The 144179-nt window shown below is 38.9% G+C and overlaps 3 protein-coding genes and 1 long non-coding RNA gene across 15 annotated transcripts in view; 3 read left to right on the forward strand and 1 right to left on the reverse strand.

The window, feature by feature from the left end:
* Positions 1–6980: 6980 nt before the first annotated feature.
* Positions 6981–81278, forward strand: LOC127508290 (uncharacterized). The gene is made up of 2 exons (XR_007928766.1): positions 6981–7320; positions 79607–81278. It is a non-coding gene; the product is annotated as an uncharacterized LOC127508290 (long non-coding RNA).
* On the reverse strand, positions 11476–18767 carry LOC127508285 (FH2 domain-containing protein 1-like). Of its 2 annotated transcripts, XM_051886053.1 has the most exons (9): positions 17158–18767; positions 16905–16990; positions 16718–16818; positions 14425–14487; positions 14229–14336; positions 14028–14073; positions 13781–13889; positions 13539–13703; positions 11476–13284 (listed from the first exon to the last, which is right to left on the reverse strand). In XM_051886053.1, exons 6-9 carry the CDS (start codon positions 14051–14053, stop codon positions 12580–12582), a joined length of 1005 nt encoding a protein of 334 aa, XP_051742013.1. In that variant the 5' UTR covers positions 14054–14073; positions 14229–14336; positions 14425–14487; positions 16718–16818; positions 16905–16990; positions 17158–18767; the 3' UTR covers positions 11476–12579. The 2 variants fall into 2 exon arrangements, with proteins under 2 accessions (XP_051742013.1, XP_051742014.1); XM_051886054.1 differs by lacking the exons at positions 11476–13284; positions 13539–13703; positions 13781–13889; ... (1 more) ...; positions 16905–16990; positions 17158–18767 and having other exon boundaries at positions 14029–14073; positions 14425–15064.
* On the forward strand, positions 31519–77072 carry LOC127508276 (NACHT, LRR and PYD domains-containing protein 3-like). Of its 6 annotated transcripts, none has more exons than XM_051886017.1 (9): positions 31534–31631; positions 33068–33151; positions 34345–34725; positions 37005–37118; positions 41262–43199; positions 59627–59800; positions 62323–62484; positions 76048–76094; positions 76170–77072. In XM_051886017.1, exons 1-9 carry the CDS (start codon positions 31624–31626, stop codon positions 76721–76723), a joined length of 3462 nt encoding a protein of 1153 aa, XP_051741977.1. In that variant the 5' UTR covers positions 31534–31623; the 3' UTR covers positions 76724–77072. The 6 variants fall into 6 exon arrangements, 5 of the variants coding, with proteins under 5 accessions (XP_051741978.1, XP_051741977.1, XP_051741981.1 ...); XR_007928764.1 differs by lacking the exon at positions 76170–77072 and adding an exon at positions 65198–65368 and having other exon boundaries at positions 31614–31631; XM_051886021.1 differs by lacking the exons at positions 76048–76094; positions 76170–77072 and adding exons at positions 65021–65055; positions 65198–65323 and having other exon boundaries at positions 31614–31631.
* A 12430-nt stretch (positions 81279–93708) lies between the features above and the next one.
* Positions 93709–144179, forward strand: part of cyth1a (cytohesin 1a) — a 63823-nt gene continuing 13352 nt past the window's right edge. The window contains exons 1-7 of one of the 6 annotated variants that reach the window (XM_051886049.1): positions 93709–93823; positions 138067–138149; positions 140216–140280; positions 140788–140854; positions 140950–141068; positions 143209–143289; positions 143843–143955. In XM_051886049.1, the coding sequence (XP_051742009.1) occupies positions 93805–93823; positions 138067–138149; positions 140216–140280; positions 140788–140854; positions 140950–141068; positions 143209–143289; positions 143843–143955 (547 nt within the window). In that variant the 5' untranslated portion in view covers positions 93709–93804. Of the gene's footprint in view, positions 93824–102862; positions 103146–121703; positions 121959–129854; positions 129883–129902; positions 130086–138066; positions 138150–140215; positions 140281–140787; positions 140855–140949; positions 141069–143208; positions 143290–143842; positions 143956–144179 lie in introns of those variants that run through there. The other 5 variants (XM_051886047.1, XM_051886046.1, XM_051886048.1 and 2 more) reach the window with 5 other exon arrangements.

Here is a 144179-nt window from a genome sequence, read left to right on the forward strand (position 1 = left end):
AATCTTCCTGGTCTACTGACATTTGTTAAGACATCTGCTTTAAACATTACAGTGTTCACGATAACTTTCATTAACTCTATAACAAGTAAATCCACTTCACCAGCTAATTATTCTTTGACAGCGATGCCATAGAAATATACAGAGCTACCGCAAAAACGGAAGTTCAAAGACAATCTTATAAAGATGGCGGCGTGCTTGTTTCTCTGGTGCATAGGGTGTATACCCTCATTCACTATGCCCTACATTAGTTTACTAATATAGTCCACTTGACAGAGTGAATGAAAAGAAGTGATTTAATTCAGATACTGATAAACACCTGCTGTTAACAAGCAGAATCACTGAAGGACAGAAAAACAAGAACAGAAAAAAAGAGCAGACAAAAGAGAAGACACAAGAACTACAACTGAATTCTAGCCACAGTGCGTGAAACATGTTTAAAAATTACATGTTTGATACTATTTCATACATGTTAATGTTCTTGTGAATTAACAGAGGTTTAGATGTTGATGTTTTATTGAAAATAATAAAGTTTGTATTTACCATTATGGTGATCAGTGTTTGCTTTAGCTGTGTTCTTGACTTGTTTTTGTTTTTCTGATGTAATAAGCTTGCTCGGTAACAAGCACAAAGCCTCTCAGTCTATTGTGCATCAATGCAAGCATTTATAAATCAGGATCCATTTGCACACAGGTGCAGTGATTGGTGTATTAACAGAGGGTGTTTACAAATCAATAAACAGCTAATTGAAGAAAAACTAGGACTGGGCAAATGAAATTGGGGTATCTCAGTAAGGCAAACCAGAGGCCCATTTCAGAAAGGAGGTTAAGTGAAAACTCAGAGTATGTTAACCTTGAAATGAGGGAAACTCTGGGTTTTCCATTTCAGAGTGGGAGATACATTGCCAAAACACTATATTGCCAAAAGTTTTGGGACGCCTGCCTTTATGTGCACATGAACTTTAATGACATCCCATTCTTAATCTGTAGGGTTTAATATGAGGTTGGTCCACCCTTTGAGGCTATAACAGCTTCAACTTTACTGGGAAGGCTTTCCACAAGGTTTAGGAGTGTGTTTATGTGAATTTTTGACCATTCTTCTAGAAGCGCATTTGTGAGGTCAGGCACTGATGTTGGACGGGAAGGCCTGGCTCGCAGTCTCCGCTCTAATTCATCCCAAAGGTGTTCTGTTGGGTTGAGGTCAGGACTCTGTGCAGGCCAGTCAAGTTCCTCCACACCAAACTCGCTCATCCATGTCTTTATGGACCTTGCTTTGTGCTCTGGTGTGCAGTCATGTTGGAACAGGAAGGGGCCATCCCCAAACTGTTCCCACAAAGTTGGGAGCATGAAATTGTCCAAAATGCTGAAGCATTAAAAGTTCCTTTCACTGGAACTAAGGGGCCAAGCCCAACCCCTGAAAAACAACCCCACACCATAACCCCCTCCACCAAATTTTACACTTGCACAATGCAGTCAGGCAAGTACTGTTCTCCTGGCAACCGCCAAATCCAGACTCGTCCATCGGATTGACAAATAGAGAAGTGTGATTCAGTCACTCCAGAGAACACGTCTCCACTGCTCTAGAGTCCATATGCATTCAACTGCATCCGACGCTTTGCATTGCACTTGGTGATGTAAGGCTTGAATGCAGATGCTCGGCCATGGAAACCCATTCCATGAAGCTCTCTACACACTGTTCTTGAGCTAATCTGAAGGCCACACAAAGTTTAGAGGTCTGTAGCTATTGACTCTGCAGAAAGTTGGTGACTTCTGTGCACTGTGCGCCTCAGCATGCGCTGACCCCGCTCTGTGATTTTACGTGGCCTACCACTTCGTGGCTGAGTTGCTGTTGTTCCCAATTGCTTCCACTTTGTTATGATACCACTAACAGTTGACCGTGGAATATTTAGTAGTGAGGAAATTTCACAAATGGACTTATTGCACAGGTGGCAACCTATCACGGTACCACGCTTGAATTCACTGAGCTCCTGAGAGCGACCCATTCTTTCACAAATGTTTGTAGAAGCAGTCTGCATAGGTGCTTGATTTTATGCACCTGTGGCCATGGAAGTGATTGGAACACCTGAATTCAATGATTTGGAGGGGTGTCCCAATACTTTTGGCAATATAGTGTATGTAACCTGAGAAAGCGGGGTGAGTCAAGCCCTATCTGAAAGAGAGATAACATACTCAGAGAGTATGAAAATGAAAATGAATATTAGTTCAATAACTTACCGTTCTGCCAGTTTTCACCTCTGATATTATAACAGTGATAAGAATTAAACTTGTATTGACTCGGAAGTATATGGACGTCTTTTTGTTGGGTGCTGTTGCCATGATGAATCGTAATTTTGGAGCTCCATTGATCATGGCTTTTCATAGTCATGGTGCACACGCTTAACTCAGAGTCAACCTATTCAGAGTTGACTAAACTAATTAAATTCAGCTGTTCTGAAACAGAAAACTCAGAGTTTCTCATATCAGGGTAAGTCAAGTCAGAGTTCAAGTTTTAACTCAGAGTTGATTGAACCTCCTTATTGAAACAGTCCCCGAAAAAAAGGTTATAAACAATAACAAAATAAAAGAGATAATAATCTTTAATACAATGATTTTACTGCTGAGTTTGCAGCAAAAAAAAAAAAAAAAAAAAAAAATGCAAGGAAAGTGACTTTTACCTAATCCATTCATATGGTGAGTCGAACTGAATTAATCTCATATGCGTTATTGTTTTTAATTAAATGTGTTCAACCAAATCGAAACATTCCAAGTTTTTTTTTTTTTTCAAATCTGCCATTTTCCCATACAAATGTCAACCTGTTCAAAACTGTTACAACCCTTTTTTTTACTATTAAACATCTACAGGGAATAAGAAGGGGAACTCAGCAGTCGTGACCATTGTCACTATTAAACACTGAAAATTAAATGAGAGAGGTGGGAGACTGCGAGGCGAATATACAAGTGAACTTGTAGTTTATTTATGAACAGGCTATGATAAGTTAAACAAAGAAAATATAATAAAGAAAATTATTTACAAGGGAGAAAAAAAAAGAAAAGAAAAACTATTTCTACAAAGCAAAACAAAACACACCAGCAAATTTACAATATTTAGGAACTGGGGAAAACAAAGGGAACTGTACCATGCCAAATAAAAGAGAAGAATAAAACGAAAGAAATCTTTCTAACCCATTTACCTAAACCTCACTAATACAAAATAATATTTTTTAAAAAAGTCTTCAACATCCGAGACGTTGTACGTTATCTACACTATCTAACAAAACAAAAATACCGCACGTGGCACAAATCCTTAAACCCAGTGTGTTTAAACAAAAATTAAACTAAGTGTGCACCATGTAGGTCACATGGCAGAACTTACCTATCCCTTCTCCTCCGTCCAGTTCAACACAGCTTTGAGAAGCATAAGGACAGTCAGAAAAGCAACTTTTACATGGCAGTCAAAGCACACTATCAAAATTAACTCAAAAAAGAAAAAGAACAAAAAAGGGAAAAGAGATACAAAAGAAAAAAAATCACAGCTCAAGTTCACACAAAGGCCGGCTGTCTTCTACTACGCTGGCTTTTCCCTTATATAGCCTCCCCTGACATGCAACAGGAAACGATTGGTATAGCTGCAGCTGCAGATCTAGAATCTTGCCATCTATAGGTGTAATGCATATACTGTACTTTGTCTCTATACGTGTAATGACCCATCTGGGTGATTTATGAAGTAGGCTATTATGTCATGTAATATTTGGGGGAGCAGCATGCAATTTGACGAGAAAATGTCATTCAAGTGTTGTACAATGTGACTATATCAGCTTGTGAGCATGAGGCACAAGTTAACATGAGCTCAGCCCTTCCCATAATGAAACAATGAAGACTTTTGAATGATTTGTACATCAATAACCTCACATATTCTGTTGTTATGTAAGCTCATCATGATAAAACGCTTTAACACAAAGTTGACTGCTTTTTTTGACACAGTTCGAGTCCTGTATCAAGTATGATTTTATAGGCGTTTTTGTTAAACAAACTTTTGCCATTACAAGTAATGAAATCACGTATTTTTTCAATCTTTACAATAATACCAGCATCATGTATTAATGGACGTATTGCACAGGCTTTCGGAATTGATCAATCTGTGGCCGATCATTCACATCTGGTGTAAGATCACAACTTAGCACAGTAACCAGTTAAACCGTATCACCGGTGTGGTGAGAAATCGAGTCACCCCAGGAATTGTGTCTCCTTTAGGACCCTGTGTGATCCCACTGGTTCAACTGACTTTTAATAGGTAGTACTTTAGCACCTGATTACAATTCCTGCAAATCACTTTATGATTTATATCATTTAAATGCATTATAATGACCATTAATGTCTTTTAAATTACATTTATTAAAAATCTATTATAGTATTATTATATACTATACCACATTGCTATTAATGTGTAAAATTATGTTGCAACAATCCTTATCTTTGCATAAAAAATACAAGTTTGTTTTATTATAAAATACATAGGCATTCATTTTACATTTCAAGCATGTTGTTTGTGCACTTGTAATAAACATACAATAGTTAAACAAGTTGTAAGTAGTCAAGACATTGTGGACTCGATCACACCTGCATCACACATCAATGTATACAGAGCTTTACTCAGTCCATTTTAAATTCTAATTGCTGCATCTGAAATCTTTATTTATTTATTTATTTTGATGTTTTTATTTTTTGATCAGGTGTGCGTGTGTAATGACGGGTCGGCAGAGCGGGGATCCATTTGCAAGCTTTATTAAGAACAGTATTTACACAGGTAGACAGGGGCAGAGGCAGGAGCATAAACAAGGACAGGCAATGGTCGAGGCAGGCGGCAGACAAACAGAATCAGGGTACAGGCAAGGATCAGGGCAGGCAGCAAACAATCACAGTCCAGGAAACAGGCAAAGATCAGGGCAGGCAGCAGAGAATCACAAAGAATAAACAATCCAACCGGAAACCAGGAAACAGTCCACAGGAAAACGCTTAGAAATGATCAGCAAATCAAGACTTCGCCATGAGGTGGTGTGTGTGTGAGTCCTTTATAGTCCAGGTAGTGTGCTAAGCTGTATGTGGCAGCTGGTGATTGGTGTGGAGTGTGCATGTGATTGGCAAGGAGGATTATGGGAAATGGAGTCCAGGAACTGACAGGAACAGACAGTGATCGTGACATAACGCCCCCCTTCCGGAAGGCACGTCCTCGCGGCGTAAATGGCACAGATAGGGAGGGGGGGTGGGTACATTGGAGACCTGTTGGCAGACGGGAACGGGGTCTCCAATGCAGGTCCAGGAACTCGGGCAGCCATGGCGGGTCAGGTGCCACGGGCGGCCACGGCGGGTCAGGTGCCACGGGCGGCCACGGCGGGTCAGGAGTGTCGGGAGGCCACGGCGGGTCAGGTGGCTTGGGCGCCCACGGCAGGTCAGGTGGCTTGGGCAACCACGGCAGGTCAGGTGGCTTGGGCGACCACGGCAGGTCAGGGTCCGTAGCTGGCCACAGCAGTTCACAGGCGGTTGAAGACCGTGGGCGTGTAGGGTCCCCACCCGCAAGCTCAAGCAGTTCGGAGGCCGCTGATGATCGCGGCCGTGCAGGGTCCCCACCCGCAAGCTCCCCACCCTCAGGTATATGGCCCCACCCAAAAAAGTTCTTGGGGAATTCAACGGAGGCCGTGGCGGTTTCGTGGGTAAGGAGCTCGGGTGGCGCCGGCAGGGCGAGGAGCTCGGGTGGCGCCGGCAGGGCGAGGAGCTCGGGTGGCGCCGGCAGGGCGAGGAGCTCGGCGACGGCCTCCGTGGCCGTATCAGGAAGAGCGAGCTGCTCTGGGACTGACTCACGGACTGGAGCGGCCTCTGGGACGGCCTCCGGGCCTACAGCAGGCTCTGGGAAGGCCTCCGGGCCTTGAGGGATGGAGGAAGCCTTCTTCTTCCTCCTCCTCCGTTTACGTGGTTGAGGCGGTGGCTCTGTGCCTACCTCCTCTGTGGGCGCTGCAGCGGGCTCACGGGTTGAAGCAGACTCACGGGCTGGAGCTGGTTCTGGAGTGGACTCACTGGCTGGAACGACCCCTATGTTGCCAGACACTGGCGGGGCGGCCATCTTGCCCGTGGGCACTGGCAAAGCGGCCATCTTGTCCATAGCATCCAGAGAGTTTGAGTGCGTAGCAACCGGCGAGCTTGAGTGCGTAGCAACCGGCGAGCTTGAGTGCGTAGCAGCCGGCGAGCTTGAGGGCGTAGCGGCCGGCGGGCTTGAGTGTGAAGCGGCCGGCGGAGGCTTAGGAATGCCAGCCGCTCGTACTGAAGTCAGCACTGGATCAGCCACACTGGAACGCAACCCACTCCACTCCCAAACAGATCCAGAGACAATGATACATGTCTCATGTGTTTGACATTTCTTTTGATCAAAGATCCACCTTCTGTATTCACAAGTTCAAACGAGCTGTCTGACCTTTTGCTCAGAATTTTGTGGTCTGGGTGCTACACACACAAACTCCACTTTCTTGGGAGCAGGTTTTATTCCTTCAGATGTTACTAAATGACCCAGAAACTTTACTTGATTTCATCCAAAGGAACTCCAAAGTCCTCTTTCTTTAAATCTTTCAAACACTGCGTTCAATCTTTCCTCCAGCTTACTGTCAGTGTCAGCATACACTACTACATCATCCATGTACCAAACTACACCTGGTAATCCACAAAGTATTGAGTCCATGGTTTTTTGATAAGCCTCTGGTGCACCAGAAAAGCCAAAAGGAACTTTTCGGAAATGGTAGCACCCTCTATGCGTGATGAAGTTTGTCAGATTTCTTGACTGCTCTGCTAAGTCATCCTGCCAAAATCCTTTCCTGGCATACAATTTAGCAGATACTTTTGCACCTTGTATCGCTTGAAGAATGCTATCAACTGTAGGAACTGGATGTCTTTCATGAATTGCTGCTTTATTGACCTTTCTTAAATCAACACACAGTCTTACCTCTATAGTGTCTTTCTTTGCAATTAATGCAGCATCCATTTTTTTTCCCATCATCCTTTGGCTATTGCTACAATAGATGATCACACTCTCAAACATTCAAGACACAAAAGAGAACTCAGTCTGATACTGTCTGTGAATCTGTCTGTGACACACACACGACTCACGACCACAGAAAGCCGCTTCAGACAGCGCTTGAACAGACAAAAACACACAAAATTGTGCCAAAATGCCAGTTTTGTCGAGTATCCTCTCAAGCACAGTCTAAATGAGTTAAATGAAGTCTTAAATGAAAGTAAAGAGATGTGAGAAAATGTTTCATATCTGTGTCATGTGATTCAGGTCTTCCATATCAAGCCTAATAAACCTGCTGCTGTCGGTCATTAATGATAATCAAAGAACAAAAGAAAAAGAGAAAAACACTCACTGCTCTTGACTGAAAAACTTTTGTAACTTTAATAAGGATGAGTTTATATTACATTTATATAATTAATGCAGTGAAGACTGAAGTGTTTTATAACTTGATTCAATTTCTGTATATTTCCTACATGTTAGACCCTAAAAATCTTACAGCACGGGTCAAATATGAGAACAATAACCTTTTGTGCATTTTGACAGGACTAGTAAAAATCAGAACCGGTCTGACTGCAGCAATAAAAACAAATTGAGCCCTGATATATTGAAGGCCATAGATACATGTGAAGATTGTTTTTAATTTCACTTAAATTAATAGCTGTTATATTTTTTAAATATTTAAATTGATATCTTTCAATTATACTGTAATGCTGAATGACTATAATCATGGGTAAAACTGAGAAAAAAATCTGGAAGACATCAGTAGCAGTATTGGTATCAGTGATACTGACCTTCTTTCATAAAAAGATGACATTAAACAACTGTTTAAAATATAGACATCTGTCTTTATGTTGTTTTTTACATTAATTTGATTAAATGTGAAAATATATAAAAATGTTAGGTGTGATTAATTGCGATTAATTAGGCTTACAGATAAATGTGATTAATTAGTTAATTTTTTAATCGGTTGACAGCACTATTAGATGGTTATTTGTTTGAAGTCCTGCTTATTAAAAGTTACGTTCATCTTCATTACAGTAGTGAATATCAGATCAGCTGACGGACGAGACATCAGTATTTATATTACAATTATCACAATAATTCTTCTGAAATATGAATACAGATTTATGCTTTGTAAGGCATGCGCATACAACTGAATTCATCATGTACAGTTATTCACTGTGGTTATGTAATTAGTTTTTATTTGTACAGTAACTGTAAATGATTCAACAGTGTTTCATGTATTTCAAAGTAGTAAAGAAAACAGTTAAACCTTGCACATGCATGTTGAGTTGATAATAAAAATTAAGTTGAAAGAATGTTTCAGGATCATACTAACCTTTAGATGTCATCTATTAACATTAAGAAAACTGGACATTTTAACGTTTCCATAACCAAAACATAATGTTTGGAAAACGTTCTTAGAACTAAAACTTTTTAGCTGTCGTAGTTCTGGCAGACAAATTGTGTGCAAAAGCCATTACTCAAAATGTCTGATTTTTAATAATAGATACAAAAAAAACAGACAAACAAACAAACGACTGATTACCAGCCAGTACCACGGTATTTCTGACATGTTGCCAAGCAGCAGATTTGCATCTCAATTCACAGTAAATGATCTTCATCACTGCATGTGCTGCAAGTTTATCATGCAGTTTTGAATACTCCTGTATGTCCAATTTAAGTTTCATACATTTTGTTCTTGCATTTATGTTACATTTGTAGCCATTTTATTCTGCTGTACACAAAGGAAGATATTTGGAAAAATGTCAGTAACCAAACAGATCTCGCTCCCCATTGACTGCCGTAGTAGGGAAAAAATACAAAATACAAAATGCAAACTTTCTTCTAAATATCTTCCTTTGTGTTCAGCAGAACAAAGAAATTCATATAGGTTTGGAACAACTTGAGAGGAGTAAATGATGACAGAATTTTCAGTTTTGGGTGAAATATCCCTTTAAACTGGACAATGACACCATTTTCTTCTAAAGCTGCTTTGACACAATCTGCATTGTAAAAAGTGCTATATACAGACGTAGACAAAATTGTTGGTACCCTTGATAAATATGATCAGAATAAATCTGCATTGTTTATCCTTTTGATCTTTAATTCATAAAATTAGCAAAAATCTAACCTTTCATTGAAGAAAAAGAATTGAAAGTGGAGAGAAAATCGCATTATGAAATAATCAAATTCAGAATCAGATTCCCAGCTCCATGTTGGTGCTTCTTCTCTTCAGTTCACCTCACTCATTTTCTTTAGGGTTCAGGTCAGAGGACTGGGACGGCCATGGCAGAAACTTCATTTTGTGCTCAGTGACACATTTTTGTGTTGGTTTTGATATTTGTTTTGGATCATTGTCCTGATGGACGATCCAACCACGGCCCATTATTGGATTTCAAGCAGAAGCGGTCAGGTTTTGATTTTTTATCTGTTGGTATTTGATAGAATCCATGATACCATGTATCTGAACAAGATGTCCAGGACCTCCAGCAGAAAAATAGTCCCACAACATTAAAGATCCAGCAGTATATTTAACCTGGAAATGGGGTACTTTTTATCTATGTGTGCACCAAACCCATCTGGTGGGTTTGCTGCCAAAAAGCTCTTGTTTTAGTTTCATCTGACCATAGAAGCCGGTCCCGTTTGAAGTTCCAGTCGTGTCTGACAACTGAATATGCTGGAGATTGTTTCTGGATGAGAGCAGAGGATTTTTCTTGAAACCGTCCCGAACAACTTGTGGGGATGTAGGTGCTGTTTCATCATTTTTTTAGGCTTTCTGAGACTCAAGACTCAAATAATCTCTGCAATTCTCCAGCTGTGATCCTTGGAGAGTCTTTGGCCACTCAAACGTTCCTCCTCACCGCGCATTAGGAAGATTTAGACACACTTCCTCTTCCAGGCAGATTTGTAACATCTTTAGTTGATTGGAACTTCTTAATTATTGCCCTGATAGTGGAAATGGGGATTTTCAATGCTTTAGCTAATTTCTTACAGCCACTTTCTATTTTGTGAAGCTCAACAATCTTTTGCTGCACATCAGAACTATATTCTTTGGTTTTACTCATTGTGATGAATGATTAAGGGAATTTGGCTTTTGTGTTTCCTCATGTTTATACTCCTGTGGAACAGGAAGTCATGGCTGGACAATTTCATGTTCATGATCATCCTGGTGTGCTAAAAAAATGTAAATATGATTGAGAATATACTTCAGAGATATTTTACTCATAAAGATTTCTAGGGGTGCCAATAATTGTGGCCAATGTGTTTTGGAGAAAAACATTTATTTCATAATGTGATTTTCCCCCCACTTTCAATTCTTTTCCTTCAATGAAAGGTTGGATTTTTGCTAATTTTATGAATTGAAGAACAAAAGGATAAACAATGCAGATTTATTTTTACAGTCATCTTTGATCATATTTATCAAGGGTACCAACAATTTTGTCCACATCTGTATATAAAGATGACTTGACAAAATAAAACACTCTTTGTAATCATAATTGTATTGCATTTTGTTATTTTAAACCCCAAATCTTTTACTTAAAACATTCATTAACAATTATTCAGTTACCTGTAATATATGTCATTGTAAAAAAAAAAAATCAAAGTAGTTTCAGTGTACCTGCTACTTCTTGATAGTAACTTGTAGTTTTTTTGGAGATTTTGTTGTTGTTTATTTTTTCATGAATTATTTTATTCTGAATGAGCTTGTATCTTGTCACGCAGTGTTTCAAAAGCGCCCATCAGTACATTTCAAAATGTCAATTATTAGCCTTAGTTCACATGTACAATGTTGCATCAAATCAGTGGTTGTGGTTGTTGTTTTTAATGGAAAGAGTTTCCCATTTACCCCATACTAGTGTGACAACATGCCCCATTACAAGGTCAGTGTTTGTTTTTAATAATGAGCTATTTTCCCCCGTGCAAAAACAGTGAAAATAAGACTTTAATTTCTATAGAGAAATGAACCCAGATGTAAAGTTTGAGTTCTGGACTCGTGTCATATCTGGAGTCTGTCAGACCTCAGGTGTGAATAAAGGAGAAATGAATGAATGTTCAGCTGATGTTTGTCTCCCTCTACTGGAATCACATACAGATCGAGTTCAGCTGAAGGAAAATCAAACACAAGTGTTGCTGGAGGAGAAAGAGGACAACGTGTGTTCATATTTGATATTCGTCACTGTTTTGACAAGTTGTCTGTGTTTAACTGAATGTTCTTATTGCGCTTTAATGTCTGAATATTAATTTTGTTTGATTGTATTAGATTGTGGGTTCTTTTAAATAGCAAAATAAGTTGAACAGAAAATGATTGCTGTAAACTTTACATTAGAAAAGGCAAAGCTGATGAAATGTTAAAGTGAATTGGTAAGGAAGGAGTTGTTCAGAACATTTTGGATATTTCTTCTTTTTATTTACAATGTGAATTAATGTTATTTAAGTACAAGTAAAACTGTAAATATATATGAGAAAGAGCAGTATCTTACAAACAAACACTGTTTAACCCCAATATACTGGAATATTTTCATGTTTTGCACTTGTTTACAGTTATTAACATTTCCTCTTGTGCAAAAGTAATACATTTTGAAGCAAATGCTGACATTTATTTCACCGAAACGTAAAGTTTAAACCCGTCCATTGACATCTAATTATCCTATCAAAAACACAATGCTGACGAAACAGAGTACAGTCAAATAACAGAGTAACAATCAATTCAGCCTTTATTTCAAATTCTCATTTACAAATACAAATATTACATTCTGTTAATTTAACATTTCATAGAGAGAAAACACAGAAGTGCAGCTGATTATCACATTAAATCTCTTTCATTTGTAAAGTGCATCAAAGTTGAAGAAACTCAACATGTACAAATGGAAACTGAACTCACAATTTTACTTCAACATGCTTGCTTTGGGATCTTGAATTATTACACATCAGATTTTCATTTAAGTTTAACATCATAATTGTGTTCCTGTAACTAAAGTACAGTGTCAATTTGACCTGAATCAAAGAGCAAGTTAAAAATCAAGCGGACCACAGAGGTTCATGTCCTTCATCACATGACTCTTCACTTCAGTCACTTACTGTGGTCTGTTTGACAGCTCTGTTGTTTCAACATTAATTAAAATGTCTTGTGATAAAGAGCTAACATTATAATGTGTATTACTGACAGAAGGTTGTGGCAGGAACTGTGCCAAACGTCTCTTCTGACACAGCGTTACCTGCTCTTCACAGGTAGAACGTGCAGCCGAACACAGTGCTGGACGTGACTCTCCCGAAAGTTTCAGAAGCAAAGTCTTGAAAAGTGAGGCACAAACAGAGACGGTCTTTGCAGTCGTAGCAGTGGCGGGACTGTGTATGGAGAGGGGAGTCTGGGATTCAGAGTTGGGCTCTAGACGCTCGTCCTCGTCCTGCTTCAACTTCTCACCAGCATTACCCTTCAGTTTTCCTGTATCAGACGGGGCGTTTACCTTCTGCCGCGCACCACCATTGTGTTTGAGTTCATTTGGACAGCAGTGAAGCGTGACATTAGAGATGTGCGTATGGATGTGGGACATACAGGGGAAGGGCGCAATATGTGACTAGCGAACAAAGCGTCTGCAGGAGACGGTTCTGCCTTTGGGATCCTGCTCTTGTTGGAGGTTCCTCCTCGGGGTACCAGCAGTTTCCTCCAACGGGTGTCTTCACCAGATGGGAATCCTTCTTATAATGTCCTGTGAGCGACAAGACGCTCCCCGCCCCTTGCTGATGTGATGCGTTACTCGTTTCTGGTAGCGCAACTGAAGCGTTATAACTGGAAACTGTCTTTGTATTCAAACTAGAACGGCTTTTCATAGTGTTTGGTGAAGCCATCGCATCTCGACGCACGTTCACTGCTGAATCTGTGCTGAAACACTGAGCTTGTTCAGTTTCCTCAGTGTTGACATCATTCTTCCTCAGGGAAAGTCCTTTAAGCGGCGAGCCTCTGCCGACTCCTCTGGGACTGAGAACATGGAGGTTTGAGTTTGGGTGCCGTTGGCGGTCAGATTTCATGTTTCTCTGGATGTACGGAGAGTGTCTGTGACTGCGGCGGCTCCCCGTGTGACTGAAGCTCCTCTGTAGCGCGAACTCCAGGTCGCACGAGTCCCGCTCCGCTTCCAGTGCCATACGTCGTCCCAGGGAATGACGCTTTTGCACATTCTCACACTCACGTGCCAAACGCCGCTGCTCCTGCAGCTTCCTCTCTGCGTTTTCCTGTTAGGACACACATTTGATCAAGTCTCAGTTTATTGGCAGGCAGTTCACTTTTAAAAGACAAACGCAACGCACTATCTTTAGCTAAATGAATGTAAAACAACTTTAAGGCATTTCAGAGAAACTACATAAAGGAAGATTTATATCTAATACTGAAAACAGATTCTTGTAAAGGACCAGCTGTAGGTTCAGGCAAGTACTCTGGCAGTTTCTATTTAAAGAGACAGTGCAGTCAGCATCAGTGTTGAACTCACCCGCGCGGCTCTCTGGAAGCGATGGCAGAAGCCGTGGAAGATCAGACAGGCCTCCTCCAGTTTGAAGGACTTGTCATCTTCACAGAAGAACTCCACCAGAGCTTTGCTGCTCTTCTGTAAGCTTTCCAGCTCATCCTGAGCTTCCTTCAGCCTCACCTCCGCAACCTGAAGGAAGAAGAGACGGACTCACACGCTGAACAGGAACATGAGCATCTGTGAACATGATCTGGACAGACAAGCACCTCTAGAAACGTTCTGGTCTGCAGCTGGATTTCAGCATCTGCCTGATCTCTGAGCTCTGAGACTCGGCTTTGTAGTTGAGAAAGATTCTCCACCGCAGACTCTGACAAGCTGATCACAAAAACAACCTGATCATTCACTTCCTAACATGATGTCCTACATGCACGACTTGTGTGTGTAAAGCTGATGAAAATGATGTCACAGCAAACAAAGCCACAAAGCTCTCAGAAGGTTTGTTTGTTTCCTGACCTCCTGACCAAGCGGCTGGGAAACATCAGCAAGTCTTCACAGCCTCCTGTAGGAAGAGGAGAAAAAAAGAAAAAGAAATCACTCCTGCTGAATTTGATCTAGAATTCTGTCCAGCTGATTCCATTCCATCATAATGACATCATCTTGTAGTTCTGAAGTGGAATAATGAAAGTGAGGCTCTTGTGACATCACAACACTTACCATGGCAACAAAATGGAGGAGGTTCATGTCTGGTTTATTGACTTTGGTGTCGGTCAGTTTGAGCAGAGAGGAAATCTTGAATCCAGCAGCATTCCCAGCGTAACCTCCCTGAGAGCACAAGAGACCTCAGACTGACTTCATACGAGGATATACAAGCTTATCAAAAATGGCATGAAGCGGCAGGTGAAAGACTCACAGCGTTCATGTAGTTTCCCGCCTTAAGCACCAGTCGCAGGATGTAGTGAAGCTCGGGGCAGCTCTTCACAAACAACACGAGCGTCAAACACTGATGTACCGACACAATCAAAGACACTCGCACCATTAAATATCAAATATCAAAACTCCAGAAAAGGCCGAGCACAAGATCTGATACTTAGTGGTAAGGCTGCTCAATTATCATAAGTCACAATTATTTTGGTCAATACTGAAATCACAATTAACACGATTATTGGTGGGTGATAAAATCATAGTCTTATTTCATGATATGAGTAATATCAGTGAAATTTCACAATTATCAATACAACTAATGTAAGGAAAAGGTCCTCAAAACAGTTACAGAAGACAAGTAAACAGTCAGTAATACAATAAGAACAAAGAAACTAATAAAACCGACAAATGAATACAACAGAACAAAAATACAAATTAAATAAAGTGCTTTAGTTTTTTCAGGAAGATGTATTAACAGTGGTATTCAGATAAGTAATAGACAACAGAAACTGAATAAAGTAATCAAATGTAAAATAACACTGCTGTATACATGAAATATAGACTAAACCTTATTAAAATGAGAAAAGTTATTCATTCAAGAGCAGCGAGTGATTTTATCTTTGATCAACATTAATGACAGACTGCAGCAGGTTTATTAGGCTGCTGTCACTTTAAGAGCTGCACGGATCCAATACACTATTACACACACATTTTCTTTCTTAAATGTTTACATTAATTTAAGACGTTAACTGACTGTGTTTACGAGGATACTCAGCAAAATGGCATTTCAACATTTTTGCGTGTAGGCTATTTGACTTTTTAGACGCGAATCTGAAGCCCACAGTATACTTTGCTCAGAGCGTACACACAGAAAGATGCCCAGGGAACAGTGTCTCTTTCACGGCTTAATGCGCCTTTAACACTGTTTAGTTTAGCAACAGAAGACAGAAGTTTTTTACAACACACTTATTCGGCTGATTTGGGTGTCAAGTTTGGCTTACGAAGGAACAAAGGCGCGCCGCTTTGAACGGAATGCGACAGCAGCACAATAATAGTTTTACAGAGATTATCTTGTTTTCATAATCGTTGGAAGCCAAAAATCGATATTGAAAAATCAATTACAATGGACTATATGCACGGAGCTTTCTTTAGAACTTCTGCATTAATATAAGCCAGCTCGAAATCTTCCGGTGAGATGTCATTTGCTGGTGTGTTGAGCATCAGTGGTGTAATACTTACTTTATAAACAGAATATAGTCACTTAAATAGTCAGGCATAGCATTAATTTAGTTATTCAAACGTAAGACGGCATAAAAAATAAATAAATAAAGACGTACCTCATTGTTCCTCCTTGGCTAAATTCAATTCGACAATCAGTTTTCACACTTTTATGTGAAAAAAAAAAAAAAAGCTTCAAAAATGAAATATTTATTGTGCACTTTAGACAGATTAATTGAATAAAATGTGTGTTTTTACAAGTGTGCTGAAATCATTGATCTTGCGCTGCACTGACTGACAGCTGCTGTGATTACAAAGGGAAAGAGCGGCGCTGGCTTTCTGTCATGAATCACAAGAAAAGTTATTGTTTTTCTTAAGATTTTGAGTACTTCATACTTCACATTGACAAAATGTATTTTTAAACCTAGTTATTTTATAATGTTTAATATTTAGTGAAAAACGAAGTGAAAAACGACTAGAGGAAATGGCTGATATATGCGCAAATAAATGCTACTTTGCCGCCACCTGCTGGTTAAAGTGGTAATTATTGTCTTTTTTATTTTTAAATAAGTGTTTTCTATCAAATGTTGAATTTCCTACATTTTGAAACGTTCGGATTTACAAGAGAGACAATCTCAGAAGGATGAACAAATAATGTTTGTGGTCATTACATTAAAAACATTTGAAGTGCGTGTGTGTCTAATTACAGACACTGCGTTTTTAAACGGTCCCAAGCTTCATCTTTATCGCAATCAATAAAACTGGTTTATTGGAAAATTAGGTAAATGTGATAAGTGCATTAAAATATAAATACAACATTAAAAAGTAAACTATTGATGGTTTTGTGTCGATGTACAGCGACTACAGAATGAACAGCTAACAGTTCACCGGAAATGCCTGAGCTGGCTTAACGACAACCAGGAAGTAACTGTGCATATAGCCCATTAATCGACAGCCCTACTTTGTGGCTCACATGTGAGCTTGATTTAGGAGGCGAGCTGAAGCTTTCAGAGCTGCAACAGCTCCAAACCAATCCAGTGAGAGGAAGTTGGCTGACTATTTACCTTGAGCCGCCTCTCGCTGACATCTGGCTGTCACACAGAGAGGGGTCACCGCAGGGTCAAACTCCTGCTGGAGGATCATAACATCCAGACGCATGTGAAAACTAGAGATGAAGAGGAGGATTAATCAGCGCTCAGTGAAAGACACCATGATGTGTTTATACTGGATCATTCAGTCCTGAACTCTTACCTGGGTAACTCCACCAGCAAGAGAACGAAGAGATCCAGCTCGGCCTGTAATCTACGGTCACCGCTGAACTTTTTCAACCTGGCCTCCTGGACAAAAGCAAACACAGTGACTTTTAATATCCAGCACTCTTCTATAGAGAGAAAGTGTTGTGATTGGAGATCATGTGGAGTAACAAGCAGCTTCACGTCTAATTCTCTCTAATGTGTGGAAGGACAGACGTGTGTTTCTGTGAAGTGTGTCAGAGACACGATACCTCTTCATTATCAGGCAGCAGCGTGCAGAGTTCAGCCAGTTTCACCGCTCCATAACGCTCTCCGGCTCCTCGTCTCACATCCTCCACAATCTCCCTAGCAGCACTGAAGGAAGAGGAAACACATGGCGGAGGAATACGGATGAGTGAAGGGCTCTACTTTTTATCCCGACACCCTCCATAACAGCAAGCAGTTGCAGTGAAGTAACTGACAAACTAAAGCAATGGATCAGTTTGTAAAAAAAAAAAAAAAAAAAAAAAAAGTAATATGTTTAATTACAGTGAAGTCTGTAGGGCAAGTGTACTGAAATAGCAGAAATATGAATCTTGTTTGAAAGTTGAAAACTTACATTTTCAACTGCCGCAGAAATATGCCGACATTCAAGCTGCACTTTGAGTCAATCAGAGTAACCTGCAAAAGAAAAAGGTCATGAGCTCATAAATATAAACTGTGACAGTGATTTAAAAATAATCCATACTCACTTTTCTCTTAATGAAATCAGCTTTGTTTGCAATGAACGCCATGACTAACTAATACTTGAAATACAGTTCATTATCATACAGCATGCAGCTCTATCAAACAAATAAATAAGAAACAAAAACACTTATTGTGGCAATAAAAGGCCTTTGAATGAGCTTGAAAGATCATCCACAGCACTGCAGTGTTTTAGCTTTGTGCGGAGAGATGCAATATGAACTTGCTTTTACTTTGTCCACACTGGTGTCCTGTGAAGACCTGCTGCGCCGAAAGCCGTCGACCCGGTCTTGCTTGCCGCCCTCTTTTTGCCCAAAGAGATCATTCAGAGAGTTGAGGTCGATGGAGAGGTCACCGTCCTCATCCAGAGAGCTGCTCCACACACTCTCACGGCCCTCCACGCGCTCTCTGGGGATCCGCTCCCAGTTGAGTTTGCGAAGTGGGCTTTTGTGGCCCGAGTCAAAGCCACTGCTGGCTGGAGGAGGAGGAGGAGGGATGGAGATGGAGATGCTGGGCATGACTGACTGACTATTAAATCAAACCATCACCACATTTATATGCTGAAAATGTACAATGGTTCCACAAAATTATGAAGTAGCACTGTGCTTTTTATCATTTATGATAAGAAATGATTTGAGCATAAATCAGCATATTAGAATGATTTCTGAAGGATCACGTGACACTGAAGACTGGAGTAATGATACTGAAAATCCAGCTTTGATCACAGGAATAAATTACATTTTAAAACAGGCCTATTTCAAATTGTAATGTACTATAAAACTGTACTTTTAAATCAAATAAATGCAGCCTTGGTGAACATAAGAGACTTCTTTCAAAAGCATTTTAAAAATCTTCATAATAATGTATAATGAAGTTGCAACAATATAAGCTTAATTGAACACAATGTTGGAAATTGTAGGAGAAACTGCATGGGATGATCAAGGCCTCGTCAGAGAACTACAGGCCCCAAAACACCATAAACACAGACCTGCTTCTAATGGATTTTAGGCAAATTTCTGAAATTGTCCCCAACCTTGGAAATAAAAACTGGTAAAAAAATAAATAAATAAAAATAAAAAAAATAAATAAATTATTTATATATATATATATATATATATATATATATATAAAAATAAAACAATAAAACAAATGGTTTCCTTCCCCAGTACAAATGAGAAGGACAAACGTTATTTTCCAAACTTGAACATACTGTGCAATTTGTATCAGTCTGTGAACAAATTAAAATGGCAAAAGAATACTTACGATTACGATGATACAAAAGTAATACAAAATACAAACAAAAAAAACGAATGCGATAGTAAAGGTCAGAGTACAGGTAAAGGATGCATATAGTAAATAAAACAGTACTTACGTTTTCGTATGATCGCGGATGCAAATTACAACACTAAAGTTGTAGTAGAAAATTCCATCGACTGTACGCAATTCTGAACGCCAGGGGTCCAAACATGAACTTCAGGTAAACTAGCAAGCGAATTGAAGTGCTCCTACACTCCCATGCGCATGCGCAAAACCAGGCGCGTTTACCAATAAGGTGAAGGCTCTTGAATATTAATTACGTAACATGACGTTCTGCAGGTGTATTACTAGTGTCAGCAAATGGAATTGACCCTTCGCGGGGAGTTTGATTGACAGGCGGTCTAACCAATCACAACGCCGAATCCGTCGTTTTGTCCGACAAGCAGTCAGGGGAATAAGTAGATTAATGTAGGTGGACTTGAACTTGAAAAATGGTGTGTACTGACGTCTTTCTGCGGTTGAAACAACATTCCTTCTGATGTTCATTCACGTTCATTAGACGCTATAAGTTATTTAGTAGGAGGAGATGATCTGTTCTCGCATTAAGATTATTTTTATTACCTGCACTGGCAGATAATTTTACTTAAGTAAAATGTACTTAATTTACATTCCCCCCAGGAAACAAGACTAAATATCTAATATAATTTTCTTTTATATAAATGCATCCTGATTTAAGAATTTTTAGATATTTGTATATGAAATAAGACAAATACAAATAGTCAGAGCGTGAATGAATGAAGTATAGACATTGCTTGCGCTTTAAAAAGGGAGAGGACATCGAAAGAAACTCTGGGTTTACCAAAGAAAACCTGCTCCTGACCAGGTTAGGTTCACAGAGTAAGTTACCATGGTAACTGGCTCTGAGTATAAGTTATACTTCCTTTCAGAAACGGGCTTGACTTACCCCGCTTTCTCGGGTTTGACATACCTCCCACTCTGAAATGGAAAACCCAGTTTCCTTCATTTCACGGTTAACAAACTCAGAGTTTTCACTTAGCCTCTTTTCTGAAATGGGCCCTGGGAGAGAGAGTATGTGCTTTCCGTACGTGACAAAACATAATTTTGTGACAAAAGAAAAAGCATGTAAATAATTTGTTGTTTCTATTGTTTACTATATTTATTTGCTTGGTCGTTGTCATTGTGGGTTTTGGCTCTTTTGCTGCATGGACCTTTGAAATAACTGAAATCATTTGAAGTGATATGGACATGTAATGCAGTCAAGACCTGCCTGGAAAGAGCACGTCAGTAAAGAATTATAAAAATTACATATAAAGATGTACTCTTCAGTGGTGTGCGGTGGTGTTTTAAAATGAGGAGGCATACATATATAATTTATGAACTAATGTTCAGCTTTTCTTTTTAATAATTCTTATAAATCAAAAATAAAATCTTATTTACAGCAGTCAGTCATCAACCTTGTATGTACTGGTCAGACACAGACACGAAGATGTACCTTTAATTTCATCAAGTTGATTGCTCACTAAAAACCCCGGAGTCATCATGTTTTCAGGCCATTTCAAGTTTGATTTGATGTGACATAAAGCGGTGATATCTAAGTGACAGTTGTTTACTTACTTTTTAACTAGTCTTCCATTAACAGCATTATTGTCTTCGATTTGACTAAAACGCGCACGAAAACAAGAGGTGGGATTTATCGCACTTACCAATCATATCAAAACCGATCATATTCACTCAGCGCGATGGAGGCATTGCCTCCTCTCACGTGACTTTCCTCCATTCATTCTCAATTACCAAACCCACCGCACACTTTAGGGTTTCTGTTTTAACTCAATAGGATCAAGGGAGGCGAGCCTCCCGCTGTAACTTTACCTGTGAGTGTCGCTGCTGGTGTCACGAATGTGGCTCCCTCGGCCCTTCCTCCGGACCACCGGAGGGAGCCATCACCGGAATACTGATCAGTTCTCATTCGGACTACGTTTCCCATGGGCCCTCATTCCTGGGACTGATTGCACACACACCTGCACCGCATCACACTCACACTATTTAAGACACACACACACACTCACACATCGCAAAGTCTTGATTTTCCTTGGTGATCATTTCTGAGCATTTTCCCGTGGACTGTTACCTGTTATCGTTTGGACTGTTTATTCTCTGTGACCCTTTGCTGCCTGCCCTGATCTTTGCCTGTTTCCTGGACTGTTTGCTGCCTGCCCTGATCCTTGCCTGTACACTGACTCTGTTTGTCTGCCGCCTGCCTCGACCATTGCCTGTCCCAGTTTATGCCTCTGCCTTTGCCCTGTCTGCTCTGTAAGTTCTCTTAATAAACAGCTGCAAATGGATCCACATTCTGTCGACCCATCATTACAGAAGACTTCGCCACACAGTGATCCAGCAGCCCTCATGCAGATTTAATCTGAATTAACTGCCCAGGCCAACCAGCTTGCGGTGCATCAACATCAACTCAACCGCTTAACTTCCCTTACTGAAGAGCTGGTGAAGACGCTTCAAGGCCTCCGATTCAGTCCTGCCGAAACCGCCACGCCGCCGCCCGCTGCTCCCGCCAATCCAGGCTTCGCGGCCTCTCCTGCAGTCAATCCTCGCCTAGCGCTCCCAGAAAAGTTCGACGGCACTCCAGCCAGATGTAAGGGGTTCCTTCTCCAATGTTCCCTGTTCATCAACCAGCAACCGTCTCTGTACCCCACCGAATCCAGTCGGATATCGTTTGTGTGTTCCTTGCTCACCGGCAAAGCACTGGATTGGGCCACCGCGGTGTGGAGGGATGACAACCCCGTGTTTTCCACTTTTCAAGATTTCTTGCGAAACTTTAAAGAAGTCTTTGAACATCCCGAAGGAGGCAGAAGCGCTGGCGATCAGTTACTTTCTCTCAGCCAAGGTAAACAAACAGCAGCCGAGTACGCGCTGATATTTCGTACTCTGGCCGCTCAAACGAACTGGGTTGAGGACACTCTAAAGCTGTTGTTCCGAAGGGGCCTAACACTGGAACTGCAGGCCGAACTCGCATGCCGGGATGAGGGAAGTTCGCTCAACGCTTTCATTGAACTTGCCATTCACATTGACAACCTGCTACGAACCCGACACCCCGTCCGGCAATCCTCCTCAGCCAGTCCCGCTCTGGAACCCATGCAACTTGGCTATACCCCACTACTTCCCGAAGAGAGAGAAAGGAGACGACAACGACACCTGTGTCTCTACTGCGGCCAGGCTGGCCATGTCAAGACCAATTGCCCCGTACGACCTCAGTCTTCCAATCCCAAAGCGGTGAGTTCTCCACATCACTCTAACTACTCTTCCAACTGCTTCAAAATCCCAATTCAAATTACCGTTAGTGGCAAAAATCTATCCACTCACGCCCTACTAGATTCTGGAGCCGCTGGGAATTTCATGTCAGATTCATTCATCAAAGATCATAACATCCCTCTAACAGACTGTAATTCCCTGTTAACAGTGGAGGCGCTAGATGGGAAGCCCATCGGTGGAGGCAGAGTAGTCCATATCACCGCCGAGCTCGCTTTGCAAGTAGGAGCTCTTCACCATGAACAAATCCGCTTCTATGTTATTCACTCACCCAACAACTCAGTGATCCTTGGTCTACCGTGGCTCAGAACCCATAACCCTCACGTTTCCTGGAAAGACGGCCAGATTATGCAATGGGACGCTAACTGCCATAAAGGTTGCTTGAAACAAATCACCCCTCTGCCAGTTCAAACTGCTTCACTCCACGATTCTGACACCGGAAAACTTAACATACCCGAAGTATACGCTGATCTGGCTGTGGCATTCAGTAAAAACAAATCCACTGAGCTACCTCCTCATCGTCCCGGTGACTGTGCCATCGACCTGCTGCCTGGTACCACGCCTCCCAAGGGCAGGATCTTCCCCCTGTCACAACCCGAGTCGGCAGCAATGAAAACCTACATTGAGGAGGAACTAGCCAAAGGGTTTATCCGCCCGTCCACATCACCAGCAGCATCAGGGTTCTTCTTCGTGAAGAAAAAAGACGGCGGGTTAAGGCCCTGTATTGATTACCATGGATTAAATGACATCACCGTCAAGTTCCGGTACCCCTTGCCTTTGGTTCCTCCAGCCCTTGAACAACTCAGACAAGCCGCATACTTCACCAAGCTGGACCTCCGTTGTGCATACAACTTAATCCGCATCAGAGAGGGGGACGAATGGAAGACAGCCTTTTCCACAGCCACTGGTCACTACGAGACCCTCGTCATGCCGTTCGGGCTGTCCAACAGTCCCTCTGTTTTCCAGTCCTTCATTAACGACGTCTTCCGTGACATGCTCAATCGCTGGGTCATAGTCTACATAGATGACATCCTCATCTATTCCAACTCTTTTGAGGAACATGTTCAGCACGTACGGGCAGTACTTCAAAGACTGATACAACACAGACTATATGCAAAAGCTGAGAAATGCGAATTTCACCAAACCTCCACAACCTTTCTAGGTTACGTTATCAGCCGTGAGGGCGTGGCCATGGATGACAGTAAGGCGAGGGCGGTACTGGATTGGCCACAACCTCGCACACTGAAGGAGTTACAACGGTTCTTGGGGTTTGCCAACTTCTACAGGCGATTCATACGGAACTTCAGCGGCGTTGCAGCCCCGTTAACGTCCATGACCAAGCGGCAGTCCTCACGTCTCACCTGGTCCTCTGAAGCAGTACAGGCTTTCCAGGAGCTAAAGGAGCGTTTCACTTCAGCACCCATTCTCCGTCACCCAGACCCTGAACTCCCTTTCATTGTAGAAGTGGACGCCTCCAGCACGGGCATAGGGGCCGTCCTTTCTCAGCGCCAAGGTAACCCAGAGAAGATGTACCCGTGTGCCTTTTATTCTAGAAAAATGTCGGCGGCTGAACGTAATTACGATGTGGGCAATCGGGAATTACTGGCTATGAAGGCAGCACTGGAGGAGTGGCGTCACTGGCTGGAGGGAGCAAAACATCCGTTCACCATTCTCACAGACCATAAAAACCTGGAATACCTGCGTTCCGCCAAGCGTCTAAATCCACGGCAAGCTAGATGGGCCTTGTTCTTCACACGCTTCCAGTTCTCGGTAACTTATAGACCAGGCTCTAAGAACACCAAGGCAGACGCGCTGTCACGGCAGCATGAGGAGGTGGAACGGACAGAGAACGCAGAGAATATAATCCCTGACACTTTACTGCTTGCTCCAGTTCAATGGGACATTATCACAGAGATCACACATGCTAACGAACAGACCGCTCCTCCTCCAACATGCCCACCTGATCGCACCTACGTCCCAGCACAGCTCCGAAATAGGCTACTTCATCACGTGCACGACTTCCCAAGCTCAGGTCACCCAGGGGTCACAGCCACCTTCCACCTGCTACAAAACCGGTTCTGGTGGGACTCTATGCTATCCGACACCTCCCGCTTCATCTCTAACTGCTCACTCTGTCAGACCACCAAAGCATCACATCAAGCGCCAGCCGGTTTGTTGCAACCGCTACCCATTCCCCAACGTCCCTGGTCTCATATCGCCATTGATTTCGTCACTGATCTCCCAGAATCCCAGGGCCACACCACCATTCTCACCGTCATCGACCGTTTCTCAAAAGCCTGCAGACTCATACCACTGGCCAAGCTCCCCACAGCATTCGAAACGGCCGAGCTTCTCTGCAATTATGTGTTCCGATTCTATGGACTACCCGAGGACATTGTGTCAGACAGAGGCCCACAGTTCACATCTCGAGTCTGGTCCTCCTTCTTCAAAAACCTCAATATCAATGTCAGCCTCACTTCAGGGTACCATCCAGAGTCCAATGGCCAAACAGAGCGCATGAACCAGGAATTAACACGTTTCCTACGCACCTACTGCCAACGCAACCAGACGGACTGGAGTCGTTATCTGCTCTGGGCGGAGTATGCCCAAAACTCCCTACAAAAACCTGCCACTGGTGTCACGCCCTTTCAATGCGTCGTGGGCTTCCAGCCTCCATTATTTCCTTGGTCTGGGGAACCATCCAATCTACCATCTGTCACTGAATGGATGCAAAGAAGCGAGGAAACCTGGGACCAAGCTCATCAGCACTTACAACGCGCCGTAAGAAGGCAGGAGATGCATTCCAATCGTCACCGACGTCCCAATCCCCAGTACGCCGTGGGACAATGGGTTTGGCTGTCCACTAGAGACCTCCGGCTAAGGCTTCCATGCAGAAAACTCAGTCCCAGGTTTGTAGGGCCCTTTCAAATTATCAAACAAATAACTCCAGTATCATTTCGTTTAGATTTGCCTGTTAATTACCGTGTCTCTCCCACTTTTCATGTTTCGCTGTTGAAACCCGCCGGGGGTCCGAGAGGGGAGCCAGAGGAAGCCGAGGTCCGCTCCCCCCCACCCTTGATGATTGAAGGCGAGGAAGCCTATCAAGTACGAGAGCTGCTCGATTCCAGGCGCCGGGGTAGGAGACTACAATACTTAGTCGACTGGGAGGGGTACGGCCCGGAGGAGCGATCCTGGGTCAATGCGGATGATATCCTGGACCCCTCACTCACAGAGGAATTTCATCGGACGCACCCGGAGAGACCGGCCCCTCGACCACGTGGTAGACCCCGGCGTCTGCTTCCTCGCGTCTGGAGCCGCTCACAGGGGGGGGGGGCTCTGTCACGAATGTGGCTCCCTCGGCCCTTCCTCCGGACCACCGGAGGGAGCCATCCCCGGAATACTGATCAGTTCTCATTCGGACTACGTTTCCCCTGGGCCCTCATTCCTGGGACTGATTGCACACACACCTGCACCGCATCACACTCACACTATTTAAGACACACACTCACACATCGCGAAGTCTTGATTTGCCTTGGTGATCATTTCTGAGCGTTTTCCCGTGGACTGTTACCTGTTATCGTTTGGACTGTTTATTCTCTGTGACCCTTTGCTGCCTGCCCTGATCTTTGCCTGTTTCCTGGACTGTGATTGTTTGCTGCCTGCCCTGATCCTTGCCTGTACACTGACTCTGTTTGTCTGCCGCCTGCCTCGACCATTGCCTGTCCCAGTTTATGCCTCTGCCTTTGCCCTGTCTGCTCTGTAAGTTCTCTTAATAAACAGCTGCAAATGGATCCACATTCTGTCGACCCATCATTACAGCTGGACAGTGTTACTTATAAAAACAAGTGACTTTTACACTTTTTAATCCATGACCATATTTTCAGCCTGGATTTGGACTTGAATGATCTGGTCTTGACTAGTCATAGTCTTCAGACTGACTTAAGACCAGACTCGTACTCAAGTGCTAGTCCAAGTCATTAGCTGATCATCCGTTCCTCTTTTTCCATCCATGTTCCACAGGTCCGGCTTTTTTACCAGTCCATCTCAGTTATTAACCTGTTGCTATGACAGCAGCACCAAGATGAGCTTTAAAGAATGAACAACCCAGGGTTTGTGTCAAATCATGAACATTTACATCCAGAAAGTTCAGTAATCCATGTTAGAGGACTGACAGTCTTTGACTTTATTTGATTAAAACTATAGCAAACTTGGTCATTAAAACATTCAAGGTTTCCCTCCATTTTATTTCTGGTAATTTCATGTACATTCAGCACACTGTACACTACAGATCGACTTTTGTTATTAGATACAACAGATTCAATATTTCAGTAAGAATTTTTCCTGTTATTGTTTTGTTTATCCTTTAAACACCATATACAGTAATCAATATCTCCTCATAGAGAGTCACTTAGTGATTTCAGTGGAAGAAAATCTGTTTAGTTCTCCATGAATCATCTTTCAATAGAATAGATGATAACATTTAAATTACTGGTCATATAATAGACTTATGCTGCTAATATAACATGGTACTATTATTACGGGAAATTACCTCTCAACCAAAAAAGAACAGTATCTAGAAAAGTTGTTGCATTTCACAGCAATAAAAAACACAGTTTAAAAGTTGTTAAAAACCATTGTCCAATTTCAATATTTTTAGCTCCTATACCATCAGCTGATTCATCACTACAGATAATGTACAGTAATAAGCCAGTCTAAACCATCTGGAAATCTGTACAGCTCCTCCATGATAAAACCCATCAATTTAAATGGCAAATAATTAATTGACGAATCTACCCACCTTGAAGAATTATAACTTTACCCACCATTTGTAATCTGAATGTGTCTGGCTTGTGGTCTCATCTGCTTCCAGTTATTTTTAACTGTACAAAACAGCTTGTTATGCTGCTTAATATTGCAAACTGGTATTTATTGCCATATTTTTTTTTTAAATGTATTGTCATAATTTTAAACACACGGGTAGTGCAGACAGTTTTAACAAACAGAGGCTATGAATTGTAAGTCTCTCAGATTCTCATAAAATAGCTTACTTCATGACGCAAAATAAGGTGGATAGAAGTTTACTTCTCATGTGGTCAGTCACATGGTCTTATTCCATATAGTATGTATATAATTTGGTGCCGCTCCAAGTCATAGGTTTTAGAAAAGGCTTTCCCGCACTCAAAGCGCACGTGAGATCTTACAGTAGTGCTTCTCTGCTGCTCTTCTGTGCTGCTCTCATTTGGATGAATCTTCAGGTGTGTTTTCAGGACTGATGATGAAGTGAAACTTGCACCACACTGATCACGGTTCAGTGATCTTCCTCCAGAGTGAGGACACAGATGGGTTTTCAGACCTACTGTCTGTGTGAAACTCTTGCCACACTCATGGCACATGAAGGGCTTCTCTCCGGTGTGGATCCTCGTGTGTCTCTTCAGGCTTCCTCTTTCTGTGAAGCTAATTCCACACTGAAGGCAGGTGAAGGGTCTCTCTCCGGTGTGGATTCTCATGTGTCTCTTCAGGCTTCCTTTCTGCGTGAAACCCTTTCCACACTGGAAGCATGAGAAAGGACTCTCTCCATCATGAATCCTTATGGGAATTAACAGGTTTCCTTTACGTGTGAAAGTTTTTCCACATTGAGGGCAGGTGAAGGTTCTCCGAGGTTCTTTCCGGGACTTATTTGTTTTAGTCTTGAATCTCTGAAAGATCTTATGAATCGATGAGGCATCTGATACTGATGTTTCTCCTCCACTTCATTCAGTTTTTCACTTTCTTCTTTTACTTCTATCAGGTCTAAAATGAAAATGTCAAACTGTGAAAATTATTTATAAGAAACACCAATATGAAATGAAAGAGAAACCCTGTTGATTTAAAGGCAGAAGCTACAAGGTTCAAATATCTACTGCAACCTGATCTTTTATATGTTAAAGTTTGAGAAGTTGTTTTGCTCATATTAATTCCAACAAATCTGGTAGATGTTTAAGGTTTATTCAAGGTTATGATCAATTAGATACATTTCAAATTTGTTGTATTTATTTAATCTGAAAATGTGTGACTTGTTTTTAGGTAAAATGTCAGCATAAATGTACACCCTAAACCTAGTGTGTGTGTGATCAGATGGTAACAGTGAAGTTTTGTGACCTTAACCCTTAAATGCATATGTGGGTTGATTGATATTCTTTATTTTAAGTTTCATTTTAATCATAACTTGTATATGTTACCTATATTTTATGAAACTGAATAGTTTCTGAAAGTGCAGTTTTTTTGGTGACAGTATAAAAGAAAGCTTCACAGTAGTGCACTGGTTCATCTCATGTCTGGTGGCAACAGACTTTCCCCACACAAACACAAACACTATATGGACAAAAGTATTGGGACACACCTTTTAATTAGTGTTTCAATCAGACCCATTGCCACAGTGTATTAAAATCAAACACAAAGGGTACGTTTACACGAAAACTATGTACTAAAAACAGAAAAGTTTTTTCTTTGTACAGATAATGATATCAAAACTATCCCTGTTCACATGGATCCGCGAAAATGACTCACTGTCACCGTTTTCACAGATTTGGTGTAAAACCCTGTGCACAAAGCAAGGTCCATAAAGACATGGTTGGATGAGTTTGGTGTGGAAGAACTTGACTGGCCCACACAGAGCCCTGACCTCAACCCCATCCAGCACCTTTGGGATGAACTGGAACAGAGATTACGAGCCAGACCTTCTTGTCCTTGACCTTCTGACCTCACAAATACTCTACTGGATAAATGGGCAAAAATTCCCACATGAACCACTCCAAAAATCTGTTGAAATCCTTCCCGGGAGAGTGGAAAATGTTATAGTTCCAAAGGGGGACCAACTCCATATTAATGTCTGTGTATTTATAATGTGATGTCATTACAGTCCCTGTTGGTGTAATAGTCTGGTGTCCCAATTCTTTTGTTTATATAGTGTATATAAAAGTTCTAGGATCAAATGCTTATTACTAAATATTAAGTAGTATATATATTATACTACTACTATACTATATTATAAAGTAGTAAAATAATAACCTTATGGATTTAAATATGAAACAACAGCGAAGAGCTGCTGTAATAAAATAATAATAAAAAAAAATAAAATAAAAAAAATAGAATAAAAGTTATGTCATACATCTTTATTTATTATTTTTTTTACACGTTTTAATTAAGATGATTATAATATAACTACATCTAAAGTCTTACTGGGGCCCTGGTTGAGGACCACTGGATTAACCTCAGGTTACTGCATTGGGGATTTTTTGTAAAGGTATAATGTCGGCTCAGTGACAAGCTACATACGAATATGAACATGAACAAATATCACAGTATTTAACATAACAGATGGGAAACAATCTGTGTATTACCAGTGCAATATTGGTTTAAATACACTGAATACCACAGTAAACACACACTGTACGGATCATGTACGAGCCACAAACTCCAGCACGTTTTTTTAAATACCTAACTAAATATTAAAACAGTCAGTTCAAATGATTAAAGACACCTAAAGTAAGGAATTCCTGTAGGATCTGACGAAAAAAACACATTATGTAAAAATCACAACACAAAAATTAGATGGGCAAATATTTTTGACACATTTAGGGTTAATATATTTTTCAAAGCAGCCAAAAAATGAAGAATGAAAAATGGACACAAACCTTATGTTCATCAGGATCTTCATTTTTCATTGTGCATTTATCGAGACAACTCATATCTTCACTCTCCTCTTTAATAAACATCTTTTCAATATGTCACACAGATTTCAGTTGTTTTCACATGGACTTACTCTTGTTTTGATGCCTGTCTTCATCACTTCACTTATCAGGGTGAATTCAAACTCGCATATTTATAACACACACTACATGTAGGGCCTACAACATTTAAAACATACTGAACATTGATGAAATCCAGTGTCGGATATGGAATAATCTGTCCGATGTGGTGCAAGATTGCTCTTCTTTTTCGCCTTCTTCTTCTTGTGGTCTTTTATGACTGTTGGAAAATCAAAATATGGTAAATTTTCGCCATCTACTGTCTGAAGTGTGCATCGTCAAGTTTGTTATACTTGTGATAGACTAATTTTAGGTTGAGGGCCGGATGGGAAAAAATGTAACCATGTGCGTTTATTTTTAAACCTTAGTGAGCTGACAGTTACATTAATATTAACCATACAAACTACACATTAATTTGCAAGAAAAACAAAACAAAACAAAACAAAACAAACAAAAAAAAACACTGCTCTTTGAAAACTGTATTTGTTTTTACTGCAAAAATAATTTATTAGATTTTTGAAATGATATTTTATTTAATTGGCTATTTTTTATTATTGATTTTTTTTTTTTTTTTTATGGCCAATTCCAATTTTTTGGGAGCAAATTTGATACAGGCACCACTACATTTTGAGCATGAGCTGTTGTTTTTGATTTAAATTAGATTGTATATTTTCAAGATTTACAGAACCAAACAGCATGGTCTGACTTTATAGCTTTGTGAAATTATGCTACATAAGACACCTGTACAAAACAAAAATAGCAGACGGACTGAATGAAAATGAAAATTCACTCTCTGTCAGTAGGTGGCGCTTGTGCAACAGCTTCGATATAGCGTTTCCTTGGTTATCGCTGTACACAAAGCAGCGCTGCGGAGATAGAAACTTTTCTCAAGACAGTTCCTTCTAAGTTACATTCATATAAAACCCAGTTCAATAGTTATATTTTTCTTCCTATATTTCACAAACAGTAAGCTTGGCCTGGTACAGTATTTGCTCTGCTGGCCCATCTGTGTTCTTCTCTTTGTGTTCGTATTCATGTGGCTGTGTTAACGTCCTGTTTACAGACTTCGTAATATTTCCACACAAATGACAGGAAATGATTGCAAAGCAGTTTGTTTGCAAGTCCAGAATTGATATTGGCCAAAATAAAACTAATAACCATTTGGATTTATGGCTGGTGGACCATGCATAACTTTTTTATTATTGTTCAAATCATCCTCCCGGGCCGGATTGGACACCTATGTGGGCCGTATTCGGCCCGCGGGCCGTATGTTTGAGTAAAAGAATCAGCTTACATAATTATGTGTCCCACTAATCAATTCACAATTTCCTTAATTCACATCAGTTTATCTGCCATTTATACTAATATGTATTCATTGACATTTTTACTTTTTAATGAATAAATTGTCAAATATTTCCTTAATGTCATTTTTAAGTGTCACTCAGACCCTCCAGTGCATTATGCAGTAGATCGCACAGCATCACGTTCAGTCCAGTTGGGGCGGAGCTTGTTTTAGCGGAAGTCACCTGACTCATAACAGTGAAACCGAAAGCAGAGCAGTAGAAACTGTGGACGCCTTTTCAGAAGATTCAGGAACAGAAATGTCTTCATATGTTATGGTAAGTTCGTTAAAACGTTTCAAATCTGTAATATCAATAAGGAGCATTTGCCTTTAAACAAGTCGAACTCAAACATGTGACTGTTTGGTCAAACAAGAGTTGATTGTTAAGTTCATGATACTTCAGGAAGCGGTACACAGTTGAAAATAGTAATCACTGATTTTTATTTTAAACAGTATAATTTATTATGTTACAGCCTGCTATGATTGTTTTGTTAATCCATATAAGAAATATTTAGGTAGATAAACACATAAACCTAACATTATGTACACTAATGCTTTGAGATGAAAGTAGGCCTAGGCCATATTTGTTAGACTTTGATAATATGTGATAATAAGTGTGGATTTAGTGTGCATTAAGGGCACTGAGCTTTGGCATTTATCAGGGCCCGTATTTATCAAGCTTCTCAAAGTGCCATTTTAGTCTTAAGTGCTGAGAATTCATGAAATTTACTCCTACTTTAAAGTATAAAAGTAAGTTATCAAATTTCTTAAAGCTAAGAATCACTCTTACTCTCCCAGTTATTTAAGACAGCTCGAGAGACCTCTCAAGTGGTTAGGAGTTGCCAGTAGGGGCTTATGATGGCACTGAGGAGACGTGCGCAAATCTTTCAGGGGAGCAAGAGTGTTTTTGAGATGTTTGATGATGAGCAGTTAATCAAACAGTATCCTATGGACCGAGCAGGCATCGTCTTTGTCAGAGCTGATTAACGTTGGGCTGAACTTGTTCGACTAATTCAGCAAGCAGTAGCGCTTCTTCCTCGCGCCACTTCGGTTTTCTTTTGGAATCCATGGTGGCTGATTAAATCATAATCTAGGCTACATATAGGCAGGTCAGTTAACAGCACACCAGTTTAAAATTGTAATTAAGACATGGTGGAAAACATGTTTATCTTTCATTTCCAATGTATATATCATAATGTATTCTCTTGAAAATTCTCTAATGTCAAATGTGTGTTGAATGTAAACTCCTCTTAGGAATTTCACCATTCAATGTGAATTTATCTGAGAATATTTTTAAATAAGGACATCTATTCAGTGATTGGTCCATGCCTATGTCGTCATCCAAAATCCCGTTTGTGGCACAGCAAAGTGTCGTGAATCATCTCTAAGACGGACACTTAAGATTTAGTCCTACACTTCACTTAAAGTACGACTGAAATGCTTGATAACCAAGTTTTAAGTGTTAAAAAAGTCAAGAATTTTTTTACTCTTAAGTCAATTCTTAGCAGTGTTCTTGTGAGTAATTCTCAGAGGCTTGATAAATACGGCCCCAGGCCTGGGCAGTCTTGCACGCTTGACCCAAGTCCACAAGTATGGGTATTGAGACAGGCCCTGTCCCAAATGGCACAGTTCATGTGTACTTGCAGTCTTGCACTTACAATGGCTGCCGCATTAAGTTCACAAAACCGTAGGGTGTCCCATTTTTCATTTTAGGTTTCAGAAGAGTGCTCACGGTTGCCGCCTTTTATGCCTGATATGGGAGGAGGAGGGATGCTGGAAAACTGTTGTGGGACAGAGGTGAATCAGCTATATATATATAGGCCTCCTCCCAATGTTGCTCAAATCGCTCCAAATGTCTTGTTTGTTTGTGCACAATTTGCGCTGTTAAAATGAACACTGAATCTATTTCCCCTTTTTAGAAGTAACAAATATAATTTGGGGCAATGATGTCACTCTCCACCCCATGCTGTCCAAATCTGTCCAAATCACTCCAAACTGGTTTGTGCTCGATTAGTGCCATTAAAACAATCACTTTAACTAATCCCTTCTTAAAGGGTTAGTTCACCCCAAAATTAAAATTCTGTCATTAATTACTCACCCTCATGTCGTTCCACACCTGTAAGACTTTCCTTCTTCTTCGGAAGACAAATGAAGGTCTTTTTGATGACAGAATGCTGTCAGATTTCCTTCCATTGACTGCCTTTGTAACTACCACTTTGACACTTCAAAAACTTCATAAAGAGATATTAAAACTAATCAATGAATCGAGTGGTTTAGTCCAAATTTTCTGAGGAAGCTCAACCTAACCTGAATAACGCACAAGACCAAACCTCTTCCGGAAGCTCAAATGTGCTGCGTAACACATGAGGTTCATTCTCTTTAGAAACAGTTAATTCACTTTCCACCCCATGTTGTCTAAATTGTTCCAAACTGGTGCTGTTTATTTATCAGCATTTATTTACATATAGGAAAAAAAAAAATGTAAGCAAACCTTTAGGATTTTAAACTCCTGTAACTCACCTGTGATTTCTCTTAACTATCTAGTATATATTCTCACACACACACAAGACTCAGTTCTTTATTCAGAAACATCTAGGAGCAGCATAATTGAATAAAACAAAACAAATAGCTCTCAAGATGTTTTATTATGAGCTGAACTGTTTTATTAATTGACAAAACTGGAAAAAGCAACCGAATAGTACTGTGTTATAAAGTAACGTAATGTACTTATTGTTTGCATTAGAGACTGTAGTGATTTATTCTAGTGATATTATAAAGGAAAAGTTTTGACTGGGTGTCACACATTACTCACATCAGCGCACACAAATTTGTTTTCGCATTAGATTTTGAACTCTCAGATTTCACTCTATTGGGGTGAAATTGCACATACAGACATTACAGATCAAGTAAAACCCAATTTCATTTCTAATTTACTTCAGTGTATCAAAAATCAGTTATGTATTGTGTATGTCCTCTGTGTCCACATACAGGTCTGAAATCAAGGAGGAAGAGAAGGAGCAATTTGTATGCGAAATGAGTGTGTCTGAGGAGAGAGAGGAGGAGGCGTCTGTTCACACTCAGAGTAACAGATCCATGCATGATCCTCCTGTGTTCAGTGATGGACCATCTTCAGGATCCAGCTGTGTGTCCATGAAGAGTAACAGATCCATGCATGATCCTCCTGTGTTCAGTGATGGACCATCTTCAGGATCCAGCTGTGTGTCCATGAAGAGTAACAGATCCATGCATGATCCTCCTGTGTTCAGTGATGGACCATCTTCAGGATCCAGCTGTGTGTCCATGAAGAGTAACAGATCCATGCATGATCCTCCTGTGTTCAGTGATGGATCTGCTGTGACCTCTGACCCTGTGTGAGTATCATGTTGTTGATATGTAATCTGCTGTAATGAAACTTGGATGTGAAATTACTTAAAGTGGTGAATCACTTATAAAAGTTATGTGGACAGTAGTAAATGGGAAATGGAAAAAAAAAAAAAATATATATATATATATAAAATTTTTAGTATAGTTAGTAAATTAAATGTACCACTGGTTTTTATTATTGGCAGTTTTAATCAATAGTGTGTATTTGAAAAGATTTTTATGAGCTAGTGCTCATTACTGTTCGAGTGACGTTCATAAAGATACTGTATACACATTAATGTATACTGTATACAAACATTAAATGCAAGTAATTAAGAATCTTCTTGAGTCATAATGACATTGAATGATCTCTCTGTAATTAAAATCCAAAAATAAAATCCAACCGTAATAAGAATACAATAAGAAAGCAATAAGAACTACATTGGGGGGGGGGCATATTCGGCGACAGGTGAAATAATTCTTTGACATGGTTAAAAATAATGAATGGTTTGTTTTTGTTTGTTTGTTTAGCATATGTTGTCACTGATTACGTTCCCCTCCAGTGTATTTCTTATAGTAATATGACCCGTTGCGCTCTGTCTCACTGCCTGTATCCACTTTTGTGTCCTTAAACATTCGTTTTTTGGGGTCAACATTAGTTCTGGGTTTTTTAGCTTGTTTTCTTTACACCTTGTCACATAGCAGCTTTTAGACATTGTTCTATTATTTGTTATAAGCCAGAAATGACAAGGAGGCAGCCTCATGCTAAATAAAGTCAATGGGGACTGTTGGATTGTTTTCCCACCCAGTGGGCGTGGTTTTCAGATTATGACTTGTGTCGCTCTGTCTCTATGCTCCGGCATACCGGCAACAACAAAACATCTCATGCACTGAAAATGTCAGAAGCGGTGTTAAGCTTTATCTGTTCAGTCATCCATCATCTGACTGTACTGTGCATAATACATGTGCGCTTATGAATTACACAGACGTTAGCATGGCGGGACAAAAATAACTACATAGCTCTGGTCTCCTGGTGCCTTCACGTGCTATCAGAAATTTCATAATTCCCACTTCTGAATTCATGATTATGAGGATGTTGCTTTCAAGTGAGTGACTTCAAAGGGTGTTCATGTGCAATTTTTAACTAGGAAACTAGTTTTTACAATAATTCTGATAGCACGTGAGGGCAGCATCAGTGAAAACAGACAGAGACAATGGTAGGTTTATCAGCATTAGTCGTACAGAGTGCCAACAAGCTCTTTCAGAAAGGCAGTTTGGAAGGACTCGCAACATATGTTATGTGATACTTACTTTGTCTGGATCTGAAGTTTGCGCACAAAGCGTTGGTATTGACCCATCTTTCAGAATCAACCTTTTTGAAAATCCAGCATTGAAAAGACTCTCGCTTGTGAAGCAGTCTGGTACAAAATGATTGGCGCAAACATATAAGACAAGACTAGCGATTTTCTTTAGGACATTTCCTTCGAAAATGAAATTTAACCACAATGTCCTCAGTGACTCAGATGACGGGAGTCTATAGAAACTCTTATGTGCGTTGTTAAATCCCAAAACACAACACTGCCTTTTTGTCACAGACATTGTACAACTCCAGTGAGGACGCAGGAACCTCTGTGCTTGTCACTCAGGGCTGTGTCTATGCTAATGGGGCAGATCATCACCGGCTGGTTGTTCTCACACACTGCAGACACACATCGGTGTTCAAACACCTTATAAAAGTGAATTTTGCATAATAGGCCCCCTTTAAGGAATAAGAACTGTGGCACAGCCGGGCTTAGATAGCTGCGACAGCACCCTAATCACTTTTATTTATACAGCGCTTTACACAATACAGATTGTTTACAGTAGCTTTACAGGGATAAACAGGAAAATAATAATTAAGTGACATAAACAGAGTTCAATTCTGCTGTAAAGCAGCTCTAGTGACATTATTCTGCTGAAGTCAGTGTTGATTCACTGGTCATCCAACACTAAATAAGACCATGATAAGATACCATGATATATATATATATATATATATATATATATATATATATATATATATATATAAAACATGGAAAACTTACATTTGAGCGGGCTCTTCCCTTAACTAGTTAAACTCTCAGATGCCTGCGATTCCCAAACTTAACAGTAAGTACCCAAGTACTTAGACAACATGCTCATAATGTCATATTTTGATTTGTCAATATCAGTAAACTCAGTGAACTGTTAGTTATACAGTACAGACAGATAATTTGCATGCATCTGAAATATGTCTGTCTTTTTCCAGTATCATCAACAGGAACAGGAAAAGAGCAGCTTCTCCAGTATCCGACTGTGTGTCCATGAAGAGTAACAGACCCATGCCTGTGTTAAGTGATGGAGCAGTGACCTTTGACCCTGTGTGAGTATGATCATGTAGATAATAATGTAAGCTTATGTGTGAAAGGGTAAGGAAATGAACGAAAATTATAAGATAGCACCTGTGATTGATCATAATCCATGTGTTAGGTGAGTGTGCGGCGAGTAGGCAATGTTTCACTGCTATCTGGAACATTCACGATGGATATTATTTCCACTACAAATGTGATGTGGTCACATGTGTTTCAGTGATCTGATAGCAAAATGTTTTAAATCCTTGCAGGGCTGTTTGTTAACTTTGTTTTTTGCACACAGCACTGGTGCTACAGATATTGAAACTTTCACAGTATAAAACATCTGTTACCATCTCTGAAAACAACCACAATAAAATACAAAACAGATTATTTAAAGCTGCACTCTGTAACTTTTTTTTGGGTAAAAATGATCCAGAATCAATTTTTGAGCAAGTACATAACCAATTAGTGTTCAAAACTATCTCCTTATCTTAGCCCAATTCACAACGGTATGCTTGCAATAATGTTTTCTAATAAGAGTGGTACTGGTAGATTTCCGTGGGAAATTCGAGCTTGCCGGCGTTTGACTTTGCGTCATTACGTCACGTCTGTTTACATAAGGAGTCCCAGCTAGTAGGCTATATTCGCAATTTCGCATGTGAGGATGCTGCAGGTTGAGGATCATTTATAGCCTCTTCTCACAGCAGCTGCAATAATTAAACTTATTTTGATGCAGATTGTATGGTATGACAAATTAACTTTAGAGATGAGACTGTACAGAAATTGAAATCTACAGGTAACGCAAATACACGTAGTCACGCAATGCTGATGTTGTTAACATTAACAATTTGAGAACAAAGTATAACAATAATAATAATTTGCAAGGTTTGATGTGATATAAGCTAAGTGATCGTTAGATTTAATCACCATTGGTAGCGCTATTTATTGTAATGCTTTTTTTTCCCCTGAGTTGGTCGGAACAACTGATTTTGGTTTAATTTCCGCTAATCGTGCAGCCCTAGATTAACCTCACACACAAACAAGCACACAAGAAATATTCACCCAATTACTATACACAGACGACATCTTTTGAGATAAACACCAGTTATTATCTAATTTTAGGCCCATCTTTAATATTTCTTTTTTATCTAAAATTTTGTAGAAAGTGGTTCTTGACCAGCTGCAGAGCTTTTTGAATGACAATACATTTTTTGATGTTTTCCAATAAGGTTTTAGAAAATTTCACTCTACAGAGATGACACTTGTAAAAGTTTTAAAGGATGTTTTAATGGCCACTGACTCAGGTGACTCTGTTGTACTGGTACTTTTAGATTAAAGTGCTGCATTCGATACAGTTGATCATGAGGTCCTGCTTTCTTGGCCAGAGCAAGTTGTGGGCATCAGAGGAACTGCGATAAGTTGATTTCAGTAATATCTTAAAAATAGAAGGATGAATATACACTGTAAACCCTAACGCTCAAAATACTTAATTCGTTTGAGTAGGACAAACTTAAATTAAACAAATTAATTCAGTTAAATTAACTGTTATGAGTATTTAAAACTTTCTTTTACTTTTGAGTTCACAGCACTGACATATTTCAAGTAAACTAAATTGTTTTGCCCATGCTTTGCCCATGGCACTATGGCACTAACTTAATATGGTTGAGTTGAGTTGCAGCAGATTTCTAATTCCCAGCATGCTTTGCATCAGACTGTATAAATGTTGAAATTAAGTGTTATTTTGTGTGTTTTTGCATAAGATTAACATAGGGAGACATAAGTTAGTGTTTAATGTTGTGTTATGTTGGGATTGACAGGGGGTTCTGTTATGTTATGTTTTGTTAACATTCTGGTGAAGAGTAGACCGTGTGGTTAGGTTGAGGATGGGCTGCAAAACTTTTAAGACCACATATACTGTATGTTGTTTGATTACATACATGCAAGTATATATTGACAGTCTCTTTGATAGTTATAATAGCATGTGTTTTTTGCTAACTAACATTTAACCAAGATCTGAATGTGATGTTTATGTAAATGAACTATATGTACTTGAGTGGGGCGAGGCTGAGAACCGTGGGAGCGAAGGAATGCCAGTGATGTGATTGTTAATGAGAGACACCTGTGCACCACACTGGCCTTGCTCCACCTCCACGGCTCTCGGCCCTGCCCCACTTGTCACAAAAAAATTAAGTTCTATCAACTTAAAAAAAAATAAGTTAGTTAACTTAAATGTTTTGAGGTAATAAGTTTCCTCAAATGTTTTGAGTATTCTGAACTTATTGAGTTTTACAGTGTAGGAGGACACCATTCGGATTCTATTCAAGGCATTCAAGGCTCTATTTTGGCCTCTTTATTGTTTTCTCTGTGTATGCTTCCTTGAAGCTCTATTTTTGAAAAGCAGGGCTTGTACTATCATTGCTATGTAGACAATACTCAACTTTTTTGCCCCTGAAGCACAAAAATGGCTTAGACTCCCTCTGTGCCTGTCTTTCCGATGTCAAAGCCTGGATGTCGTTAAATTTTTTAAATCTAAATGAGAGTAAACGGAGACCATCATGTTCGGCTCTTCTGAAGTCCCAAACATTTATCATTTAAATTCTTGGGCATCTTATTTGATAGTGCACTTAAATTTGATACAGAAATAAATTTATTTGTCAAATCAAGTTTTTACCAACTAAGAGAGCTGGCTAAAGTAAAGACTTCCTTTCTTTTAAGCACTTTGAAACTGCGATTCATGCTTTTATTTCTTCTAGAATTGACTATTGTAACTCCCTTTATCTAGGAATAAACAATTCTTTATTATCTAGATTACAAATGGTCCAAAATGCAGCTGCAAGACTCTTAAATGGTGTTTACAAATGCAAACATATTACTCCTGTTTTAATGTCTTTACAATAGCTTCCAGTCTGCTTTAGAATTGATTTTTTTAAAGTGCTTGTGTTTGTTTTTAAATGTTTAAATGGCCTCACCCCCTCTTATCTTTTAGACTTGTTGTGTGAACACCATCCAGTGAGAAATCTTAGGTCTGCCAACCAAAGTTTGTTAAATGTTCCAAAGTCAAAATTAAAATAGCCGCACCTAAACTTTGGAACAGTTTACCGATCTATATTAGAACTGCACCAAGATTACATATTTTTAAATCAAAGTTAAAATTGTATCTCTTCACTATAGCCTATGGCTTGTGCTGTCTTTGTTGTCTGTTGTTGTTTGTTTTGTTTTTATATATAAATTTTTTAATTGTTTTTTGTTCGTTTCTGGAGTTTTTATAAGTCTTTTTAGAACATACAGCACATTGGTCATTTGTGGTTGTTTTTAATTGTGCTTTATAAATAAATTTTTTAAATCTAAATGAGAGTAAACGGAGACCATCATGTTCGGCTCTTCTGAAGTCCCAAACATTTATCATTTAAATTCTTGGGCATCTTATTTGATAGTGCACTTAAATTTGATACAGAAATAAATTTATTTGTAAATTTATTCAAAGTTTGTTAAATGTTCCAAAGTCAAAATTAAAATAGCCGCACCTAAACTTTGGAACAGTTTACCGATCTATATTAGAACTGCACCAAGATTACATATTTTTAAATCAAAGTTAAAATTGTATCTCTTCACTATAGCCTATGGCTTGTGCTGTCTTTTTTGTCTGTTGTTGTTTGTTTTGTTTTTATATATAAATTTTTTAATTGTTTTTTGTTCGTTTCTGGAGTTTTTATAAGTCTTTTTAGAACATACAGCACATTGGTCATTTGTGGTTGTTTTTAATTGTGCTTTATAAATAAATTGAGATGAAATGAGATGAGATCTGTTACATGTCCTTTTACACAGAAATGATTTTTGTCACCAGGGTTAGATATATCAATATCATGTTGACACAATCCTTTAATATGCTGGTCATTATCTACCACAAATGGGGCCAGTATTAATCATTAGTATGTAGGAAACAATATTGGAAATAAAAATAAGCTTGAGGGAACTCTATATGGGATGTCAGGTCATCATTTGGCTACAATAGATAGAAATCATGTTATATTTAAAAGGAGTCTGTTTAATAAATACTTGTTTATAGATGTGGTATGATTTCAAATCAGATAATTTCATATTAGATATTAACATATTTCCTCTGTTCTTTTCTGTTTGTTTTTGTGTCTCTGTTCTTCTTGATGTGTTTTCAGTGGTGGGAGAGCTGACCAGATCAGAGATGTGTCCTGTCAGACCAGCACATCCTCCTCCTGTCAGAAACACATCAGTCATCATGACACAGAAGCAGCCCTGCAGCTCGATTCTCACCAGCCAGTGCACAATGATCTTCAGAGAGTCAAAGACCTGCACAAAACCAGCATGAAGAACAGATATGAGAGCGTATTTGAGGGAGTCAAACTACAAGAGCATCAGACGCTCCTGAACAGGATTTACACACAGCTGTACATCATAGAGGGAGAGAGTGAAGGAGTGAATGAAGAACATGAGGTGCTACAGATGGAGAAAAGTTATAAGACACTCCAAGACACTCCAATCAACTGCAATGACATCTTTGATCCTTCACCTGAACCAGGATATGAGGAGAAGAGAAGAGAGAAGAAAGACAAAATCAAGACTGTTCTTACTAAAGGCATCGCTGGAATTGGAAAAACCGTCTCTGTGCAGAAGTTCATTCTGGACTGGGCCGAGGGAAAAGCCAATCAGGACGTAGATTTCATGTTTGTGCTTCCATTTAGAGAGCTGAACTTGATTAAAGATCACCAGTACAGTCTTCACAGACTTCTGCTGGACTTTCATCCTGAACTTCAATATCTGGACTCAAAGATGTATGATGAATGTACAGTTGTGTTCATCTTTGATGGTCTGGATGAAAGCAGAATTACACTGAAGTTTTCAGGCGGTGAGAAAGTTTCTGATGTGTCTGAGACTTCATCAGTGGGTGTGTTGATGTCAAACCTCATGAAAGGAGATCTGCTTCTCTCTGCTCTCATCTGGATCACCACCAGACCAGCAGCAGCCAATCAGATCCCCTCTAACTACATCAACCGTGTGACAGAAATTCAGGGATTCAATGACCCTCAGAAGGAGGAATATTTCAGGAAGAGAATCAGTGATGAGCATCAAGCCAGCAGAATCATCTCACACATCAGAAGAGCAAGAAGCCTCCACATCATGTGCCACATACCCGTCTTCTGCTGGATCTCAGCCACTGTGCTTCAAAACATCCTGAAACAAGATCTCAGTGCAGAAATTCCTCAAACTCTGACTGAAATGTACATACACTTCCTGCTCATTCAAATAAATATGAGGAACCAGAAGTATGAAGAGAGAGATCCAGAGAAACCCCTGCAGTCCAACAGAGACGTGATTGTGAAACTTGCTGAACTGGCTTTCAATCAGCTGATGAAGGACAATGTGATGTTCTATGAGGAGGACCTGAGAGAGAGCGGCATAGACGTCACTGACGCCTCAGTGTATTCTGGGATTTGCACTGAGATCTTTAGGGAGGAATCTGTGATTTATCACAGGAAGGTTTACAGCTTTGTACATCTGAGCTTTCAGGAGTTTTTTGCAGCACTGTATGTGTTTTTCTGCTATTTACACAAGAACAGTGAAGTTCTGAAAATGTTCTTGACTGGAAAGTCTAGAACTCAGTGTGGGAATGTTTCTCTGGATGTGTTTCTGAAGGGAGCAATGAATGAAGCCTTGAACAGTAAAACTGGACATCTGGATCTTTTCCTTCGATTCCTTCATGGCATCTCACTGGAGTCCAATCAGAGAGTCTTACAGGATCTGCTGATTCACACAGAGAACAACCCAGAGAGCATCAAGAAAATAATCCAAAACCTCAAACGAGGTCAAAAAAACAATGTCAGTCCTGAAAGATGGATGAATCTGACACACTGCTTGATTGAGATGAAGAATAATTCTGTTGTTGAGGAAGTACAGATGTTTTTAAAATCTAAAGCAAAAAGTAAAAGTCTTTCTCTTGCACAATGTTCAACATTAGCAAACATGATCCTGATGTCAGAAGAGGTGATTGATGAGTTAGACTTTATGAAGTACAACATCAAATCAAAAGAGGGGAGATGGAGACTGGTACCTGCTGTGAGGAACTGCAGAAAAGCTCTGTGAGTGTGAAGATCTAATAATAGTACAATATGAACGTAATGTAAAAGAATTTTTGATGAAGGTTTGATGAGTAATTTTTGGGTTTGTGTTCACAAGCATAATGTGCCTTTAACTTTTGCAGCTAAATGTTTTTTTTTTGTTTGTTTTTTTAATTTTCAACCAAATTAATACTATTAGTTTTATGAAATAAATTTGGACTTTGATTTGTTCTAAAATAGATTGATAGATAAATGAATTTCCCATGTTTTCCACTTGTGATTGCATAGATTTCACATGGAAACTGTTCAAAAACCATGTTTCCAATGTGCAAAGTTAGTGATCCACATGTGTTTTTGCACATGTAAAATTCATGTGTTTTTTTGCAAGTGCAAGCTACCATTACAACTAGTCCAATTCTAAAGTAGTTCATGTTGATCTAGTCAGTAGGACTGGTTTATGTAAAAATCACTTCTATTACAAAAACATTACGTTAAAAAAAATGTAATCACACTCGGCTAATAAGACTGTCCATAATGAAGTTCTGTATACAGAAAATTTGACAATTTTTGACACATTATACCAGGGGTGTGCAATATAGACAAAAAATATATCTCAATATTTTCTGGGATTTTGTCGACAACGATGATCAGATGATATTTTGCTGAACGTGTTATTGTGCTGGTACCTGATTTAGGACTGCCATGGACAGCTGAATCCTAAAGTTATTGTTATTCTTCATATTTTGTGCGAGTTTAGTTGCAGCACTGACAGAAATTACATTATCCAATAAGTTTAATTTGATTTTGACCTTTTATTACAGTATTTTTTCTTACCTAATTAAATGTAGCTTATTGATTCATACGTATTCATGAATCAATAAATTCATTTAGAATAATAAGACTCTATAGGGCTGTTATCAATCAAATAAAATAAGTATCAACAAAATCCATCTTTCCACTGCAGAGGAAACACAGAAGCTGCATATGAATGGCATTTAGATGCAATTACACAGACTGTTTAATGCAGCTCAGAGGTGATATAAATGCATCTAATTTGCAGTTATTAATGCATAAATAATGTTTTGATGTTTTAAAAATACAAACCCGATTCCAAAAAAGTTGGGACACTGTACAAATTGTGAATAAAAAAGGAATGCAATGATGTGGAAGTTTCAAATTTCAATATTTTATTCAGAATACAACAAAGATGACATATCAAATGTTTAAACTGAGAAAATGTATCATTTTAAGGGAAAAATAAGTTGATTTTAAATTTCATGGCATCAACACATCTCAAAAAAGTTGGGTCAAGGCCATGTTTACCACTGTGTGGCATCCCCTCTTCTTTTTATAACAGTCTGCAAACGTCTGGGGACTGAGGAGACAAGTTGCTCAAGTTTAGGAATAGGAATGTTGTCCCATTCTTGTCTAATACAGGCTTCTAGTTGCTCAACTGTCTTAGGTCTTCTTTGTTGCATCTTCCTCTTTATGATGCGCCAAATGTTTTCTATGGGTGAAAGATCTGGACTGCAGGCTGGCCATTTCAGTACCCGGATCTTTCTTCTACGCAGCCATGATGTTGTAATTGATGCAGTATGTGGTCTGGCATTGTCATGTTGGAAAATGCAAGGTCTTCCCTGAAAGAGACGACGTCTGGATGGGAGCATATGTTGTTCTAGAACTTGGATATACCTTTCAGCATTGATGGTGCCTTTCCAGATGTGTAAGCTGCCCATGCCACACTCACTCATGCAACCCCATACCATCAGAGATGCAGGCTTCTGAACTGAGTGCTGATAACAACTTGGGTTGTCCTTGTCCTCTTTAGTCCGGATGACATGGCGTCCCAGTTTTCCAAAAAGAACTTCAAATTTTGATTCGTCTGACCACAGAACAGTTTTCCACTTTGCCACAGTCCATTTTAAATGAGCCTTGGCCCAGAGAAAACGCCTGCACTTCTGGATAATGTTTAGATATGGCTTCTTTTTTGACCTATAGAGTTTTAGCCGGCAACGGCGAATGGCACGGTGGATTGTGTTCACTGACAATGTTTTCTGGAAGTATTCCTGAGCCCATGTTGTGATTTCCATCACAGTAGCATGATACAGTGCCGTCTAAGGGCCCGAAGATCACGGGCATCCAGTATGGTTTTCCGGCCTTGACCCTTACACACAGAGATTGTTCCAGATTCTCTGAATCTTTGGATGATATTATGCACTGTAGATGATGATAACTTCAAACTCTTTGCAATTTTTCTCTGAGAAACTCCTTTCTGATTGTAGCGTCTGGATAGATCTGGCTAGTCAATCAACTTTGGACATTTCAGAATGCTTTTAGCTTCCTGAACTGTGCATGTAAATCACGAATCGGCTCCGGCAAGTCCGGGACCAATTGCCCCATTGGCACCTTTGTTACCCCAGTAAAGAAAAACAGAACATAGTCTCACCAGCTCCAGAGACTTCAAAGAGTCACCCTGGTGGGACTAAAGGTGATATGGTCACAGACACTGGCCACAACCCCAATACACACACACATACAGACACTCACAAACACGCATGGAGATTGTGAATGTACATTTATCCTCCAAATATGACTGTGCCAATATGTACCCGTCGCTGTATTTAAAGGTGCATGTATTTATCCCTAGTATATAAGCTTAGCTATGACTGTAGTTGTATTAGTTTTCTTCTAAACGATAAAACTCAAGTATAAACTGTATCTCACCTTTTATGTCTTTGCCATCTGACAAGTTTGGTCTCATTGTAAAGCTTTCGTTATGCTCTAATTGAAAATGTATGTCACATGACTGTAAAATGCATTCTTCTATTTTTAATGGTACTTTGAAGAAAATGTACTCAGATCGGACACTTCGCAAACCATGCAAATTAGGTCATAAATGGAGACAAAGAAAGAGTTTGCCCGCCAGAATCGCACCCTCATCATTGGCTGATGTATCCCAGGAGGCGTTCTGGCCTGTTGTCCTTAAAACACAACGACACGCATCTCTCATTGTCTCTCGATTGTCTCTCGCCATTTAACACACGTCTCTCCCGGACGTCTCGGCGACCGCGCTTCCATCACGCGCCCCCTCTCTTCGGGACGACCATCTTTTGGCAACAAGTTTCTTTGTCAAACCCTCTTCATCCGTCGCCCTAAGTCTTCACTCTTCATCGCCTAGGAGACGGACTCTTTTTCTTTCCTTTCCGGTTATCTTACTCTTAAGTTAAACCCTTGTTTGAAAATCCCGCCGAAGAACACCTTCTCGGAAAAGGACCAATCGCTTCAGCCGCACGCACCGAAACTCCTGCAGAAACACGAAACGACCACAGCACCTGAACCTATGCAAGTATAGAACCATTCTTTCCAAAGCGTTTTAAGCTCGATGTGTAAGCTGAGTTTCCTTGCTGGCTCTCAAAGGTTTTAACTGTTAGTAAGTTGCCATTCCTTTGATCACCTCTGTTTTCTTGACTTTACTTTCGTTTTCCATATATGTGTATTGTTTGTGTATGTCTAGTAGTATAGTCTCTGTATCCGTAGTTTCATATATTAAATACATTATATTCATGCTCGATTGTTTTTTTGCTCATGCAACAAACCCAGGTCACTTTAACGTTTCGATCCAGTATCCTTGCTTTACGCATTGATGCTAGAATAGGAAGTCTTTCTCGTGGCCAGAGAAAAACCTTCCTTTTATAATCGGCTATGAGGAGCTAACGGTTTGCTGGACAAACTAATAGTTTCTCTAAATTATTATCAAACCAGAACTAATCATATATGTGATTGATTATAATTCGTTGTAATTAATTCACAATATATGTATAATTCCCTCTCGGGTCGGTATATGTATTATAATTAATCATAAAGCTTTATGATTTATTATATTCATATATTTCACCCATAAATTAATTAAATACCTGTACTGATTCGCTACAGATTATTTGGTGGAGAACGTGAGCAACGTTTTAAACTTGGTTTTGTGTATGAGCAACCTAGAATAATTTTGTGTGATTTAATGTGTATATGCGCGCCTTACTGAGTGAGCCGACAACGCGTCCCTCATTCTGAAAAAACGTTAACAAGCTATTTGTGCCTAAAAACACTGTAGTCAATTGTTGACCGTAAAGTAAACTGCAGTCCAATTAATATTTCAAACTCGTATCTGCAAAAGGCGACAATCTTTTTGCAATATACAGTTAATATTAATTTCCGCTTGAATAAACGAATTGAATCGTATTCAGCGTAGTTTTTTTGAAAAGGAGCTGTGACGAGTTTCTCACAGACTCTTTCTGAAGGCCTCATAATTGTAGCGCTATTAAATTTGAATTACTGTGTCGTCCAATAATTCAAAATAGCGTCTCGCTCCCTGGGTAACGTCATTGGCATAGCTAACCAATCACGTTACCTCTTGCAAATCTAATCTGAAAACAGTTTATCTGAAATCCGATTGATGTGTAAAAATTGGGAGCCAGCCACGACCTGATCCAGCGTGACTCGTAACAGCAGCGAAGAAATCCTGCAAAAGTTACATATTCGTGTGCACTAAGTTTGCACAAACAGGGGTCCACTAATCCCCAAAATTGTGTACCCGTATTAAAGGGGCATATTAGTGTCCAGTAACCTGGCACCAAAGAATCCGCCGAGATTCCAAAGTTGTGTACCCGTGGTTAAAAGTTGTATATTAGTGTCCAGTAACCTGGCACCAAAGAATCCGCCGAGATTCTAAAGTTTGTAACCGTGATAGTGCAGTTAAATCAGCCGTAAGGGAATCAGAACCCCACAGACGCGCTAATTTAAAATATCACGAATTAAAGTAGGTGGATGCAGTACCTCTGACCAGACGCCAGAAGGCAATCTGTTCAGGTGTGCGGCACCCCTCCCTACTTCATTGTTGTGTGGACTCACTAACGCCATCGTGTGGACGTTCTGGGTTAACTCTGCTCTCCATACGTTGAGCTGAAGTGTTTCCAAATTCCTTTTGGCTACTTTAATCTAGCTTGCCGCTATAAATGTTTGTTGATGGTTATGCTTTTCAATCGTGTTTGGAATGTGGTTTACCGATTTAAATTTGATTTAAATACGTTTAAATTTTTAATTTAAATTAAGTTTCCCTTCCAACAAGAGAATTCACTTTCTGAAAGTGCTCCCCCTGGTGGACACTCCCAGATAAGTTAGTTCCCGTCTCTGAGTATTTGTCCCCTTTCCTGCTTTTCCTGTGTTCACAGATTTTCTCTGCTCTATGTTATTTTATTATTCTACTTGATTTTCTTTCATTATACTCTCTTTCTCTCTTGAGTTTTTACTTTGGAAATTCCTTTCTTGTTATTACTTACCTTTTTATTTTTATCCACTCTTAGGTCTGTGTCCTGTTTGTGATTTGCTGGTAACAGCATTCTCACATCCAAGTTTCCCTTATTTTATACACTTATTTTTAAATTTAATTAAACAACATTTAATTGAGATTTAAAATTAAGTAGTGTCAATCAGTTGGCATTTTGCTCAAGAAGCAGTTCCCTTTAGGGAATTCTCCAATAGGGAAGACCTTCTCCTTTCTTTTTCCCATTCTGTTATTCTACGCACTTATTTAAATTCAATTGAACAGAGTTTAATTCAAATTTGAATCAAGTGCCTCTGAATTGTTTTTACTTTGCCTTATTTTTTTTCTTTTCTGCTTTCAGCTAATTCATTCTGACTGTCATTCTAGACCCCTATTCTTTCGTCCTACACACTTGATTATTTAAATTCAGTTTAAACAAGATTTAAATTAAGATTTAAATTTACAAGTAAGCTGTGTTTGCGTGACCACTTGTGTATTTGCAAATAGGGCCCTCTAGCGACCGGTGGTGAGTTGACGGTTGTTCCAGTGAGTTCCAGTGAGCGGAGTAAACTAGCCTGGCGGATCTCTCACTGGCTGTGGGTGAACCTCGGTCACTTCTGACCTCGTACCGCGGGCAACACGCAGGGACATCAGCAGGTTGGGTGTGTCAGGTGCAAGGAGGCAACGAGTCCAGGTTGGCAACAAAGGCAATTTTGTTTAATTTCCCTGTTCTGCACGACAGAACCGCCCTTTGAGTAACTGCCTGCGGGGTCAGACTCTGGGGTTGGGAAAAATACAATTTTGGCCGCCAATCTGGCCGTTGGCGCAAACACCTTGCCCAAACACGCAATTGTGCTGAAAGTCCCTGTTTGAGAGGTTGCATCGCAGTGCAAGGTACAGGGTGCCGAGGAACACGGCAGCCAAGTGTTGGAACGTCTAGGAGAGGTTGCCCCCGCCACTGAGTTCTTGTCTGAGCAATCACAAATCACCCCAGGCCGAGATTAAGGACATACAGTCCCTTCGCTCAGTGAAAGCCACAGAATATTTGATATTCTCCAATCAGAAGTGTTGGCAAAACCCCTTTTGCTCTTAAGCCATACCATCCTTCTAGGTTTTATGACGCGACAGCGCCCTCGTCAGGCCCGGTCATAAACCCTTACTGTGGTAATAAGCTGAAGTTTCACTTCTCCCCTCTAGCCCTTCTTGTGGTATTTTATTGCTATTCTATTTTCATTCTTTCCTATTTGTTTACTGTTCTATTTCTCATAAATTGCAGCCATCCTGTTCTGTTCTGTTTTTCTACTGTTTGTCTCTTTTATTTCACATAAAGGCAGAGCCTGTGAGAGCCATCACGGAAGCTGAATAATAGATAGACGGCCGAGCAGCCAAAGTCATTAGTAGACTCGTAGAGCCTCCGCCTGTCAAGATCTTTATTTAAATCCAGCACTCGCCGACACAAATTAACCCACGTGGTCGTTCCTGGCCATCGACAATAAGTGTCTGGCCTATATTCCACTAACTGTCTGCACCAGTTAACTGGAAGCACACACAAAGTTTAGCTAATTACGTATTACGTAACGCGCTAGTCCTGCGCGAGCTTGCATTGGTTCTTTTGTGCTGTCTTTCTCTCGTCAACAGTAAAGCCACTATGTCGCGAGCATCCAGCCCTGACACCCACTGGGATCATCTCGAGACCTGGTTGGGCGTCATGACCAACGCATTCCTGCCCAACGCCGCCGGTGACCTCCAGCACCTGAGCCGTGAGCAGTTGGACGGGGACCTAAATCGACTAATGGCCCACGATCCGACGCAGAGCTACAACCACAAAGAATGGGCCAAGCTCATTGGCGGACTTGCCCACAACCTCATTGCCCAAGTGAGGCTTAGCGAAAGGAGCAACGCTCTCCTGGAGCAGGAAGCAGCGGCGCTCAAGCTTCAGGCCGGGGAGGCCAGAAGAAATCAGGCCCAGACTCAACATCACCTCGATCAGCTACTCCTCGAGACCCAGGACCAGCGTGGGACAGCGGATGAATCCGACCCCGAGCTGCAAGAGGAGGTAGAGAGACTCCAAAAAGCCCTTGCAGAGCTCCACTTGGAGGCGGAGCGTAAAGAGCAGTTGGAAAAGGAATCCAGGGAGGAACTAACTGGAAAACTCCAACAAGGTGAAACTCTCCTAGCAAGAGCAGAGATCGAACTGAAAGAAAGGGACGCTAAGGCCCGGGCCTGCGAAAATCATCTTAAACAGGCCCGAAGTGAGATCCTTGCTTTGAAACAGCAAAGAGACTATTTAAGAGATGAATTGGACACTGTTCACAGAGAACTGAAACATTCTTATAAACTGCAAGGTGACTTGGGAGGGGAAGCACACTTCACAGAGTTTCTCCTGGCCAGTAGGCCCAGTCAACAATCCCTAGTTCAAAAGGGGGTTGAAAGTCCACTGCCCAAGATGCCACCCGCGAGCGGCCAAGAACCTTTTTCAACAGTAAAAGGGTGGGAGCCTCTCCAGAAAACCCGTGCCACTAGCCACGGCATGGCTCCCAAAGATCTGGACAAGCTAGCAAAGAATATCCCCACTTTCACCCCAAACCCAGCAGGGGGCGTTGACGTGCACGCGTATTTACAGGACATTGACTTTCTGCTGCAAAATGTGGCCAACGTGAATGCCTGGGACAGGTTGTACCTACTCCGAATCACGTCTAGCCGTGATGTGCGCAGCTTTCTAGATCGGCAGCCAGAAGCTGTCAAATCAGACTACCAGCAGCTGCGACAGGCTCTGATCAAAGAGTTTTCTGACCCTGAATCGGACCAAGGGCTCCTCGCAGCCATGGACCTTAAACAGGGCCGACTGGAAACCCCACAAGCGTACTACAACAGACTACGAAGGGCCTACTTCGGCGCACGTAACGAGCCAGGAATGGAGGAAGATTTTAACTTTAAGACTTTGTTTCTCCGAAATCTGCATCCTGCGGTGAGTCATCATCTGGGAGTCTTGGCCTGCCCACGGAGTATGTCTACTCAACAGCTGCGAGATTTAGCCCACAAGGCTTACTCTAAGCAAAAGGCTGCATCTGAAAAGACTGTTAAAAATCCAACCATTTACCCGGTCTCTGATCACTGTCCAGAACTGGCCCTAGAGGGCGCACACACGCACCACAGTGACAGACCGTTTAACAGAGAGTCAAGACAGTTCCCGGCCAACAGAGGGCAGCCTCACTACGAGGGTGTCCGTCCCAAGCACCAGACTGGGCGTTCTGAAAGAGTCTGGGACAAGTCCCGGTTACCCAGCAACCCAAAGGGCGGTGCCACATGGGAGGCCAGCCGGCGACCCAGAAATGGCAGATCTTCATCGGCCAGAACCTCAAGCCCCGACCGCCAAAGACAGAATGCCTCTCGACATGCACCGAACAAGCCCAAGTCCGAGCGTTCACAGGAGCAGAACAGTGCAGCTATGTCTGAGTCTGCAGAGATCCTGAAGGCCCTAAAAGAGCTGATTCAGGAAAAGCACCGCAAGGAAGACCAGAAAGACAAGCCAGACTCCTTATGACTAGGACGGAAACCTACCCCCAACGTCTGCCCTGACAAACCCCCGACAGAACCTCACACCCAAATCACTGCTGACCAGCCACTAACCACAGAATCAGTTAACGCATCACTAAGTGACCGCGCCACCCAGCCACCTCAGCTGACAACTGCACATCCAGAGCCAACCAACTCACATCATCACACCGATGACCAAGACTCCAAGTTACCAGAAAGTGCTGTTCTGGTTGTCTGCCTCCCTAACGAACCACATGACACCAGCCCCACTTGCTTACCGGTCAGCACCCAAGCCCCGGTACCAAGACTCCTGGGGAACCTTATCGAAAAGGGGGTGGCCCGAAAGCTGTACATAGCCATCACTGTGGAAAATGATGTGAGAATTGAAGCGCTCGTAGACACCGGAGCAGATCTCACTTTGATGTCAACTAACCTCTTTGAAATACTCAGAGATAAAGCCAAGAGACAAAATCGAACTCTCAAACCACAAAGATGTGAGCTAAATGTGCAGTCGTACAGCCAAAATGAGGTCCAACTTGAACAAATAGCTCCCATTCATCTAACCATTGGGCCAATGAGCTTGGTACACCCCGTATACATTTCACCAATGGACACGTTTCCCTTGCTCATTGGCAAAGACTTGCTAGATCGCTTTGAGCCCTTATTGGACTTCAGACAGCTGAAAATTTGGGCTCAAGTACGAGAACCGTTGCCCTTCCGGTCACCCAGGTCACCTGAGCCAGACTGTCAGGTCACAGAGGTCACGGGAAATCTTGCAGCTAGCCGCGGGAACCCCGTCTCAGGGCAAAGTTCAAGTTCGCTACCCTGCACACGCAAACTCACCATAGACTTTAACTCCTTCTGTTCCAAGGTCACCACAGACTCACAGCTGAATGATGTGACTACAACAGACATTATTCGCACACTGTGGGCAGACAACTCAGCCTTCAGCCACACGCTGTTAAGTGCTCTTATTGAGGGAACACCGAACCTCCCATGTGTCAACAAGCACACACACTTCCCATTGGACTTTCGTCTGCCAACCATGACGACTGCCAAAAACATCTGCGTTTTGAACTTGAAATGGAATGACCTGCGTCTAACCCATCACTTCCTGGTCTTTCCGGACTCCCTGATGCACCCTAAGGCTCATATGGACAGTGCTAATGAGTTGGTGTGGGCTCCAATGACTTTACAGTCCCCTGTTGTTCCCGTCAACACTGCCAATTTCCTGTCAGACCAGACCATCCCAGAGGTCTGCATCCTGCTCAACATACAGGAAGCTGTAGTACCAGCTTACACCAAAGGGGGTGCTGTTCGGCTCAACATGAGACGTGGTCAAACCCTAAACAACACACCAGCTTTGACATTTGAGGTAGAAGTACCCCAACAACAACAACCAACCTGTCACAAGTACTTCGAAGAGAATGCGTGCCAAGGTATGCCCACGGCCTACGTCGATGGACATTCCTACAGCCATGAGGGCATCCTACAGGCAGGTGCAGGGGTGCGATGGTTAAACAACCAACCCTGCCAACCACAGAACTTCAGGTGGGGTCCCCAGTCACGTCAATATGTTGAAGTAGCAGCTACTCTCATAACCCTTCAAGTTGCCTCAGCCCATAACATCAAAGAACTCCTCATTTGCACAGACTCATGCAATGCCAGACCTAGTTTCACATGCCATCTTCCAGGCTGGAAACAAACTAATTTCAGGACTGAATACAACATGTCGGTGAAACATCAACACCTGTTCCAAACACGTGATGACATCACCCAAACACATGACATGATCGTTTACTGGGAAAAGGTGAACAGACATTCAAAACAACCAGGGCGTGGCAAAGGTGAAAACGACCAAACTACTGCCCGTGCCAAGACTGGCACGCTGCATAACAATCTACGGTCACCCCCACCCCAGTCACCCACCCTTAGTGTGGCAGCAGCAACCTGCAGCCAGCGTTCTGTTCCTGCAACATTTCCCACCTTACGGCCACTGCCACTGACAACCAAAATTACCAACACTTCCTTACGAACTATTTTAAACCACCACTCAAACCCCTCCAACCTCCCGATCACGGCATCTGGTCCCACGGCGACCCCTAGCCACAAACGGCTGCATGGGATCAACCACATGCTGCGTGTGGGACTAAACATCCTAAAACACGTCCTTGACGACCTCACGGCGCCAAAGCTTGTAATGCCACAAGGCCAAAAGGGGGGTGAACTGATATACGCCCACGACACACCATATGCCAGACACCATGGCACCAGAACCACTGATGAGACATTAAAACAAGTGGCGTACTGGCCCAGCATGCAGCAAGATGTGGCAGAGGATGTCAGAGGATGTCAGGTTTGCTGTCAAGTCCAAACTGCAAACACAAATCCCAGAACCCCACTGCAACGCAGAGGAGTCACATTCTCATGGTCAGTCAACCAGAAAGACTGGAATGTAAAACTTCCTCTGGGGTTCATAGCCACCATGGACACCACACTGGAGTCAACTCGGGTGTCCCCCACTGAACTAATGACGGCGCGGCAGGTGATGCTGCCGGTGCACCTGTACCAACCAGGAGACCCCAGCATCATCACAGCCTACTCCACTCACCAGCACCTCGACGAGCTCTGCCCACAGCTGAGAAAACAACTTGCAAAGCAGCGTCAAACCCTGCAAACCATCAGCAAATCCTGGGAAGGTATTGTGGTGGTTCTCTGTACTCACAGTTTCCTGCTGACCCAAACGGTGAACTCAATGAAGCAACTGTTTACAGTCTCCCAAAATGACTTTGCCCAAAGTCCGCTGGGTATAGCTCTGATAACATACCTGCTGCGAGAAGTTAGCTTCTCTATGGAGAGCGTGGCTGTAAATAGGATTCCTCAGTACCCTGTACAAACTATGCTGGACTTTGCTACTGGCAGACCCACCAAGACTGTTCCAGCCCACCTCGCTGACTCTCTGGGTGCTGCCATCCTACTGCGCGCCAAGCCAGAGCAGAATGAGGTGGGCGTCCTTCTCAATCCACCCATCGGTGAACCAGATAACATCTACAGACCCAAAGACAAGGTCAATGTCAGGTGGTGGCAAGGTAACATCCATCCCAAGATACATACCTCAGATGTGGTAGTCTACCACTACAGCGACCCACAGCTGTATCTGGCTCCCCATTTGAGCAGGTGCATTTTGACCAAAGACATTCACTGCTTCGGCTCTAACAAGCCTTCCCTCAGAGAACACACTGAAGGAATCTGCCGGTTGCAGCCCGTGATCAGCGACACACGCTGCCCCGCCGAGGCCAAGCCTCACACCCCAGTCATCGGAACACAAGCCAAGATTGTGGGCGCTCGACTGCTCGTCCACACCCCCACTCGCATCGACACCCTAACCTACAATCAGCACGACACGGCCACTCGTGTCAGCCTGCCCAATCAAAGTATGTGGATCCAGGTACCCCTGGGTTCCATCCTTCACCTCAACAATCTGGCAGTGTACCGTCTCTCAAGCGAAGAGGACCCGTCAGAACTGGAAATCTCATCCTCCTCCGGAAATCACAACCACACCTTAGATCCAGAACTGGAACTGATGATTGAGAAAAGGGGGTCCCAGCTAATTGACATTACTCCCGTTGATACAGCCCTCCAAGTACTCTCCCGACTGCCCGTCCTGACCAGCTCACCTATAGCCCAGGCTTGGACAGCTGCTGACACAGCCCTCTGCCTCTCCATAGCAATCAAGTACGCACTCACCCTGGGCCTGGCCTCCATCCTATCCGAAGGGACCAAAGGGATGCAAGAGTCCATGGACAAGTGCCTATCTGCCCTTCCTCAAGGCTTCAAAAGGAGACAGAGGAGAGGAAGTTTCAAGGCAAAGAAAATGCCCAGCCTCATCGAGATGGACAGAGAACCAGTAGGAACCACCTGCTGCTTGACCATCCGGATCCATGTGCCATCGAACCTTGTTACCGTCCAACGAAGTCCGCACAGGAACTGCGTTGGCCGAAAGGGGGATTGTAGCGTCTGGATAGATCTGGCTAGTCAATCAACTTTGGACATTTCAGAATGCTTTTAGCTTCCTGAACTGTGCATGTAAATCACGAATCGGCTCCGGCAAGTCCGGGACCAATTGCCCCATTGGCACCTTTGTTACCCCAGTAAAGAAAAACAGAACATAGTCTCACCAGCTCCAGAGACTTCAAAGAGTCACCCTGGTGGGACTAAAGGTGATATGGTCACAGACACTGGCCACAACCCCAATACACACACACATACAGACACTCACAAACACGCATGGAGATTGTGAATGTACATTTATCCTCCAAATATGACTGTGCCAATATGTACCCGTCGCTGTATTTAAAGGTGCATGTATTTATCCCTAGTATATAAGCTTAGCTATGACTGTAGTTGTATTAGTTTTCTTCTAAACGATAAAACTCAAGTATAAACTGTATCTCACCTTTTATGTCTTTGCCATCTGACAAGTTTGGTCTCATTGTAAAGCTTTCGTTATGCTCTAATTGAAAATGTATGTCACATGACTGTAAAATGCATTCTTCTATTTTTAATGGTACTTTGAAGAAAATGTACTCAGATCGGACACTTCGCAAACCATGCAAATTAGGTCATAAATGGAGACAAAGAAAGAGTTTGCCCGCCAGAATCGCACCCTCATCATTGGCTGATGTATCCCAGGAGGCGTTCTGGCCTGTTGTCCTTAAAACACAACGACACGCATCTCTCATTGTCTCTCGATTGTCTCTCGCCATTTAACACACGTCTCTCCCGGACGTCTCGGCGACCGCGCTTCCATCACGCGCCCCCTCTCTTCGGGACGACCATCTTTTGGCAACAAGTTTCTTTGTCAAACCCTCTTCATCCGTCGCCCTAAGTCTTCACTCTTCATCGCCTAGGAGACGGACTCTTTTTCTTTCCTTTCCGGTTATCTTACTCTTAAGTTAAACCCTTGTTTGAAAATCCCGCCGAAGAACACCTTCTCGGAAAAGGACCAATCGCTTCAGCCGCACGCACCGAAACTCCTGCAGAAACACGAAACGACCACAGCACCTGAACCTATGCAAGTATAGAACCATTCTTTCCAAAGCGTTTTAAGCTCGATGTGTAAGCTGAGTTTCCTTGCTGGCTCTCAAAGGTTTTAACTGTTAGTAAGTTGCCATTCCTTTGATCACCTCTGTTTTCTTGACTTTACTTTCGTTTTCCATATATGTGTATTGTTTGTGTATGTCTAGTAGTATAGTCTCTGTATCCGTAGTTTCATATATTAAATACATTATATTCATGCTCGATTGTTTTTTTGCTCATGCAACAAACCCAGGTCACTTTAACGTTTCGATCCAGTATCCTTGCTTTACGCATTGATGCTAGAATAGGAAGTCTTTCTCGTGGCCAGAGAAAAACCTTCCTTTTATAATCGGCTATGAGGAGCTAACGGTTTGCTGGACAAACTAATAGTTTCTCTAAATTATTATCAAACCAGAACTAATCATATATGTGATTGATTATAATTCGTTGTAATTAATTCACAATATATGTATAATTCCCTCTCGGGTCGGTATATGTATTATAATTAATCATAAAGCTTTATGATTTATTATATTCATATATTTCACCCATAAATTAATTAAATACCTGTACTGATTCGCTACATGATATTGCTCCACTATTTTTCGCTGCAGCATTGGGGGAATTGGTGATCCTCTGCCCATCTTGACTTCTGAGAGACACTGCCACTCTGAGAGGCTCTTTTTATACCCAATCATGTTGCCAATTGACCTAAATAATTTGCAAATTGGTCCTCCAGCTGTTCCTTATATGTACATTTAACTTTTCCAGCCTCTTATTGCTACCTGTCCCAACTTTTTTGGAATGTGTAGCTCTCATGAAATCCAAAATGAGCCAATATTTGCATGACATTTCAAAATGTCTCACTTTCAACATTTGATATGTTATCTATATTCTATTGTGAATAAAATATAAGTTTATGAGATTTGTAAATTATTGCATTCCTTTTTTATTCACAATTTGTACAATGTCCCAACTTTTTTGGAATCGGGTTTGTAAAACATTGATATATGAAATTATTTTGAAATTTAAAAGATACTTTAAATATGAAACTAAAACAGCCAGGAGTTGGGGGCAAGTCACTGTTAATGATCGAATCGAGTCAATAATTCCACAGATTCGTTCAACTGGACTGATCCATTCAGTAACGAAACACCTCTGGTTTTGATCAGAGATGCAAAACATTTCTGCTGTGGCTTTTTTTTTGGAACTAATTTTGTCTGCGAAATAAAGCAAAATAGGCAATATTCTGTCTAAAATGTAAGTAACTTAGTTGTTTATTAAACTGTTGTATAAAATCAATATCACATTTGCAATCGTGCTGATATTTTAAAAAACGCCACTCTTTGTGTTAAAGCTACACTATTAATCGTTAAAAGATCACAATCTCGATTCAACCTCCCTTGCGATCCTTATTCCTAAATGACAACAATTTGGCTGTGTCTATTAAATCATTGACAAGTATGAACACAGCGAACATTTAAATCTGCGTTCGTACTACTGCTGACCCAAAAAGAGCAGTTGGTATGAAACAGCTTCACAAACAGTCTTTTCAACCACACAGTATCATTATTTCTGTTACAATAATTCAACTTTTTCCAGAAGTACTGGGATAAAAGTTTATAGTTCAGATGAAAACACTTATATCTAAGGTAGCAATTAAAATAGAGAAAATAACTTGAAGCTTCAAATAACAACTGTATTGATTACATTGGTAATGTATTTGTCAATGAATTATTCATTCAAGAAATTTGTTCAGAAACACTGATTCATCGAGTAATGAAAGAAGTATTTGTGAGCAAGTCATTGAATCATTCATTAAAACTGATTTTTTTAAAAACAATTAATTCAAATTAAATATTTTTTTAAACAGACTGCAGCAATTAACATTTTGTCAGAGCTTCTAATAAATTACATGTTATTTTGTGTAGTTGTCTATTCAGAATCGTGGGAGAATTGTGATCTCTATTTTAAACAACAACAAAAAAAATCATGATTCTCAATTTATCCAGAATCGTGCAGCTCTACTTTGTGTAAGTGCTTAACTATATCATATGATATAAATATAGCCTAAATGCCAAATGCTCATACAGGGGCATTTTTATTGTATTTAATAAAGTAAATCACACAGTGAGAGCTTGCACTCTAAATGTGGATTTGTAGTAGTTTAACCTAAACCAGAAAGGCTACAGTTTTATGTACTCTCTAGGCATGTTTTTGTTTGGTTTTAAAGTTTGTTTGTAAAATGAGGGACATACTCGATAATGTCAGATTGCACATGGTTAAAACAACAGTTGCTATATTATTGTAGACTATATATATCGCACACCCCTACATCATACACATAATATGGCTTTTAATTAAGTCACATCTATATTTTATTTGCTTGACTTTCCTGCCGTAAAGACCTAGAGAGTGAATTTAACCATCTTTTCTGGTGAAGTTGGTTAATCAAGGAATTCTTGAAACCTTAGGGAGACACCAGCATGCATTTAAAGCAGAGCTCTTCTTTTTTCAGATTGGCAAACTGTAAACTCACTGAGCAGCACTGTGAAATTGTAGCTTCAGCTCTACAATCATCAAACTCCCCCCTGAGAGAGCTGGACCTGAGTAACAATGACCTGCAGGATTCAGGAGTGAAGCTACTTTGTGCTGGACTGAAGAGTCCAAACTGTCAACTCAACATACTGAGGTTTGGCTTTCACATTGATTCAGTCATGTTGATGTTTAAGTACAGTTCCCATTCTAGAATGGTTAAGAAGAAAAATGGCATTTGGAGCCATTTGGATTTTTTTTTTTTTTTTTTTTTTGAGGTTCGGTTTATCATGTTTATAAAGTTAATAAAAAAAAGTCATATTTGCAAAAAAAAAAAAAACTTATTTATATTATTTTAAACCCTCTGTCTAAAACACTCAGTCTTAGTACCATGGCTCTTTTAAGGCGTCAAATAGTCACTGTTATAATTAGCTAATGTCACTGCATAGGAAGAAGTATCAATTCCCTCTGCTTTGCATGTAAGTGTTTTGAAAACAAGTTCCATGTAAAACTGTTATTTACAGAAAAATCATTATGAAACTGTTTACTCACATTTTGCAGTACAGTAATCATGTCTGTTAGAGCTTTTATTATTCACTTCATAAATTCATAAAAAGAATCAGATTTGCCATGCCGTTGCAACCGATTCTTGACTCAAGAACGAGAACGGTGACAGGCCGTGTAGTACGTTCAGGTACGCCGCGGATGCGCACTTAGTATATTAGCTGCTCTGCTGCTCATGCTCATCATCATCAGTTCTCTAACAGCAAGTTAAGTCAGTGTAGCCTACTGTTGGAGTAACTGAATAACTCTGGGATGTTGGTTTATTTCGAGAGGTAGTGTCAGGCATGTCAAAAAGTGAGTAACTTTAGTCATTTGTGGATTAGTGTTTGCTTACTGGAGATGCGAACTGTTTCGAACGATTCAGTCCGATTTGGAGAACTGGTTCGACCGGTTCAAAAGAACGATTCGTTCGCGAACCGGACATCACTAGAAGACCTTCAGAGTTCAGAGTGAGAAGAACTAGAGTTTCATAGTGTATTTGACAGAGTTTTTTCTCAAATAAAATGATGAAATGCTCATTAAGCGTTCGCTCAGAGTAGCTCTGGAGATGTTCACATGTTCATGTCTTCATATAGTGAGGTGGCAGATGCTGGACATCTGCATTATACTGTAAATTCCATTTTCATGACTAAATTTCGGGATTCCCTCTGCATCATGGAAATGTTAAAAAAAAAATTTATAAAAAGTTATAAACGGGACATACCTTTATCTGCATGGAGGGATGGTGTTCTCTAAGGGATGGGCAGTATTTATGATACATTTATTTCAAATACGTATTTCAAATATAAATTAGGATTTTTGTCATTTGTCTTTGATAGGGTTGATGAAAATGGCTTCATATTTTGTATTTTTGATTTAAATATGAAGATTTAAAATGCTGTAAAATACTTTGTAAGAAGTCTACATGATGACATCATAAAAATGCGGCCTCTGATTGGTGTCTACTCAGTAGTTTGCCCAGACTTGTTGAGATCAGAACAGAAAATTGATCCATATGGAAGAAGGTGGTCATGGTAAGAAACATGCAGGCTGCCAGCTTTCCATAAATTTTTTTGCATAAATTGCTATAATTTTTAACAGTTCCTGTTAAGTTTTGGTGTTCGTTTTAGTAGCCTAGCCTAAATAATTCAGCCTATGTTAAGTTTGTCAGTTGTGCAAAAAAAAAAAAAAAAGTGTTTCAGTGTCGTACAACATATGCCACGATATTGGTGTAATGGTCTAAACTCGTGTGGAGCAGCAGCATTTACTGTGAGCCGCTCTGAGACGGATACGACCTCATGTGAAAGAGCATAGCAGAGCTGCACACGGCAGCGCGTGTGTATTGTAAAGCCTGTTTCACACCGCACCACATGTCGGTGTGCATGTTAACGAATGACGGATGATTCACACCACACGCTGCAGCAGAGCAGAAGCAGTGCGCATTTTTTCCGGTATGCATGTTAACGAATTAGTGCTTTTACACCGGACGCTGAGCTTAGCAGCTCGAGCTTAATTAAAGTGCCAGTACAAGGTTAAAGGACAATTTGACAAAAATTTGAGTTGACACAAAAAAGTATATATTGCACAGAATAAGCATATACTTGAAGAGTAGTAAGATTACATTTAATATACACATTTTATATATAATTATGAATATTGATGAGAATATTGTTATTTTTGGCTTGGAGGTACAGCAATAAAATTGATAAAACAGAAAAATACACCTGTCAAAACTGTTTTCAGAGATAAACAGAAACATGTCACAACCTAACCTAAACTGCAACTTTTTGGATTTTAAAACTCAACACGATGGACGACATCAGAAAACAAAGCTCATTAACAGCTCACTTACTCACTTAGTTACAATAACCATTATTATTGGTTATGTTTTTTAAGTATGGAACCCGAGAACCTTTCTGCAAAGCACGTTGCAGTTTCTGCATATGAAACACTGGTAGTGTGACAGCACATGCGTCACTTGCAACCTCAAATTGCGTTCTTCTTCTGCTCTGCTCTTGTGTGAACTGGGATTAAGAATGATTGTCAGAGATTTGGCCAAACGGTTGCCAGTTCAGGAGTCCTATTGGTTATTATATTGTATATCTTTCATTACATTAGCACTTGCTGTTGTTGTAGATTATCTGGCTGTATGGTGACAGAAGAAGGTTGTGCTGCTCTGGTATCAGCTCTGAATTCAAACCCTTCACACCTGAGAGAGCTGGACCTGAGCTACAATCACCCAGGAGAATCAGGACTGAAGCTGCTTTCTGAAGCACTCAACCATCTGGACAAACTCAAGTATGTTGAACAGTAACAACTGTCATGTCTGCCGTGTACACGAGAATGGTTGCATTTAATTGTTTTTGTGGTTTTCGAGTGACATTTCTTTGGTTCTCACAAAAAAAAAAAAAAAAAGACTGCACAAAAAGTCCAACTTGCTTAAATATATATAAAAATATGGCAAGTTATTTGTTATGCTTGGATACTGTCTATGAGTGCATTGTGAGTGCTATTTGAATTGGAAAAAACATTGAATGTTGGACATTGAGTTTTAAATAAGTTTTTGTCCCAGATGGAAGTTCAGCTTCTCAATGATGATTTGAACACATCTCAGATTGAGGGGAATTTATAACAAACAGCCAGTAATTGAACAGCGATGTACATGGCTGACAGGGCTCAAATTTAAAAAAAAAACAAAAAAAAACAACAACATGGCTGCATGTGGAGAGAGGGACACAGTTTTTTAACAGTACTTTACATATTGCCATTTGTAAATACATAAGAGATAATCCACGACTAGGTGGCTTAGTATTCTCAATGTTCATTAAAGGTGGGGTAAGGCATTTTTCAAAAACGCTGTTGGACATTTTTGATATTTGTAATCAACCCGAACAAACCCACCCCTCTCTTCATTCCTCCGCCTCCAAAACTCACCCTTCAATCCTAACCACCCTGCTCTCGAGCCCCGGCCCGATCGCTGCTGGCAGGTGAGGCGAGTGCACAAACTATGACGCTTAACACCGCATTCTCTAGCGGTCGTCAGTGTGCAGTGGTTTACCTGCACAACTCTCACTAGCTGGCCACTGTTACACACGCAAGTGCGAGAGTGGATGTCTGTTTATCACAGCTGATGTGCAACAAAATAATGCTTCATGAATAATAAAACGCAGATGATGAACGAACGACAAGGAAGCACTTAAGCACTAAAGAGGCACAGCAGCTCCAGACAATCAATGACACTCAAACCCAGTGTTACTCACGTGTGAAGCGGAATCAAAGCAGCCTCTGCGTCTGTTTTCAGTACTTCCCACTTAGCTCTCTCCAGCACTGGAAAGTTTTTCTAATATTAACGTGGGTCCTAAAGCTCTTGCCCAGTCATAAATCTTCATTCCAGTGATATTCTTTTGAGGTCTTTTGTATTGTGTCTCATCTCTCTTTCTGCAGTCTTTCTTCAAATCTCCCTCTTGCTCGTTCTGTCTCCTCGACCGTCAGCTCGACTAACTTCCAAACAGTGTTTTTGAAAAATGACTAACCCCACCTTTAAAGCTTTCTTGTATTTATTTATCAGCATGTTTTGGATTGTGCAACAACTACATGAGTGTGACAATTTCTTACTTCAATGCTACACTTAAGTAGTCTGTTCCTGATTTTTTTTTAATCTTACTGAAGTCAAAATTATAGTATTGTGACAACACTATCATGATTACATTCCAGCATTGACAAGTTAAAGCTGTCATTGGTGTTTGCAGCATAAAATTTGACTGGAAGGGTAAATTTTTAATTTTTGTTAGTAATTTTGGCTTTGGTTTGTTAGATCTAGCATTCCTGCATTCTTTAAATCAGACTGCAGAAAGATTACATTTATTCAATATTTAAAAAATTAGCATGAGAGAGAAAAAGAGAGAGAGAGAGAGAGAGAGAGAGATTTTGTGTGTGTGAATTACCATCTCACTACTAATAGTAAAGCTGTGAGTGTAATTTCTTCATAAATTGTGATGTTACTATGGGTTTAAATTCCCACCGAAAGTATTGTGGTCACGGGTCACAAAATAATAAGTATGAATCAAAAATTTAAAAACACATTTAAAAACTAAAAAAAATAATGCAAATTGGTCAGTATAGCAAAGAACGTGGTCACAGATCAAAATATAATAAGCGTGAATCAAAAAATTAAAAGAGCAATTAGAAAAATAACAAGCATGACTTAAAACTTTAAACACATTAAAAATTGTATTGCACAAATCTTAAAGGGGACCTATTATGCAAAATTCACTTTTGCATGGTGTTTGGATATAAATGTGTGTTGGCAGTGTGTGTACACAACCACCCTATAATGATCAAAATCCAACCACTCCTTTTTTTTTTTAATCCCCATAAATCATAAGCAGTGTCTCAGAACAAGTCGTTTGCAGGTTCCTGGCAATGTGACGTCACATTAGCCACAGGCCCCACCCACGAATGTTGACAGACACTGCCGTTTTAACATAGAACCACCCTGAGCAAGTTCACAGTCCGCCATTGCTGCACTGACGAAAATGTCTTCCAAGCGTTTTAGGTGTTCTGTAGCTGGATGGATTAATCCACATAGCTCTCTCTACTTACTCCCTAAATCTGAGCCGCTGAAGATGAAGTTGTTTTTTTTTTTTTTTTTTTTTTTTAAGAAGAAAATGCTCCCTTAACTCTGCCGAAATTTGTTTATGTCTGCGCGAATCGTTTCACACCGGACTGCTTTGTGAACGGATGTCAATACAAAGGGACAATACAAAACAGAGGTTGTGCTAAAAATGTGTTACTCAATGATAGATCAGTAAATTGTTCATGATCCATCTTACAGTCTTCAGAGTGATACTGGATACGGCAGTAATGAAGGTGAGAGCACTTTATTACAGTTCATCGGAGTTAATTTACGGATATAAAGTTTACCAATTTATTAAGCACCACCCGAAAAGGCACAAGGTCTTTATATATTTGTTTACTGTTAGTTGTAACGAGTGTTTCTGTGTACTTCCAGGGTTTTTCCTACATTGAAAATTTTTTGGCGGCCACCAAAACAACTTTTTGTTCCGCCAATTTGATCAGTTATTGAGAGTTGTTTATTAGCGATGCAGATGACTGCTGCGCTGACGGACAGAACGAGCAGAGAGCTCCTCCCTCGTGTGCGTGAACTCCCTCTGTCTTCAAAGTAAGCACTGTCTTTGCTCTCTCTCTACCTCGCACATAATAATCTAAATCAACTGACACGATGCTAAAAGTTCGGAAGACTGAATCCATGTTTCACGTGGCGCTTTCGGAGAATGTTTTTCGTGAATAACCGCTGGGTGTGAATAGTGCTCAAAAGAACATCACCTCATCTTCTCTGACAGGTGTTCCGCACATGCAGCTGACATAAACCACACTTTCAGTAAACAAAAAAGAAAATCCTATCCAGTGATGAAGTGTTTTCTGTGTTGACAAATCTTTTGCGATTTGCACGCAACGTGTCAACATCCGCTAATGTCCGATTCACAACCTAATGACTCATTTGAACAGATTTATTTTAATGAATCATGAAAACAACTGATCTGTCCTCACGATCTATAACAAATCATTTACTCGAACAACTCTGAAATGAGAACATAAGTGTGCTTACCCCATTTAGCAAAAGTGGTTAGTAAAATAGCCTTAATAATCCACAGTATTTTCAGGTTATGACAATGTGTAGTAAATTAGGCTGACCTATAAAATCAGTTAGTGTAGACTGGAGTGAGGTGAAACCAGAACAAAGCAAGTTGTTGTTAGCTAGGTACATTCAATTGTATGTGGTAGAAATTTATATTATTAGTTAATGTAACTTTTTAATGCTACTTTTTAATAATGATTATTAATTATTATTATTATTATTATTATTATTATTATACATACCAAAATAATTTTCAGGATTAGCAAAGAAGCATCTTCTCTAAGCTATGAAAAAAAAGCTATGAAATCACAGATTTTTTGCAAAGAGGGCAAGAAAGAATTGCAGTGAGAGTGACAGAGTAATATTTTAACACCAAATACCATAGATTATGAACATAAAGATTAACAATCATAACAAGAGTGCACATTAAAATAAGTATCTCATGTATCTCAAAAGAGGAATTTAATTATTTGTATATGTCCATAGTTCAGATAACTTTACAGCTTTAAAGTCCTTTAAGTTTCAAATTAATCTGTTATCTTCTCCTGTATGAGTCTAAGCATCAGCAGCCATGAGTCGCATTGAAGTGATGTCATCTCCCTCTCTTCAATTGATTGGCTAGAGGAGGAGCTGTCAATCTAGAACTAGTGGACCAATAGTGATGCTTAAGCCCGGCCTAATTTACATGAAACTCAAACTGCAACATTTGGAAAAGCAAGAGAGGAATGTGGAAAGAGCAAATAGAAAAAACACAAGCGTACAAAAGAGTAAAATATGAGCAGAAAATGTAAGACAGCACAAAGAACAGAGTAATAAAAGCAAGGAAAACAACTTTTAAGAACACATAAGCATAAGATTTGTGCAATATTTTTATTGTATATAATTATTCATTTGTTTAAAGTTTTGATTCATGCTTGTTATTTTTTTAAATGCGCTTTTAATTTTTCGATTCACACTTATATTTTGATCCGTATTTTTTTTTAGTTTGTGCAATATATTTTTACATGTGTTTTTATACATGGATTTTGTGTTTTAAAAATATGATTTATCATGACAATCATATTGTGCTTTCACACATACAGCCCTAAAATGACTGGTAAATTACCGTATAGAGATCATGTATGAACAGGACCTTTTGTGAAATACTTCTGAATCAGTTTTCGCAATTTTCTGAGATGAGAATTTGTATTATAACTGGTAAATTGCCGTTTTGATGTTCTGTGTGAGCAAAGCAAGCATGTATGAGGTCAGGACGCACTGACGCAAGAAGTCTACAATGATTTTTAATTACCATGTGCTGTTTATAGTAAGCAAAAGCAAAAATGTGATCAAATCAGCCCCTTACTCCCATCACATTTAGAAATCACAAAAAATTTGGTCAAACTGGACAGATTCTCTGTTCTGGGCAGATGAAAAAAATGGTGCAGCATTTAAAGGTCGTTTCCGATGACTGACATCACAAAATATATTGGTATTTTGGTGCTGATGTGTGAATATGGCATCTAAAAAAAAAAAAAATACGGAAAGCCAATGCTTGTGTGAACAGCAAAAATTGTGTAATTATCAAAAGTCAGTAATCTGAGTTTAATTTATGAAGTGGCTTATGTGTGAACAAAGCGAAAGATTAACACATGTAAGCATGTAGAGGTCAGGAAACACAATCATACATTTCTGACAAAAATGACACTGCACTGTGTCACAGCCACTGTGTTGCACTGCTTCTTAATTATTTTTCTGTGTAATCATGTGCTAGTCGGATGTTCTTGGCTGTTGTGCCGCGTCTCACTGCTTTTCAGCATTATGTGCATGAGCTTTGGCTCTGCAGTTAAACACTATTGTCTTGCATTCTTAAAAGTAAACTTTGTGTCAATCACACATTGTCCAGATTAATATAAACAAAACACATCAAATTATGTTTGGAACGCTGTAAAAAATGCCTGCAATTTACAGGATTAAAGAGTATTATTTTACAATAAATGACTGTAGTCAGAACTGTGCTGTGAAATCAGTGCATTTTCTTACCAATGACTGAATCAACAGCGGATAATCCTGATGTCACAGTAACAGTAATCCATGTTATAAAGTGCAGAACAAACATTACATTTCTGAAATACTTTATATTGCTCTCTGTTGCTTCGCTTGTGCACCTCATACGTCAAACTCCAGGATTCCCCCTGTTCAAAACTTTATTGATGATGAATACTGTATATACAGGCAAGCAGATGAGTCCAGAATATGAAGATATGAAGGTTCATGTACACAGCTAACACATTTTTGTTCCAAGAACGTTTTCTGAACATTCTGTTTTGGTTATGGGAATGAAGAATATGAGAATGAGCTTGTCTGTAAGATTACTAATGCCTGCAGTTTAACACACGTGTTTGTTTTATTATTCATACCAAAACAGTAAATAAGTGTGTCTTTATAGAAATCTTAGAATATATAGGGTAATATGAGGGAAAATGCCCTCCTTTTAAGAACAACGTGGATTTACTTTTAAATTGTTAAAAGTTTAGCATGCGCAGGATAATGATGCAGCAGCCAATGTGTTATTATAGTAAATAAATAGAAACATTTGCTAATTTAGTTATAGCACAAAATGTCAAATATTGAAAGAGGGTTAAGATGTTCTAGATCTACAGTATGTCATATACAGGCATATGAATATTTATATATTTAATTACCCACATTTTAATTTAAAGGGGACATAGTATGCCTCTTTTCACAAGATAGAATGTGTCTGTGAAGTTTCAGCTCAAAATACCCCACAGATCATTTATTATAGCTTGTCAAATTTGCCCCTATTTGGGGGTGAGCAAAAATGTGCCGTTTTTGTGTGTCCCTTTAAATGCAAATGAGCTGCTGCTCCCCACCCCCCTTCCAGAAGAGAGTGGAATCCTTTACACGAGCTTTGCATACTTGTTGATTCAACTCATCGACTAGCAGTAGCATGGATCGTCATGTTAATCATTAAATTGTTGTATAGGTGCTCGTGTGGGAACTGTAGTAGGATTCCCACAGAGCCAGAGAATATATGCTGCATGGAGATAGTCAGACTATGGTAACTTTAGCCACATTAGCCATACAGCATTCTAGAAAGCTCATTCAGAAAGGAAATTTGCAATCATTCACAAAATATGAAGTGCCATTCTTACTTGTTCTGGATATGAAGTTAGAGCACGAAGCGTTGGTATTGACCCATCCTTCAGAAACAACTTTTTCGCAAATCCAGCATTGTACTGACCCTCGTTGGTAAAGCAGTCATGCGTAAAATGATTTGCACAAATATATATATAACATTTTAACAACATTCTCTGGCACATTTCCTTCAAAAATGAAATTCAACCAAGGTGTCCTCAGTGGCTCTGATGCTGGGAGTCTATGAAGACTCGTATGTTCATTGGCACATCCAACAACAGAACATTTGTAATGTGTTTTTGGTGCAGACATTGTAATCCTCAAATTAGCGGATACAGCGAGTACACAGAAATGGCGGACTCTGTGCTTCTCACTCAGGGGTGTGTCTATGCTGACAGGGAAGATCATCACCAGTCATGGGCGGGGTTTCCCCACTCTTACGCAGGAGTAGGGGGAAATATAAAACGGCAAGTTCTGAGAGATTGAAAATGATAAATGGGGATTATTAAAAAATTATTGGGTGGATTTTTACCATTATAGGCTGGTGTTTACATGAACTGTGGACACACATTTGCGTTCAAACACTTTATAAAAGTGAATTTTGCATAATATGTCCTCTTTAAGATATGTCATAATAGAAAAAAATGTGAAATCAAATATAATGATTTTAGTCTATTGACATATAGGTTTTAATAAAAGCAAAGGTGTCTGAATGTACATCCAATTAATGGAAATATTAAATAATAACAAATCCAAGAACATTTCAGTCAGGAAAAAATACCATAGAAAAACTTTTTAGTCAGCTTTTCTGGGAACAGCAGCAACTTCTTTTCTATCAGGGCCAGATCGGTGTAAATTGTAAACTCAAAAAAAAAAAAAAACAAAAAAAAAAACAACAGAAGACAGTTGGCAGCCAGTAGCAAGCAAGCCAATTTTATTTATATAGCACTTTTCTAAACGAATTAATGCAATTCAAAGTGCTTTACAGACAAGAAGGAACCAATAGATACAGCAATGAATAAAATTAAAAGGAACAATTAAAAAAAAAAAAATAGACCCATTAAAATACATGAATAAGAATAAAGTTTATAAAGATTAAAATATGAAATATAAAATACAACATTAAAAATGAAGCAAAACACATGAAGTATAAAAAGGTTTTATAAGACTTTACAGGAAGGCCAGACTAAAAAGATATGTTTTTAATTTAGATTTAAAACTATTAATGTTTTCAGCACATCTTATGTTCTCTGGAAGGTTGTTCCAGAGGCGAGGAGCACAACGGCTAAAAGCAGCATCACCCAATTTTTTAGTTCTACTATGAGGTACATATAGAAGAAAAGAAACAGAGGATCTAAGAGTCCTTCTAGGTTCATATACTGTAAGCATTTTTGAAAGATAGTCTGGAGCAAGTCCATGCAATGCCTTATAAACTAATAAAAGATTTTTAAAATCAATACGAAAACTAACAGGTAACCAGCGTAATGACTTTAATACTGGTGTAATATGATCTCTCTTTTTGGCTTTTGTCAATATTCGAGCAGCAGTATTTTGGATTCATTGAAATTGGTTAATTGTATTCTTTAGTAGATCAGTAAGAAGGGCGTTACAATAGTCAAGCCTGCTAGTTATAAATGCATGCATTAATTTTTCTGTGTTGCTCAGAGAGAGAAATGGTCTTACTTTAGCAATGTTCTTGAGATGATAAAATGCTGTTTTGGTAATATTATGTACATGAGCTTTAAAATTAAGATCAGAATCAAAGACACCTCTTGAGTTTTTTGCCACTTGGCTTGGGTTTAATCCGAGTACATCATCCGCATAACTATGAAAAGAGATACAATGCCTCCTGATGAGGTGACCGAGAGGTAACATATATATATAATATATATATATATATATATATATATATATAGATTAAAAAGTAGTGGTCCTAAAACTGATCCCTGAGAAACCCCACATGGTACCTTGTAATATTCAGAAGGTATTATTAATGGATACCACAAATGTTCTTTCACTAAGATATGATAAAAAAAAAAAATTAAAACTGTTCCAGATAGACCAACATAGTCACTTTAAAAGAATCTGGTGATCTATTGTATCAAACGCAGCACTCAATTCAAGAAGCACCAGAACTGAAGGCCAATTTCTGTCAAGGTTTATGTTTATATCATTTACTACTTTATTAAGAGCGGTCTCTGTACTATGGTATTTTCTAAAACAGACTGAAACACCTCTAGTTTTGAATATGCATTTAAGAATGTACTCAACTGATAAAAATATATTTTCTCTAATATTTTACTTAAAAATGTAAGGTTTGAGATGGGTCTATAATTACTAGGAGTTAAAATATCTGAGCTCCTTTTTTTGTACACAGGTTTTACTAGGGCAGATTTAAGGTCAGAAGGGAAAATGCCGAGCTGCAGGGAGTGATTTACTATCTCAAGGATATCAATAGATATGGAGTCAAAGATACTTTTAATAAGAGAGGTAGGAATAGGATCAAAGGAACAAGTAGATGGTCTCAGTTGTGTTACTTTCTTAGTGTCTCAACATCAACCAAAGTAAAACTTTCTATTTTGATACTATTCTCTACACTTAATAATGAAGGGAGCATAACTGACCGATTATCATGTATTGAACAGATTCCTGATCTAATGTTTATAACTTTATCTCTGAAGTAGCCAGCAAACTCTTCACATTTCGAATGTGGTAACTCAGAGCTATCAATTTTATGATTTATTAGTGAATCTATTTTATTAAATAATAATCGGGGGTTAATAATGTTTGATTTATAAGGTTTGTGGAATAAGCTTGCCGCGTTCTATGAATTTCTTTATTGTAGGTCTTAAGATTTTCAATAAGTTTATTTAAGTGAACTTCTAGTTTAGTTTTACGCCATCTTCATTCAGCACTTCTACAGTCTCTTTTAAGTTTCATAGTCTGATTTGACAGTTGTCATAACTCATATGAATGACAGACAGCATATCAGAGAAATCCTTTATGAAGGTGGGAATGGGTAATTTTGGTGATCTGTATAATGGCACTGCAAGAAGACGAGGATGAGAGTTTAGAAAAATAGCATTATATTCAAGGTATTAAATGTACCAAGGTCAGTGTCCCTTCCCTTGAGGGTTTCTCTGTAAATTGCTGCTGTCCCTCCACCCTTTTTTCCTTTTCTAGTTGAAAATGAATAGGTATAGTTGGGTGGACATGTCTCAATCAGTGTGGCCATAGGTGTTGATGTACTAGATGTGGGAATTTTCAATTATGCACATTTATTCCCACTGTGTTTTTCTTAGCAATATAGTGACAAACTGAAACAATAGGTTTTATGAATTCAACAGTAGTACATTGGTAGTCATGATAAAATATGTTGTTCAATATGGCACGCAAGCATCTGGGAGCCCCTGTGATTTGGGTGCAGGCCATCTCGCTTAAAAAGTGCTGGACGGCCCCAAAACAGATCAAAATTGTATATAAAGATGACCTTGAATTTGTCACATGCAGATTTTATTGTATCAAGGGAAAGCAGACGACTGAATTTTTCAATACCCTTGTTGTAAGAGGGCAGTGGACCTGAGATAACAATATATTTCCTTGTGTTAGTGAGAGAAATGAGCAAAGATTTGAAATGTTACTTTAAAGTCTTAGATATCACAGTGTTTGCGTTTGCATGTTTTCCAAGCACATCAGAAAGTTTTGTTCATGTCTAGTACCTTAGCTCCGGGAAAACAATGGACTGCTGCTTTAGCTCCGTAGGAAGGGAGTGAAAGACCTCGGATGATGGAATCACCGATTACCACGGTGGAGGCAGGCGTTGTTAGTGAAGATGGAGGAGATGTAGAAGGTAAAGCGATGGGAGTTTGATCAGAAGCATCTTCAACATAGTGTAACTCAGCTCATCTTGACAGAGTTAAGATTCAAGTCAGATGCCAAAGATCAATTTAAAACAAAATTCTATTTGAAATTATTAATTTTATATCATGAATTTAATGTTAAACTTTACATGTCATTTCTCATGTAAACCACGTTTAGCAATGTGTGCTCATGCCACAGATCCAGAGACAGAAAACTGTACCATCATGCTGATTGTCAGCTTTCTCCAGTAAGTGTCTGTTGTCAGTTTTCTTCTCCAAGAATGCTTTTTCCTTGAGTTTTGGAATAATGGCCCCCTCCTATTTCCTGATGAACAAGTCTTCTTCCAAATCTGTTAGATTGGAAAATTCAATATCCACCTTCAGTACATAAAACAGAAACAAACATTAATATCAACAAATTATGAAATGCAAACTTGTGTAAAGTTCTGTGCAGCTTAGTTGAGCATGTGTATTTCCGAGGCTGGCATGTTCAGAAATCAGGGATGTTCCTTGAAGATTTCACCAACAGTTTGAGATTTTGTCTTTCTCAGTTACTGAAGCTTTGGTCAATTGCAGTCTTGAACAAAAGCTCTGTTGAAGCTTCTGCCTGATGTTCTGTAGTCTCATTTTTATAAATCCACTGTGTGATCAAACAAATCATGCTCCTGAGCAGAAAGTTGCAGAAATGGTTATAACACAATTGAAAATTACACAGTGACACACAAAAAAAGTTTCTACTTTAATACTGTGGTACTCTGTGTTACTGGAAGTTATTTATAACTTATGAGTGCAAAATTACAGTTTGCAGCTGTTACACAACCATATACTCACAATCCATGTTTCTGAGTCACTTACAGACGCTTAAACAAGTAAATTTCTTAAAGAAACAGAGAGTGTCTTTGAGTCTTCCTGTTCTCTCAGGATTGCAGGGGCCGTTTTCTTGTCATCAGGCCGGTTGTGGTGACAGTCCAGGTGCATCTGTTGAATGACACTAAGAAAAAAAAAACTTTCAAATTGAAATGTTCACTTTGACAATTATGAATATGAAAAGTGAAAAACATTAATGGTTCACCAATAATGACTACTATATTGCAGTGATACTTGCAATACTATTTGTGGATTTTGTCAAGCTCCCGCACTTCTGAATTCACATCAATCACAATGAATTCTTGAAAACAAGATCCTTTATCATTAGTCTGACTGACTCCCATGTGTTCATACTGAATTTCGAGCTGGAGTTAAGAAAACTTCTGTGTTCACTGTATATTTCTCCTCCTCATCCTCTTCAACAGGCCATATGATATTAGCTTGTAATCTTGATGCTACTTTAAAGTAGGTCTAGTATGGCCTAGAAAATGTACATGGTTTCTAGTAAAATTTGGTTCAATAATAATTAAATCAACAATATTTTTTTTTTCTTTGACATGTTGTAATTTAAGGGGATTTTACAAAATATTACTAAAATATTGACTAAATGTTTATCTCTAAATTATTCATCATTTATCATCTGTAATACCACCGTGTAGCCACTAGATGGCTGTACAGCCCTATAAACATACATGACTGTGTTGCTGGGAACACAAGATTCCCTCATAATTATTAGTTACTTGCATTTAGATATATATTTAGATATTATTAAAGACTACTTTTGTCAAAGTTTATTTGTTTTCTGTTTATTTGAAGTGTTTTTCATTGGTCAAATCTGGACACAAAGAAAACAGTTTCTAGTACTGTAGTTACGTTAGCTCGATCAGTCGTATGAAAGTAATCAGAATCAATATTGACTCAGTCAGACCAGGGCAATATTTCAAAATACATAATTGAGTGTTAAATACCTTGAACAGAGGCGTGGTCTGAAAACTCTGTTTCATCTAATTAATGAATGAATGAATTTATTTATTTTAACAGTACTCTCGGCTCTAGGCAGTCGCTGCCGTGATGCATGTGACTGCAAGAGAGCCATAAGTCTGTATAATGTACTGGTGCTGAAATATGGCTTATCCATGATGCTATACAGTTGCTAGGGTGCTCTAAATGGTTTCTAGGGTGTGGCTAGGAAGTTTCCAGTGCAAGACCTAAAGCCTGCTGACAGCCGGAGTCAAAAAAGCCCATCCACACGTCTACAATGTTCTGATGCTGAGAAATGTCTTATTCATTTCATTACATGGTTGCTAGGGTATTCTGTGTGGTTACTAGGTGGTTGCTAGGGTGTTCTGAGTGTTTGCTAGGGAGTTGCTAGGTGGGTGATAGTTTGTTCTAGATGGTTGCTAGGTCATTACTAGGCGGTTGCTAAGGTGTTCGGGGTGGTTGCTAGAGTGTTGCATTGCAGTTGCTAAGGTATTCTGGGTGGTTGTTAGGGAGTTGCTAGGCGGTTGCTAGGATGTACTGGGTGGTTGCTAAGGCATTGCTAGACGGTTGCTAGGTTATTTGTGGTGGTTGCTAGGGTGTTTTTAATGGTTGCTATGGTTTTACTAGGCAGTTGCTAGAGTGTTCTGGGTGGTTGCTACGGCAATGCTAGGTGGTTGCTAGGGCATTGCTAGGCAGTTGCTAGGGTGTTCTGGGTGATTGTTAGGGTGTTGCTAGGCAGTTGCTAAGGCATTGCTTGGCGGTTGCTAAGATGTTCTGAATGGTTGCTATGGCATTGTTAGGTGATGTCTAGGGTGTTTTGGGTGGTTGCTAAGCAGTAGCTATTGTGTTCGGTGTGGTTGCTAGGCTGTTGCTAGGTGCTTGCCAAGGTTTTCCAGGTGGCTGCTAGGGTGTTGCTTTGTGGTTGCTAAGGTATTCTGGGTGGTTGCTAGGGAAGTACTAGGTGTGAGCTAGAATATCCTGGGTGGTTGTTATGACGTTGCTATGTGGTTGTTATGTGTCACAGGTAGTTGCTACGTATTTTCTATTACATCAGTACAATGCCCAAAATAGCTACGATGTTTTGGTGCTGAGATATGGCTTATCATGTTCCTGTATGGTTGCTAGGGTGATCTGTATGGTTGCTATGGTGAGCGAAGCACTCATCAGGGTTATAGACTGGCCCGAATCAATAGAGCCAATCCTCATATGGCTTATTCATGCTGCTGTATGGTTGCTAGGGTGCTCTGAATGGTTGCTAAGTCAACTGTTAGATCTTAAAAAGAGAAATTTCTCTGTGTTTGTGTAATACAGACTTTAATAGACTGTGTGTGTGTGTGTGTGTGTGTGTGTTTCTAGTGTGGATCACGGAGGAGAGTTCATGATGACACCAGGACCACAAAAGTGTAAGTCATCAGTCACACAGTTTGAGTGTTTGTTGTTGTAAATGTTGTTGTTGTAAATGTTGTTCTTGTGTTCAGACGCCTGTGATCTCACACTGGATCCAAACACAGCACACCCTCTCCTCGTTCTGTCTGAGGAGAACAGGAAGGTGACGCGTGTGGAAGAGAATCAGTCGTATCCTGATCATCCAGAGAGATTTGATAGGTGGGAACAGGTTCTGTGTGGAGAGACTCTGACTGGACGCTGTTACTGGGAGGCTGAATGGAGTGGATCTGCTGAAATATCAGTGGCTTATAAAAGAATCAAGAGGAAAGGAGGATTGAGTGACTGTGTGTTTGGACGTAATGAGAAGTCCTGGAGTCTGAACTGCTCTGATCACGGATTCACTGTCCGTCACAATAATAACTCCACTGTTGTATCTTCTGGTCGTTCAGTCAGTAAGAGAGTAGGAGTGTTTGTGGACGTGTCGGCCGGCACTCTGTCCTTCTACAGCGTCTCTGACACACACACACTCACACACTTACACACATTCACACACACATTCACTGATGAACCCCTCTGTGCTGGATTTAGAGTTTCTTATACAAACTCTTCAGTGTCTCTGTGTCACATTAAACAACACACACACTGACACACACACACACACACACACACACACTGACACTGACTGACACACACACACACACACACAGTAAAAAAAATTAATTATGCATAATTACACTAATTATGCGTGTAACACAGTTGATCTTTGACTGTTATTTCCATTAATGCTGAACGTTTGTCTCTCTGTGCTGTCGTTCATTTCAGTGTTTTACATGTTTTGTTGTTTTAATGTTCAGTTTCAAACACTTTATGAATTTTCATCAAAAGAGAGTTTGGATTGAATCTAATACAGAGGAACTGTTGAACAGGAAAGTAAACGAGTCTGTGACAAATAATAATATATAATATAAAGAAATAAAGAAGTATTCTCACTCGTATTACTATGAATGGGAGAAAGTTCAAATTAAAGAGCCAATCAGTGACTGATAAAGTCATCGCATCACTGCAGCTGCTGGAAGCTCCGGTTGCTATAGAAACAGTCAGTGTTCTGCACACTTTTTTAACACTATTTGAGCAGAAGAAACCACATTTATGACGCAGTTGTTGTCAGATTTCATTGGTGATTTCAAATATGAAATTTAATCATGATCTTGGTGAACAGCTTTGGAGAATTTTGAATGGTTTCCTCATTCGGAGATATCAGGAGCTGCAGTCACATGACTGAAATAGCTGAGGTGAATCAAAGATGGCCGCCGAGTGAAATGACTCACCTGAAAGGAAATTAGTTTTTCTTCATGATAAATCACGACTATGAGCGCTTCACACAACGGTTCTCCGTATCACTGCACAACACCCTAGCAACCACTGAAGAAAAAGTCTAAAATGTTTAAAGTAAATGTTGATTTGTAATAACTTTGATAACTTCTCCCGCTCTATAAATCTCTGCTGTAACTGCAGACATGAAAGTAATGATGATGTTTATCAGCGGTGATGACGGTCCATCAGTCCACAGTCAGCAGCTCTTAAACAGCTCTATTGAGGCTCCAAACATACAGAAGTGCCCAAAAGAGAGACTGAATTAAACCATCAACATATGAGGGAAAACAAACACTGAACTTACTTCATGTATTTACTGACAAATTACAACTACAGCTTTTATTGTGCTAAATAAATGAAAAATAATCCGTTATTAATATTTTGTTATATATATATATATATATATATATATTGTATATATATATATATATATATATAGAAATGGTGTCGACTGATGAATTTGCACACGTTTGTCTTAAAGCACATTAAAAACACCACATAGACAAATAAACAACATTAAAAACTTGATTTTCACCACAGGGGGACTTTAGGAATCAGTCTTAGACTTTGCTGATAGTTGATTTGAGCTTCTTTATAAATATCTCCTACTCTTAGACAAGTTCTTCTTTTTACTAAGAATTTTTTGACACTTCAGTCGAGCGTAAGACTATTCTGAAGAGCATTTTGAGAAGTTTTGGGGCCTTGTTTATAAAACGTGTGTGCGCACAGATTTGATCTTAGACCGTGTGAACGCTGAAATCCACACCAGCGTTCATTTTTATAAAAACGGTCTTTGACGTGGAAAAATGTTTAGCGTCACATCAGGCTCTATAAACTGATGAAGATATTTGATGTTGTGGCAGAGAGTCGGAGGACTGCAGGTCGGATTGGGAAACTAAGCAGCAATAATCATTATCATTTTGCTCTTTTTATATGCTAATGACATTAATTAGGTGCCGTTTACAAGGCAGAGATCTGAAACCATTCAGCTGTGCACAATTTCAAGATCATTTGCAATATATGATTTCACATCTGGAAGAGAGTCGAGTTTCTCTGAATCACACAGACACTGTGAAAAATTATATGATCAATAAGTCATGACAACATGTTTTTACATCAACTCATCAAAATAAGTTCAAATGTTTTAAGTTAGATAATTTAAGTTGAAATGACACAGACTGTACTTAAAAAGGCAGCAACTTTTTTTTTTTTAATTTTTTTTCTTTTACAATGAACACATTTGAGAAATGATCTTAGATCAAATGTAGGATGCTTTTTATGCAACATTTTTTAAAAGAGACCCAAAAACATTAATATACAAGGTCTAAGAAACAAAGCACATGAACAATTACAGTGGTAAACAAATGAAATCAATCACGTTCAGAGACAACTTTATAATGTGAATTCACAGTGAATTACTGTGATGTTCGCATCTTTCTGCTGTTGATTCACAGTCTTTGGTAAGAAAATGACCAGCATGCATTGCTTCCACTGAACATTTCTGACTACAGACATTTATTGTAAAATAAAACTCTAATCCTGTAAATTCCTGGCGATTTTTACATCACACATCATCATATCTGTTAATGAGGAGTCGCTCCACTGATCGTATAAATGACTGGATTGATCATGACGTCATAAAAGGTATTCCCTAGTTTTCCCTCACATTCTATTGAATTAGTAAATCATCTGATTTTAATGAGAAAACATTATTTCTGAAGTCTCCTTGTACATTCTTACAATGCAAACATCCCAAACATTTAATGGTACGGCTGTCAAAGTTAAGGCATGCATTTAATTTTTTTCGGTTTAACACGTTAAATTTTTTTAACGCAATTAATGCAGCATCCATTTTTTTTCCCATCATCCTTTGGCTATCACTACAATAGATGATCACACTCTCAACCATTCAAGACACAAAAGAGAACTCAGTCTGATACTGTCTGTGATTCTCCTGTCTGTGACACACACACGACTCACGACCACAGAAAGCCGCTTCAGACAGCGCTTGAACGGACAAAAACACACAAAATTGTGCCAAAATGCCAGTTTTGTCGAGTATCCTCTCAAGCACAGTCTAAATGAGTTAAATGAAGTCTTAAATGAAAGTAAAGAGATGTGAGAAAATGTTTCATATCTGTGTCATGTGCTTCAGATCTTCCATATCAAGCCTAATAAACCTGCTGCTGTCGGTCATTAATGATAATCAAAGAACAAAAGAACAAGAGAAAATCACTCACTGCTCTTGACTGAAAAACTTTTGTAACTTTAATAAGGATGAATTTATTTTACATTTATATAATTAATGCAGTGAAGACTGAATTGTTTTATAACTTGATTCAATTTCTGTATATTTCCTACATGTTAGACCCTAAAAATCTTACAGCACGGGTCAAATATGAGAACAATAACCTTTTGTGCATTTTGACAGGACTAGTAAAAATCAGAACCGGTCTGACTGCAGCAATAAAAACAAATTGAGCCCTGATATATTGAAGGATATAAATACATGTGAAGATTGTTTTTAATTTCACTTAAATTAATAGCTGTTATATTTTTTAAATATTTAAATTGATATCTTTCAATTATACTGTAATGCTGAATGACTATAATCATGGGTAAAATTGAGAAAAAAATCTGGAAGACATCAGTAGCAGTATTGGTATCAGTGATACTGACCTTCTTTCATAAAAAGATGACATTAAACAACTGTTTAAAATATAGACATCTGTCTTTATGTTGTTTTTTACATTAATTTGATTAAATGTGAAAATATATAATAATGTTAGGTGTGATTAATTGCGATTAATTAGGCTTACAGATAAATGTGATTAATTAGTTAATTTTATAATCGGTTGACAGCAGATGGTTATTTGTTTGAAGTCCTGCTTATTAAAAGTTACGTTCATCTTCATTACAGTAGTGAATATCAGATCAGCTGACAGACGAGACATCAGTATTTATATTACAATTATCACAATGATTCTTCTGAAATATGAATACAGATTTATGCTTTGTAAGGCATGCGCATACAACTGAATTCATCATGTACAGTTATTCACTGCGGTTATGTAATTAGTTTTTATTTGTACAGTAACTGTAAATGATTCAACAGTGTTTCATGTATTTCAAAGTAGTAAAGAAAACAGTTAAACCTTGCACATGCATGTTGAGTTGATAATAAAAATTAAGTTGAAAGAATGTTTCAGGATCATACTAACCTTTAGATGTCATCTATTAACATTAAGAAAACCGGACATTTTAACGTTTCCATAACCAAAACATAATGTTTGGAAAACTTTTTAGCTGTCGTATTTCAGTAGTTCTGGCAGACAAATTGTGTGCAAAAGCCATTACTCAAAATGTCTGATTTTTAATAATAGATACAAAAAACAAAAAACAAACAAATGACTGATTACCAGCCAGTACCACGGTATTTCTGACATGTTGCCAAGCAGCAGATTTGCATCTCAATTCACAGTAAATGATCTTCATCACTGCATGTGCTGCTGTACACAAAGGAAGATATTTTGAAAAATGTCAGTAACCAAACAGACCTCGCTCCCCATTGACTGCCATCACATCCTTCCTTCCTTTGGATGATCTTGTGTTCAGCAGAACAAAGAAATTCATACCCTTGATGAAAACCCTTAATGAAATATCTCTTTAAACTGGACAATGACACCATTTTCTTCTAAAGCTGCCAAAATTATGTTCCCTCTATCAGTGTAAAGCTGCTTTGACACAATCTGCATTGTAAAAAGTGTTATATTATTAAAGGTGACTTGATTTGACTTGATAAAATAAAACACTCTTTGTAATCATAATTGTATTGCATTACGTTATTTTAAACCCCAAATCTTGTACTTAAAACATTCATTAACAATTATTCAGTTATCTGTAATATAATGTCATTGTAAAAAAAAAAAAAAAAAAAATCAAAAGTAGTTTTACTGTACTGCTGCTTCTTGGTAATAACTTGTAGTGTATCTAATTTCTTTTTTCAGGGTAAAAAAGGGTAACCAAAAGGGTAGTTTGACTGTATCTTAACTACTTTAATCATACTCTGATTGTGTGAGTTACATATCCTTCCCTCGTGGCTCAAAATGAGCCGAAGTATTAAAATTACACTTATATTATATTACAAGCTTATATCGTTCCATTCTGATAATTCTTTTCTTTTTTTAATGCATTTTTTTTTGGGAGATTTTTATTCATTTATTATTATTTTATTCAAAATGACCCAAGGAGAGGATGAATGAGCTTGTATCTTGTCACGCAGTGTTTCAAAAGTGCCATCAGTACATTTCAAAATGTCAATTATTAGCCTTATTTCACATGTACAATGTTGCATCAAATAAATAGTTGTTTTTAAAGAGTTTCCCATTTACCCAATACAAGTGTGACAACATGCCCCATTACAAGGTCAGTGTTTGTTTAAATAATGAACTATTTTCCCCCGTGCAAAAACTGTGAAAATGAGACTTTACATCTGGGTTCATTTCTCTATAGAAATTAAAGTAAAGTTTGAGTTCTGGACTCGTCTCATATCTGGAGTCTGTCAGACCTCAAAGGAGAAATGAATGAATGTTCAGCTGATGTTTGTCTCCCTCTACTGGAATCACATACAGATCGAGTTCAGCTGAAGGAAAATCAAACACAAGTGTTGCTGGAGGAGAAAGAGGACAACATGTGTTCATATTTGATATTCGTCACTGTTTTGACAAGTTGTCTGTGTATAACTGAATGTTCTTATTGCGCTTTAATGTCTGAATATTAATTTTGTTTGATTGTATTAGATTGTGGGTTCTTCTAAATAGCAAAATAAGTTGAACAGAAAATGATTGCTGTAAACTTTACATTAGAAAAGGCAAAGCTGATGAAATGTTAAAGTGAATTGGTCAGGAAGGAGTTGTTCAGAAGATTTTGGATATTTCTTCTTTTTATTTACAATGTGAATTAATGTTATTTAAGTACAAGTAAAACTGTAAATATATATGAGAAAGAGCAGTATCTTACAAACAAACACTGTTTAACCCCAATATACTGGAATATTTTCATGTTTTGCACTTGTTTACAGTTATTAACATTTCCTCTTGTGCAAAAGTAATACATTTTGAAGCAAATGCTGACATTTATTTCACCGAAACGTAAAGTTTAAACCCGTCCATTGACATCTAATTATCCTATCAAAAACACAATGCTGACGAAACAGAGTACAGTCAAATAACAGAGTAACAATCAATTCAGCCTTTATTTCAAATTCTCCTCATTTACAAATACAAATATTACATTCTGTTAATTTAACATTTCATAGAGAGAAAACACAGAAGTGCAGCAGATTATCACATTAAATCTCTTTCATTTGTAAAGTGCATCAAAGTTGAAGAAACTCAACATGTACAAATGGAAACTGAACTCACAATTTTACTTCAACATGCTTGCTTTGGGATCTTGAATTATTACACATCAGATTTTCATTTAAGTTTAACATCATAATTGTGTTCCTGTAACTAAAGTACAGTGTCAATTTGACCTGAATCTAAGAGAAAGTTAAAAATCAAGCGGACCACAGAGGTTCATGTCCTTCATCACATGACTCTTCACTTCAGTCACTTACTGTGGTCTGTTTGACAGCTCTGTTGTTTCAACATTAATTAAAATGTCTTGTGATAAAGAGCTAACATTATAATGTGTATTACTGACAGAAGGTTGTGGCAGGAACTGTGCCAAACGTCTCTTCTGACGCAGCGTCACCTGCTCTTCACAGGTAGAACGTGCAGCCGAACACAGTGCTGGACGTGACTCTCCCGAAAGTTTCAGAAGCAAAGTCTTGAAAAGTGAGGCACAAACAGAGACGGTCTTTGCAGTCGTAGCAGTGGCGGGACTGTGTATGGAGAGGGGAGTCTGGGATTCAGAGTTGGGCTCTAGATGCTCGTCCTCATCCTGCTTCAACTTCTCACCAGAGTTAGCCTTCAGTTTCCCTGTATCAGACGGAGGGTTCACCACCATTGTGTTTGAGTTCATTTTGGACAGCAGTGAAGCGTGACATTAGAGATGTGCGTATGGATGTGGGACATACAGGGGAAGGGCGCAATATGTGACTTGTGAACAAAGCGTCTGCAGGAGACGGTTCTGCCTTTGGGATCCTGCTCTTGTTGGAGGTTCCTCCTTGGGGTACCAGCAGTCTTTCAGCGGTCAGATTTCATGTTTCTCTGGATGTACGGAGAGTGTCTGTGACTGCGGCGGCTCCCCGTGTGACTGAAGCTTCTCTGTAGCGTGAGTTCCAGATCGCACGAGTTCCGCTCCGTTTGATCAAGTCTCAGTTTATTGGCAGGCAGTTCACTTTCAAAAGACAAACACAACGCACTATCTTTAGCTAAATGAATGTAAAACAACTTTAAGGCATTTCAGAGAAACTACATAAAGGAAGATTTATATCTAATACTGAAAACAGATTCTTGTAAAGGACCAGCTGTAGGTTCAGGCAAGTACTCTGGCAGTTTCTATTTAAAGAGACAGTGCAGTCAGCATCAGTGTTGAACTCACCTGCGCGGCTCTCTGGAAGCGATGGCAGAAGCCGTGGAAGATCAGACAGGCCTCCTCCAGTTTGAAGGACTTGTCATCTTCACAGAAGAACTCCACCAGAGCTTTGCTGCTCTTCTGTAAGCTTTCCAGCTCATCCTGAGCTTCCTTTAGCCTCACCTCCGCAACCTGAAGGAAGAAGAGACGGACTCACATGCTGAACAGGAACATGAGCATCTGTGAACATGATCTGGACAGACAAGCACCTCTAGAAATGTTCTGGTCTGGAGCTGGATTTCAGCATCTGCCTGATCTCTGAGCTCTGAGACTCGGCTTTGTAGTTGAGAAAGATTCTCCACCACAGACTCTGACAAGCTGATCACAAAAACAACCTGATCATTCACTTTCTAACATGATGTCCTACATGCACGACTTGTGTTTGTGTGTAAAAGCTGATGAAAATAAATTAAAAAAAAATTCTCCACTGCGGTGGAGAATAAAAAAAAACTTATTGTGGCAATAAAATCCCTTTGAATGAGCTTGAAAGATCATCCACAGCACTGCAGTGTTTTAGCTTTGTGCGGAGAGATGCAATATGAACTTGCTTTTACTTTGTCCACACTGGTGTCCTGTGAAGACCTGAGAAATTGCGAGCAGTGGAGGCCTTGGCTAACTCCTCAGAATATCACCCAGCTGCGTGCTTTTTTGGGCCTAGCAGGTTATTACAGACGCTTCATTAAAAACTTTGCCCAGATTGCTGCACCTCTGAACTCTATGATGTGGGGTACATCAAAACGGCGCACCCGACCTGTTACAGGTAAACTAGACGGCTGGGCATGGGGAGCGGCACAGGATGCAGCATTTAAGAAGTTAAAGGAGAGTCTCCTACATGCACCCATACTGGCTTATGCTGATTTTCCATTGCCATTTGTGTTGTACACTGATGCCAGTCAGACAGGCTTGGGGGCAGTGCTGGCACAGGTACAAGATGGGAGGGAGAGAGTGATCTCCTATGCAAGCAGAAGCCTCCATCCAACAGAAAGAAATGATAAAAATTACAGCTCATTCAAACTAGAACTGTTGGCATAAAAATGGGCAATAGTAGAAAAGTTTAGGGAATATCTTGCTGTGTCTCCCTTTACTGTCTTTACAGATAATAATCCATTGGCTCATTTGAATACAGCGAATCTGAGTGCAGTGGAGCAACGATGGGCTGCCCAGCTCACAGGATTCCAGTTTGAAGTGTGTTATAGACCGGGGCGGACAAATGGAAATGCTGATGCCCTCTCCAGGTGGCCTGTGCATGAGACTTCTGTTAGGACTACAGAGGATGGGATAGCCCCATGCAGTGAGGGTGGATATTTAGAAGCTGAAGTGGTCCGTGCCTGTGTTCATGCCTTTGTTCCAGTGGTTGAAGACTTGGAAGAGGACCAGAAGATTGAGGCAGGGGCACAAATGAATCAAGAAGATAGAGTTGGCCCCAGCCTGCTGTCCGACTGGGTGAGGGAACAGCGGAATAATCCAGTGGTGTCACGATTGTGGGTCTATATGTATAGAGGGAGCAGCTGAAGTTCGGCCTACTCAAGTACTATTGTGACAGTGGGCCCGCCTCTGTGTGGATCAGGGACTGCTGTGCAGAGAGGTATGTGACCCAAATGGAAACAAGCAGTTGTGCCTCAATGTCTGCAGAAGCAAGTCCTGGAATGGGTGCATGACTACGCAGGACACCTGGGAGTGGAGAAGACCCTGGGCTTGGCCCGTCGACGTTTCTTCTGGCCAGGGCTGGCACGAGGAGTTGAGAAGTGGTGTCTTCAGTGTGTTCGATGCAACCTCCATAAGACTCCAGCTAATAAAGTGAGTGCTCTTCTTGTATCTATACAGTCAGAATACCCGTTACAAATTGTTTCTGTTGACTTTTTGTCACTGGAGACTGCATGTAGTGAGATGTGTAATATTTTAGCAATGATGGACCACTTCACTCGTTATGCAGTTGCAGTGCCAACCTTGGACCAAACAGCAGTGACCACTGCAAGGGTGTTGTGGGAGCACTTTATTTGCGGGGTTTGATCAGCTGCACTCGGACCAGGGCCCAAATTTTGAATCGAAAGTCATTAAAGAGCTATGCTCATTGTACAACATCAGTAAGTCTCATACAACTCCCTATCACCCAGCAGGAAATGGACAATGTGAACGTTTTAATCGGACATTGTTGAGTATGCTGGGTACATTAAGGGTTGATCAAAAGGAGAACTGGGACCAGTATGTGGCAGAGTTGGTACAGGCCTACAGTAATACACCCCATCCCTCTATAGGGTATACCCCTTATTTTTTAATGTTTGGCCGTCATGCAAAATTGCCCGTGGATGTGATGCTGGGTTGGGGAGATGAATTTTCGGGGACAGCTGGCAGCTGAGTGCATCACCACCATAAAAGGTTAGCGACTGCCTATAATCAAGCCAGAAAGCAGGTTCAGAAGGCCCAGTTTCATCAAAAGAAAGGGTCTGACCGCAGAGTTAAGGGGGAACCTTTGTTGGTGGGGCAGAGAGTTATGGTACTAAATAAGAGGGCTAGGGGACAAGGTAAATTGGATGATAAATGGGAACAAAATACATATGTAGTTACGTCACAACCAAATCTCGATATACCCATTTATGTGGTTAAGAGGGAAGGGGGTGATGGTGGCGAGAGAGTGTTGCATCGCAATATGTTAAGCCCATGTAAGTTTGAGACTGCCTTGCCCTTAGAGGAGAAAGAAGTACAGGTCTTGCCTCCTAATTATAATGTCAATCCTATAATCTCTGGTAGAACCACACTTTACATAAAAATACACACGTATAGAGAATGAGGAGTTACGTCAGAGATTGTATATTATAGGGAGATGAGAGGGTCTGTATCTCTTACCATTGGAGAAAGCATAACGGCTAACATATTTCTTTCCTACTATGGAACTCACTGGGGACCAGCAACTGTTTGGTTATCCACATTCTTCAAAAAAAAAAAAAAAAAAAAAATTTGATGATTTTTTTTTTTTTCTCAGAATTGTAAGCTTTTATCTATAATATACTGATTCTGACTTTATAAGCCACAATTACGATCCATATAATCCTTATAACCCATACAATTTTTTCCATCAATTGCAAAATTTATTTTTACAATATTCTCTCTATATTATAATGTTTTTACTCAAGTAATGATTCATAAAAAATGAAAACCAAAACTAGTGTGGAAAGATTGTTAACATTAGAGATAAGGAAGCTGCAAATGGTTTTAATATATTTCCAAAATTAATGATTCTGTACCTCTTCCGGGTTAAAATTGATGCAAATGCAATAAGAGGTCTTTCATAACTCTCAATATGCTGAGATGTGAATTTGATAGGTGCTTGATATAAAATAAACAGTGCTTTAAAAAGTCCTTGAAAGTCCTTGAATCTGGTGTTCATGAAAGAGTGGGAACCCTGCTTTCAGCATCATTACTCCAGTCTTCAGTGTCTAATATGCTGATTTGATACTCAGTTATTATCAATGTTGAAAACAGTTGTGTTGCTTAATATTTTTTTGGAACCTGTGATACTTTTTTCCAGGATTCAGTGATGAATAAAAGGTTAAAAAGAACAGCATTTATTCAAAATATAAATCTTTTCTAACAATATAAATCTTTACTATCACTTTTTATCAATTTATAAAAGTATTAATTTCTTTCAAAAAAAAAAAAAAAAAAGAAAGAAAGAAAAAAAATGACTGACCCCAAACTTTTGAACAGTAGTGTATATTGTTACAAAAGATTTCTATTTTAAATAAATGCTGATATTTTTTAACTTTTATTCATAAAAGAATCCTGAAAAAGTATCACAGGTTATAAAATAAGATTAAGCAGCACAACTGTTTCCAACATTGTTAATAAATCAGCATATTAGAATGATTTCTGAAGGATCATGTGACACTGAAGACTGGAGTAATGATGCTGACAATTCAGCTTTGCATCACAGAAATAAATTATATTTTAAAGTATATTAAAATAGAAAACCATAATTTTAAATTGTAATAATATTTCACTATATTGTTTTTTTTTCTGTATTTATTATGAAATAAATGCAGCCTTAATGAGCATAAGAGACTTTGTTCAAAAACATTAAAAATAGTAATATTTCCAAACTTTTGACTGGTAGTGTATATATATATATATATATATATATTATAGAATCAATTTCCAGGCATCGTGAAAAGAAAATCAATGGAACTCGATCCAACGGATTCCTGCTAAGATGGCGGCAGCGTGTAAGTTACGTCACCGTCCTATGTGCCGTGACATCACATTCTCATTCTCTATTCTCATGGGATCACGTTGTTAAATTATATCACATGACACAATTACAGCCACTGATTTGCCAGTGGCTTATCGTTAGGATATGCTCCAAGTAAACAAGCAACATCCATCGAGTTTGTTTGTTTTAACTGGCTGCTTCTGTTTTGCTTGGTCTTTTAAAATAGTTTCGTTTGTATAACTTGTATAAATCTGTGATGGCATAATAAAGTTATATTTGTGATTAATTGGGATTGAATGTGTCATTCTCTATTGCTTTCTCAGGTGATAGCCTGCATAACTACAACCAGACATTATTAAATCACAATGAGAAATGTTTTTGGCATGCATGTACGCATGTAAACTTTCTTCATCTTTTTCCGCAAAACACACAATACTCCATGGTGAACTGGTGAAATTAGCCACCAGGCAGTACCTTCACAATGCTTACAAGCCTCCAAGCTTACCACAACAATTAAATTGATCAAATTGATTTACAAAATTAGCTAAAATGCTCAACCACAGTAACACATTGCACATTTAGCTTACTGTAATGTCAAAGCTTAGTTACTCATCGGGGTATTTTGCATTTGTGAATGGAATAAAAAGAGCAATGATGTAATGTTACATTATTCACAAACATGTATATGAATATGTATAATTGGCAAAAGTATGGGGATTTAATTACACATATGCACACTGTTGTGATTGTTCTGTCATTTCTTAGTAACTTGCTCTGTCAGTAAATAATTTCAAAGGGTCTTAAACATAAAGTGAAGTCTTATCTTTTCATATTAACAGGAAACATTCCCAACCTTTTACCCAAAAAACGATGTATTTAGTTGATTGCCCAATATTGTATGAGACAAGTGTGATGCACTATGAATCTGGATGCAGTGGTAAAATGAGCAACCCTACATTCACAATGACATGCTTTAGTTCTCAAAGATAAAAGTAAATCATGTGAATAGTTTAATTTTGAATAAAAACGAGCAACTGATTTTGTGTTGCAGTTTTATTCAAAAATGAGAAGTCATAACATATAAATAGAAAAACACTTTAAACACTTCACACAGTGTCTTGGGATCCCAGACAAATGAAAGTTTTTTCCAAATCTGGTCTGCTCATGCAATCCCAGTGATATCGTAAGTTATGACTGTAACTATGGATCAACCTGTCAGAGAAGCATCCGTTGTCACCACCATTCTCCTTGCTGGTATATTCCTGGAGGAACCGCTTGATCCATGCTTCTGCTTATCCATGGACACAGAGCCTGAACACATTTCTGTGTGACCTTCAACTTCACTCGCCTGTGTAATTTGGGGTGGATTTGAAACTTTTTTATTCACCATTGCAGTGGTTGTACTGTGAGCAGTCCCAGAAGCTCTACCTTTATTGCTGCCGATATCATCCCCATTCATTTTTGGAACTGCACCAACTCCATCGGCTTGCCTAAGTGGAAAGATTGTGTCAGAGTAGATAACCTTGCTACCCCCTGTGGAGAAAGAGACACTGTCATTGTTAAGGTGTTAACCCCACAAATATGTTTTTTTAATGTTTCATGCAGTGGTTTGACCTTGTTTTTTTTTTTGTGATTCTTGTGGAACCCGAGTTCTTGTATATGGTTGATAACAGCCTCTGTATCTCTTAAGTTTTGGTGCCGGCTTGGTGCACAGATCAACCAGTTGTCCAGGTATCGGAGGATCTTTATACCCACAGCCTGAAGAGGGCAGGGTGACACCACCCTGATAAAGACACAGGGAGAGAGAAAATGGCCAAAGGGGAGGACCCTGTGATCTGGATGAATAGGCACATTAAAATATACATCTTTGAGGTCTAGTGTTGTAAACCACTCCTTTGGTTCTATAACCTCCAAGATTTGGGCAGTGGTCAGCTTCTTCAATAGCAGCACTTCAATGTATGCATTCAGATATCTTAGGTCTAAGATGGGTCGGAGACCACCATCTTTTTTGGGCACGAGGAAATAGTTTGAATAAAACCCAGTGTGCTGTCCGTTGGGTTTTAGCTGAGTTGGCCCACCCTTTGCAGCTATACCAAGCCTCAACTCTTCTGGGAAGGCTTTCCACAAGGTTTAGGAGTGTGTTTATGGAAATTTTTGACCATTCTTCTAGAAGTGCATTTGTGAGGTCAGGCAGTGATGTTGGTGAGAAGGCCTGGCTCGCAGTCTCCGCTCTAATTCATCCCAAAGGTGTTCTATCAGGTTAAGTTCAGGACTTGCTTTGTGCACTGGTGCGCAGTCATGTTGGAACAGGAAGGGGCCATCCCCAAACTGTTCCCACAAAGTTGGGAGCATGAAATTGTCCAAAATGTCTTGGTATGCTGAAGCATTAAGAGTTCCTTCACTGGAACTATGGGGCCAAGCCGAACCCCTGGAAAACAACCCCACACCATAATCCCCCCTCCACCAAACTTTACACTTGGCACAATGCAGTCAGGCAAGTACCGTTCTCCTGGCAACCACCAAACCAAGACTCGTCCATTGGATTGCCAGACAGAGAAGCGTGATTCATCACTCCAGAGAACACATCTCCACTGCTCTAGAGTCCAGTGGCAGCGTACTTTACACCACTGCATCTGACGCTTTGCATTGCACTTGGTGATGTAAGGCTTGGATGCAGCTGCTCAGCCATGGAAACCCATTCCATGAAGCTCTCTATGCACTGTTCTTGGGCTAATCTGAAGGCCACACAAAGTCGAAACGAATTCGCTATCATCTTTCATCAGCCACTTTAAAGAAGTCTTCGGACAAACTGCTTCAGTCCTATCCGTGCTGTTCAGCTGTCCAATTCAGTCAGTTTATATGCACTGCAATTTCACACTCTAGCAACATCGAGTGGCTGGAATGAAGCTGCCCTTCTCACAACTTTCCGCCAGGGTTTGAACACTGAGGTACATCAATATATGGTAATTTATGACAATGTTATCGGATTAGAGAATTTTATTCAAAAAGCCATCCGAGTCTCTCAGCGCCTCTCTGCCTGCTCGCTTCATCAACCCGCTCTGCATCCTCAGCTCTCCTTACCATCTGTTGCCCTTCCAGCACCAGATGCATGTCGACTCTTACGACCTGACTCATGCAGAGCATCAAAGAGGATATTGAATCATCTGTGTCTGTATTGTGGGGGTGAGTACCATTCAACTTCCTCCTAAGAGCACTCCTCTCACCAGAACAACTGTGCATATTATAACTCCCTGCATCTCTGTTTCAGCGCAAGCCCTCATCAACTCCGGCTCAACGGGAAACTTCATCTCTCACCAACTCCTTCAGAGGCTCAACATCAAGAGGTTACCAAGATCTAAAAGTACATACCATCCTTGGAAAACCACTGGCATGTGGTCACATCCGCCACTTCTCCCCCACAGTGATGCTCCTCATCGGCTGCTTGCACATGGAGAAAATCTTGTTCACTGTGCTGGAAGGATCCACTGCCAACGTCATCCTGAGACACCCATGGATGTCACAGCATGAAACTAAATCAACTGAAACTCTGGTGAGATACTTCATTGGAGTAAATCATGCTTCCACGACTGTCTGTCTCCGGTATCAAGGTCCCTAAGTTCAGCTCTGACAGTTCACCACCAGTGGTCGCCCTGAACTCCACCACCATTGAAAGTCCTGAAACTGAGAGCAAGGTAGAAATTCCTTCAGAGTACCGGGTGTACCAGGATGTGTTAAGCAAGCGGTTGGCTACCTAATTACCACCTCATCGGCCATGGGACTGTGCAATCGACCTGTTACCTGGGGCTACTCTGCCCAAAGGCAGTGCTTACCCACTGTCCATTCTGGAACAGAAGGCCATGGAGAAGTACATCCAGGAGGCACTCCAACAACAATTCATTCGACATTCCACATCCCCTGCTGCTTCCAGCATCTTCTTTGTTGTCAAAAAGGACGGAAGCTTGCGGCCGTGTATTTATTACCGTGCCCTCAACTCCCAGATGGTGAAGTACAGTTATCCCCTTCCTCTGGTCCCAGCAGCATTAGAATAGCTGCGTGGGGCTCACATCTTCTCCAAGCTGGACCTGCAGTGCGCCTACAATCTCATTCGCATTCGTAAGGGAGATGAATGGAAGACTGCATTCATGACACCATCAGGTTACTATGAATATCAGGTGATGCCCTATGACCTGTCCAATTCACCCTCCGTCTTCCAGGGGTACATGAATGAGATGTTCCGGGAGTTCCTCCAAATACCAAGAGAACGCCACCTATACTTCAAGCTGGAGAAGTGCGAGTTCCACGCTACCTCTGTCCAGTTCCTGGGTTACGTCATTGACCAACGAGGCATCCAGATGGACCAGAGGAAGGTGGAGACCATTCAACTGGCCCCAACCATCAAGGATCTACAGTGATTCCTGGGGTTTGCCAATTTCCATCAACGCTTCATTCATAACTCCTCAGCTCTCCTCTTACCTCACTCCTCAAGAACCGGCCCGAGTCTCTGTCCTGGAACCCATCTGCCATCCATGCCTTCCAGAGCCTCAAAGAAGCTTTTGTATCTGCTCTGATCCTAGTCCATCCCAATCCTGACCACCCTTTCGTTGTGGAAGAGGATGCCTCCACCACTGGAGTCGGAGCTGTACTCTCACAGCGGCAGGGTGATTCTCAACACCTCATCCATGTGCCTTCTACTCCAAAAAGCTGTCCCTGGTGGAGCAGAATTACGACATCGGCAATCGAGAGCTCCTCGCCATCAAGCTCACCCTCGAGGAGTAGAGACGTTGGCTGGAGGGAGCAAACCATTGCTTTGAGGTCATTACTGACCATTGAAATCTGGAATATCTGCGAGAGGCAAAATGAATTAATCCCTGTCAAGCTAGATGGGCTCTCTTCTTCACAAGTTTCGACTTTGTCGTCACTTACTAACCTGGCCATAAGAACCGCAGGGCGGATGCCCTTTCTCGACTACACCAAACTGGTCCTGAGTCCAGTTGCTCCTCTCTCTGCTAAATAAAACCTGTTGAAACATACTTACCTGTCTGTCCTCATCTATGATGAGTTTAAAAAGCTGTTTTAAAAGAAGCCTAATATTTTAGAGCTCTTTATGTTCACAGCAGCTCAGTGTGTACCAGACAGTTTCCTCACAGCAAGAAGGTTCCTGGTCCGGGAACTGAAGATTTTTCTTTTTGCATGTTCTTTTCAGGTCAGTTGTACATTTTAAACTGCCTTTAGGTGAGTGTGTACACACCTTTTTTTTTTTTTTTTTTTTTTAAGCTTTCGTTTGCACCTAACTGTGTTGTCTAAATATTTATTCCACCACCACCAGAGATATTCAGAATGTATTATAGTCTAATAGCTGTGCTCCTGCACGCATGCTGTGAGTGACGTCATCTCATCTGTTGAGGAGGAGTCGGTCTGAGGCTGAACAGCAGCAGAGCTGCGGCACAGAGAGAGAGAGAGAGAGAGAGAGGCCGCATGGGCTGGACAGAAGAGAGCAGCAGGATCCCTCCACATTATTGTTGACACTCCTTCACTGTTCCTGCGTCAGTGTCAGCCAGTTGGAGATGGATGAGGAGAGCTACGGTAGGACACGCGCTTGAATATCTGCTTCATCATGCCTGAAGTGATAAAAATAGCATTGCATGTGCAAGACTGTGAATTACGTGGAGGAAGTATTGTAGCCTACATGTTGCGTGTTTCTTGAATTGCAGTGCTGTGATGTTGATTCCACATGCATTGTTTGCATGTATGGCATATACAGACATCTTGGGAGGATTCGGATGTTATAAGTTTTGGGCATGCCTCAAACAGGTCCTTTACACTTACAGCAGGCATGCAGGCATGAAATCACTCTGCATCAGCTCGTTTTCCTTACCATAATAATGTGAAGCGTAATATTCAATGTGAACAGCAGGAAGACGTGCCTCAGTTTTATACTTAAGTGAAGTTTATCAAAGAAATTTAGTTTGTGTGCGTTAAAATCTTGGTTTTCATATCCAGATAATTGAATACAGTTGACTGATGAAATATGTTGACCCAGTTGTGTGGCTAATTCATTGGATTATGGGGTTATTTAAATAGTAAAACAACTGAACAATTCATGAAATAGCAAAAAAGTAAAAGATAACACAAAATTATCAAACCATTATTTTTGCTTTAACTGTGTTTAATTAATAACAACATATAAAACACATGAGAACTTGTCCCAACTAGACAACTACTTCTGACCTGAAATATACCCTTGTCCTGAGAACACAATTCATCCCTTTGTGGACAAAGAAGCATGCTTTTAAATGACTTATTATGAAAATATATATTTCAAAAGAATATACTGAAGTGCAAACTCAATATAATGTTTTCAGTCATGTAATTGCTTGTTATTAACAATTAAATGAAATATCAGTTAGAGATTAAATTCGTATTAAATGCAATTAGTTGAACTGAAAAGTGCTTTATTTGGCCCACTTATGTAGGACTTAAAGTATTAGTTCACTTTCAAATTAAAATTTCCTAATAATTTACTCACCCCCATGTCATCCAATATGTCCATGTCCTTCTTTCTTCAGTGGAAAAGAAATTAAGGTTTTTGATGAAAACATTCCAGGATTATGTCCTACACCTTCCCTATTCAATTTATGGAAAAAACGGAACTGGTGCCACATTCGTTCCATAATTTGAATAGGGAAGGTGTAGGACATACAGCGTAAGCTTTTTGAAGAATACGGAAGGCGGTCTGGCGGAAGCACTTGTGAGGCGATCGTTTGTGTTTATAAAGCATATACATTTTTATTTATTTTTTTTAGAAAATGACCGATCATTTCGCTAGATAAGACCCTTATTCCTCATCTGGTATTTAAAGCCCTTTGAAGCTGCACTGAAACTGTAATTTTGACTTTCAACCGTTTGGGGTCAATTGAAGTCCACTATAAGGAGAATAATCCTGGAATGTTTTCATCAAAACCTTAATTTCTTTTTGACTGAAGAAAGAAGGACATGGACATCTTGGATGACATGGGGGTGAGTAAATTATCAGGAAATTTTAATTTGAAAGTGAACTAATCCTTTAAGTACATATTTATATCTAATTTAATTTGTCTTATACTGCCGAATGAACTGACAAGCATTTATGATAAATTAAATATAGGCCTACTTTAATGTCATTTCTGTTGAAACTTGTCTGTCATGTATTTAAATATATATTACATTTACACATTTGTAATGATGAAGTTGCAATTTAGTACATTTATCCCCGGTTTTAAGCCTAGTCCTCGACTAAAATGCATTTGAGCTGTTTTAACTGAAAGCAACTTGCACTGACATATCCTAAAATATGCCAGTGTCATTGTTTTGTCTCAAGATGCACACCAGTAATGTTTGTTTCTAAGGCAAGTATAAAAGCTACTTAACTCACGGTTTCACAGCCAAAGCTTAAGCAAGTCCTAGATTAAAATGCATTTTTGAGTTGTTTTAACTGAAAATAACTTGTACTGACATATCTTAAAATATGTCAATTCCATTGTTTTGTCTCAAGATGCACACCAGTAATGTTTTTTTTTTTCTTTCTAGGGTACGTTTATAAAAGTTACTTAAATGCCCTTATTGATCTAAGGCCTAATCCTGGCTTAGTCTAAGCCCTGTCTGTGAAACCGAGCCTAAATGTCCTAATTGAACTAGTGCCTAATCCTGGCTTAATTTAAACCCTGTCTGTGAAACTGGGCCTTTAAATATATTCACTTTATTGCAATGTCATGTAAGTGACTCTCTTTAAGTACACTTCAGTGGCCTTTTATTTCATTAATTCCCCCATACCCTTAAATAGGGCACTATTTGAGGGGACAGCCATTTGCAGTGGTGTCCAAAACCATAGTGGACGTTATCAAGTGCACTCATTCAGTCCCATAATGCACCACAATAGCAAGTGTACAACCGACGTATGCTCAACGTCTAGAAAATTCCCATAATGCACAGTGAGTCACGCACTGAATGAATTCCTACATCTGACCAGAAGAAGGCGCCGCAGCTGAGTCATTCATCCATCCATTTTCCAATCCGCTAGTCCAATGTGGCTACAGTGTAATATCATTCAGGTAAAAATTCCTTTTTAATTGATTATTAAGGTTTATACATGCTAGTTTCCATGACAGATTTCAAGATATATCTTTTCATTACTACTGGAGCTTCCAGTTTTCTAAGTTTCAAATGGTTGTTAAACGGCAATCACACCTTCTGGAGCACTCAGTGTCTGAATTCACCCAAATTCATTTTCATTCACTCCTTCAAGTGGACTATATTAGTGGAGTAATGTAGGGAATAGGGGGCGATTTTGAACACAGCTTTGGTTTCTCTTATAAAAAGGTAAAGTTTCAATCCTCAGTCTTGTTCTTCTTAGATTGCATCATCCCAGCACGTGTATCTGGATCAGTTTAGATCTTCACTCCCATTCTTTCAACTTCCGATAAGCTTTTGAATTTCCATCAGAACCTTATAGAGTAAACACAGTAAACTCACAGTGAAACTTTGTTGAGGAAAACATAAAATCATACAATTTATTATCAATTACAGTAGTTTTGTAGCTTCTGAGCTTATATTTAGTTTTGTAACTTCTGAATAAACATTCGCAAAAATGAACGATAAAGACATTGACTTTGCAGAATTGTGGAATATTTTGATCATGACGAAACTGAACAGCTTCAGAATGCTCTTCTTCAGGATAGTGTGTGCAGTTTTATGATGTTCATTGAGATGGAAAGACTTTCTCTTCTCAATTATTCATTGTTCAGTTTGCTGAGAGCAGAATTCATCCCAGAATAGAAAAGTGTAGCAAGTGCCTTTTACAGGACATGATTCGCTGTAGCCTCTTAAAGGAAATCACATGGTTAATTGCAGTTAGCTTGACTGGTAGTGAACTGAGAGAATCTTTCTAGTTTGATGAAATGATAGGAAAACTCACATAGACTTATGTTGAAAAAGACGAGTAAGAAAACCCCAAGCAACTTCCCAGAGTAATTGGCAACCACATATCAACATCCTGACACCCACACACATACTGCGACAACAACTTTTGCCTGCATGTTCACTCCTCTTCAGAAAATGTAAGAATTAAGTTATGAGTCTGTTAATGAAAATTGACTGAGAGACTTACTTTGTTAATAAACAGTTTTGTTCAGTACCTTCAAAAGTATCAGGTTTTATATAAGCTGAAGTCGCTAGAGCTAAATAGTGCACTTCATGCCAAATGTTGCGTGTTGAGTTTTGAATTTGAGGCATTTTTGTGACCTGCATGTGAAGACTGAGTTTTTTTTTTTTTTTCCTATTAATGTTTATTTGCATTTATTCAGTTTTTTTTGGCACACAGTTATCCAGAATTTGTGTCATTTCATAAATACTCAGACCACCAAAACCTGATGTGAACCACAAAATGAATGCAAGTATTTGTTGAAATGAATCAACGTAAGGTTTTTGGTGAAAAGTGAGTAAAAATCTGAATCACGTCACTGAGTGTTTTTGTCTGATCTGGTGTCTCATTGCACAACTGTTTACTCACTGACGTTCAGCAGTTCTGTATGCTGTCAGGTCAGTGTTGAAACTCAATACTAGAGCTCACAATCTCAGATCACACTAACTCTGGATCAGCTCCTCTCTTGAACGCACAGGCTCTAAGACCAGGAAATTCAGCCTGCAGGAAGATGTTTCAGCTTCAGATCCAGATGAAACATCTAAACCAGCATCAGTGAGAGTTTATGAGCTGCTTCTGAACTGTTGTGGGCCGAAAGCGTGAAGCTCTGACCACCCGAGAGCTCTCTTCCTCCCACACAAACAGTTCAACATGACACCTGATAAACTCACAAACACATTTAACAGCCTTTATTTATAGTTTAATCCTGTCAGAATCTTCAGATGTGTGAAATACCAACTAAAAGAAACATTTCCATAAAACAAATGAACATTATCATCTATTATATGAACAATTAATATTCAGTTTTTATTTACTTACCGTCACGTTGCTGTAAACACATGATGCATAAGTGTAATTTTCCTAAGGCATGTCAGAATGTGAGCTTGTGTGCAGTTTTCTGCGGCTCTCTGTGTTCACAGATCTGCAGTGAGGAGGACAGGAGGCGTAGGAGGTGCTTTAGCGCTGCATATCACATCTCTGCCTTTGACAGAAACACTCGAGCTGATACTTTTCCTACCAGTGTTTAATGTGCCATAAATTCAGAAAGCCTTTTAAATTCCAATACAATTCCTGAATTTGCACTGAGGTAGAAAACAGGATGCAGAATTATGACTTCAATGTAAATTTAAGAAAGTAGAAAACTGAGATTGCTTTAAGTATTTTAATTCCATTTTTCAGTAACTCAAACATGTTATCAAACAACATATTGGCTATTAGATTATACAGCACCATTAGATTATATTAATAATTAATGCTTGAAATGCCAGAAAATAGAGATCAACTTTCATTTTATGGACACACATCATTTACCAGAATGCTCTAATTTATTTCATACTTTATTAATATTTATTTTAATAAATTCAACCTAAATTATTAATTAGCAACAACAACCACTGCATTTTTGTAAATTACTGCTGGTCAATTTGATTTAACATTCATTAATCATTTAAAAACACTTTTTGATTTACGTATAGTGCCGTGAAATAATAAGTACACCCCATGATACTTGTGGACATTCTCAACACTGGAGCTTTATATCAATAGTTTTGACAAGCGAAGGTGATAATTTACAAAAAAAAAAAAAAAATTGACAACCCAAATCTTTTATTCATCAAAAATACCAAAGCAATGGAAAACAAGAAATACCTTTTTGTAGGTGTTTTTTTCTGTTTTTCACAGCACTGTACAGTAGCTAATGAGAAACCTGTGAGATAAAAGACTGTAAGGATAGTATTTGTGGTAAAAATCATTGAATGGCTTCATGAATGTCACCAAAAACACTGTTAGTTTGACAGAGGAAGATGAGAGAGCAGCTTTAAATGACTTGTATGACTTTTCAAAACAAACTTCCTCTACTGTTCATTTCACACATTATATTTCTCCATAATTTTTATTTATTATACATTTATTTAATTTTATTTTATTGTTATTATGCATGGATCATCATATAAAAAGACGTTTTCCTCATAGCTTCAGTGTACCCTGTCTCTGTTCAGCTTGTGAAAAGGAGTTTGGACATATAATCTCTAGGGTTGGGTTTAGTGTTTTCACTAAAATATTATATAAATCAGGGGTCTTCAGTCTTGTTCCTGATACCCAGCATTGGACCTCTAAGGAAAAGCTTCAGGGTGAAGATGAGCTGAGGCGATTATCAAATAAAAATAAAAAAAAAATTGAAGAAAAGAAAACATTCAAACAAGTGAATGACTCTCAGCAGTATTTTTGACGTTACTCTTGATGGCCTCTGAGGGGCGACATTGTAGCATAATTTAAGTCTCTTCTGTTGCATTTCATCAGCATTTTTCGATTACTGAAAGGAAAAATAAGAAAAATGCATTAATGCATAGATGTTGTTATATATGATGTTGAGATGTTATTCAGAAGAATATTATCTTTAACTCTAAATACCTAATTATATTGCATTTGATATTCTAGTGCAAGAAGTACAACCTTCTTTCTTTAAGAAGCTAAAAGTAAATTGGCACAGATGCACACATGTGCTGTACAGAATTTCATTCTTCAAAGTTCCCACAGTATTTGTGATTTGTAGGCCAATCGTGGGACTGAATAAAATCTTAAAAATTCATGGAAAAGCCACGGATGTTTCTAGAGTAAATACAGGTTGTTTGTTTGTTTGTTTTTTCTAGTTATGCTGAGCTGAAATTGTGAAATGATTTCGCAAATGCAAGAAAAAAAAAATGACTTTGGTTCATAACTTCATTGGGAATTTCATCATAGATTTAACTGAACTGTAAAGAAAATATCTGTTGTATGTTATAAATACCTTTACAACATGGAAAATCAAACTTTTGTCTAAGATTTTTACATATATGGGATATTTTCCTTGTTTTGAGCCACCAAAACGGGAAAGAAAAATAACAATGAGCCATCAGATTTGTGAAGGAGAGATGGAAGTGAGACATTAACCTGCACTGTATGCCACTAATAAGGAAAAACAGCTAAATACTATTGACATATATAAATATATGGTTAAACTTTATTTTAAGGTGACGTAATTACACTGTATACTTACTCAATAAGTACTGGGTAATATTAATTAAAGGTGCAATATGTAAGAATTTTGCAGTAAAATATCCAAAAACTACTAGGCCAGTGTTATATATTTTGTTAACTTGAGTACTTACAATATCCCAAATGTTTGCAACTATTTGTAAATCGTGAGAAAATTGCAATTTTAACCAAGGCTCCGGGACGTGTGAGGAGTCGCCTGTCAATTGCGTCATACGCGCGTTACCCTAGGTTCCCTGTTCTATTTTGTAGAAACCATGGAAACACCAAAGACTCTTTAATAATTACGTTTTAATAGACAAGGCAACAACTGTTTTCATATATTTATAGACAGAAAATTAATTGTTGTTATATAGCTCAACACGTTTAGTCTTATTGTTTAAATTTAATTTTCTTGATTTTTTTGCGAGTACCATGCTTTACCATGCCTCAGAGAAAAACACTATTTTGTCAAGTAGCTAACATAGAATAATCAGATGCAGCTTTATTTTTAGAATTTTCTCCATCATACAATACGTTTTAAAATGAATTGCATGCCATTTATCAACACAAGCCATCCAGTATTTAATAAGATATTCTAAAATCGATCTTACTGCAGTGTGTCTCAAACAAGTGTCTCGCAGCAGCCATCAAGCGAACGCACAGAGTAACGTTATAACATCATTTTCAACACTCTCAAATGTATCTAATATGATAAACAGAGCTGTGTTACCTCATAGTCACGACCGGAAAAGCGGAAGCGGCGCCGGCGACGGTGACTGCGGCATAATAGAAGTTCCGCTGCTCGTGAGGCGTGTGTTGTGCAATCGCTCCAGCGGCCTCATTCAGCTCCCACAACACTCGGTCCTGCTCTGCTTCATACTACAGTAACGTTAATAATCGCATCCATGAACATGATTTCTTCCTGAGTCCTATCCCAATTCTTTTCCACCAGCTGTGAGGTGAAGATCACATGTTCCAAGATTCCACGCTCAAACTTGGCGTCATCAAGCTACGCCTTTGTTTTGAATAGGCCTCTAGCGACCTCTAGCGGACAGAAAATATTACATGTTGCACCTTTAACTACATGACCTTAAGTAATAGTTCACCCAAAAATGAAAATTTTGTCATCATTTACTCCCCCCAAGTTGTTCCAAACCTGTATAAATTTCTTTGTTCTGCTGAACACAAAGATAAGAAAAAGTAAGTAAAAGTAAGTAAAAAAGAAAAATTATATATATGGTACCCTATGAGGGGTGAGATCTGCTTGGTTACAAACATTCTTCCAAATATCTTCCTTTGTGTGCAGAACAAAGAAATTTATACAGGTTTGGAACAACTTGGGGGGAGTAAATGATGACAGAATTTTCATTTTTGGGTGAACTATCTCTTTACTATAGAGTTGCAGGTTAGGGCTATGGTTTGGTTTAGGGTTACTTGTAATTATGCATAATTTACTGTTATTACTATAGTAAGTACATGTAGTAACGTGTAACTACGTCACATTAAAATAAAGTGTTACCAAATATTAAAAATAATAACAAAGATTGTTGTCATTGGCCATGTATGAAGATGTTGTTTGACCTCTGAAAAGCTGCTTTAGTCTTTCAGAAGGTGCCACATATGAGCGTTAGGCAGATTTTCGAGTGTTTAGAGCAGCAGAATAAATGTCAGCTCAGAGGGAGGTGAACGGTCAGATGTGAGCAGAGCTGCTGAGTTGACAGACAGTTTGCTGTCCTGTGACGCGTTTGACGTGCAGCTGCAGCATTTCAATTCCCTGACTTTGCAGCTCACGCATGAGACTTTTGTCCTTCAGCATCTCTCTTTTTCTCTCTGTACTCGTGATTTTCACTCTCTTGTTGACTGTGATTGACAGAAAGGCAATCAGCATGCTGAATGGTAATGGCCAAGGCATGTAATGTGTTAGTTATGCGACTGCTGGGTGATTCGCAGTAATGACAGGCACAGTTGATGGCAGTCATTAAAGAGAATGACATTAAAGGACAATAGTGTCTATCAGTGATCAGCTGTTACAGAGTTCACATTTCAGTGTTTGTTCACATAGCTATAAAATGAAAGGGGAAGAATAGTTAAAATGTCTTATTTTCACAACTTTTATATTGTAGGTAGGTTTTATTTGATTAAAATAAAATTGAAATAATTAAACATAAATTGTATTAAAAATATATAAATTCCGTTAAATGAAAATCAACATTATATTTACTTTCATCAAATGATGTATTTCTAGGATATTCATACTGTGGGACGGGCCTTATTCATGTTGATTTGAAGAAAGTATGTCTTTTAGAATAACAGACATGGTTTTGTGTATTAGATGTGTGCAGACTTCAGTGTGTGTGTGTGTGTGATAAAGGCAGATTAGGAGAGTAGAGAAGTGGAGCGAGACATTAGCAGCAAGAGGGAAAGAGAAGCGTTGCAGTTCTTGTGGCAAGTTGAGAAAGAGGAAACACAAAAATTAAGTGTCACAGAGAGGAAAGCATGAGAACGAGTCCCATGGATCACAGAGCAAAGCTGTGAGATACTGAGACATGACAGGCAGGCTGGTTTTGGCGTGCGTTGCTTGACCTGGCACTGAAGAGAGAAAAGCAGCAAAGAAAGACCAGAAAAACATTCAATCTGTGGTCATGGGGAGTGTTAGTGAATTGTGTGTGTCCAGTTTTCAAGCTTTCTTGTGTCCAACAATACCAAGGAGTCCTCCAGGTAAGAGCTGGCTGATCTTTCATGGTGTTGTAATCATAACTAATATGTTTTCTATTGATTCTGTGGTTAACCATAATTACTGCTGTTCATCATTGTGCTCTTACTTAAAGCAACTAGACTTACCATTTTTTGACTGGCCGGTGATAAAAAATACACTAAAAGAGGGACACGAGATCAAAATATCATACAGACTTGGAGTTAGGATCTTTTAACTTGAGCCAATAAGCAGCATTCGGTTTTGCATGTTCAATCAGTTCACTAGTTTATATCACTTTGAGAGGGTAAGAACGGTCTTACTGTGGAGAGCAATAGTAGTTCATGCACTATAATCAACATGTGATGGAAAAGCAAACTGAAGGTGGGAGTTTGTTTCTGACTAATGAACCTGTAGCTTGTATGGTCAGCCTAAAGGATCTTTAGTCTCAGGCAGGAGCTGAGGAAAGAGATCAGTTAATGCCATTAAGGACTATATAGGCAGATGTAATCCCACAAACCCAGGAGATTATATAAGCATCTTCACCAGAGTTGGTCTTAAAACCTCTCAAGACCTCATGAAAGTGGTGTTGGTTTAGGTCTCCTTACTTGGTTTCCTAGTCTGGATCTTACAATTTACAGGAATAATTCACTTAAAAAAAAAAAATGAACACAAATGGAGATATTTTGAAGAATAACTGCTTTAATTCCTCAGAGAAAACTATCGACTGACTTTAGAAGTCTTGGAAGTCATAAATGGACTGCTGTTATGATGCCTTTGTGATTTTTTTTATGGTGCTTTTGCTTTCTTTTTTAAAGCTCGAAATAAGCAGTCCACATTCAAAGAAGTGTGCTTAATTGTATTGAATGTGCACTTGTAGTGTACTTCAAATCTTAAAAGTATATTTTTAAAAAATTGTACATGCAGATGATATAATACTAATGAAATAAAAAGTTACTTAAGTGTACTTAAAGAGACACTTCCATGACTGTTTCTAAACACACTTCATGAACTTTTAAAAAGTGCACTTTGTAATAATGTCAGATTAAAGTACATGATAAACTATTGGTTGAATAATATTTTGTCATGCTTTAAAGAGCTTAATTTAATGTGTTAACTAACATACTAAAGCACATCTAAAGTACAGGATTTTTATTTTAACTGTAGTGTGTTTTTCATTATTACATTTAAAGTAAATATATTTTAAATGTGCTAAATATATCTGTAAATACAAATATATTTAAATACATGACACAAGTTTCAATAGAATTGACATTTAAGTAGTTTACCATAAATGCTTGTCAGTGCACTAAGCAGTAACTTTAACCATATTTCAAAGACAATAGAAGTAATTATGGAAATTCCTACTTAAGTAGCACTTTAAAGTTTAGCTAACTGCATTTAATATAAATTTGAACTATTATACATTTTCATTTAATTACATAAACATGCGATTAAATGTCTAAAAAAATTATGTTCAGTTTGCACTTAAGTATATTATTATTTTTCTTTCAAAATTATGCTTAAGTGTACTTTTTAACAAGTGAATGGGAAAGCAATCAGTACATTATTCAAAATTTCATGAATCCAGGCTTTGAGGGGTCTTGTATTGGTCTGGGTCTTTTGGAGGTTCTGGTCTTGACCAATGCTAATGCTAGTAAACAAGACAGACTCACCACAAGCTTGAAAATTATTAAGCAATGCTTTATTCTCCTGTAGAACCCACAAGTCATGTGATTTAACCTCTTTTTTTAAACTGCTAGACAGTTCACTTCCCATTCATTTTCTTCAAATACGCAAGTGTGTACTTAATATGAAGACTTGAAGATTGAACTAGTTATTCTACACATAATGTAATCGAATCAGACCACATAAGATTTTTGTTTCTCATTAATTTATTTTCTTATCAGCAATACCAATAACCAATACTGGCTTTCTGTTACAACATTAAGCAGGTAGCTAACTAAGATTTGCTAAAATTACCTAGCTAGCCTCACAGTTCCCATGTCTCTTTCTCGGGTGGGTAACTTCAGGATTGCGCTGTACTTTACAAGAAATGTGGCCATTTTTCACATAGGGACTCACAGTGGTATATAAAGAAACTGTTCCTTAAAACGTGCAAATGTATTGCATGTAAGATGTATTTGGTCATCTAGGGATCACTTTCAGTTAGCACATCCACTATAGACTGCCAGATTGAGGAAGTGTTCTAGGATTTTGCCACCATGTTGAGTCAGCATGTTCGGGCAGAGGGACAGGAATTTCTGAACCTGAATATTCCGGTTTGTAGATTGAGCTGGTATGATGTAAATGTACAGAGGACCACAGGAAAATTGTTCCTGTTGTGTTGGGCAATGGAGCTTTGTTCAGAAATGCCGTCATACGATGGTGTTAGAGTTCATTTGAGTTCATGTTGCTGAACTCTGCGCCTCCCTCAGCTTCACCCCCCTCCCAGCTTAAACAAAAAGACTGCATGAGTTTGAACTAATGCATGAATGCCGTCGCATGACTCATCTAATGGCTAAATCACAATTTCGTACACTTAGTCATAGCTAAATTGTCTAGGTAACGGTTTGAAATAAAGTGCTCCTTCCGTATCATGGCCAAACCAAACATACTAATCAATTTAAAGGTTTTATCTTTAACTTTTAATAGCATGGCAATTGGCAAGGCCATAATTTCACCTCTCATCCAGTCCAGTAGTACTCTGGGAATGTTTCTCCCCAAAAAACATGACAATCTCCAGCTAATTAGCTTGATTTTAATGGAAATGTGAAAAAAATCCCACAATAATGTTGCTTTAATTGCTCTTGATGATAATTATGAGACTGAATTAAAGGTGCAGTAAGTGAATTCTGAGAAATGCTGTTGAAAATGGATTGACTGAGCACCAAAACACACTTGTAGCCAATCAGAAGTAAGGGGTGTATACACTCATGAGAGGGGAGGTGCCTGTGTTTGTGAATAGCATGTTTGTAAATTTGAGGGCGGAGCTATCAAGATAGGGATGTGATCCTTTTGGGTAGGGACATGTTTGTTTTGGTGATTTCAAATATCAACAGCGTTTCTCAGAAATTGCTTACTGCACCTTTAAATCCCTGTGTAAGTCAGTTCAGAGCAGGTGCTTTGAAATTATAGCTGCCGTCCACTGTGTGACATGGAAATTGTTCCCTACGTCTTGACTTTTTGTTTGGCTTCAGCTGGAGGCGGCGATGGGGAACAGATCAAGACAAGGGTTCATTACTCTGACCGCTGGAAAATCACAGCGGGTAATGCAAGAGGTGGACATTCTCACTGCCAGTTAACACATTAGAGACTCAGCATGGTTGTGATGATCTCAGACTCGAGGTCGGGTTAGATGAGCATTTGGCATTTTGCAGAAGAGTTTAATGAACAAATCCAAACAATAGGCACAAACGTGGTCAGTAAAACATACAGTAGTCAAATTACAGGCAAACAGTCCAACGGACAATGATAATAAACGTAAATCCAATAAACAGGCAGAAGATCATAACATGAGGTAAGACAATGATACCACGGGGAAACACTCAGTGAGGCAGGTGAACAGGCAATACTTCGCAATGAGCATATGGAAGTGTAACAGATAGGGAAAGTATTATGTTCATTTCATATGTAGAAAAATGTTCAAATGTATGTCTGATATGCCTGTCTGTATGTGTGTATCTTCCTCTTTAATTTTCTGACTGCAGTGTTGATCTTAATTTCCTATCTTCGCACCTCATCTTCCCTTTCTGCATTGTCTGCATGGGAGAGGAGGGTTTCTATTAAACTCTGATTAATCTAATTTCATCTTTGCTTTAAAAATATTGTTTATACTTAGTTTCTTTGTATAAATCATATTTGTAACTTTATTTTTCATGTATGTTTCATTATTTTCATATTTTCATTTTAATTGAGGTTATGATTAGTTTGTCTCATTGATGAACTTGATGAAATTAGCATACTAATTGCATTACACTTTACATTTACCTTACAGAAACAAAAAAGGGCAAATTCACACATTGTAAAAGACTGTTTTTTCTTTTATCAGATTAGATGAAGAGTTAACCCATCAGCAAAAATATATATGTGAAAAAAAATATTATTTTCAACCCTCATTCTGACCCTCTTTCTGAATTGATCAGTTTTTAAGGCGTGGCTTCTTTAAGGATTGTCAGTAAACGGCCGCTGTTATGATAGGCTAATGTCATTGCATAGGAAACAGTATCAACAGTCACTCGCTATTGAAAAAAATATCCAATAAAACCGTCATTTACAGACAAAGCATTATGAAATCATTTACTTATGTTTCGTAATGCAGCTGCTGTCAGATTCAATACAGTCGCCATTAAAATAAACCATCCACTTGTTTCCGATGCTGAGATCCTTCTGAAGTCTCTACAGAGATGCGAACAAGCTGTTTAAACTAGAAACTGAAGCTGTTTAAACTTTAAACAAAGCCAACTTTCTTTCACTCTTCCATTTGTCCTGTTTTCGGCATACTCAAGTGCATGGAGTACATCAGAAACTAAATGCGTACACTGACATCTGTATGTATCCAGTGTAGACAGCGTCAGTGATTATAATGGGTTCTGTTTGCTTTTGACGCGACGCTCACATCCGGTGTATGCAAATGTCACCCATTAAGTGACTGAGCGCCAGTGGGCGGGGCCTTTGGTGTGATGATGTATTCGTCGATGTTGTAATGTCTTGCTCTGGAGGCAGTCTTATGCAAATATACTTGCCCGTGTGATGTCACAGATCCTGCAATATCAAAACGAGCTTTGTTTATAATGAGGAGGACATTTTAAGCTATGAAATTTGCAGGATGTTTTAATGGTACAAAGGCCTCTTATATGTCAAAAGATCAAGGCAAATTTGATTTTTTATATCACGACCCCTTTAAACTTACAAACAGGAAGTACTTTATCTGTAGAAGGAATGCAGTGATGTCAATATTTGGGAGAGGGCTCCCTCTGGTGGTTGGATAAGTGAGTCTCTGACTCTGGCTTTGAAATAGGAGGAGAGAATATAAAATATATTCTAAAATATCATAAAATCTGATATATATATATATATACCCTTGTGAAAAGAAGTAGACTTTAACATAACAAAATAAAGAGTATTTTCTACAGAAACAATATTTTTAAAAAAAATATACTTGTAATGTTATACTTGTAAATGTAATGTTTTCAGACACTTTATTGCATGTTATTTATAAATAAATTAAAATGTATTATAGTTTAACTTAAATGAAATATGAAACTATATTAAATTAGTGTATTTACCTACTTATGTAGGATTTAAGTACAAACCCAATTCCAAAAAAGTTGGGACACTCTACAAATTGTGAATAAAAAAGGAATGCAATAATTTACAAATCTCATAAACTTATATTTTATTCACAATAGAATATAGATAACATATCAAATGTTGAAAGTGAGACATTTTGAAATGTCATGCCAAATATTAGCTCATTTTGGACTTCATGAGAGCTACACATTCCAAAAAAGTTGGGACAGGTAGCAATAAGAGGCCGGAAAAGTTAAATGTACATATAAGGAACAGCTGGAGGACCAATTTGCAACTTATTAGGTCAATTGGCAACATGATTGGGTATAAAAAGAGCCTCTCAGAGTGGCAGTGTCTCTCGGAAGTCAAGATGGGCAGAGGATCACCAATTCCCCCAATGCTGCTGCGAAAAATAGTGGAGCAATATCAGAAAGGAGTTTCTCAGAGAAAAATTGCAAAGAGTTTGAAGTTATCATCATCTACAGTGCATAATATCATCCAAAGATTCAGAGAATCTGGAACAATCTCTGTGCGTAAGGGTCAAGGCCGGAAAACCATACTGGATGCCCGTGATCTTCGGGCCCTTAGACGGCACTGCATCACATACAGGAATGCTACTGTAATGGAAATCACAACATGGGCTCAGGAATACTTCCAGAAAACATTGTCGGTGAACACAATCCACCGTGCCATTCGCCGTTGCCGGCTAAAACTCTATAGGTCAAAAAAGAAACCATATCTAAACATGATCCAGAAGCGCAGGCTTTTTCTCTGGGCCAAGGCTCATTTAAAATGGACTGTGGCAAAGTGGAAAACTGTTCTGTGGTCAGACGAATCAAAACTTGAAGTTATTTTTGGAAAACTGGGACGCCATGTCATCCGGACTAAAGAGGACAAGGACAACCCAAGATGTTATCAGCGCTCAGTTCAGAAGCCTGCATCTCTGATGGTATGGGGTTGCATGAGTGCTTGTGACATGGGCAGCTGACACATCTGGAAAGGCACCATCAATGCTGAAAGGTATATCCAAGTTCTAGAACAACATATGCTCCCATCCAGACGTTGTCTCTTTCAGGGAAGACCTTGCATTTTCCAACATGACAATGCCAGACCACATACTGCATCAATTACAACATCATGGCTGCGTAGAAGAAGGATCCGGGTACCAAAATGGCCAGCCTGCAGTCCAGATCTTTCACCCATAGAAAACATTTGGCGCATCATAAAGAGGAAGATGCGACAAAGAAGACCTAAGACAGTTGAGCAACTAGAAGCCTGTATTAGACAAGAATGGGACAACATTCCTATTCCTAAACTTGAGCAACTTGTCTCCTCAGTCCCCAGACGTTTGCAGACTGTTATAAAAAGAAGAGGGGATGCCACACAGTGGTAAACATGGCCTTGTCCCAACTTTTTTGAGATGTGTTGATGCCATGAAATTTAAAATCAACTTATTTTTCCCTTAAAATGATACATTTTCTCAGTTTAAACATTTGATATGTCATCTATGTTGTATTCTGAATAAAATATTGAAATTTGAAACTTCCACATCATTGCATTCCTTTTTTATTCACAATTTGTACAGTGTCCCAACTTTTTTGGAATCGGGTTTGTACATCTTTATATGTAATTTCATAATTACTTTTATTATGAATGTATTGACAAGTATTTATGGTAAACTCGGGTATAGTTTTATATAATTTCTATTGAAACTTGCACGTCATGTACTTAAATATATTTGTAATTACACATTGGCAATGAAGTTGCAATTTAACTATCAAATAACACACTAAAGTTAAAATTATAATCATGTGCTTTAGTATGTTAGTCAACACACCAAAATAAGTGTACTTCTTTAAATGACAAAGTATTATTAAACAAAATGATTTAAAATGTACTTTAAAGTAAAACTTTTAATTTGACATCATTACAAGGTGCACTTTTTAAAAGTGTACTTAAGTGTGTTAAGAAACATAGTCATGAAACATTTTTTTTTTTAATTTGAATTATAAAACAGATAGTTTCGGTCCTTGATTCTGATTGGTTGAGCCGCATTCTAAGCCGTTGATAGTTACTCTTCAAACATACTCCTGTAAACACATTACATCAGTATTAAAATAAATATTTTTATGGTCTAACCATTATATAAAAGCAATAAGTCCCATGAAGCAGTGGTTTACAGTTTATTTAGAATAACTCTGCTCCATATCGTGTATAACAACAGCCATTAGCTGTTGTAAATTCACTGTAAACTACGGCCTCACGGGGGTTATTGCTTTTGTACACTACAAGTGCACATTCAATACAATTAAGCACACTTCTTTTTCACTATATGATTAATACACATAGGCACTCTTCTAGTAATTTTGCTTGATGTCATTAGCCTGTTCGCTTTAGATTCCTCATGTTACAGAGTCCAATGATACACAGCGCTTGAAGATCAGCCGTATTGGCCATCTGCCCCATTGAACACCTTTGGAATGAACTGGAGCAGTGAGCCAAACCCCTTCAACAACAATTAACATCAGAGCCTCTTGCGTCTTGCTGAGCAGTCAAATTCAAAAGTATGTGGAGAAAAATAGCATTAACCACTCCCTTTGCTGCAATAATAGCTTCCACTCTTCTGGGAAGGTTTTTCCACAAGATTATACATCCATTTGTACAAACAAAGACCAACAATTAAAAAAATAAAAAAAATAAAAAAATAGTGCAAGAATGTGTCCTAAATCGAACTTTATCCGATCAGGTCAGAAATGCAGGAAACTCTTGGCAGTAAATGTGTTTGTGTGGGGCTCTATGTCCTAATAGTGGGATATTGTGGCTCTCTGCTCTGAGGCATTTGCCAGGAAATGCCCACTGCTTTAATCTTTCCAGCAAGGTCAGAAACTGAGCAGAACCAGCTGGAGAGCCAAATCCAGGACTTAGTGGATTACTCAGGCTCTTATGGCTACAGAATAACCCTGTTTCCAATTGATTCCCTATAGGCCTTGAACATGAGATTTGAAATTGACTTTATGCTTGTGAAATATGACTGTTATTGTCTTTGACAACTGTTCTCCTGTAATTTGGTTAGTTGGTTTTGTCTTGAGTCTGCTTATTTAAAGTTTCTTCCTTTGGATTATTGGCTCAGATAATTCAATTATGTCCTACAAATGCACATTATAAAATGAATTACTATAAAGCAGGAGATATTTGTCATTTTTTCCTTTTCTTTCAGTGAGTTCAATTTTTTAGTTTTTAAAATAAACATTTCTTTCTTAGTGTGAAGAACATTTTAATAATCTAAAGAACCCTTTTCCACTATGAAGAACCTTCTGTGCAATGGAAAGGTTCCATGGATATTAAAGGTTCTTCATGGAACCATCGATGCCAATAAAGAGCCTTTATTTTTAAGAGTGTTGGTACGCAAAAAGGAGTTTTTAAAGGAGTTTTTTTTTTCTCCAAGGTTATCTTGTAGCTCTTTTCCCATTAAACACAAGTTCATTATGACCACTTCTGTCAAGCTCCGATAAGGATATAATAACACATTTAGAAAAATATTATCCATGAATAATGGCTTTAATTTTATTCTTCCTCACACAAAGCTATCATATGCTTTCAGAAGATTTGGAATATAGCGCACAAGTCATATGGACTACGTTTATGGTGCTTTTGTGTTTTTTTTACCTGTGATTCTCCCACAGTTTTCATCATTTAATGATAAATTCCTTGTAAAAGTCCCTTTAAGGCAGGATTGGAATGGCATCTGTGATCATGTGCAGTAGTTTCTCAGTAGGAGCCAGCAGGGGTCACTCAATGCATTTCTCTTCAAGTAAATTTTAAACTGTGATCATAGTGCCTTTGCAAGCTTTTATGTTCAATGGAGTTCAATGAAGTACTGAAAAAAAGTCAGCATGAAATCAAAATCAGCACTATTTACTTTCTTAGGGCAAGACACTACTGGCAAAACATTGTTTTTCATGCATTGGTCAATTTTAATCTTTTTTTTTTTTTTTTCTCAGACCATTGGAAAGAAAACATCCAAAATACACACTTAAGTGTTTATCTTATAACACTTTATCTTAATCTGTAAAGTTCAGTTATAATACATATCTTTAAATGCTTTTTCTCAAAATGAGTTTTTTTCTCTCTCAGTCAGAAATCTCCTCCAGCAACATGAACCAAACTTTACAATTTTATTCCTGAAGGTTTTTTACAGAGGAGTTTGTTCATATATCATTCACACTGATTTATATAACATTTTATCCTAAAAACATGAACATTTATTTTATTTTTGGCTGTTGACAGTATTTTCTGATTTATGAAAATCCCCTCTGTAAAATCCTTTATCTTTTTAATATGTCAACAAAATAAAACCATTTAGAACCTGGTTTTAACCAGTGTTCAGATTTCTGTTCTGGACATTTATGCAAACTAGTGTGTATTTAATGCCTCACTTGCACTTTTAAAAATATCATTTCAGAAAACTTGCAATACACAACAAGTATCTTAGTGTACTGTGATTAATCAACTGGGGAAGCATGTGATATCTGTTAGATTAGCTGTGGTGTCTTGCCTTAAAGGGTTAGATTACCTAAAAATGAAAATAATGTCATTAATTACTCACCCTCATGTCATTCAACACCTGTAAGACCTTCGTTCATCTTCAGAACACAAATTAAGATATTTTTGATGAATTCCGATGGCTCAGTGAGGCCTGTATTGCCAGCAAGTTAATTTGCACTTTCAGCTTCATGAAGCAGTGTTTTGAAATCGCCCATCACTAGATATTGTTGAAAAGCCATTATTTATTTTGTTTTTTTGGCGCACAAAAAGTATTCTCGTCACTTTATAATATTAAGGTTGAACCACTGTAGTCACATGAACTGTTTTAAATAGTCTATAGTAGCTTTCTGGGCACTGTAAGTGTAAATTAAAGGGTTAGTTCACCCAAAAATGAAAATAATGTCATTTATAACTCACCCTCATGCCGTTCCACACCCGTAAGACCTTTGTTCATCTTTGGAACACAAATTAAGATATTTTTGATGAAATCCGATGGCTCAGTGAGGCCTGCATAGCCAGCAATGACATTCCCTCTCTCAAGATCCATTAATATACTAAAAATATATTTAAATCAGTTCATGTGAGTACAGTGGTTCAATATTAATATTATAAAGCGACGAGAATATTTTTGGTGCGCCAAAAAAACAAAATAACAACTTATTTAGTGATGGCCGATTTCAAAACACTGCTTCAGGAAGATTCTGAGCATTATGAATCAGCGTGTCGAATCATAATTCGGATCGCATGTCAAACCACCAAACTGCTGAAATCACGTGACTTTGGCGCTCCGAACCGCTGATTCGACACGCTGATTCATAATGCTCCGAAGCTTCCTGACACAGTGTTTTGAAATTGGCCATCACTATATAAGTCATTATTTTGTTTTTTTTGGCACACCAAAAATATTCTCATCGCTTTATGATATTAATATTGAACCACTGTACTCACATGAACTGATTTAAATATGTTTTTAGTACATTAATGGATCTTGAGAGAGGAAATGTCATTGCTGGCTATGCAGGCCTCACTGAGCCATCGGATGTCAACAAAAATATCTTAATTTGTGTTCCAAAGATTAACGAAGGTCTTACGGGTGTGGAACGGCATGAGTGTGAGTAATAAATAACATTATTTTCATTTTTGGGTGAACTAACCCTTTAACTTGCTGGCGATGCAGGCCTCACTGAGCCATCAGATTTTATCAAAAATATCTTAATTTGTGTTCCAAAGATGAACGAAGGTCTTATGGGTGTAGAACAACATGAGGGTGAGTAATTAATGACATTATTTTCATTTTTGGGTGAACTAAACCTTTAATATCATGTTTTCAGTGTGCAAGATTCATCAGTGCATGTTATTCCAAATAAAAAATGTTTATATTCATAATCTTTCTTGATTCACCTATTAAATGACTTACCTCTTCTGCTTTTTGGACTTTTAAACCACTCCACTCCAATCACGTGGCTCCATTCTGGAATGTTATTGAGTGGATTTGTGGATCCGTGTGAACGGGGATCGTTTTGATAATGTTACATGAAACTTTTCTGTTCTGTCATGTAAACTTACCCTTACTCTCTTATGATATAGTAATATAAAATCTAATATCATAAGAGAAGTGAATGTTGTGAACGACATTACATTATAGTAGTACAGCACAAAACAAATCTATTTGTTGTGGCACAAACCCTTTCACAAGCCATTCCTGACACATCAGGCTAACCCTCGTCTGTTTATCTGTGTGGTTTTTAATGTTGAGCTGCATGGCACTTGTGGTTGATAGATGCTAGATTTGGTCTGTGTGAGGGCGTTCATGACATAGCTGGTCCTCGTTCCCACAGCCACATTCCAGTGTTCCCGGCACTGCCTTGAGAAACAATACAAGGAAAAACAACATTCCACAAATAGCTATGCTTGTACTAGTGCCGCTATGATAACAAGGTAACAATCACATTCACAAGGCAGGTTGAGAGCATGCATTTGGTCGAGAAGAGGAATCCTGCAGCCTTTATAACATGCAGACCTATTTTGTTCTTAGTGGTGTGTGCTAAGGCAGGATTTTAACAACCTCAAGTATTAATTTGATGTATATAACTCATCCTGCAAAGTTTGACTGATATCTCAAATCGTGTGGCTTGTTGAGGAGTTTAAAGTTGGCATGAAACGGAAGTTGTGCGTGTCTTTTTTTCCTGTATTGTGACGTATAAACAAGTGAAACAGCTTCCTGAACAAGAACAGGAACGTTTTCATAGTTCCTTTAACTATTGGCGTAAGTACTCGCTTTTTGACGTGTTCGCTCCGCAGGAACTAGGAATGATTTTAGTTATAGGAATGCCTTTTGGGGGACTAAATTAGCACCTACTTCAGAGTAGGGTCTTACCAAACATAGGAACTACCAATGACGTATAGGAACTACCAGTGACGTAAGTGTACGTTGATTGGCCGAACACACGCCATATGAAGCACCAGCACCTGGCATTTTAAAAAAGCCATGTAAACACACAGTTTACATATACTTACTCCACGGACTAACACACAGAAAGCAAATGTTAGCGACACATAAACAACAAAAAGCTAATGTCAACGGCAGCGTTTGAGGTAATGCATTTTAAGTAACGAGAGTTAAGTAATCAGATCACTTTTTCCAAGTAACTAGTAAAGTAATACATTCAGTTACTTTTTCAAATAGGTAATGTAAGTTACTTTGTTTTTCCATGTATTCTCCTGTCCCCATGTTGAGAGAAATTGTGAGCAAGAGCAGGTGTTGTGTGCGCTGTGTGAACATGATGGTTTTTATAAATGTGAGCAGGAATTTACTCATCTCACTTATAAAAAAACAGATTCAGTATTCCTCAAAATGAATAAAAACAGTGAAATGCATCCTCAGAATATTATGCTAACCTGCAATAAATAAAAATGTTAAATTATAAATATACTTCATGTATTTAAGCTCACTTTATTAACCAATGTCTTTGCACATTTGTGTTTCATTTGTTTTTATTTCTGAAGTAAGAGTGTTGAACCTTCTTCTACAGCTGAAAGTTTTGTCTTCTACTGTACAAGAATGAATTTATATTTCCTTCAGCCTGAGGCTTATTCATTTCACTTTTGGTGTGAAAGGGCCTTTACATTTTACCAAAAATAGAATAACTGTTTTGTTATGAAAAAAGAAACAAGCAAGCCCAACCCAGATGAGAAAAATTAACGCAAAAGTAAAGTAACACCTTACTTTCCATAAAAAGTAACTAAGTAACACAATCAGTTACTTTTTTTTTTACAGAGTAACACAAAAAAATAATACATTATTTTTAAAAGTAACTTTCCCCAACACTGGTTGTAAACAATCAGATATCGTCTCTTGGCCCTCCTTTTTGCTCTTTCAATCACATAAATCAACAGTTCTATCACACAACAAAAACAGTCAATGGCATCACTGTTGGCCAGCTCACGTCACTTCAGAGTTCCTATACTGGCGGTGTGAATGCAGCCAGGAAAATGGCACAAGGGGAACATTTAGTTCTCGTAGTTCCTGTAACTACCCAGTGCAAAAGCCCCTTTGAATGAGGATTTATCGGATGGAGCACTTACACAGAACACCCTACAAACCACCTAGTATTGTTGTGGCAGGATTTGCCAATATGAAGCACAGCTCACATTTTCTTCAGAAAATGTAAGTAGCTCTGGAATTTTACACAGTAAGTGATACTGTACAGTACATGCATTTTACAGAAAGGGCACTTTGCAACAAATCATGTCACTTTGACATTTACATAATATTTACATAAACATCAGATTTCCAGCCCACACATCCAGGCATCAAATCTGCATGTCGCATGGATTGCATAATTCTTTACTGTATCATAGTCTGAAAGTTCCCTGATTGTAAGACTGACCTGCCGTCCAAAAACAAGGATTTCTTGTCTCAATATAATTGACGTATGTAGGTCAGCTGGCGTACTCGCGAGGCATTCTTCATATGCAGCTCAACAGAGGACACATTGTTAGACTAGGACACAGTGGTGAAATCTGTTAAACTAGGCAAGAATGCTCTCTAGCTCTTGTGAAATAGAAGTGTACATAAATGTGCACTGTACTTCATATTCAAAAAGTATATTGTTACAGTTCCACCGGTATATCAAGCACACAATGAGGAGATAAGAGTTAAATAAGTCTTTACTTGATAATCCAACAGGAGAATACAGAATCAGACAGGAACATACACCAATGTAGACACGAACGATACCCAACAACATACTGAACACAAACAGGAACTTAAATACACTGATGAATAAACTCAAATGACAAACAGCTGTGATGAATGTGATTAGTGTCCATGGTTACTGATTGTGGCGGGAAACTAGAACAAAGGAACACGTGACAGATGACAACAAACAAACTGAAAGTCCATGAGGATGTAACATATTTTTTAAAAACTGTAATTGCAGAAAATATAATGTTAATGAAAGAAAATTTCACTTAATTGTACTTAAAGAGTACACATTCAGGATTGTTTTTAAAAAAAATTTGAGGTGCTTTGAAGAAGTGTATTTTGATGTGGTGACTAACTAAAGCGCATTTAAAGAACTTGATTGTAATTTACTGATTTTGATTATAATTAACTGTACTGTGTTATTTGATATTACATTTAAAGTTAACATATCTGAGGGAGTGTTTACACAACACCGTTTTCAACTAAAAACGGAAAACTTTTTATTCGTTTTGACTGTTCATTTAGACGACAACAGCATTTCAGGAGCCTGAAAACGATAGTGTTATCATCTTTGTGTAAACTACAAAACGGTGACGTCATACACATGCATATTATGTGTTCAGTCTCTAGACGCGTTGGGCCCTATTTTAACGATCTAAGCGCATTGTCAAAAGCGCATGGCACAAGTGCACTTAGGGCCTGTCCGAATCCACTTTTACTAGTTTAACGACGGGAAAAATGGTCAGCGCGCCCGCCGCACGGTCTAAAAGAGTTGTCCCTATTCTCTTAATCAGTAATGGGTGTGTTTTGGGTGTAACGTGAAATAAACCAGTCAGAGTCTCATTTCTCATTCCCTTTAAAAGCCAGTTGCGCTTGCGCCATGGTGGATTCGCCATTTACATGGCGGAATTTGCAAGCGGAAAAACTGAACGCTTTTCTAGCGAGGAAATGGATCTGCTCTAGCGCACGAGCAGACCATCTACAGGAAAAGCCGGATTCCACCAAAGCATTTTATCTTTATGCACACAATAATAATATTTTACATTGTAATCCGTTTATTTTTAATATTTGGCATGTTTGTGTGCTGCGTGTAAGTCTCTGTGTGTGTAATAAGCAGAGTGTACGCGCGTTGTGCACCCGCATATAGGCGTATATTACTATATAAATAACCAAAAAAAAAATATTGCGCAGTCTCAATGGCACAGTCTATTTCAGCTGCCTCAAAATAGCAATGCGCCAACAATGCACCTGAACACTCCTCGTTTTCAGACCAGCACGCCCATGGCCGAACAAATGGCCGCAAATGCATTTGCTATTTAAACAACGTGGTGCAGGATGTGAAAATGATAACTGCGTCGGGCTGAAACTAGCAAAAAACACTTGGGTCGTGCCTGGCGCCGCATTGCGCCACGTGTATGATAGGGCCCTATGTGTTTCTTTACAAAGTGACATCGCCAACTACTGGCCTGGCATGAATAATACAGCGTTTTTAGTCGTTCTCATGGAACTGTGTGAATAGGGATCATTTTGACAACATTATCATCTGTACGCAAAAAACGCAAAGAATTTTTAAATTTTTTTCTGTTTTTAGTACATCATTGTTGTGTAAACAGAGCTATAAGCACATGTAAATTACTTGATTAGAATTTACTGATTTTGATTATAATTATCTGTGGTGTGTTATTCAATATTACGTTTGAAGTTAATATATTTTATATATACTAAATTGCAACTTCATTACATACAAGTTTAAAGTATTTTAGTTTATCATAAATTTTTGTCAAAACATTTGGCAGTTTAACCATATTTCAAGGACTACAGACATAATTATGAAATTCATATAAAAATGTGCTTGAGTCCCACTTAAGTGGGTCAAAGAAGCACTCTAAAGTTCAGATAATTGCATTTAATATAAATTTAAACTATAATACATTTTTATTTAATTGCAATTAACATGCAATTATGTGTCTGAAAACATTACATTTAGTTTGCACTTAAATATATTTGTCACAGCAGGTGGGGCAAAATCAAGGAAAATCAAGATTTTTTTTTTTTTTTTTAAACAAAAACAAAAAGATAATCCACAACAAAGAAGATTACAGGAAAAACATGTGGCAGCATAAACAACACAAGACAAAGAACTGAACAAAATGAGGGCTAATGCTACCTTCACATGCTCTTGGAAATTTAATCTCAGAATTTGATTCCCACTTCTGAAGTTGTGATTACCAGCTTGCTGCATTCAAGTTTTGAAATGAAAGGGTGTTCATGTGCAATTTTTACTATACGAAACTCATATTTACGATAATGAAGGCAGCATTAATATACATGGGAAAACACTATTAAAGAAACAAGGTAATTAACTAAACACAGGTGTGACAAGTGAGGGAAATCAAAAACCATGGAAACTAATGAACACAGACAAAGGAAACTGATCTAAAAACAGTGCAAACCAACTAACAGGATAACAATTCAAACAATGAACAATGACAGAGACAATTAACCAACTCAAAAGTTGCATCCCAAATGACGCACTATACACTATGCATTCATCCATGTAGTGCGGGAATTGTATTGTATTGAATTTCTACTTAAAAACATCATAGAATAGTGCATAAGTACGCAAATTGGGACACACATTATCACAATATTCTTTTAAAGCATTTTTTTTTTTTTTTTTTACACTTTTTTAAACTATGCTTCCAAAATGTATTACTTTTTCACAATTAAGGGAGTACTTACCAAAACAGAGACTTTTCCTTTTTCAGAGTTTCTGTTCCTGAAAGCTTTTAGGGATATAGAGTTCCCCTTCATCACTCTGCTTCGTCTTTGTTTAATTTGAAACCCAATACTTCTCTCATCTCAATGAGTGTCTGTCGACAAAGAAGACTTTAGATTTTATCTCGATTGGCTCATGCCAACATGATGATTTAGTATATGTACTTATCAAATTGGCTAGAAGTATCTAGCTAAATTACAATAAACAAACAAGAAATAAAAAATCACAAGTTTCCAATTATATGTTATATATAACATATAATTGGAAACTTGTGATTTTATGTAACTTGTGGTTTATATAACCAGTACTTAAACAGATAACAACAGGTGTGGTGTGTTGCCTCACAACATTGTTTGGTGTTTGTGACTGAAATCCTAGATAATTAAAGAAAACTTTTTCAATATTGAACCTTCTAGTTTCAACACCCTTCTTTTATTATCATGAATCATAATGATACCTTTGTTGTAATTAGCTTATATAAGTACAATAGATATGTGCAAATGTATGGCCATAGTACTGTCCCAAGTCTGTTACACTACATGAGAGCACACTACCCTTGTACACTTGTTTTAATGGCTGGTCAGGTGTTATCTCTCTTATGTTGCTATCGTTCCAGGGCCACACACACGTTAAGGGCCGTTCTCTGTCTCTGTTCGTCATTCGCTCTCCCTGCCCCCACCGACACACACACTCACAGCCAGCACAGGGTGTGGATGGTGAAACTCAATACTGCGGCTTTGTCTCAAACCCTAGTCAGCTGCCTACCTAGACAGCAAATAAGGGCACTGTATATACATGCTCCCAGTGTGAACATATACTGGCCATTTTAAATCCCTTGAAAGAATGTTTACGTGCTTATTACAGTAAGAACTTGTTAGTTGCTGAAGTCAGAATAAGACATAAGTAAAATTTTGTCTGTTATGAAGAGTTTATGAGACGCACATGAGAAGGCATGAAATGGAAGTTGCAATAGTCTTTTCTTCCCTATTGTGACGTATATATATGAGTGAAACGGCTTTTGTAATGAGAACAAACGTGGGGTGGGACTTGATTTTGTCCATGAGGATTTGACTGAATGCAGTGGTTTGCTATTGGTGGATCTCATGTGAGTGACAGGTTGCCCCACCCTCACGCCAGTAAACGCATCAGCAGAGAAGAGAAGAGATGAAAGAGGGAGGGAAATATGATATATGATAAGTGACATTGTGTTTTTAAAACAAACTTTTATTGGAAATTATGGGAGTTAAAAAGAAAAATAATCAGACATGTTAAATTTATAATTTTTCACCAGAATATGAGGTCAGTAAAATGTGATTTAACGTTTTAATTATTAAAATGATTATGTTTTTTATATCTTAATTCATTTTAAATAATTTTAAGTTCATTTGCTGACCTCTTGGAAGTTGTTGGGGCTCATATGCCACGGACCCTGTTGTGGAATGGTGGAAAATTTGTGAACTATTCAAGCATTATAGTTTTGTTTCTGGGACTTCTCTAGGATCACACAAGCTTTTGGTGTGGAAGTCAGTCCAATTATGCCACATTTTGCTGTTTAAAAGTTATCCAAATGTGTCAGTATGTCCATAAAACTGGTTGCTCAGATTTGAGATTCAGTTATTGGTAATCTAATAAAACTGGGCCGTGTTTGGTAGCGAGTTTTATTATTCACTCGGTAGGCACTGAGTGAGTGGGTGAGCTAGGCTTTGAGACGCAGCCCGTATCGGAAGCGTGCTAGAATCACTCGGCAGACGCGTTTGTCCTCTCAGTCTCGGGTGCGCGCTCGGGATTGGCCTGTTACGGTTAAGACACTCCTCTGATCACGGACGAACACCCTTCCTCAACCGCAATCCTTCCGGTCTCGAGTATTATGTAAAATACCTGTCTCTGTTCTCGAAAGTTGACGCTAAAGTTGAGTTGTAGTTGTAAAGCGAGCATTTTTTAACTTTCTTTTGATTTATTTACGGTATTGAGTGACTAAAGAGCGCGCGATGGTGCTGAAATCTGAAGACGGAGTCGGTGAGTGACTATCGGCAGCTGTTACTTTGACTAAACTTATTCTTCATAAACAACATGCGCATGTGTGAAATCTGAGATACATTAAAATCTCTATTGACATTCACTATTCAGCGCTTGACTCCTTTAGAAGTTGATCTTAATGTGTTTTTTTTCCCGTAGTATAACGTCTAATTTCCACTGTGTATTTATTTCGATTTAATGAAACAAACAGCTTTAAATAAATAAATAAATATTATGGCCTTGTTTCTACAGTTCTCGTATGCTGACAAAATGTGGCAAACACAACTGTAATGAACGTGCCCTTCAATAAACAACGAAAATGTAACTTTTTATTATGAGGATAAATAATCAAAAACTATTTGTTTGCGGAATGTGGTAATGCCGTCAGACTGCTGCATACGGGTCTTCATGTGAACTATCCATCATCTCTTCTTTGTTGTGAATGCAGTTATGTTTTGAATTATTCATTGTGAATGAAAGGCCTCATTGGTTTTGACGAGAGATGAATGTGTTTTATTGTTCCATGATCCTCTTATGTGCAAATATCTCAGTTAATAATGCTTTCTGTTAGTTTGGCTGTGTTGCTGAAGAAATCCCTGAGTGTTTTTGCATGGATGTTAAACCCAGTGCTCTGAATAGTGCCCTCAAAAAGCAGTACTCTCACTCAGTCATTTGTGATTCATGTTATGATATGGAGTTTGAGTTAAATCCCTGTTGGTTGAGCATGTCTGTTCAAATCTTCAATGCCCATTTTTTTTTTGTCTGACAACTGGTTTGTCCTCACTTTTAGTCCTGCATGTTTACCTGTAAAATTCGTCTGTCTTGTGACTCAAACAGGCTGCGACATGTCTGAACTAACTGTTGAATCCTGAGCAAGAATCCACACAGATTGTGGGCAGTCTTCCACATACCATAGTTGCTGAAGTTTGCTGAATGTTTAGCAGTATTGTAACATGCTGTAGTCATGTGTGTTTGTAACACTTGTTGTCTGTTGCTGAGGAATGTGGCTCAGCTGTCTGGGTTCAGTGAGGGGGTTGGGATGTTTTCTGTGGGAAACTGCTGAATGCTGCTGATAGCTCAATGTTGATCTCACATAGGCTACGTTTACCTGCACCAATTTTCGTCAATCCGAATGAATTGAATCCGATTGCAGATCTGTTTACATGTACTCTAAACATTGGAATCTGATTCAAATATCTGTTTATGTGTTTTATATACATTCCGATTAAAACTTTTGCGCATGCGCTCTGCATCTGTGACGTCATATCAATCACACTTGTGGTAACCCGGGTTGAGTCAACAGACGATGATCATGTATCAACGACAGCCAGAGATATTGTCAAAAGCATCAAATCTTGGCAATATTAAGAGGATTTGTTATTTCCAATTAATGTAGGCCTGTTACATTCTTCTAGTCTATTATTATAACTATTAGGTTCAGCTTCTTTTATTATAAAAATAAATATTATACGTGCTGTGGGGATAATAAAAGATTAGGCTATCTTGGAAAAACATTTTTAGGTCTATTATACAATGAATTTTAGGCCTATAATTAAAATTATTAAGAGTGTAGCCTATAATATTTCCTAACTCTGCAGTCATTAATGGAAATTAAGCACAGCTTTACTTCAAGCACCGACTTTTTAAAAAAAAAAAAAACAACCTGTTTAACACGAAATACTATTATTCTCAGCACACGAGAAATAATGGGATAAATTAAGACCGTTATATACCGTTATCAGCATATTATGTTGAAATTCGTCTCTGAGAGAATATGCTCCGTTAATGCAGCGTCAGACAGCTCCGTCACTTTTTACTTTCAAATTCTGTAGTGAATACTGACCGAGGTTGAGACTTTTTCCACCAGCATAACTCTTGCGCAAAGTTTGCACGTTGCTTCTTGTGTGATATCTATTGGCTCCCCTTCTTGTTTTAAAATGGAAAGATTTCCAATATTATGACGAAGGGATACAGCTACGCCACTGCCTGTTGACATACATCTTTACAACTAAAGACGTGAACGTGAACTTGCGCACTGCGTAATGCGTGTCAACATTGCACTGCGCATGTGCCCCAGAGACTTCTGAATACGATTGAGAAAGTAGTCGGATTCAAGCGTTTACATGGTAATTTTTTGCTTTTAGAAAAGGAATAAACCACCCCTTCCAATCCGATCGAAATTTCATTCGGATCGAGCTCAGTCGGATCGATTAAGGTGTTTACATTAACTTTTTTCAATCCGTTTGAGCCGTCAATCCGATTACAAATGGATTATTTGGGTGCATGTAAATGTAGCCATAGACAGACTTTTGGCTGTCGAATATCGACTTTGCTTGTTTATTTTGGCCAAGAGGCACCCAGAAAAGAATATGGAAACTTGTTTCCACCATGGAATAAAAAATTAAAAAGGTAATTGCATGATAAAGTCGCAAAATTGCAAGTTATAGTCAGAATTGCATGATATAAAGTCACCATTTCAAGTTATAATGTCAGAATTGCGAGATATAAACTTGCAATTGCGAGAAAAAAGAATTGTCAGAATTGTGAGGAAAAAAATGTCAGAATTGCTTTGTTTACTTACAAGTACCTCAAACCACACTGTATAAACTATATACTTAATATATTTTAAAGATCAAATGTGACAAGCATTACAAACTCAACCTCACGTCAGCGCTGACTGTACTTTATCCTACTTATTACATGTCTACTTTCTAAATAATACCCAAATGTACATACTGTTTGGTGATTATATTAATCTGTTTGAAATACAATGGTTAGGTTAACAGACATTGAAACATTTTTCAAGTACCAAAATTTGATTAACATGAATTCTTCATGTTTGATTACTTCTAATTACATACTGTAACTGGGCTGGGTGTTGAAAAGTATGTCTAGTTAGAGCTGTTTCCCATAGTAAGGGTGTGGACTGTCTAACTAACCTGTCTTCTGAGAAAGAGACCTGACAGGAAATGTCACCTTACATTGAACCCTGACAGGAAGAAGCATGGATCTCACTGCCCAATAAAACTCTGCATCTAAGGATCTTGGGAAATGCGGTGCAGTTTAATATCATTAGCATGTGACCTATTTGTTGAGTTGAGCTGCTGTGTAAAATAGGATGTTATTGATTTTTTTTTTTTCTCTCTCAGCTCAGCTCAGTTTCCTGTCTGTGCTGTTGATTATCTTTGTGACCGCTGTGGTCACGTGACTTCCTGTCTTGCGTGCTTCAGGCGCTGTGTTTACCAGATGAAGGGCATGTGGGATGTTGACCGTGTTCCTGTGTTCTCACCATCAATGTAGAAATAGAGGACAGAGAGGTTTTAATGGTACATTTAGTGGATGTAAGCTACATCTGTCACATGCTGTTGACTGTCACAGAAAATAATTTCAACCCTGTTTATATGATCAAGTAAAAGTTGTTTACTGTAAGCAATTACGGTAGAAGTCTGCGGGCAAGACATTGCATCAGAATAAAAGCTTCTCTTAAACATTGTGCACTGAGCAAAGTCCACCACAGGAATTACACCTGTAATGCATAACCATCCACTTGTAGAAAAGTAGCAAATAGATGATTTCATTGACTTGATTATCTAGAGTGCTTTAACAAATCTACAAGTTTTCATGCCCCATTGACTTCATTGTAAGTGCATTACTATAAAATTAGCTTGTTTTTATGAGCTGAAGTTTGACAGCATGTCACATCATGTTTTGGAAAGGCTGAACAAATGTTGGTTACATTGATTGTGTTGAGGTCAAACAGACGCCCATTGGTTTTCATGCAGTTTGCCAGAAATCAGCACTTTGAAAAACCACAAAGAATCTGGTAAAAAAAAAAAAAAAATAGAAAAGACTAAAATATGAAGTACATGAGAACACATGAGGAATGCATGAAATTTAAGACTCAAAGTTTACTTGAAATTGGAAACTTGTCTTCTGAATAATCCATGGAGAATTCACCTATGCACTCTTCAACTATTTGAGTTTCACAGTGAAGGATTGTTGTTTTTTTGGGGGGGATCTCAGTTACTAGACTCTTGCAGAACTGAAATGAAGTGCGAGAAACCCATTTTACCTTTAGAAGAGTTTGAAAACCAGACATAACAAAATGAGTTTCTTTTTCTCTAAGTACTGAAGGCAATAAATAACAAATCATGTTAAATAGGCCTACTATTTATACTTAGTTGTAGTTATTTTCTCCTTAATGTGCAAATAGTCACTACAAGCAGTCATGACAAAAAAACAACAACAACAACAAATAGGTGGAAATTATTACATTTCTTATGTATTTTATATTTTTAGTCTCTGACTAGCTACAAAAGAGGTTTTCTGTTCTGTTTTTACATGAATCTTAAAGGTGCAATATGTAATATTTTTGCAGTAAAATATCCAAAAACCACTAGGCCAGTGTTATATATTTTGTTTACTTGAGTACTTACAATATCCCAAATGTTTCCAACTATTTGTAAATTGTGAGAAAATTGCAATTTTAACCAAGGCTCCGGGACGTGTGAGGAGTCGCCTGTCAATTGCGTCATACCCGTGTTAACCCTCGGTCTGCCTCGGTTTCCGGTTTTATTTAAACCATGGAAACACCAAAGATGCTTTAATATATTACACGTTTTAATAGACAAGGTAACAACTGTTTTGATATATTTATAGACAGAAAACTAATTGTTATATAGCTCAACACATTTAGTCTTATTGTTTAAAGCAATTTTTTTTTTTTTTTTTTTTTTTTTTTTGCGAGTACCATGCTTTACCATGCCTCAGAGAAAAACACTATTTTGTCAAGTAGCTAACATAGCATAATCAGATGCAGCTTTATTTTTAGTAACAGTAATACAGAATTTTCTCCATCATACAATACGTTTTAAAATGAATTGCATGCCATTTATCAACACAAGCCATCCAGTATTTAATATGATATTCTAAAATCAATATAGTTTACTGCAGTGTGTCTCAAACAAGTGTCTCACAGCAGCCGCCCAGCGAACGCACAGAGTAACATTATAACATCGTTTTCAACACTCTCAAATGTATCTAATATGATAAACAGAGCTGTGTTACCTCATACTCATGACCAGAAAAGGGGAAGCGCCGCCGGCGACTGTGGCATAATAAAAGTTCCGCTGCTCGTGAGGCATGTGTTGCGCAATTGCTCCAGCGGCCTCGTTCAGCTCCCACAACACTCGGTCCTGCTCTGCTTCATACTACAGTAACGTTAATAATCGCATCCATGAACATGATTTCTTACAGAGTCCTATCAATATTCTTTTGCGCCGTCCGTTGAGGAGAAGACCACATGTCCCAAGATTCCGCGCTCAAACTTGGCGTCATCAAGCTACGCCCTTGTTTTGAATAGGCCTCTAGTGACCTCTAGCGGACAGAAATCCTACATACTGCACCTTCAAGTGTTTTTCATAGTATTGTTTGTTTTTTTGTTTTTTGGCAAATTGCATGGAAACCAATGAGCGATCAATTTGACCCCAACACAAACGGACAACTGATTAAGTGTGAAACTCAGAGTATTTATGCACAATACATGATTAAAAGTATGTGAACACCCCTGTCTACAGTGTCAACAGTCTAAGGATGCGGACTGCGGGTCAAATTTAACTGTCAAATAATGGTTAGGCCTATTGTTTATAATATTTTATTTACACCTTTTATGCTTTTCAGATTGAAGTCGCCTATGACTGTGATTATGAATACTGCCTCTCTGATATCCCATTTGGTGAATCTTCAGTAGATTTATTTTAATGCAGGTGCAGTTTGGATTGTGGTCTTTATTAAGTGGGTCGGGTCCAAAATTAAATTAGTGCTTATGTCGGACAACAGTTTGAGTGTTCTGTTAAGTAGTGCGGGTAGGGGTTTACCATCAGGTCCCGTGCTTATGACCTCACTGATGCTCTTGTGTCTGAATGTTCACGCTGCTTTTTTCACACAATGAAAGTGGATGGGACAAGGGAATTGCATTGCATGAAAAAGAGCTGCTTTGACATTCTACTAAATATCTCTAATAATGTCTGGCATGGTGTGGTCTAGATTGGACATGAGAGTAAATGATGACAGAAGTTTAATTTATGGGTTAACTATCTCTTTTAATGTGTCCAAATCAAGGCTGCCACTGATTAAAGATTTTTGTAGTTGACCAGTCATTCATTTAAGTGAATAGTCGACTAATCGCACGTTTATGATATTAATTTAATTACTTAAATATAAAATAAATATATAGATTAGAAACAAGCTAAGTATGTTTCAAATGATAAGCCATATTTAAGGTTGATGAATGATAGGTGAACATTTGAATTTCCTACCTGACATACTGTATTTACCACAAGGACCCACTGTTAGGTATCTGTCCCTCATGGACTGTGTGACTTCACTACTTCCTGTGGAGTTATTTTTATTCTGTGACTAATTGAAAGTTGTTCGACTATGCCTTTTCTCATCAACTAACATTTAGTCGACTATTTGGGGGCAGCCCTAGACCAAATGCCTCTTGAATTAAATATGAGTAACGCTAACATTTCCCACAGTAACTGTACATATTGTGTGAACCTCTGCCTCAATCAGGATTTATAGTCATATGTGGTGTTTACTCATCAGATTTCTCCTGCACGCTTTCGTTGCTCGCATAAACGGCAGGATGTTTACTCTGCAGAGCTTCAGGATGTTTGCTCAGCACAGCGGCCCTCTGCTCGGGCCTCCCCCTCACAGATCACACATCAGATCTGCAGCAAAATCCTCCGGTGCCTCATGATCGTTTAACTAGGCTGATGATAAAAATAAATCGGTCTGCATTCCACAAACAGGCCTTGAAACAATCTCTTATTGTTGCTCATGTTATTTTTGGCTGATGCCTGCTGCCTTGATTCCCTGGCTTTCATTCACTCTCGTGAGTGGTGTGATATTGAAAGAATGTGTGTGACACAGAAATGTTTCACCTCCTCAGAGTTGCTCTGATTTAAGATCCTCTCAGGACACACTGAGGCTGGCCGATTCCAGGGAAAAGTATTTTAATGATGATCTCAGACCTTGATCGTTATGTTAAGTTTATTGGTTTAGATGAGCTTTATACAATGGGCCCAAAAATACATGGGGACTTTAAAACCATGACCTTGACAATGCTAGCACCATGCTCTACTTTTTGAGCTACGCCAACGTTATATTTCCGTTATACCGCTATGTGTTTGTGAAGTAGTGATGATACTGTGACTCATTGGACTGATGACGTTTTCTCCACTGCACTCTTTCATCATATGAACAGGACTTCATACACCAATATAATGTGGCTCTAAGATAATGTGAATTTGAAGAATATTCAAGAGTTACGATTGAGACCTAAAGTAATAGTTCACCCAAGAAGGAAAATTCTGTCATCAGTTACTCATCCTCTTGTCATTCCAAACCTGTTTGAATTTCCTTCTTCTGGGGAGCACACAGAGATCTATTTTGAAGAATGTTGGTAACCAAACTGTTTTGGTGACCACTGACTTCTATTGTCTCAAAATATCTTCTTTTATGTTCCACAGAAGAAAGTCAAACAGATGAGTAAATGATGACAGAATTTTCATTTTTGGATAAACTGTCCCTTTAATAGCAAGATTTAATGCTGAAAAGTCTAGCTATATGAGACTACATTTGCAATTTGTAAAGAAAAACCTCATTGTTCTCATTGTCCTGTTGGTTGGTACTGATGCAACTTGGGCCAAGTAACAAGATCCCTCTTGTGGACAGTGTTTCTGCTTGATCTATAAAAAAATGTGGTGAGCAAGTTATGAGTAAATGTCTGCAAGAAAGAGCAGAGAATGACCACTAGATGGGGCATCCTTGTTCATGATGGCATTAAGTCTGTGAGGGAAGGGAGGAGAGAGAGACAGAGTGTGGGATGGAAAGGACCGTCTGCACATGGACTTCAGCAGTATGTGAAATGTGTCTTCCTGTTTCTCGGTCTTGCTGTAGCAAATGTCTGTCTCTGTCATACTTGACTGCCACTTCTTACCTGGATGAGTTGTCTGGTTTTTTTATCTTTGGTTCTGCTGGATAATGAAGGAGAGTGTTTTGATGAGTGAACAGAAGTGGACTGATATCAGCACGATATATCACTAAAGATTGTGGAATCAGGTCAGTTTGCTTAAATACTGAAATGGCAGGGTGTTAAAACTTTTGTGATGTTTCCATGTTAGTGTAGAATGAATGCAAGTGCCTGTAATATGAACTGTCTTACATATTGAGTGGTTTGATTGCAAACAGAAAGATCATTTGTGGACTCGATAAAACTGAGTGTTGAGCGTTCACAGAACATGTGAGGTTAGTGGCACATGGCTTCTGGCTTCACGCAGTCATTTGTTCCTTTTCTGCTGCATCTAGCAGTCACTGGCTGACCATCAGCTTCATTTTATCCATCAGCAAGAGATTTTGCATGTCTAGGAGGAGTTAAAGGTGCAAGCTTTAATTTTACTGGTTCATGTGAAGAATGTAAGAACAGAAAAATCGAGCCTAGGATGATTCTGTGATATGCTGTCAAGCTGTATTTGATTCCAGGTACTGCAGGAATGTTTATTATTGCAGGTAAGTTTTTTGAGGGGGTTTCTGAAACAATATCCACTTATATTCAGTAGCCAAACTTGGACAGAAAAGCCCCATGAAGAAAGGCATTGTCTCATTTATCTAGAGCATAGTTGCATTGATTTATGGAGTTCAGTCATCTATTATCTGCCCACTGCCATATCTGTGTTCATTCGCCAAGCAGTCCCACACGGCCCTTGAAAATGCTGTCTTTTTCAGCAGGTCAGACCTGGTGAAGAAATGTCAGACCTAGTCCAGTACTTTGAACAATGGCATAATATATCCAGTGAATGCAGTTTCTCAGTATTTCAGTCTTAGGTCAACCAACCAGAGGTGAGGTATGTGCAATGTGTTACATTTTGGAAGTAAAACCAAAGAGCTGAAAACAAGAGTAAAAATTTTTTTGGCAAGTTCTAAATCCTGAGATGTTACCTTCTTGCCATAGTAAACAGCTGCCGCTGGTACTCACAGTGGTACTTGCATTGATCATGCAAACGTTTCACAGTTTTGAAGTTTAGTAATAAAATTTTAAAAGGGATGTGCATTGGGATTGAGGTGGAACGCTGATTTGGATAAAGAAGACAAATCGAGTGGGAAAACGGCCTAAGAAAAGTGTCTTTGACTGATGACCAGACTTGTTTCATTGAGTAAATGTTTAATCAGGCTGGCAGGACAGATGTGGTTTATTTACAGAGACTTGGTGTTTTGCAAATCCTACTGAATGAGGGGAATCAGCTGTGTTTGAGGCCCTGTTTACACCTGGTATTAAGATGCATTTTGGTCGATCGGATCACAAGTGGATGACGATAAATACATGTGTAAACGGGGTGTAAAACGTTTTGAGCTTGTCGACTTTCGATCACTTCCAGAAGTAGTCAAAAACGCATTGAACCGGATTGCTTTCGTAGTGTAGACACTATGTAAACATTATGGGAAGCACGCACTAGCCAGACGGGATTTAAACTTTGTTGGCTAAACAACAACAAAGGTTTGAAGACTAAAAATGTACCAAACACAGTGTTCTCTCACCGTTTCTGATTTCTAACACACACTCACTGTGTTCGGCAGGTCTTGCGACTGTCAGAGCAGAAACGAAAGCTGATGCTCTCTGTATGTTTTCCATCGTCTCCGTCCATGTTCATATGTAAATTGTGCAAGCTTATTTTGTCCATTAGAGCGAAAGATCTAAAAAGAACCCATACATTTACCCGCTCATAGACCCTCCCCTTGAAGAAATCAGGACAGAAGTGGTCAAAAGGTGTAAAAGGGTACGTGTCTACCTCGTCCACTTGTGATCCAATCAACCGAAACGCATCTTAGTACCAGGTGGTAACAGGGCCTTAAAGATGAAATTGTCTCAAGAGAAGGACATAAAGGTGGATAAAGGCAGAGAATGGAAAGGTTTTCTTAACAACAAAAGAGCAAGTTGAGGTGTAGTGGTTAAGGTTCAGCACTGGTGGGTTTATGGTCCCCACAAAGAGCGAGCCATGAGCCACTATTTGAACAATCCACTTAGCCAGCAAGTAAGCAGCCATTTACCACATTGCATCCATTCATACACTTGTAGGATTGTGGGGATGCTTGGCCATAGGGTCCACCTGGGATGAATGTCCTGTCCTTTCGGATTGTGGGGAAACTCACGACAACCCAGGGAGAACATGGAAACTCCATGTTCAGCTGGGGCTCAAACCAGGGTGATTTACTGCACACTTGTAGGGACAGTCTACCTCCTAGAATTAAGTGCTGAGGGACCGACAGCTTGTGTCCTGTTCTTTGGAGCTTTCTGGAACCTTCTACTTTCTGTCCCTGAGCCTTAGTCACCATGGCACACCTAAGTTTGATCCAGGGGGATTGTCTGTAACATGCCTATAGTGGCATTTTATGGTGACATTGTAGGACACTTTCCTTCCTCCAGTCCCTAAATGTCTGTCAGCATCTACTTTCATTATCCAGCAGCACTGTCTGCAGTTGTCTGTTGCCTTAGCAATGTAATTTTGTTACTGTTACTGCTGGTTATTCCTACAATGATCAGAATTGAAATCAGAGCACAGGTTCTCTTGGAGATGGTGCCTGTCTCTTGCAATTTCTTTGTAGCTCATCCGTTACATATTAAGGGCCAGATTAACTAAACAGGGCAAATTAGTGTGAGTTCTGCACGTGATGATCTGACGACGCATGAATTCAAGAACACAGACGCAGCTGGATCATTTCCATAATGACCAACGCAATCTACCAAGAGCAGCGTTGGTTTTAGCAGCGTTGGTTTTAGCATGTGGTTTAAGACATGCTTTTTTGGGTGGTAAATAACTGCGCATATACCAGTAAATTGACTAGCGCAAACCTTAGTAAATCACCTCGCATGATTTAAATACTCTCCTCACATAAATTTTGCGTCTGAAAAAAAAAAAAAAAAAAACAACTCCTACAAATGCATATACAATAAGGTCAGCCACAAAAATAACTGTGTCCACACCTTTTCAGTGCTAATTTTTCACAGCGTGTCTTTAATAAATCCTGACAGTAGTTTTTTAACGCCAAAAGAGGGTTTGCGCTCGCACAGGCTGTTAGTAAATCTGGCCCTAAAGCTCTTGAGCTATTAATAGAAGTGATGGTGTTGGCATGTTTTTTTTGCCCCATGGCTCCCATAGGCGCATTAAACTGGGTTCAATCCGAAGGAGGAGATCCTTGAGTATTAATTTCCTGACTTTGCGAGGAGAGTTCCCCAGAGGTTCTGGATGGAAAATAAGTATGTGCCAATCCTGACAAGATGGAAATTGGGCTAGGTCTTCAAGGGTTTGTTTATTTCAAGAGGCTCTCTGTAATTGTGGTTTTTCTTTGCTGGGTTACGGTGCCTCTGCCATTAGGAAGGCCTTCACCCCTTCCATTCAATCAGAACGACTATAGAGCTGCTTTTGTGACTGATCAGAGCAAAACACTCTTTACTCTTTATGGCTTAAATAAGGACCACAGAAACAGGTCAGTAAAAACTCCTGCTACTGTCAGAAGAGAGATGTGAGCATGCACACTAAATATGTCAGCGAAAAAAAAAAAAAAAAAAAAAGCACATGATTTGATAAATGAGGTCAATGAATAAGCAGAAGAGCATGTTCTGGATAATACCCTGATCAAACCAGCTGAGCTGTGTTTTACAAATCCTGAACATGGGTGTATATGCTGGTTTCGGCTCTTTGAATCTGCAGTTCTGCAGTCACCGATACCATTTTTCCAGAACCAATCCAATCCCGATACCAAAAATGATGAGTATTGGCCGGTACCGATCCCTATCCGATACCAGCACAGTTTTTTTTAGTGTGGAAGTGATAATCACTCTAGCACAAATAGTTTTGCTATTTACTGCACCATGTTATTCTTCTACTTATTTACCTATAGCGGATAATCAATCAGAAGTCTTGCACATTCCCAGAAAACCGCTTACTTCCATGTTGCAAAATAAGGTGGACAGGGACAGAAAGAAGGGTTTTGTTTGTGACTCTTGTCTCTCTAGCTCTATGTGTGGGTTCATGTGTGTGGGATGTTGTAGCATTAGCATGTGTGGGTGATTGTGATTAGCAGTCCACTGACTGACTGTTGCACTGAAATTACTCCATTTCAGACTTGATCTGATCCTGCAGCCCTACAGTTTTGAGATTGACTCATTTATCAGTTTTGAGGTTATGCTACGTCGTTCTTAATTCATGTCAAGAAATTTGTATTTACATAATGCTTTTTATAATATATATTGTTTAAAGACATGCATTAATGTCTTAATGGGCAGCATCGTGGCTCAGTGGGTAGCACTGTCACCTCACAGCAAAAAGTCCCCGGTTCGAGCCCTGGCTGACATTGGTGAATTCTTTGCACGTTTCCCCCACACAGTCCAAAGACATGTACTTTAGTTGGGATTGGACATGCCCAATTGGCTGTAGGTGTCAATGCCTGTGTGTGTGTGAGTCCCAAACCATGGGGAGGTTTGGGGAAAGACCTGGCAACCTACCCCAGAAAACACATTGCCAAGAATATTCATGGACAGTCTTTTGCATATGGCGAGAATACGCCATACCATTGAATCACCAAGAGTCAGATACGACTGAAATGGTAATATAGAAAAATGTCTTATGCCAGGTTCAGACTACACGATATCAGCCTAATTTTGGCATAATCCATTTGACATAGAGTGTTGTGGTGAATCGTAATCGACAATGGGCGTCGGGACGAAGGAATCTATCATTTTATCTTGTATAGTGTGGCATAGTGGATGACAACCAAGGGTGCATCCGTAAAGATTCATGACGTCATGACAGAAAGACTAGCATGTTTAATTTTTTTTCAGTCCTCCATGATGGTTCTGTCACATCTGTGACATTGATCAATAGGAGCACAGAAGCTCTTCCATACACAGCTTTCATACATGGTGAAACGAAAGAGAGACAATGGTATTGGTGCAGCTAGGTGGAATTATGCATTCGTTAGTTCCGCCTTCTCGATGACATCACGCACGTCATTAATAGGGCTGGGTATTGACACAAATTTCAAAATTCGATTCAATTGTGATTCACAAGCTTGCAATTCGATTCGATTTTGATTAAATTCAGTTCGATTCAATATCGATATTGAATCAAATCGAATTAAATCAAAATTGAATCGAATATTTTAGATATATGGGAACAGTACATGGCAAATTTTCAAGGAAAAAAAAACTCTCAACTAATGCTGTAAACTATACATGGGAATCCGTTTTACATTTACTATAATTTTGAAGGTTAAAATGAACTGATTTGTGTACAGACACTTAAATTAGTGGACGTTAAGGAAGTTTTTATAATAATAAAGTTAAAATACTAACTTTACAATTATGTAATTATATTTCTACTCCAGTTCATTTTTTGAAACACATTATTTAAATGGTGGCAGTTATAAAAACTTGACGGATTTATTCAAGCATACATTAATTATTGAAGAACATTAAAAATTATAATGAATATGTAATATGGTGCATATATTTAGCAAAATGCTCCTCTCTAGAGTTCAGTTTTATAGCTAACTAATGAGTTATGGTCACTGAAAATGTTTTTTTCTGAGGTAAATGTGACGTTACGTGACATTTGCTTTCAAGCTGTTTTATTAACGTCTTTCGCGGTTGAAACACTGATTGAGCTATTCCATGAGACAGGATACGGATTTCAGTAAGTTGTACTGTATCTTTCAACATACCTTTGGGTGTTCATTCATGTTTATTTCGCGCTGTAACTGGTATTAGCGGAGGAGATGATCAGTTCACGCGCGCTTCGCGTTGCCGCCTCTCTTGAACTGAGGCGCTACAGCGATCTGTCACGCCACATTAAACAGCACCAAAATGGTTATTTTTTTTATTTCATAATAAAATGGGCAGAATTTGAAATCTGAGACTTTGTTTCATATCAAAAGTAACAAAGTGCAAAGATTATTGTGATTTATTGGATGGGAGGAGCGCTACAATGTTCTATTCATTCATCAACTGAAAACATACTAGATCAATCGATTCTTGGGATTTAAGAATCAATATCGGTTCGTAAAAATCAGAATCAATTAAAATTGAGAAATCAATATTTTTTACCCAGCCCTAGTCATTAAAGACGGCAAGCATTGTTTGGTCAGGAAGCAACGTGTAGTCTGACATGTTTCTTTTCCATGACACATCAAGAATTTAGGAGTCAAAACCGTATAATCTGACACATCGACTGTCGTGACAGACAGAAATATTGTGTAGTCTGAGCCTGGCATTACAGCCCGCAGTGAGCAAGTCAGTGGCAACTGTGGCAAGGAAAAAACTCCACAAGATGTTTAGGCAGTGTCGGGAAAGAACCTGTGTGGGGAGGAGCCCATCCTACTCTGGCATTGCAGTGAATTCATGTTCTTCATGTGGGTTTCTCGAGAAAGGCAAACACTGAGCTCTCTCTTCACCTCGTTTCATTGCTCATTGCTGGAGGAAGCAGAACTTTGATGTCTCTGTGTTTGTCACTTGCAAGATTTTGAGGGGTTTTCCTTCAACTGCGTCAGTACAGTAGAGCTGCAACATGTGCGGTTCACCATATCTTTCCCTCAGACTCTCAGAACTTACAAGGGTTTTTACATTGTTAAATAAAGAGTTTCTTTTCAAATCAACCTTTAGAGATCTAAATTCATTTTGAGCAGTATTTGTGTCTCATGTTTTTCTACATAAATGGTGATAGTGTTTTAGGGTCATAAACTTTCCTTTTGATGATGAGAAAATAGGCAAAATTCCAATGGGGTTTTTAGTGTAAAACTTTATCACATGGAAATACTTGGTTCCCAAAATCTGTATGTTTTGTCTCTGTTTCAGTAGTTGAATTAATACAGAAAATCTAGTTGAATTAATGTAGTAATCTAGTTTAAAGCACTACATTCTACACATTTGTAGCTCTTAGTTTTCCCCTGAAATCTACTTGTGTTATATAATGTAAAGTGTATAATGCGGTCTCAACCATGACCAGGATTGAGAGCCACTGTTTTAGGTAAATATATGTAAATATCTGTTATGATTTACTAACCTCCACATATTGGCTAAGTTCACACTGTCATTCATCCAGGAGGGTTTAGCTACTGAATGCTCAATAGGTGGTGATAATGTGGGCGGCCATGTGTTAATCAGCTCACGGTTGTGACTTAAACTATACAGCTTACTTTTATTAAATAATCTTAGTGGACTGGGGACTTAATGAAACTGAGTTTTGAATGTTACAGTAGAAAAATATTCAATTTCACTGAATGAACCATTTAATTTCAAGAGTATGTGTATATTTCAGAGGGATTATCTGTTGTGAGGTGATGAGTGGTTGTTCTCGGCACCCTCACAGATGGGGTTTGAAACTGTGATGGGTTGCCATGGCTACAGGAGGATGCTGTGAGTGAGATCTCACAGTCACATGGTGAATGAAAGTTTGTGCCGGTGATTGAGGCGTCTGGCTATAGAGCAGCAAAGCCCATTTCTGTGATGCTGAAGGCTAGTTTGTCGGTCTACTGTGACTCAAAAGGGTTTTGATTGATTTGTGCATTGTCTTTTGGACCATTTTGAGCCTCTTGAGGACATCTGCAAGTATTTACGGATCTTTTTACTTCCTTGTGCCATTGTGCTTGGTGTCTTTTGCACGTTTGGAGCACTTTTACTCTTGATCTTAATACAATATTATAGTGCATTATTGAATTGTGACAAGGAAACCAGGCCTGGTTGTCTATTTCTTTTCAGTAATCTGTTGATGGTTGATGTGTGTATGCTTGTAAAGTGGCTACTGGGTAATATTATGTCCTATCGATTATGTTCACAGTCCTTTTGTTCACTAATCTTTAGTCATTTCATCTCTGTTGTAATATTTTATCACTAAAAAAATTGCAGAGCAAATTTTATACTGTATATAATATAAATATAACATTTCTTCTTTGGTTTAAAGTAAGCCTATAGGTCACTGGCTGGGGAAAAAACTAAGAATAAACAACCAAAAAATAAAAACATGTTTTTTTTTTTTTTTTATCTCGTTCTCAGTGCCTGACGACCTCACGCCTGAGGAGCAAAAAGAACTGGAAAACATCCGCCGGCGAAAGCAGGAGCTGATGGACGACATTCAGGTAATGAAGAACTGCCATGAATTATGAACTTCAACTCAATATTCATAAGTCAGTCACACTTTATATTATATTATATTATATTACAATATCACACTTGAATTTGAATGGCTTATTCATTATTATTATTAATAATCTACAGTTAGTATATAACAATTTCAAAATGTATTTAAAAAGACAGTTTTAATCTGTGCATTTAATCACTTTGTGTGAAGCACTTTGTAAAAATATAAAATATAATAGCAATATTTGTGGTATAATTTAGAATCTGACCACTAATTCACTAAGTATGAACACGGTTAGTCCAAAAAGGAAATGACTCAAGCTGACAGGAACAGGGTGGAATTGTTTAGTAAAGGACACTCATGCATGAGCCAAACACTGATCACTTTCAGCTTTACTACTATAACACAGTCAAATGGATTTGATCGGTCATGGCGCTGACCTCCAGTATACTATAAACTTACTTAAAATTCCTTTAGTGGGGAATGTATACGTTTACATTGTTAACAAATTTAAGAAAGCTTCCCTCCCATTTTCAAACCCAATTTCTGCATGTTGAGGTCTTCTGACAGAAGTGGTTCTGTTCTTGAGACAGTTTTCCTTTGGGAGGACGAACGTCTGAGGAATGTGGGTTTGCTCTGGTTTTGGGAAAACAAAAACAGCCTTTTGTTTGCTAGTGAATTACAAACTGAAAAAAACCCTTGAGCTTGACAAAGACTTGAGAGTGAATTTCACCACCATACAGTTGGTGATGGAACAGTAAAATGAATATGAGGAGGGAAATCTCTTCATCGTGTGACTTCAGGACCAGCCCGGCTCCAGACCGTCACTAAACTCTTGGCAGAAGAGACAGGCCTGTGTCCTAACCCCATTAATCTCTCCAAAGACATGGTAAAATAATCCAATTTTCACGTCTCTAGTCTTTACTTTGGAGCCGTTCTCCAATTGCCCTCTTTTAATGTCATGTATATCAAAGAGAGCAGTCTAGAGCAAATGATTCATCTGCTGGAATTAGATTTGAGCCGTTAATGTCAGGCCTCGGTGAGGTAGGACAGGACACGTGCAGAGAGTGCCACGATACTTGTAGTAGACCTTGGGTCTTTCTCATAACTAAAAAGAGAGAGAGAGAGATTATCCTACTGTACATAAAACATTCACTACTAGTCTTAAGAGATATAACCAGTTTAGATCTCAAGCTGACTAGTTGAAGACATCACTGTAGCTTTACCCATTAATAGACACGGTACTTCCTTGAATATAAATTCCAGCACAGCGCTACACCAACCATAATGAAATGACCCTTCACAAAAGATGATGCTTTACTATGAACTCTGTTAGAGAGCTACACGGCAGTTTATCTGTTCAATAAAATAACCTTACTCAACTGTTGAGTAATAAAAACATAATTTCTGTGTCGCTTTTACAACATTTTAAATCACTCAGTTCTCGTCATTTGCATTAAGCCAAGCTAATGTTGATTCTTGTTTTATTACGAGCTCTGTCGCGTTCTTTTTGCCAGCATACTCACTTCTGTTTGGCGTTTGTTTAAAACTGGAGGTTTGAGTTTTAGCTGCTCCATTTCAACCTTTCTAACTATCTTTTGCCACTCCCACACCAAACAATCGTCAAAGTAGCCAGAGCAGCTTTTCTCTATTTAAGAATATGACGAGACACTCATGGGAGAGAGAGGCATCTACGCAATTTCCCACGAAAACCATCCCGACAGATCTAAGATATTAAAACGTATAACAGGCTTAAACTATGGTAAGACAAATACACATTTTGGAAGAAAGATTGATGATGTAGTGACTATTGGAGAAGCCTGCCTTGAATGGCTGGTTTTGTTGCAGTATTTTGCTTTCATCAAAGACAGAAAATTACTTGCTGCTGAAAAATTCCGTTTTAGGACACTGTTTCTTGTTTGGGTTACTGTTTCAGTCGCAACACAAATCCAGACAGATGTCTTTATTTTTGTTTCATTTCTCATTCATATCCACCACTATGGTGTGACGTTATTATCTCTGGATCTTGTTGGATTTAAACCATCTTATGTCCTCTCACCACAGCGTCTGAAGGATGAGATAGCTGAAGTGACCAGTGAGATTGAAAACCTGGGTTCCACCGAGGAGAGGTGAGTGGACGTCCCCTCACAGACTACACATACGCACTTCATTTTCACTGATGTGTCACTTTATGAGTCATGTGTGAGGTCAACTCTGCCTAGCACCTCAGCATCTAGCTACACAATCTACTTGAACGTCAACTCATCCCATTTTATTGGAATCTGTTAAACTATTCAAGTAAATTCAAGTCACAGTAGGGAATTTCCAGAGAACTGGCTGAGGAAACATTGTTAGCACATTTTAGTAAGTGTTGCAGAGATTGTAGAGATTCTAAAATGAATCTGGTATTTAAAAAAACAAAATGGAACTCGTTCAAAATTGTGATTCCCAATCCCATTTGGATTCCACAAGACCTCTTTATTCAATGTAGTAGATGTTTCACTTTTGGATCCATCAGCCAGAGATTATGAAGGACGTCAGTATATGAAATAAACCCTGATGACATCTTTTGTAAAAGGGTATAAACATCAGGAATTCTGTTTATAAACTACTGATCATCATTATTTCCCCTGCAGGAAAAACATGCAGAGGAACAAACAAGTGGCAATGGGCCGCAAGAAATTCAACATGGACCCCAAAAAGGTGATTAGGCAGTCTATTAAAGCATATTCACTGACAGAACTCTATGTGTATCATTTGTCTTAGAGGCTAAACACCTTGAATATGTGTGTTTGCAGGGGATCCAGTTCCTCATTGAAAATGACCTTCTGAAGAACACCAGTGAAGACATTGCACGGTTCCTCTACAAGGGTGAAGGTCTTAACAAGACTGCAATAGGAGACTACCTAGGAGAGAGGTGTGTGTGTGTGTGGTTATTAGTACACATCCGCTGGGCCAGATAAAGGGCCGTTCACACTGACACAGGTGCTCCAGACTGATTGCATGTTCTACAAATAGTGCCATCAGCACATGATTTGGTGGCACCACTTGTGGCGATGGGGTCACAGGCCTTTAAAATAGTGTTTGTCAATAATGTAGTGATGCACAAAGCATTGCTTGCACAGAAGTCACTTTCAAACCAAGCAGCTTTCTGTTGGTCAACGTGACGAATTTGCATGAAAAACATGAACACGATGTGAAATGTGTGGAGAAATGTTTCGCCATTATGGGGAAATTCCAAATTGCATGGATTTTGCCAAGCATTGGTAATTGTAACCGCACTTTTAGAATCCAAAAGTGTCTCAAAAGTTTATATGTTGTTCTATTGCTTTGGTGTTGCATATTTGCATTATTTAAATACTATCTAATTAAAATGTGAATCAATAAAAATTATAAATTGCCCATTGTATTGGAATCACCAAAATGCATATCACATAATAATTCGACTTCAGAGGATGGAAGCAGCATTAGATTCCTTAATCCACTATCAGTAGAAACATTAGCTTAACCTAATATCTGGTGTTTCTGCTAAATTCTTGGAAACCAGTGTCATATTCCCACTGTGATTTGCTGAGAGACAGGAAAATGTGGATTGTTCTGTAAATCCCATCTGCATCTGCCTTTGATTACCCTTTTATCCTGACTCTAAGCTCATTAGACTCTTCATATTTAAGGAATGTTGACTCAAACAGGACTGAAATTCAGACATTCAAAGAGGCATGTTATTCTAGTTCACTGGGCAACACCTAGTGACTTGGTTGCATCTGCGCAAGAATTCCTTTTTTACCCCTCTCGGTCATCCTGGATTTCGTTGCCTCCGCCTACTTGCTTTCTGTTCTTCCTCGGTCTGGGTGTGGCTGCTGAAACAGTCAGGAAATAGAGAGCAGAGCTGTCGACAACAGCAGATCAGATTGTATCTCTGAGCACTTCAGCTCCTCTGTTAGGGAGGGGGTCTGCAGTGCTTTGTCCCATGAGTGGACTGTCACCAGATCACCGGGAAAGGGTGTAGAGAGGACGAGATCGCCCTCATCCCCATGAGGGATATCACATCCTCCGCTTGCAGAGGTTGAATGTCATTGTTTCGAAAAATGATGCAGTACTGAATGATCTCATATCCACTTTGTATTGAGTAAGTCTTGAAGAGGCCACACCAGTGACAAATATATATATATATCCACACATAAGTGACAAATTAGCTCATCCTCATTACATGTAAAAGAGCAGTAATTATTCAAAAATGTACCACAACTATGATGATAATGGCACAGAGAAACTATATCATTGGAATCACTTTTTTTGGAATACATTCTGTTTTAAATATCTTCACTATTTAAAGTATTTAAAGTGACAGACATCAAAACTGCAGTGCTGTCTTATAATAAACAGAACTTCTTGAATGCTATAGTTATCTTTATTGTTATCGTTCTTGGTGTGAAAGGCCCTTAAAGGTGCAGTAAGTGATTTCTGAGTATCATTGTTGAGTACTATTGATATTTAAAATCAACCCACACAAACACACCTCCCTTCATTGCAAAAAATTAACATACAGTACACAAGAGTATATACAAGTAAGAGTTTGTCGTTATTTGCCAGAAGCAAACACTCAAAACAACGAAACGCAGAAACAACGCAACCTTGGCGTCATTTTCAGGCCTTCCCGCTCTCTAATGTCTCTCCAGCACTGGAAAGCTTTTCTAATATTAACGCGGGTCCTAAAATTCTTGCCTGATCCCTTCTCTTTCAAGTGATATTCCTCTGAGTGTTTCTTTTTTGTAATGTCTCTCAGCCATCTCCCTTTCTACAGTCCTTCTTCAAATCTCCCTCTTGCTCTTTCTCTCTCCACCGCCATTATGTATGGACACGCCCCCTACTGCTAATTGAATCACTCTCTCTCCTCCCCCATCAAGACTACAAGTGTTGTGCTGCTCAGTCCGATCCACTTTCAACAGCGTTTCTCAGAAATCGCTTACTGCACCTTTAAGTGTACTTTAAGATGCTTTGGATGAAAGTGTCTGCTGCATGATACTTACCATTTCTATTTTCACATTGTTCAACAGGGATGACTTCAATATCCAGGTCCTTCATGCTTTTGTGGAGCTGCATGAGTTCACAGATTTGAACCTGGTTCAGGCTCTCAGGTAAAAGTTGTAGTTGTGACTGTGTAAATAATTATAATATTTAATAATAGTATACTGTGCACAGTATGGAAAGTTGTATTTGAAATTTACAAAATACCTACTACATTTGCCATAGTGTTCAGTATACAACCAACACAAACTGCATTGGGTACAATATCCCACAATGCAGTGTGCTCAACTTGACCTTTCATTTCCAGTGTAATGTGTGATATCAGCTGTGATTTGAAATATACTTCTTTACTTATTGTTTGGCCAGACCACCAAGTTTGCAACATACAGTAATGGCAACAGTATAGCATACTGCTGTTTTAAAAATTAAAAATGTTTTTTAAATATACCAATATACCATATATGACTAATGATGGTACAAAACATTGGCATTTCATTGTAAACATAACCAATGTCATTTACCAGAAAATTTTAATGTAATTTAATCTTATTGGTTGGTGTTCAGGTTCCTTGATTCAGATGCACACACTCATATGCACCTCTCTTTGAATGTCCTGGTGTAGCGCGTATGTTAAATATCATTATGATGTTCATCTCCACACAGGCAGTTTCTCTGGAGTTTCAGACTTCCTGGTGAGGCACAAAAGATTGACAGAATGATGGAGGCGTTTGCCCAGCGCTACTGCCAATGCAACCCGGGAGTCTTTCAGTCCACAGGTGGGTCTACTTTACATTGTAGTCTGTGTTCAGTGTTCAAATGTGCATTTATAACATTTCCAAGAAACATGAACCGTTTTACCAATACTGCTTTCCCTAGTAATGCAGACACTTAAACGATGCATTTAACATAAAATAAATGTAATTTACCAGTAGCCTATATTTACAACAAAGTTAAATGAAAATGTCCAGGCAAATGGCATCAAAACTTTGTGTAAATGCTA

This window comes from Ctenopharyngodon idella, chromosome 3 (assembly GCF_019924925.1).
Source record: "Ctenopharyngodon idella isolate HZGC_01 chromosome 3, HZGC01, whole genome shotgun sequence".
NCBI classification, from domain to species: Eukaryota; Metazoa; Chordata; class Actinopteri; order Cypriniformes; family Xenocyprididae; genus Ctenopharyngodon; species Ctenopharyngodon idella.

Bases quoted from the DNA above. Each gene is read 5' to 3' on its own strand.
- LOC127508276 (XM_051886017.1), top strand. The intron at 59,801-62,322 runs GTTTGGCTTTCA...CTGTTGTTGTAG, and splicing joins TGTCAACTCAACATACTGAG to ATTATCTGGCTGTATGGTGA. The intron at 62,485-76,047 runs GTATGTTGAACA...GTGTGTTTCTAG, and splicing joins AACCATCTGGACAAACTCAA to TGTGGATCACGGAGGAGAGT.
- LOC127508285 (XM_051886053.1), bottom strand. From the start codon at position 14,053: ATGTTTCCCAGCCGCTTGGTCAGGAG. The intron at 13,890-14,027 runs GTCAGGAAACAA...TTTTGTGATCAG, and splicing joins CCCAGCCGCTTGGTCAGGAG to CTTGTCAGAGTCTGCGGTGG. The intron at 13,285-13,538 runs GTGAGTTCAACA...GTGTCCTAACAG, and splicing joins GCTTCCAGAGAGCCGCGCGG to GAAAACGCAGAGAGGAAGCT.